Source organism: Nicotiana sylvestris, chromosome 6, assembly GCF_000393655.2.
Source record: "Nicotiana sylvestris chromosome 6, ASM39365v2, whole genome shotgun sequence".
Taxonomy (NCBI): Eukaryota; Viridiplantae; Streptophyta; class Magnoliopsida; order Solanales; family Solanaceae; genus Nicotiana; species Nicotiana sylvestris.
Window position 1 is genome coordinate 147263942 of NC_091062.1, and position 144179 is coordinate 147408120.

Consider the following 144179-nt stretch of genomic DNA (forward strand, 5'->3'; position numbering starts at 1 on the left):
ACCTCTTAGACTTCAGATTTATTTGGGGACATTACAATAAATTATAATTTGTGTGTCAACTATACAGCAAAGTCGCTATGAAATCAGTCACTAAAGCTTATTCTTCACGAGTTTGCTTTACCTCTATAAATATTAACAATGTCACAACGGTCCGACGTGTCTACTTTTTTTCTTTAGCCCTTCTCAGGAGCTCCTAGATTGCTCTCTTGTTGAGTCAAACTTGCAACCTTTGGGTTGGAGGTGGAGAGTGTTTACCACTTGAACAATCCTCTCGTGCGTCGATGTGTCTACCTGAATGTGTAGTTCTATATGTTCTCCTTTTTGGGATCTTATTAGGACCACAAGCCAAATATCTTACAAGAAGTTTATTTGGTTTAACTTGCAGAATAAAATAAAAGCTACAAAAACTAACTGAGTTGGAGTCACTTTCTTAACACATATATGCTTCTAGTGACCACCTTCTTTTTCTAGATAAGGAGCTCAGTCACAAGCTAGGTTTCCAAAAAAAAAAATTGTAATCATATGTGATATTAACTCCACCTATGTATGCTAGTCCAAAAAATAAAGGAGAAGAGTGTGTATATCTTTTGGGAGGCTTTGGGGGGATGGCTAGTTTTGAAATTGTGGCTAGGAAGGGTACAGATCACCACTTAATAATAATTTTATATTATGTTAGGTTAGAAAGAAACATGAGAGGATGGGGTTGGGAAAGGGATGTTGACTGAACAAGGGCACATATCTAGGGTTAGGATGTTTCCTTCTCTTAAAAATGTGACCTTAACAATTTAATTAAAATGATAAACGTTTTTCTACAAATGATTTGGTTTTAGTATTGGGGTTTTGGGTTGCGTTGAGTTGAGGCTGACCTAGTTCCACGATAGGCGCCATCATGACGGAATGAGTTTTGGGTCGTGACATAAAATTTACCATATCTCTGAATAAATGTTGCAAAATAAATTAATGCAAAGTTATCACAACCCCTTAGACTTCAGATTTATTTGGGGACATTACAATAAATTATAATTTGTGTGTCGACTATACAGCAAAGTCGCTATGAAATCAGTCACTGAAGCTTATTCTTCACGAGTTTGCTTTACCTCTCTAAATATTAACAATGTCACAACGGTCCGACGTGTCTACTTTTTTTCTTTAGCCCTTCTCATGAGCTCCCGGCTTTGCTCTCTTGTTGAGTTAAACTTGCAACCTTCGGGTTGGAGGTGGAGGGTGTTTACCACTTGAACAATCCTCTCGTGCCTCGATGTGTCTACCTGAATGTGTAGTTCTATATGTTCTCCTTTTTGGGATATTATTAGGACCACAAGCCAAATATCTTACAAGAAGTTTATTTGGTTTAACTTGCAGAATAAAATAAAAGCTACAAAAACTAACTGAGTGGGAGTCACTTTCTTGACACATATATGCTTCTAGTGACCACCTTCTTTTTCTAGATAAGGAGCTCAGTCACAAGCTAGGTTTCCAAAAAAATAAATTGTAATCATATGTGATATTAACTCCACCTATGTATGCTAGTCCAAAAAATAGAGGAGAAGAGTGTGTATATCTTTTGGGAGGCTTTGGGGGATGGCTAGTTTTGAAATTGTGGCTAGGAAGGGTACAGATCACCACTTAATAATAATTTTATATTATGTTAGGTTAGAAAGAAACAAGAGAGGATGGGGTTGGGAAGGGGATGTTGACTGAACAAGGGCACATATCTAGGGTTAGGATGTTTCCTTCTCTTAAAAATGTAACCTTAACAATTTATTTAAAATGATAAACATTTTTCTACAAATGATTTGGTTTTAGTATTGTGGTTTTGGGTTGCGTTGAGTTGAGGCTGACCTAGTTCCACGATAGGCGCCATCATGACGGAATGAGTTTTGGGTCGTGACATAAAATTTACCATATTTCTGGATAAATGTTGCAAAATAAATTAATGCAAAGTTATCACAATCCCAGACATCAGATTTATTTGGGGACAATACAATAAATTATAATTTGTGTGTCGACTATACAGCAAAGTCGCTATGAAATCAGTCACTGAAGCTTATTCTTCACGAGTTTGCTTTACCTCTCTAAATATTAACAATGTCACAACGGTCCGACGTGTCTACTTTTTTTCTTTAGCCCTTCTCAGGAGCTCCCGGCTTTGCTCTCTTGTTGAGTCAAACTTGCAACCTTTGGGTTGGAGGTGGAGAGTGTTTACCACTTGAACAATCCTCTCGTGCCTCGATGTGTCTACCTGAATGTGTAGTTCTATATGTTCTCCTTTTTGGGATATTATTAGGACCACAAGCCAAATATCTTACAAGAAGTTTATTTGGTTTAACTTGCAGAATAAAATAAAAGCTACAAAAACTAACTGAGTGGAAGTCACTTTCTTGACACATATATGCTTCTAGTGACCACCTTCTTTTTCTAGATAAGGAGCTCAGTCACAAGCTAGGTTTTCAAAAAAAAAAATTGTAATCATATGTGATATTAACTCCACCTATGTATGCTAGTCCAAAAAATAGAGGAGAAGAGTGTGTATATCTTTTGGGAGGCTTTGGGGGATGGCTAGTTTTGAAATTGTGGCTAGGAAGGGTACAGATCACCACTTAATAATAATTTTATATTATGTTAGGTTAGAAAAAAACAAGAAAGGATGGGATTGGGAAGGGGATGTTGACTGAACAAGGGCACATATCTAGGGTTAGGATGTTTCCTTCTCTTTAAAATGTGACCTGTCTCTAAGTCACCACCATGCCCTAAAAATGCTAGCTTACAACGAGTAATATATCTGTTGATTGCTGCTATACTGATTGATATTCATGTGTCTTGTAGGTGAAATTTTGACACAACATGGTATACCCCTCTTCCCCATCACACCCCAAAACTTCTTATATTTTTGGGTTGTGTGTGGCCAAGTGTTTCGTTTCTTTTTACTAGGAAACAAAAATACAGTAAAGTTGTTCAAATTTATAAGCTACTTCCCTTATTCCATGTTATAAGCGACTTTTTCCTTGTAGTTTATGTTGGAGACTATTCTTAATTTTAAACTACTCATTTAATTTATCCTTCATGATATTTTCTTATAGTCATAGAAGTGTGATGACATATTTAAGATCACGAGTTTTGAAAGTAATTTTCGATATGTATTAAATATTTTTTTATTCTTATACTCCAGAAAATACTTTTTGGTATGTATTAAATGTTTTTTTATTCTTATACTCCATGTTTTGTAAAAGGCCACCATATGAAATGAAAGGTAAAAGTTTAATAATAATATTAGAAAAATGGACTAATTAAGTAACTAACTTGAGTACTTGACGCGGGAGGGCTCATTGGGTCTCGGCTCCTAATTCCGGTCGTGACAATAGGCTCGTGTAAGTTAGCTCCTCGATTTTCTGAAATGCCATTACAATATGAACCTGACATATTCGTTCAAGGGAAGATGTAGGGTATATATTGTGGTTTATTCGAATTTAATAGTATTGACTCAGACTCAATATATGTATTAAAATTTCATTAATAAATAATAAATTTATCAACCCATATATTCAAATGATATGTATAAATAATAAATTTTTATTAATATGTATAAATAAGGTAAATTTCGAACCCATATATTTCAAATGATATGAATTCTGTCTGTTCTTTTCCCCCTTTAGTGTCACATTGATATGTCTTATCAGTATTGCGTTTTATCTCTCTATTTTTTTCCTTCCCCAGCAATGTCATGCTAATTATTGTTAACTCAGTTTAAAGCGTGCGTTAATGCACCAACGATAAACTCTTTAAGCAAAACCATAGTTTAAGTACTTGTGGCTGCATGCTTTTAAAAGCTAGCATTGAGTCAACTACCTGGAGTGCTTATCCCTCCAATTTTATCATTTGATAACGACATGACACGATATTTAAAGCTCAGGCACTATTTGAGGTGATCAAAATGACCAGATAATCACGCACACGTAAAGAAGAGTAAAAGGTTGCCATTTTTCAATAATGCTTGGTTACCATGCATAAAATGTATCTTTTCCCCATGAAGAGGGTGAAAATGACTTTTTATCTTAACTTTTAAGTTTATATTGTTTACTTCAACTAAAACTTAAATATTACACTATTATCTTCGGTAATACTGAAAATTTTCATCAGTATATATACATAGCATTGTACATTAGTAGTTAATTGATAAGAGAACTGCATTATTAATCAGGGTTGTTAGCTTATTTTCCTACTCAGTTAATCTGCTACAGATTTAATTGTGTTGAAATCCAACAGTTTCTTTTTAATCTGACATATTCAATATGAAAAAAAGTAGTACAGGGAGGATCATCGTGGTGTCCCATTAGCACATTAGTAGAAGATTGGCCCATATATATGGTCATTTCTACCCACATTTTACATTAGCATTACATGATAAAAAAGATGAAGTGAGTGCAGTGTTGGCTTGAGCAGGTAATCAGTTCTATGTACTTGAAATTGAATTTAAAATAATAAGAATTTGACTCGTATAATTTTTATTTGCACCCTATGTTCAAGTTTCTGAATCTTGTAATATTGAATGAACCTATAAACCTCTACTGGATGAAACATTTCACTTAAAAATTATTGTTGACAATTCAGTGCATTTGACTGGGCACGGAGTTTAAGAAAATATGAAAACTTTTAAAATTTGTGGTCCTAAACAAGTTAAAAAGGGGTTAGGGTATTTGTGTGGTTATAAAAGCTTCTAATCAAGGGTAGAATTGTAAATTTAAGCTAAATTATTACCAAATTTAAAAAGTGATCATTCTTTTTGAAACGGACCAAAAAGAAAATAAGTTCACATAAACTGGAATAGAAAGAGTAATATATTTAATTAACTTCCGCTGAAAAACCGTTAAATGATGTATATATCTAACTGTTTGCTTTCATGATAGCTTATTCTTTTTCTCCATTATATAACATTTCAATGTCAAACCGGCCATATGGGTTTGGTTTGCTTTCACGAGAGCCTATTATTTAAATGACTATGCAATCATGATTGTTTTTGTGTGTGAGAGAGATCTTTCTAAGTTGCAAGATGAAATTAATGTAATGATGTAAACCAGTAATCCTATATATATCTGCGCAGTGAATGAATAATTCTTAAGTGCACCACCAAAAGTTGTAGTGGGATAGCTACCTTCACTTTTAATTAAAAGTTTCGGGTTCGAGTCTTGTGAATAAAAAAAATATTAGTAGAAACTTCTTTCCTTTTAATATTACGTGGCGCGAGTCTAGATTGATCAAGTTCCAATGCAGATACCATACACCGGGTGAAAAATCAAAAAACGATTCCTTGATGATAGGTTACAAGTACTTTGGTCATAAGTACTTTACTTTTTATTTTGATAATCTAACAAATTTACTATCCAAAACCAGATAAGGAACCTGTTACACATTTACAAGACCTTAAAATCATAAGGTTCAGCTTGGGATTCAGCGTGAAAAATGATTCAACTCTTCAGAGTAGAAGGAACAGCTGAGGGAACAGGTCCCTACCAGTTCCCGAGGAGACTGTACGAAGTCTACTTTTTAGTTGGAAAGTTGCTGCTTGCACACGCTACAGTACAGGAATAGTGTTGCAGTCAACTTTCCAGGGAAAACTTTTTACCTGCCTTGCTTACATCATTGTAAGTGATGTCACTCATGAATATATACAATCGAGGAAGGTAAAACACATTCGCTTGAACATTTTAGAGATTTACTCAAGCTCACTCATGTGACTATTCAGCAAGCAAGTTTCAAGTACTTTAAGAACAAAGAACAAAGCAACTACGAACCAGTTCCCACATCGAGTCATTGTATGTCCTTAGTTAAGTTGTGACTTTGTAATAGTTCTTCAAATTGTAATTCCTATCTAGCTTATTTAGAAGCATTCTATAGGAACCCCTTTGTAAACCTTAAACCAGTGTGTTTGAGTCTTGGCTAGAGTTAGTCATGTTGTAAAGTCTTTGTAATAAAGTTATTACAAAGAGGCTTATTATAGAGTATTACAAGTTAGTGAGGGATTAAAAGTTTAATTCCTAGGTTACATAGGTTGTAATCTGAAAGTTCCTCAATAGTGAAGTTGAAATCCTACAAGGGTAGGTCGTGGTTTTTAATCCCGTTGAGCTGGAAATTTTCCACGTAAAATTCCTCTTGTCACTTATCTACTATTGTGTGTGTGTGTGTGTGTACTGTTAAACCTGATAGAGAACCTGGTTCTCTGTAGAGTTTGGTGGACCCTTATATTCTATCAATTAGTATCAGAGTAGGTTCTTTCTATCAGGTTAACACCTAGAAAGGATACTCATGGCTGCTTCTCCAAACTTCGAAGAAGGCCAGTCTACTTACAGACCTCCAAGGTTCAACGGTCAATATTATGGGTGGTGGAAAACTAGGATGCACGACTTCATCATGGCTGAAGATTTTGAGTTATGGGATGTCATATGTGACAGACCCTTTGTCCCTACAAAGAACCTTGGCGACTCAGCTGTAGCCATTCCCAAAACAAGAAAGGAATTCAATGACACTGATAGAAAGGCCATAGAAAAGAATTTTCGTGCAAAGAAATTCTTGTGTGTGGCATTGGCCCTGATGAATATAACAGGATATCAGCTTGTCAATCAGCAAAATAGATTTGGGAGGCTCTTTAAACAGCTCATGAGGGAACAACATAGGTGAAGCAATCCAAGATTGATATGCTCACAACAGAATATGAGCTCTTCAAATGAAAGATGATGAATTCATCCAAGATATGCATACTCGATTCACCTACATCATCAATAAGCTTTACTCTCTTGGTGAAAGTATTCCAAGAAACAAGCTTGTCAGGAAAATCCTTAGTGTACTGCCCAGTTCTTGGGAAAGCAAAGTTAACACCATTACAGAGGCTAAGGACTTGCAGACATTGACAATGGATGAACTTGTTGGAAACTTGAAAACCAATGAAATGAAGAAGAAGAAGAAGAAGAAGAAGAAGAAGAAGAAGAAGAAGAAGAAGAAGAAGAAGAAGAAGAAGAAGAAGAAGAGAGGAGTTGGGGAGGTCAGGGATTAGAGAGGAGGAGGAGGAGGAGGAGGAGGAGGAGGAGGACAATGAAAGAAGAGAGCCCAGAGGGAGCAGAATCCGGTCCTCAAAAAGGATAGCAATGACTCAAGTGGTGAAGATGGGGACATGGCCTACTTGACAAAAAGGTTCAAGAAGATGGTCGCAGGAATGGAGGCATTCCAAAAAAGGAAGCTCTAGCAAGCCAAGAAATTATGACCCCTGTCATAAATGTGGCAAGCTAGGACACTTCATCAAGGATTGCCTCCTCCTAAAGCAAGATCAGTATAACAACAACTTTGACAAAGCAGCCAAGAGGAACCAGGTTCCTGACAAATGCTTCAAGAGGAAGAATGATGCTGACAATGTTGTAAAGCAAGCTCTTGCTGCATGGGGGACTGCTCCAACGAACTTGAAGAAGAAAACGACCATGGTGGTAATTTAATGATGGCAGTGGAAAATGAAGCAACTGAGTATTATTCAATCTTTGCTTTAATGGCTCAATCTGATGAAGATGAAGATGAGATAAACTTTCTGGATGTTCAGAGAAATATGAAATCCTACTCTCCTAAAAAGCTCATGTCATTAGCAAATATGCTAATTGATGCATACCATAGTCTTATCAATGATAAAGATGCATTAACTATGGAATTAAGGGAAGCTGAACAAACCAGAGATGACCTAGTAGTCGTTGTAGTAGATTTGAAAGAAATAATAGAGAACCTGAAAAAAGAAAAGAATGCCTTGGAAGAGAAAATTGCTAGTATAGAACATGAAAGAGATGATCTAATGATGGTAGTGGTGGACTTAAAAGAAACCATTGAGTGTCCAAGTAAAGAAAAAGAAACCTTGACTAAGAGAGTTGCTATCATTGAGCAAGAAAGAGATGACCTAGTAGTGGTGGTAGTAAACTTGAAAGAAACAATAGAGGAATTTAAAATAGTAATAGGGCTAAAAACTCTAAAAAATGGAAAGGAAGTTGCAAGTGAAGCACAAATTAAGCTTGAAAATGAGTTAAATTTGGTAAAGACTAGCTTGTGTGTTGAACTTGAGAAAAACAAACAACTTCAAGAAGAACTAGGGAAAGTAAAGAGTAATCTTAAAAAATCGCTTAAATGGACCTGGTCCTCAGATCCTATCACTCCCATGTACACCAACTCTGCGGGAAACAGGCAGGGGATTGGGTTTCAAAGGGAAAAGATTCCCTACGACCCTCATAGAAAGTATGTTACTGTACCTGACAATTGGCTATGTACCCACTGTAGTAATAATGTGCACCTCAAGGAAAATTGCATGGCCAGGGTTCAGTCTCATTAGAAAAATAAAGTCTTTGCTGAGAGAGCAACTACTGCAAGAGGACCTGGTCCGTCAAATAGGAAACCATCAAATAGGAAACACATTTTTCCTGCTTGGACTAAGAGAGCACTCATTCATCTCTTTTCTCCTAACAAGGGACCCAAACTCATTTGGGTTCGTAAATCTAACCCTTAATTTTTGTGTGCAGGGAGCAGTGAAGTAGAGCAGCCAATAATGACATATGAACAGCGGCTGCTCAAAGGAAATGAATAGAAATACAATCAATTTCCTTCACTAAAAGCCCTACAAGGAGGGAGTGTACCCTTTTGAAAATGGCTATAAGGGGGTACGATCTAGGAGTTGGAAGATTTGTGTCAAAGGAAATAAGGTGGAATTCTTGTCCATGATATGCACAATCTCAAATCCTGTGACTGGTGAGGTGATATTGTAAACAAAAGACACAAGAGTACTTATGTTGTTGTGCTCGAGTTTCTGCATAGTAGAGATATAATTTGGTTGAAAGCTATTGAAGACAATGTTGAACTATGGGACAGAAGACTGGAGCATTGCAAGTTGTCTATCACTAAACAAACTGGATTTGAAGGACTTGGTTCATCGCCTGATCAAGTTGAGTAACAAGTAATATGAAGTATGCAATGCTTGTGCAAAAGGAAAGCATGTCAGATCTTCATTCAAACCCAAAAGGAGCAGACAGCACTTCAGAACCAAGGATGGGATCTTTCAAGTAATTGTGGCCTTTGTCTAGAAGATCCAGGTATAGATAGAAACAAACGTGGCTTGCATCGGATCAAATCATGGAACATGTTTGGATAATGCCATATGTGGATGAATGTTGTATTCAAAAAAGAATTACTCAACCACTTAGCTCAAATAACACCACATCAGATGGAGTTGTTGAAAAGAAGAAAGGTACTCTTGAAGATTGGACACGGTCAACATTATTTGATAGAGGGATTGCAAACATCCTGACCAAAGCTGCTGACTCAATTGGGGATATCTGGGTACAATTGTTATGTTCTCAACAATGGGAAGTGTCAACTTTGAAAATTTGATGGTAATCTTCCTTATGTACTCGTCTCAAAAGAGAATAGAAATACTGATCAAGGTAGAGAACGCCCATTGATTGCAGCAAGAAACAGGGTCCTGCGTCTATAACAACGGAAGCTGAAAAATGAGTTGTTGGAAAGAGAGTTTTGGCATAGAAGCGCCACAGGTCATCAGCACTCCCATTGTCACAGCTACATGCCCAGACATGGATGAACCCGATTCTCCTCTAAATCAAACCATGCATAGAGACATCACTTAATCACTCATGTATCTCACTACAAATAGACTAGACATCGTGCTCAGAGTTGGGTCGATGCAAGGTTTCAGTCAAATCCAAAGGATTCTCATCTAAAAGCTGGTGTAAGAATTTTGAGATATCTTAGAGGAACACAGGACCTGGTTCTCTACTGTCCTCCAAGTAATGGATAGGAAAAGCTCGCCTGAGATTGGAAACTCTCTGGATTCATGTCTTGTCTCATAAGGCTCAAGGAAGCAAAATTCAATGGCACTCTCAATAGCTAAAGCAGAATATGTATCATCAGCCTCATGATTTTCTCAAGTGTTGTGGACTAAGCAGTAAATTGGAAGAACTTGAGTCCATCTCAAGAGGACCAAATACAGTGACTGCATCAAGTTGCAGACATCTTCACCAAAAGCCCTGGGAAGAAAGCATTCTGAGAAAAATCACCCTACACTGGGGGATGATAAAACCCAATTAAGAACCTAGTCCCTCATGATTGGTTATGAAAGTCATAGTCAGGTAAAATCTAGCTAAAGTATTTTCTGGCTAAGTCACTCACATCTATACCGTTACAGGTAGAACGTGCATGCTGACTACAAAAGTAGATGATACAGTACATGATGAATAAGGAGTTAAAACTCACTTGCCAGACCTATCAGGGAACCTAGTTTTTCTGATACAGGTTAGTAGCTTCTTTGTTCTTTCATACACAATTTAAAATGGACAAAAACAATGCCACATCATCATCAGCGTGACAATCTCTTTAAAGTTGTATCTCTTCAGCCAATACGTCACAACCCAAATGTCACTCCTTTTCTGAGAGATACATCTCCCAAACAAAAGGTTGTTGCCATTTCAGAACCGGTCCCTCATCATAATTAAATCAACATCACAACCCTTTATCTTCCAAACTCAAAATTCCTTTTTTGTCTTCTCTCTTCTCAAATCCACAGTCCTTCGAGAATAATCTCATCATGTATGAAAATCAAGCAACCTTGAGTGTGCCTGACAATACTGTGATTGAGTTCTCACCAATCAGTATCTCAGCGGTGAACTCCTCTCTCAACACAATTACTAGTCCAAACCCTAAAACAGAGTCTCCTCCACACTCTACTCCCTCTCCTACTCACTCCGAGTCTACTCCTCATCTGAGCAAGTCTGAGAATGTTTGTCCTCCTCTAGTCTCACCCGTCAAACAGAGTCAACAGGGTGAATAGGGTAAACAAAGGAACCTCGTTCAGGAACCTTCAACTATATCCATGGTTGGACACTTGAGTGAATATCTAATGATTAGTCATGAAGAGACTGAGACCACCATGACAAGTTGTGACTCTGTAGGTATCACTCCTTCGACTGTTGAAATCACCATGGAACCATAAGAAAAGGAGGGCATAGAGAATACGTTTTCCATTGCGTCAGAAGGGGTCATTGTAGAGGAATGTGCAGGAAGATTTGAGCCTCAGAGGGAAGAGCCTCAACCATCAGAAGCAAAGGGAGCAATTGTGCCATTTGAACAACCTACACAAGATGATGCTACTGGGGTCCCAAATGATGAACCTGATCCCTCGGTGGAGGATCCAGGTCAAGAGTCATCTCCTCAGGTCAGTATTGATCCTGCTCCCTTTCCCCACTTCTATGATGAGCCTTTGAATATGGTGGTGCCTGAGACAAATCCTGACAGTGAAGAAGACACAGATGATTTGGTTTATGCTAGTTTTATCAGGGCTAGGACTAAGCTAGTGGTAACTTCATAGCCACCTCTTAAGCGACCTACTACATGGTTGCAGCAAAAAGAGGCTCTAGAGTATGCTCTCAAGAAGAATAAAGGAGTCGGAGAAGGAAAAGGTTGGTCAAAGATGGAAAAGTTGTACAAGCAAAGGGTGTCCCTATAGTTGATGTAGATAAGGAAACCAAAGAGGAACCTAGTTCCCTAACCCGCAAGTCTTCAAGGAAGAAGCACTCTCTCTCTCTCTCTCAATCCGAAAGGCACTCCTTTAAGGGTGCTGAGAGTTCTTCCAAGAGTGTTGTTACTGGTTCCAGTGATAAGTTGGTAAAAAATTCTGGTGACAAGATAGTGAAGGAGCGTGGTGACAAGTCTGATGAGGAAGAAGTGGAAAAATCTGGTGAACATATACAGAACAAGTCCGTGGAGAAGGAAAAGTATGTTGGCAAGTCAGTGAAAAGAAAAAGGGATGATGATGATGATGAGGAACCTGGTTCCATCAAGAAAGGAAAAGTTAGTGGGTCTCTAAGGTCTAAGAAAAGGAAGTTGGGGAATTAGAAAGTACTGTGGGGGCGCACATTTTCCTCTGACATTCTAGAGAGTGCTGGGATGAGACAATTAGTGGACGTTTATGACTCTTAACAGTGGACCCATCTATTTACAAGTGAGGCTCCTATAGTGTATGAGGAGGAGTTACGGATTTTCTACACTAACCTCGTCACATTAGATGGTGATCAAATCTGTGTGTTGGTAAATATGGTGGACATAGTAATGGACTCTGCCTTATTGGGGTTAATTCTGGGTGTTTCTGCCGAAGGACTGTCATCTGCTCAAGGTACATGTACATCAAACTTTAGAAATGCTATTGTCAAGGACAAGGAAATACGGCATAGGGAACAGGTGCATAAGAAGTCACTCCTTCCAGTATATCAGTTGCTCTTTGAGATGGTTAACAAAGTATTGCTTCACCGTGCTAAAAGAATATTTGTTGCATCCAAAGCTGACCTATTCCTTATGGAAGCCTTGGATAATTTTACCACCATCAATTTGCCTGCCATAATGATTAAGCATATGCAGAATATAGAAAACCTTAAGGATGGGAATCTTGGACTACCTTATGGTTTTCTTCTCACAAAGATCTTTGAGTTCTTCAAAGTACCTTTGGGACAGGCCAAGATGAGGACTAAAAAGCGATCCTTTTCAAAAACTACTCTTGAGGAGTGTGAGTGTATTGAGAAAGACGGATGAGTTGGAAGCACTTCCACTATCTCTCAACTGATAAATGCTCAGAATAGTGCTACAGAGGAGATCAGGAAGTTGAAGGCTAGGAACGTGATTCTTGAGAGTCAGCTCAGTTAGTTGCAAGAGGCACCTGGTTCCATTAGTTCTCACAGCTCAGAGGTTGCATGCTTAACAAAGGAAAATGTTGAACTCAGAAAACAGGTGGAAGACCTGAAAGAAAGACTGCTCAATGAGCAAATGTCCGCAAATGCTCGCATAGATCTTGTCCTCCAAACCCTTGCTTCCTCTTACAAGCCCCCTTCCTCCAGTGTCCCTTAAAGAATGTCCCCTTAGTGTCCAGTTTCAGAGTCTATCTTCTTAAGTTGTTTTTGGTGATGTTTTTGTTGTTTCTAGCAATTGTTTTTTTGTTTGTTTTAGACTGTGGATGAAAACAATGATTCTGCTCCCGCCTGTAAAAGTCCAAAACTGGTTAATGAAAGTAATTTCCTTTTGCTATCTATGATGCTGCTCTTTTGTTTATATTTTCTATCATGTTGTAAGCACATAAGTGGCATGAGTTAAATACACTAGACTTCCTTCTGCTTCTTACTCGTGCTGTGCTTTTTATGATGCCAATAGGGGGAAGATTTAAGGGGGGAGATTTAATTGAATCATAAAGAGCATAAATGAATACTAATTTGAAGGGGGGGAAATGCGGATTTAGGGGGAACTCACAAAAGTTTCAGGTACTGATTAAAGGGGAATGCAGAGCTTCAGGGGGAACTTAAGGTCTTTCTGGTTCACAATCTGGTTCTTTATGGCTCTTTCTAGGATTCACAATTATAAGTTTCTCATCATCAAAAAAGAAAAAATTTATAGGTTACAAGTACTTTGGTCATAAGTACTTTACTTTACATTTTGATGATATAACAAACTTACTATCCAGAACAACATAAGGAACCTGTTACACATTTACAATACCTTAAGATCATAAGGTTCCAGGTTGGGATTCAGCGTAGAATATGATTCAACTCTTCAGAGTGAAAGGAACAGTTGAGGGAACAGGTCCCTACCAGTTCCCGAGGAGACTTTACGAAGTCAACTTTCCAGCTGGAAAGTTGCTGCTTGCACACGCTACAGTGCAGGAACAGTGTTGCAGTCAACTTTCCAGGAAAGACTTTTTACCTACCTTGCTTATATCATTGTAAGTGATGTCACTCATGAATATATACAATCAAGGAAGTTAAAACACATTCACTTGAACATTTTAGAGATTTTACTCAAGCTTACTCACGTGACTATTCAGCAAGCAAGTTTCAAGTGCTTCAAGAACAAAGAAAAAGCAACTACGGACCAGTTCCCACATCGAGTTATTGTATGTCCTTAGTTGAGTTGTAATTTTGTAATAGTTCTTCAAAATGTAATTCCTATCTAGCTTATTTAGAAGCATTCTATAGGAACCCCTTTGTAAACCTTAAACCAGTGTGTTTGAGTCTTGGCTAGAGTTAATTATGTTGTAAAGTCCTTGTAATAGAGTTATTACAAAGTGGATTGTAATAGAGTATTACAAGTTAGTGAGGGATTAAGAGTTTAATTCCTAGGTTGCATAGGTTGCAATCTGAAAGTTGCTTAGTAGTGAAGTTGAAATCCTACAAGGGTAGGCCGTGATTTTTAATCCCGTTGAGCTAGGAATTTTCCACGTAAAATTTCTCTTGTCATTTATTTATTGTTGTGTGTATGTACTGTTGAATCTGACGGAGAACTTGGTTCTGATTCTCTGCAGAGTTTGGTTGAACTTTATATTCTATCACTTGATGTGCCATTAATTAATTGGAGATACAAAGAAGAAGAAGAAGCAGCAGTAGCAGCTTCGCAGAACAATCTCATGCATGTACCCCTTTCCCCAACCCCCAACCCATCCCTTTAGCCACAAATTAAACATCTACATATATAGTTACTGTATGCTGAAATTTACATGCACAATTATGTATAGTACTTATAAGTTTAGGGCAGAGTCATAGTTTCAGTGATATGTTCCCTCCAACATATAACCGACCCCATTAATTATGGATTCTTAGAGAAAAACTATAGATTCATGCAAATATAATCGATATGTATGAATGAAGCCGAAATATTAAAGGGAAGAGGTGGACAGACTGCCGCAGCTGTCTGGTGGCAGATTTTTTTTTTTTGGGATTCCCAGACAGTCTGTAATGTATGTATATATATATATACATATATATTTGGAGTTGACCTTTTTTCTCCTTCAATTTTCTATATTTTCACCTTTCTATTGATATCACTCTAGTATACACGCACTTTACTTTGAAGGAACGCAATGGGAAAAACAATATTACGCCTTTCAAATTCAACTTGCACTATATGGATAATTAAATGAATGAATAAAAGGAAGCTAAGAGGTGAGGAAAGAAATAAAAGAAAAATAACTTTTTTCTTAAGAAAATTGGAAGAAAAAACAATAGAAGAAATAATTATTACGGCAAAGTAAATGTAACGATTCGACCGGTCGTTTTGAGCTTTTGCATTTCGCTCGCCAATTCTCGGGCATGACTTGCCCCGTGTGATGCAATATGACTTATGTATATCGCTGGTTTTGGTTTTCAGGATAATCGAAATAAACTTGGAAGAATAGTTCCCAGTTTGGAAGCTTGAAATTTGAAAGGTTTGACCAATATTTGACTTGTTTGTATATGATCTCGGATTGGAATTTTTATGATTTGGTTAGCTCCGTTAGGTGATTTGAGACTTAGGAGCGTGATCGGAATGCATTTTGGAAGTCCGTGGAAGGTTTAGGCTTGGATTGGCGAAATTGAGATTTCGGTGCTTTCCGGTTGATAGGTGAGATTTTGATATAGGGGTCGGAATGGAATTCCGAGAGTTGCAGTAGTTTCGTTGTGTCATTTGGGATGTGTGTGCAAAATTTCAGGTCATTCGGACGAGATTTGATAGACTTTTTGATCGAAAACATAATTTAAAAGTTCTTGGAATTCTTAGGCTTGAATCCTATGTTAAATTAGTGATTGTTGTTGTTGAGAGCGTTCCGAAGTTTTGAACAAGTTTGAACGATGTCATAGGATGTGTTGGTACAATTGGTTTGAAGTTCCGGGTAGGTTCCGGGATGTTTTAGGCCAAAAATCATAGCGGTAGCATGTCCAGAAGGGTTGCAGGCCTCGGAACCCACCTGCGCGGTCCGCACAAAAAGAAGTGCGGCCGCAGTAGGTGTTGTGCCGACCGCACAAAATGATGTGCGGCCGCGGTGGGGAACTTTTCACTGGTCCTACTTCGAAAGTTCATATCTTTTGATCTACAAAGAATTTGGAGATGATTCAAAAATGAAAGTTGTAGCCCTTCGTGTCTAGTTTCCAGAAAATTAAAGATATCACCATTTGGACATCTGTAGAGAAATTTATGGCAAAAAACTAAAGCTTGTCACTGCAGAGGAAAGCCTGTGCGGCCGCGGTTATTTTTGTGTGGACCGAACTGGTTTTATGCGGACCGCGATCGATTTTGTGCGGTCCGCAGAGGTGAAAATATGTGGGGTACTCTATAAATACGAGGTTTTGGATTTTATTTGATATTTTGACCTAAAGAACTCAGATTTTAGCGATTTTTCGAAAATATTTCAAGAAATTCATCGGGGCAAGTGATTCTAACTCAGATTTGGCTAGAGTACATGAATCTATCATGGAATTCATCATTTAATTCGTGATTTGTGATGGAATTTCGGAAGAAAATTGTGAAATCTTTCAAAAATATAAAATGATGATTTGAAGGACCAAATGTTGGATAATTTTGGTATGGTTAGACTCGTGAGGGTATGAGAATTCTGAAAATGTAAATTTTACCCGATTTTGAGACGTGGGCCCGGGGCTTAGGTTTTGGTAATTTCGGGAATCATGCCCTTTGTTGATTGTTTTCACTTGGGCTTCGTTCCCTTAGCATATTGTGACGTATTCGTTCTGATTTTGGATAGATTCGATGCGCGTGGAGGCCGATTCGAGGGGCAAAGGCGTCGCGAGTTATAGATTTAGCCGGTTCGAGGTGAGTAATGGTTGTAAATGATGTTCTGAGGGTTTGAAACTCCGGATTGCACATCGTAGTGCTATATTGAGGTAAGGCACACACTGGATGACAAGCGTGGGGTCATGTACTATTGGGGATTGTGACTTGGTCCATCCCGATTGATGATTTTACCGCGCATTTGACTTAAACTTATATGTTGTCATCATGATTTGGGCTGATTGCCATATTTGGGTTTCGTGCCAACTATTTGAACCCTTCGGGAATTTTTATTACTATTTCCTCACTGTTTTGACTTACGAATTGAACTCAGTCATGTTATTTTCCATTGTTTTACTACTCAGCTATTTTTACTCCGTTTTGAGACTTCAATGATATTTTAAATGATGTTTTGGGCTGAGAAATACTATTTTACTAATGCCCGAGGGGCTTGTGAGTATTTTTGACTGAGTAAGGCCGAGGGCATACTTGTGAGGAAACACTGATACTGATTTGAGGCTGAGGGCCTGAGATATGTACGCCACGAAGTGGCTTGTTGATATTGTTTATGAGGCTGAGGACCTGAGATATATACGCCACGAGGTGGCTTGACTGATATGAGGTCGAGGGACTAGATTTGATGCCACGAGATGGCTTGATATTGCGCTTGGGCCGTAAAGGGCCCCTCCCGTAGTCTGCACACCCCCAGTGAGCACGGGTACCCATTGTGATGTGAGATTGAGCCCGAGGGGCTGGTACTGTTCTGAGATATTTCCCGAGGGGCGGATTTGATGATATTATGCCCGAGGGGCGAACCTTATGTGCTTATCTTTTCTTATTTGCTTGCCATTACCTGTTTAAATTGTGTATTTGCGCCCGAGGGGCGGATTTCTGTGCTTATCTACACTAATTGTTTTGCATTCATTTGCATAACTGTTGAAAAAGTCATTCTCAAAGAAGTTTCAAACTGAGCTAAGATGTTTAAGAGAATTTATAGCTTTACTGCTTTCTTACTGGATTTGAACTGCTTCTATACAGCATCCTGATATGCTTTACGTGATTTCTTACCATTCAGACTTTAGTTATGATTATTACTCACTGAGTTGGAGTACTCACTTTACTCCCTGCACCTTGTATGTAGATTCAGGTATTTCCGAACCCGGTAGCGGGTATTGGCTGGTCGGATGCAGAATCATCGGAGTTTAGCAGGGTAGTTGCTGACGTTCGCAGCACCGCTTTTATCTCTCTCTTCATTTCATTAGTCTGTATTTGTACACTTCAGACTTTCAGTTGTATTTATACCCTAGTAGATGCTCGTGACTTGTGACACCATGGTTAGGGCTGTGTCAGGTTGGACTTTCCGCATTTGTTATCGATATTTCCGCTATTTAGTATTGTTTAAATCATGTTTAGACTATTTTCATGTTAATTAACTGCTTTAAAAGTTGAGTTGGGTTGAACTGGCTAGCTTTGTCTTCACGAGAGGCGTCATCACGACCGGGTTCGGGGTTAGGGTCGTGACAGTATAAAATTGGCTGGTCGGTCGAAACTAATTACATTCGATATCAAAAATTATAAAATGTATATATTATATGTATATAATATACATATATACAAAATAAATTATTTTTACGGCTATTATTTTCTGGAGAGACTAAAAAATATATTTCTCCAAAAAATGGATACAAGTTACATGGGAACTTCCTCTCTACCCGGCACTGTCAAAGTTAATACGGATGGTAGTTTCTGCAAGGAAAGTGGAAAATCAGGCATTGGAGGGGTGGTCAGGGACAGTCAAGGGGATCTTATTATGGCATTTCTATTCCTATCAGTTGTGATATATAGTAATACCATGGCAGAGGCTAGAGCAGCAGAGTTTGGAGGGAAATAGTGTAGCCAAAATGGATACACTAATGTTTTTCTCGAGTGTAGCCAAAACGGATACACTAATGTTTTTCTCGAACTAGATTCAATGGTCGTAGTAGATATGCTCGCAAAAGGAGACACAAATAATGTGAAGATAAAGAGGGTGATTGACAAAGCTTCTTACATAGTTAAACAAACTAGAGCTACTGTCAAACATTGCTTCAGAGAAGTTAATCAAGTAGTGAATTGTCTTGCTAAATTGGCTACCACCTCAAATCAAAGAAGATTGTTTCATTCATTCCAACATTTGGCCAACACTGCAAAAGGGCCTTTTTCTCCTAGATAAATGGCAACTTCCTAGTATAAGGACAAAGTATGAAAAATCTAATTTCTTTGTTAGCTAGTTTTGTTCGTAGATATCAGGAAGGAGGGTGTATATATAGGAACCTCCTTTTGCTTTTTGTTGGGGGTGATAGTATCATCGTTGTTGTATTTTATGAGGTAAGGTCTAGTCCCCCTCTTGCGCTTTTTTGAATACAACACAACCTAGACGGTTGTCTAGGCAACTTTATTTATAAAAAAAACTATAGGAGTTTACTATAAAAATTATGAAATTATACTTACATCATTGCATCTCCTTTAATGTGATTAATATACATATATACAAAATAAATTATTTTTATCGGCTATTATTTTTTGGAGAGACTAAAAAATATATTTCTCCAAAAAATAGATACAAGTTACATGGGAACTTCCTCTACCCGGCACTGTCAAAGTTAATACGGATGGTAGTTTCTGCAAGGAAACTGGAAAAGCAAGCATTGGAGGGGTGGTCAGGGACAGTCAAGGGGATCTTATTATGGTATTTTCTATTCCTATCAGTTGTGATATATAGTAATACCATGGCAGAGGCTAGAGCAGCAGAGTTTGGAGGGAAATTGTGTAGCCAAAATGGATACACTAATTTTTCTCTCGAACTAAATTCAATGGCCGTAGTAGATATGCTCGTAGAAGGAGACACAAACAATGTGAAAATAAAGAGGGTGATTGACAGAGCTTCCTACATAGTTAAACAAACTAGAGCTACTGTCAAACATTGCTTCGGAGAAGGTAATCAAGTAGCGAATTATCTTGCTAAATTGGCTACCACCACAAATCAAAGAAGGTTGTTTCATTCATTCCAACATTTACCCAATAGTGCAAAAGGACCTTTTCTCCTAGATAAATGGAAACTTCCTAGTATAAGGACAAAGTATGAAAAATCTAATTTCTTTATTAGCTAATTTTGTTCATAGATATCAGAAAGGAGGGTGTATATATAGGAACCTCTTTTTGCTTTTTTTGGGGGTGATGGTTGTATGGGTCCAAATTTGGACGACCACGACCGTTGACGAATACGACAGATGACAAGGTCCTCATAAGTTCGGCGTCCTGTGGAGGGCGACGAACAAGCGAACAGAGATTGTACGAACTCTTATAGTAGTGTAGGTCCAATAGGGGGCATTAGGAATATTCTTTCGAATATTCCCTACGATATGTTTCTCTTAAGGTTCAGAAGGGGTTTGCCCCTTATATATAGTAGAGAAACAACCTTGAAAGGGGACTTTTTCTTTTTGGATGCTTTTCTAACGAAGAACAATGACTGTAATACTTCTCAATATAAACGATTCGCATCCTAAGTGCTCGATCATTTATCTTCACAAGATTGATAAATGTTATTCGTGGTGTTTATCTTCCATATCCTTATTTCTAGAGTTTATTATGCTTAGCTAAGATTTACCCCTTCATCTTCTTTAATTGATTTATCCATAAAGGTTCCAATATCTTTTGAGTCAAACAATTTGGCGCCGTCTATGGAGATTTCTTAGTGAAAATTCCTTGTCTCTTCTAGATCAAAGACAAGAAACAACGACAGCAGAAGTATCTTAAGCGTGTATGGTGAAAATTGCGCTGGGCAAACTTTATAGAATTTACAGAACTCTTCCACCAACGGAATGAGGGGGAAGAATGACCGATCATGAAGGGGTACTCGTAAAAAGCGCAGTACCCAGGCCTATAGACTTCCACGAAGTCCCTTCCCGCTAGAACCATATCCACATTAGTAGGGATGCTATACTTTGTACGGAGAGCATCAATATGAACTTGCTCTGTTTCAGAAAGCACGGGGGTAGGAGTAGGAGGAGGATCCTTGAGGAAGTCGCTTCGAGACATGGGGTGTTTTGGCAGCAGCTCCTCCATGGTGGAAAAGTTGTCCCCCTCTTCCAGCGTCATGTCCTCACCGCCAGAAGGGAGCGCCGCGGACAACGGGGCGGCGTCAGAAACTCCATCATGAGATCGATGTGTTCTAGGCATCTCTTCAACGGAAAGGGTATTAAAATGGCAGAGAAAGCTGTGAATAAAAAATGGAAGAAGAGGAAGCAGAAGAATCACTGGAGTAAACACGGGAGAGATGAGAAAGGATAACCAGAAGTGAAATGGCCAAGAGTTTTTAAAAAAACAAACCCTCCACCTATTTATAGGATTGGGTGGCACCAGAATCGAAGCGGAAGGCTGCAGAGTGGCACCGAAATTGAAGAGATAAGCCTTCAACCCCTGTCTCGAAAACACGCATAATGATGACGCATGTGGGGATGACGTCACCCCTCGATAAGATACGCTATCCTGTGTCTTGTTGAGCACGCCGACCCCCTATCATTGGCCAAGCCATAACGCTTTGTAAGGCCAAATTTCTCTACAAGAGTAGGCGGTGTTCGCTTATCAAGGACGCACCAAGTTGCAATCTCGACAAGCGGAGGGACTAGCTATATGGGTCCAAATTTGGACGACCACGACCGTTGACGAATATCACAGATGACGAGGTCCTCATAAGTTCGGCGTCCTGTGGAGGGCGACGAACAAGCGAACAGAGATTGTACGAACTCTTACAGTAGTGTAGGTCCATAGGGGGCATTAGGAATATTCTTTCGAATCCCTACGATATGTTTCTCTTAGGGTTCAGAAGGGGTTTGCCCCTTATATATATTAGAAAAACAACCTTGAAAGGGGACTTTTTCTTTTTGGATGCTTTTCTAACGAAGAACACTGACTGTAATACTTCTCAATATAAACCATTCGCATACTAAGTGCTCGATCATTTATCTTCACGAGATTGATAAATGTTATTCGTGATGTTTATCTTTCATATCCTTATTTCTAGAGTTTATTATGCGTAGCTAGGATTTACCCCTTCATCTTCTTTAATTGATTTATTCATAAAAGGTTCCAATATCTTTTGAGTCAAACAATGGTATCATTGTTGTTATATTTTCTGAGGTAAGGTCTAGTCCCCCTCTTGCGCTTTTTTTAATACAACACAACCTAGACGGCTGTCTGAGCAACTTTATTTAAAAAATAAAAAACCCTATAGGAGTTTACTATAAAAACTATGAAATTATACTTACATCATTGCATCTCCTGTAATGTGATTAATTTGGTCTTTAGTTAAAATAACTATTTCAATCCCGTCTACCACCAGATGATTGTCTTGCTTTCATTTAAGTAGAGGAAAAGCAATCAAAGTAGTATCTATATTTTATAAATCTTGACTACGCCAATTGCTGTGGTTACATCATCAAAATGCAGTTAAAACAGGCAGACACTTTCCCAGTTAATTTATTATTCTTGATCATCATTAAGTAAGTCATTACGAAACTAAACTTAAATTACCTAAATTCAGGCGGGGTTGATGATTGTGATGAAAAAGAAAATGGAACACATGAAAACAGATGGATTGAGTTGCAAGTGACAATACATAATAAATCAAGTCCTACATTAATTAATATGGAGCTATCGGCATATACTTTAATAAGAAAATACTTTATTTTTAGTTATATGAATATATAATAAATATTGTACATCGGTGCTGATTGATCATATCTCTTTATTTGGACCACTACTCATTTCAGGCTCATTGTTACATTAATCATGTCATTATTTCTCCTCCTAGTATATTGTTTTTATTTTTCATTATTTAAAATTTAAATTAAAAATTCCCCATTCACTTGACATATTACTAAATAAAGAAAGGAAAATCATTAGGGTATCATAATAATTACTCCTAGAATTTACATGTCCCCAACAAAAGCAAAAGCAATAATTTAAAACAATTACAGATTTTTTCTTTTTCCACTACTACAAAAACTACTTTTACCGATCAATATTTAGTGGCAATAAACTAACTACCGCTAATTTATATTTAAGTAAAATCTTTACCGGTAAATAATTGATATCGGGCGATAAATCCTTTCACTGACAATTAAAATACTTGGCTAGTAAAAGTTATGCCGAAAATCGCCAATTTTTCATCTTCCCTCCAATCTTTTCCCCAGTTCCCTCCTTCACTTTTTACATCAGAGAGGTTTTTCTTATCAAATGCCGATTGAGATCTCTCTCGACTTATACTCCCACATTAGCCCCAAAATCACTCTCCATATCGGTTTATCTCCCCCACTTCTCTCTCCCCCTATAAACAAAACAACATTCAACTAGCAAAAAGTTAGGGCTTGAAAACCACATAGAAGAACAATAGCTATCTTCTTCTATCTTTATAGATTTACTTCAGGTAAGTACTCGATTACTCAATTTTTATTTAGCGTTAATGTTTAATCAAATAGTGTTAAGAATTTGGATTTCCCATTTTTAATGTCTGGTTTGGATAAAGAATTTGCTTTGTATGACTTTGTTCCTAGTTCTGAACTACTAATTTTTGGGGTATTTTTGTTTGAATTTTATATTGAATTAGAACTGCAACGATTACAATCAAAGGGAGAAACTATGTGGTCCTTGCCAAAGGGGCGGCTGGAGTTGAAAAAAAATCCTATTGCTCTCCTTCCTCAGTTTGACTTTACTTCTAGTATCCTTTTCGATTATCCTGTAAGTTGTAAATCTTCATCATGTTAACTCGATATCAGTACTTTTATGAAAATTAATTTTTCTTAATGTATTTATGTGCATATTCTTCAAATAGTCAGTTTTCTTTTTTTATTTGGAATGTTTGGCACTTCACAGATTTGTTTTTTCTATAATCTTTGATAGTCTGAAGGAATCTAAAATAAAATGTGTTGTGGTTTCCTAATCGCTCTTACTAACCAAAAGTCAGCCTAGCTATTTTATTTTATTCATTTCTATGGATCCGGATGATCCGATGTATAACTATAGAAGCAATGAAAATCTATATGTATTATGTATTATAGTTAAAAGTCAACCAAAAGTGTTTGTCTACGTCTTTGATCTCTTTTCTATATCGCCGTATTAGCTTTTAGTTTGCTCCCATATGTATATGAATGCAAAAAAATTATTGCAATTTTTGGTGCAATATATCCCAGTTAACTGCATCTGAATATGGTCGTGGGATCTGACATGGAGTTGGAAGGCAACCCCTCTGGTGCATTTGAGATATGGGTAATTGTTACTGTAATTCAATTAACCTTTCATTTTTACTGCTTGAATTCCTGTGATAGCTACTAATTTAATCTTAGAACGCTCTTTGTCATCTACGATCAAATGTTCTGAATATTAATTTTAGAGGAGGTAGTATTGGGCATATAACTGAAATATAACATAAGAGACTTCGTAGAGATTGGTGTTACTAACAAATGATGTCCGAGACTTAAAGCTGCTGAAGGAGTAATTTATATAATAAAGAATGTGAATAGATGATCAGATAGTTAATCACGTTTAGACATCGGATTTGCTAATTTCTAATGCAAGTCTTATTTAGGTTTGGCCTTATTCCTTTCTGTGCTTATAGATTAATTTTTCAAATGTGCATAGCTTTAATAAAAATTATTAAGTACATCAAAAAACCATTAAAATATCAGTGAGCTTTATGATTGCTTAAAACTTTCATTTCTACTCTCATATATGCTCTTTAGTTTCTGTTTTGCTTGGTACTTTAAAAGGACTGAGAGGTTACAGTTAGGACTGTAGCTATTGTACTTGGATCTTCTTGACCTAAAAGAAGTACTCTATTGAAGGTGTCACAGATCGGAACTGGTGGTGATCTAGCATATTTAGATGGCTATTCATCGAGGTGGAGGTCTTGTATGTGTAATGCCAAAAAGTTGCAGGTAAAGCTCTTTTTTCTGCTCAATTTTGTTGAGAGCACTTTGATAAAGATACGTCTAAAAGAATTTTCTAATGTAATTTACTTTAAGCTACTTAGCTTTATGGTATAAAGATCTTAGAGAAGCTCACTTTTAGTGGTCTCGTTATAGTATTCATATTCCCATCATTAGAAGGCAAAGAAGAAAAATCATCAATTATGTTATTTATAACTAATAACAGTCTAGACTATTTGCTAGTCTGTTTTCTACTATATTTCAAGTTCAAGACATGTTTTTCTTCCGGTTATAAAAATAAGTTGGCTCGTACTTGATTTGTAAGAATATTATATTAGATGAAAGTCATAATGAAAGAAATTCACATTATGTGATTCTAAGTAGTTACGCAAGTAAGTATATATTTAAAACGTCAGTGGGCCACTTACACTATTTTGATTTGCGAGCATCATATGTTAAGGAGGGTTTGACAAACATATCTAACTATTGGCTTTAGTTACATTGTTTAGGTATAAGTTCAAGCACATATAGGATGTACTTCAGCAATATGCTGCAAACTAAGATTAGTAAAAAAAATTACTTGAAAATCCTCCGATAAGACTCATTTCAAATATGAAATCCGTATTCATGCGATGTTGGTAGATGGATCTTGTTTAGCTCTGTAGTCTCCATATATCCAAAACTATTTTTACCGTACGTGTACTTTCTTTTTGGACTAATGCATTAGATTCTTCTGTGTTTAGCTTCAAATTTGTTCTGATGTTTTACATTAGTTATTTGGTTTGATTGCTCAATCAGAGTTGGACAACTTAACTTGTCCTCATAGAATTGGGATTGAGTTGTTTTCTTGTGTATCACGGATCATCAAGTTTCTAGTTTGTTTGGTTCCAACAATTAGATCTCTTTAAGCTCTCAATAAATCCATGATATGATTACATAATATAATGTATATCAGACATCTAAAATATGGTATATGTATTATTTTTGGAAATTTTCTAACTTTTGAAGCAGAAAAGACCAGGATTTGTAAATATGTTTATAGTTTTCTCATACTATTTTTTTTGCTACCAGTTTGCTTTTATTGTGGTTATGTAATCTAACAATTAGTTGGCATGAAGTTTAGACACTCACATTTCTATGTGTATTTCTTTACCGGCAATTCAGTTGACTTAAAATTTGTATTCTATTATGTCGTTGATCTAGGGAAAGAAGAGAATACAATTTCCCTTGCTTATGAAGCATGTGATGGGTCCAGGGAAAGAGGAGAAAGGATACAATTATCATTGATCTTGGTGATAAAAGATGTGATGAGCAAAAGATTAGGATGAAAGGTTGTACATTCAAATTTGAGCATTTGACATGGAGATGTTCAAAATATTTGGCATGTGGAAGACCTCATTATGATAAAGAGTTAGAAAAAATTTAAGTCTATTGTCTAGTATATTATAGCTATTTGATAAGACGCAAGATGACACCATCAATTGTATTCAATAATTCACACTTTTTTAATGTATTTGACTCTATTTAAATTATGAATTAGTACTTGTTTTGCTTGTTTAGATTTAATGAAATGTATTATGTGTGTTTTAGGATTATTTATTATTATTATTATTATTGAGTGCAAATAAATACAATGGGCATGAAAATTGTAAATTCTTTCGTAATTTTTAGTGGCGATGAAAAATTGCCAACAATCATTTTTACTGGCAATATAGTTGCTCTTTATTGAAATAACAAAAGGCCGCCAAATGTATTCCCTGGACATTTTTTAAAGACTTTTTGTGGTCGTTTTTAACTGCTGCTAATACTCAGAGACCTTTAGCGGCAATAAATGGGGTCTTTACCGACACCCGGTGAAATGGCCGGTAAAGCCTTTGCCGACGTTGGATTTAATGACCAATATTTAATTGCCGGTAAAAAATTTAGTGCCACTAAAGACTTTTTTGTTGTAGTGTTCTAGTTTAATCACTATGTATTCAAAATTAAATGTCCACTTACTTCATTAGTATTAAAGGACACCCATCCTATTTAATTTAAATGTCTAACCCAAAACCTTTAATTAGACTAAAATGAAGGAATGGTATATAATTATAGTTACTATATGCCCTCTAATCTTGTAAAGAAAAATACACCCTCTGATCCCAAGAAAATCAACATACCAAATATGTGCACGTGTCACCATGCCATACGATTGTAATGTCATAGAAAAATTGAATAATGGGTATATATGCACATAAATCCATATAGATGCTCCCCTTATTTGTTAGAACTACATTATATACCTTTGTGTGAGTGTATCTATCTCTCTCTTCAATTTAATCATTTTGCATAGAAGATAGCCATTATATATAATCAAGAAAGAAGAGGTTATGTTATTTGATGGAAGTAATTGGCCGGAAAATGGACTTGAATCTCAAGGAAACTGAGCTATGTTTGGGGCTGCCTGGTGGCGGTGGAGAATTAAGAGCAGCTCATCCTGCTGATCACAATAATATTGACTCCATCACTAAAAAAAGAGGATTTTCTGAGACTGTTGATCTGAAACTCAACCTTCAATCCAATTTGGATCTGAGTAAGGAGAAAATAAAGAATCCTTCTAAGGAAACTTGCAACAAGGACTCAGCCAAGCCACCAGCTAAGTAATAATTAAGTCTCTTCTTTTTCTTCCCTTTTACACTATCAGTACATATATAGAAGTTGACGTAATTTTTCAGTTTCTTAAATATATATATGTTTGTGAAAATTGCAGGACACAAGTGGTGGGATGGCCACCAGTGAGATCATACAGGAAGAACATAATGGCACAAAAAGGCGGCAGCATTTGTGAAGAAAGTGAGAATTCAAAGGGAGGAATATGCAGCAGTGCAGCATTTGTGAAGGTGTCCATGGATGGTGCACCTTACCTTCGAAAGGTAGACTTGAAGATGTACAAAAGCTACCAACAACTCTCTGATGCTTTGGCCAACATGTTTAGCTCCTTTACTATGGGTAACTTCCTCAATTTTCTATATTTTCAACAAGCTAAGTTAATATTTTAACATGCCCTAGCAAGTAATTATTTTTACTAGCTTGTTACTGCTTTTGTTTCGGTTTTCTATTTGCATTTTTGCTTCGGTTGTCAAAATTGGTTTGCTTGTTATTGCACCTTTCATTTATCTTTTCTGAGCCGAGGGCCTACCAGAAACAACCTATCTGCCTTCTTGTAGGTAGGGGTAAGGTCTGCGTACTCTCTGCCCTCCCCAGACCCCATTTGTGGGTTGCATTGGGTATTATGTTGTTGTTGTTAGCAAGTAGTAATTATTAATTAATCACACTTATTATGAAATAATTTCCTTTAGTTATCTTTTAGGTGTCTTAATAGTGTAGAAAGTCTTTTACAATATAGAAATTGAACTCTTTCAAGAATTATTAATTCTCATAATTGCATCGACAAAGGAAACTGGAGTTCTTTTCTACCAAACATGGTAGGATTAATCTTAATTAAGAAATGAAATTTTCTTATGGAATGGATGGAGGGATTAATATGATATGCCTTTTTTTGGAACATCTCATTTAAAGATCTAATGCATGTAAAGTTTTTCAAGAAAATGTCATATCTGAGGATAAGTAACAGAGAAATTAATCTAGCAACTTCTCTCTTGATATCCACTAATTAATTGCTAAACTAAAGTAATAAGTGTTTTATGCGTTTTCAGAAGAGAATCTTGAAAATATTGAAGGAAAAAGGTTAGATCTTAGTATATCAATGATCATATGGGTGCATATAGTACAGCCTAGCTTTTTAATACATAAATAGTGCATCGATGATAGTGTGTGATATTTTATAAAGTTATTTAAATTCCACTAGTAAATAATTATGGGATGCATATTGATGGAACAGGTAATTATGGGGCCCAAGGAATGATAGATTTTATGAATGAGAGGAAACTGATGGATCTCCTCAACAGTTCTGACTATGTACCTACCTATGAAGATAAGGATGGGGACTGGATGCTCGTGGGAGATGTACCTTGGCAGTATGTTTTTAAAAAAAAAAATTGTTTTTCTCCTTAATTATAACTTACTAATGAATTGTTAACCATATTCAAATGGGAAATTAATCGAATTTCTGTACACATATGATTTTATTCAGGATGTTTGTTGATTCATGCAAGCGTTTGCGCATAATGAAAGGATCCGAAGCTATTGGACTTGGTATGGGTTTTCCTTCCTTTCTAAGTTTCAACAAATTTCCTATTATCTGTCTTTTAAGATGTTTTATATAATTTTTAAAAAGAATTATAGTATTAATCATAACAGTATCTGTCGAAACTATATCTTTTATCTTTCCTTAAACATCTCATACTTGATAGTTGATACTCCACTAATTGAAACAACAAAGGTAAGATTTTAAAAAATGTGTTATAAATGACATCTACCTTTTATAAAACGAAGGGGAGCCTTGTACTAATAGTGAAGTTATTTTCGTGTGATCTATAAATTACGGATTCGAGCTGTGGAATCAGCCACTAATGCTTGCATCAGGGTTATATCACATCCCTTGGGGTGCGATCCTTCCCTTCACCCTGCGTGAATGAGGGCCGGGCTCCCATTTTTGCTTTTATAAAACGTTAAATATTTTTAGACAAATTAAGTTTACCAAAATGACTAATATTTGAGATCAGAGTGAAGTTTTTCCCAATTGTTCTAATTATTAATTTTTTAATTTCAGCACCAAGAGCCATGGAGAAATGCAAGAGCAGGAACTGAGCAATAGTTCGGCAATTTATGGAGACTTGAAAATGTTGATGAAGCAGTTTAGTTGAGGAGGAAGATGTCCATGTGTCTGTATTTTTATTTGATGGTATATGTAGATAATTCAAGAAATGATCTTTGGAAATTTGTAGTGGAAAAGAAGCAGCAATAAACTGAAAACCCTAATGTCTGGTTTGTTTATTACTAATGGGGCTTGTTTAATAATTGTCCCTCAATTTCTTTCCATTTTCTTTCTCCTCTTTGGGTGGTTGTTCTTGTCCTCGCTGTTATAGTGATTGAGTGTTTTATTCCTTCATTTTTAAATAACATTTTTTCCAGTAACCAGATTTTCCGCATCATGTATCTTAATTATTTTAATTTATTTATGTATAATCAATGTTTATTTTATCGAATTATCACTATTATTATTATTATGAAGTTTACGTTTTGAGGGAACAAGGCCATGTGCATGTTGATGGGGGTTCTCCTTCTCGGCCAATTATTTAATCTTTGTTTATTTACTCCATTTCCCTTAAAATTAAATATTACTCGTACATGTAAGGGATGGACTCCACGGCTTTAATTGAATTTGAATTTTGTATGTGTGGACTGTGGAGGATGATTAGGAGCACATGCAACTAGCAACCCTATAATATACTCTTCCGGTCCAAGTATTATACAATGTTAGTTATCTTGACAAACTGAATATTGATGTTAACAAGTTGCTCTAATTATTGTGGTGTTAATTAAGTGATATTTAAAGAAAGAAAAAAAAACGGGTATTTTAGACAAAGACTCTTAAGACTATATAAGCAGATAAATAATAAGCACCGAAGATTGTTGTAATTAATTTAAGATTCATAGGATCACTACAGTGTCAATAATTAACTACATATTAATAGGTCAATGGTATATAAAACTTACTATTTCAAGAAGTACTTGATCAAGAAAATTCGATGGTTGTGTCTTTAGAGCAATGAATGCGTCCTGGTCAGTTGAATTTGAACTCTCTATTTCAATACTAGTTAACAGCATATAGAAGAGTTACTTCAAGAATCTAATGCATTGTTTCCTCTCCTCCCATCAACACCCACCTCTCCTCGTCCATTATTCACTCATCCACTTGTAGCAAAAATATGATCTATTTGTTAGGGATATAGTAAATATGTCCTAAATCCAATCTCATATTTGATGATTTGAACATATTTTTGTGAATGTTATTTGATATAAAAATATGTGGCATTTGATATTCTTTTATATATCATAGTTATTATTAATTATTTGATTAATTTGATAAGGTCCTTGATTAAATTTTGAGATTTGTCATCGTGATAGAGATCATGATAATGAGAGCAAAGTCTCTTACAATTTAATCTAAATTTGTTCTTGATCGTAGGATTATTAATTTGGACATTAGTAATCCGGTTAGATCAATATTTATGTGATCGTCTTTATTGGATAAAGATTAGTTGATCTCATTAACTAAATCACATAGATAGATGATGCATATAGAGATATGATCATTGAACCGACTCATTGGATAATTCCTAATGGTTAGAATTACCATAAACTGTCAATAGGATATTCTCTTGAAGAATGTGATGTAAGAGTTTCCTTTGACCTGAGATCGTCATAGTAATTGACAAGTTATTTATTGTGATTTGATACCAGACACCTATGGCCCCAGGGCGATAGTTGAAAGGATATTGGGTACGATTAAATACTTGTAGAATTCGTGATTGATCAAGATGAAATCTGTCAACTCTTGGTAATGAGTTTAAGCTCCATGTTGTCATGAATTATAAATGACCAAACTAAGACCTTGGCCAGGGCAATTGAATGAAAGAAAAAATGAGTTTCTTAGGTCATTCAATGGTCGATTATATCTGACATGAACACATAGTTGGTCGCTTATTAGGATTTGACAATTGAACCATATCCTAGGGTGATCCAGAGCTATAAGGACAGGAGGAATTACTACATTATTCTTCTACTGGTTCGTGAGAGTAAATTGTATACTTCATTCTATCCGGTCGTTAAGGAGTGTTGCTAGACGCCACCCTTGATTAGTATATTGATGTGATCAATTTACTACCGGTTTAGTATTGAACCTATGGGGTCGCACACTAACGAGTGTTCTGATCTTTGCTAAAGGATTAGTTACTTTATTATTTGTTAATTAAATTAAAGAATTTAATTAGTTAAATAAATTTAAATTATTAGTCCAAATGAAATATTATTATATTCTTTGCTAGCACAGAGGATATAATTAATATTGTGAAGAAATTGAAGTTTTCTATTTGGAGTAGAAAATTAAATTATCTCTTGGTTGAAATATATATGTGATATATATAATTAATATTAATTAATTTACCAATTTGGAATTGGATAGGAAAAGTCCATAAAAGGACGTTTGAATTGAATCCAACCAACTCCAACATTAAGTTGGATTGGTTCGGCAGTCACGTTTAGTTAAAACGTGATTTTCGAATTTCCATACAATTCGATTGTGATTTATTTTGGAATAAATTTTTACCCTAAATAAATTATTACCTCAATCAAATAGGAAAAGGGTTTATAGGTGATGCTATATAAAGGGTGATGGAACAAAAATTTGCACAATTTTTTTTTCTTGAGAAGAAAACTCACTTTGTGAAAGTGAGAGTGCAATACAAAGCCAAGAGAAAAAATACAATTGCAAGAAAAGTGTTTCTTGTTCTTCTAACATTGAGTTGAGATTTTTGTGAAAAATTTCAACACAATATTTCGTTCAATTTGTTCGCGGGTTTCATTGATCAAAGAGTTGATAGCAAGGATCAGTCTCGGTGTGGATACGTATAGAGTCTTCGCACTATCGAAGAAATTTTGAAACGAGACTTTCTTCACCAGGTACGTCTTAGATCTGATCTATTGACATGTAAATAAATTTTAAACATAAAAAGATCTGCCTAGGATTGTTATTGTCTTCCGCTGCGTGTTACGAACACCTATACGCAATCCTTCAGTGGTATCAGAGCAGTGGTTTATTGTGTCTAAAATTTATTTACGAAATATTTTTATATTATATTTGAAGAGTTCAAACCATAATACATGTGTCTTGTGCAATAGTTAAATCGTTTGAACTATTGAGATAGTTCATAACTTGAATTTAAAATTTTGTATTAGATACAACGGGAATCTATAATAGGTTACATGATTCTATTGCTATTTTCAATTGTTATTAGTTCATGAGATGTTAATTAATAATAATATTCTAGCATGAATTCTTTTTATGTGATATATAAGATAAACATGTTAGAGGTTGTTGAATTTTGTTTTAAGTCACGTGCTTGTTTATTATATAATTTTGAATTATTTATTACATGTGATGTAAATCAATTTAGGACTAAGCATGTAGACAACTTGAACTAAATTCACATGCTATAAAAGATTTGATCTTCATGTTATTAAAAATTATTTTAGTAACAATTCCCTCTTACTAAAATTTGAGTTCTTAAATAATAAAATATAAGATATTTTATTTTAGAGCTATCCATCAAGGTAATTAATTTTACTTATTTCTTGTTTATAAGGAGCGGCCTGATTACCAGAAGACTTATAGTTCGAGAATATGTTAAAATTATTTATTGAATTAGATGTATGGATTGAAAGAATTATTCAATTTTACAACTAGACGCCTGGACTACCCGGGGGAGTATAAAATTTAATAAGTTCTTTGCTATCATGATGGTTGAACTCAACTATGCCAATAGGATCGACCTGACTACCAGGGGACTATTTGACATAGAGCTATTTAAGAAAATGATATAGGGATACAATTGGTAAGAGTACCTACCTTTAAAATATATGTGAGAAACGACTTGACTTCCAAGGGGCTCATACATATTATTAAAGGATTCTGTTACTACACTAACAGAAATAAAGATTTCGTAAACTATAATGAGGGTAAATGGTTTAAAATAATTAGTGAAAATATCATTTAGATAAAATTCCATGTCTTTATGATATATGCAAATATGTTCTTATATTATTGCCTTTTCTTTTCTATATGTTAAGTTTCTCAGTATGTCTGTTATATCACTGTGTGAAATACTTGAGACCAACAAATTGGTAGGACCAAACTTTGATGACTGGTATAGAAATTTGAGAATTATTCTCATGAATGAAAAGCTTATTGATGTGATCGATAAGCCTGCAAAGATAATCCCACCAGAGAATGATGTTCAAGGCACCAAGGTTTATCAGAAATACATGGAAGAATGCCTTGCTATTAAACACATCATTCTCGCTTCTATGAGTTCTGAACTCCAGAGAAAACATCAGAATATGGATCCAACTGCAATCATTGAATATCTTAAGAAGATGATTGATACACAGTTGGACATTGAAAACTCTCCAGTTGGACCTCTTGTCAATCATATGACCGTTCTTACTGAAGAACATGAGAAGTTGGGTTACAAGCTTGGTAAAGAGCTTTCTGAAGATTTGATCTTGTAACCAGTATATGATGCTGAATATTTTCACTGTAAGAAGAAATAGCATTGGAAGAGAAACTGCAAGGAGTATCTTGCAATACTAAAGGACAAGAAACAAGGTGAGACATTAATGAAAAATGTTTTCAAGGTTTCTTTAACTACTACTAATTATTCACTGTGGGTATTAGATACTGAAAGTGGTTATAACATCTGTAATATGTTGCAAGGGTTCAAGGTAAGTAGGAGGCTAAATAAAGGAGAAGTTAATCTACAAGTTGGAAATGGTGCAAAAGTTGTGGCCGTAGCTGTAGGATCAATTTCTTTAATAATGCCTACGAGCAAAGTACTTATGTTGGATGATTATTATTACGTCCCTAAATTTGTTTCGAACATAATTTCATCTTCTATGTTAGACAAACGTGGTTTTCGCATTAATATAGGCAATGGAATTTGCTCTATTTATTATAGTGATAATTTATATGTGAACGGCTATCTCCAACATGACGTTTATGTCTTACCTAATGTGAATGCTAATTCGATTATGCATGTTTCAAGTCTTAAGAGGAAAAGAGATGATCAAGTAAATCATGCATACCTTTGGCATTGTAGGCTTGGTCATATTGGAGAGAAAAGAATTAACAAGTTGTACAAGGAAGGTGTTACAACCCATATCCACATGTGTTAGTTCATGCCATATATTAGTTAACATAAATCCAAGAAGGAATTATCTTTTAGATGATAAGAAGTCAATCCTATTGGTCTTAAGTGATACAAGAGTGTATAAGGGTGATTAACCAGTATTAGAAGTTAAACGAATCAAGGATGTTGTAACTCGTATTTTCAGGTAATCTAGCGGTGCTTAATACACTCAAGAGGTCATTTATTAAGGTATTTTAATCATATAATATCCGTATCATAAGTCTTGAAGTCAAACGAGTTATGAAACAAAAGTCGACAAAAGTTGTCGCAACTTAGGTTCATAATTTTACTTAAACATTAGGTCAAATGTTTCTAATCTTTTCTCATAATTTACAAGGAATTACGGGGTGATCTACCCACCAAATTAAAGATCTATGAGTCTAGTTTCCAACGCATTAAACCGTTCATCGATACGATCTCGGAGTAGAGAGATATTCGCGTTTTCGCGAGACTGCGCCAAGCACCTCTCTATGGGGCCCACTAAGTCGGTTTAAGATATTTGGACCTATATAGGATGACTACAACCCGTTTTAAGTCATTTCTTTTCACTATTTTCAGACCTTAGAACCCTAGGAACATCCTCTCAAGGTTCTCTCAAGATTCAAGACCCAAAAAAGGGCAAACAACACAAATCAAGTGTCGGGAATTCCGTGGCGCTAGTAAGTCTCTTGTTCTTCTTGTTGTTGCTCATTTTTGTGTCGTTTCAGCTCGTGTGGGAGGTTGTTTTAAAGGGTTTATGTTCTGTAAATACTCCCTCATGTTCTTAATATCAATCCTAGGTGATTTCAAGCCTTCTAAAGTGATTCTAGTGCCGAAAAACACTAATTGATCGCTAGTTTCGCTTTTTTGTTGTTGTGGCAGCATTGGAGGGATATTTCATGGAAATTTAAGGTCAAATTGGAGTTGTTATTTCTGTATAAAGGTAAGGAACCTCTTACTCTATATGTATTTAAGATTATCCAAGTTGCAGCTAAGCCATTGAAGCTAGAACTTGTGAAATATATATCGAAAGGCTTGGAAGTAATGTTATTGTTTTGTGGACTGTTTTGCGTTGTTGTTGGGCTGCGTATTTTACTACTATCTTGTGGAGTTTTGGAGGAGGAAGGGTGTGGAGAAACACCATATATATGTAGGGTTATGGGCTGATAGTTATTCGTAACATTTCCAGGTTGTTTGACACGACTACGGTGGTCGTCGTATGTATGGAGTGATTAGGCTATGTGTGGACTATTTTGGGAGGCTCAATATGTTTATTATTGATGTTGTTTGGGCTGTTTGGTGACTGTTTTGAATGGTGTGAGGTCATATATATAGGGGAGGTGATGTCCGTTTCATCGTAAAATAGGTTGTGGTCGATACATAATAGTTATGACGCTTAAATGATAACGATAGTATCGTTTCTCTTATTGTAGACTAAGGAGTTTTGACAATTGCATAGCTTGATATTGGGGCAGTATATACAAGGTATGTGAGGCTATCCCTTTCCTTCTTTTGCACGACTCCGATTGTACATAATGTAATGAACGAGCTTCCAAGATACTCTACTCTTAGAAGCTAGCAGTACTTACATTGTTTTCCCTCTTATGGAACGATTGATGTTAATGTTACTTCTCTTATTCTTATGTTATCAATGTTGTTCGTACTTCCTAAATATTATAAGGTTCATAGTGAAGAGTTAGTCCTAATAACGTGTATAGAGGATACCGACCTTACGTCACTCCGAAAGGTTTAGAATGTGATTCCATGAGTCGAGCATGCATTATATATATGTATCTATTTTACTCTACCGAGCCACGCTATAGTTGGCCGGGTACGGCACCTATTGTGCAACCACTGATCAGTTGGGTTTTACCGAGCTCCACGTGGCCGGGTACGATTCTACCGAGCCTATTATGGCCGGGTACGATATGATGATGATGATGCCCACAGAGGCGAATGCTTTAAAGGTTTATGTATTTATACATATGTATCATGCATTTCATGTAAGTAGCCCTCAGAGGTACTAAGATGTTACAGGTTGTATATTCTCTATCCTTGCTTACATTACTGATCGCATTTATGGTTCCTTGCCTTACATACTCAGTACTTTATTCGTACTGACGTCCTTTTATTTGTGGACGCTGCATGTCGTGCTGCAGGTCCTGATAGACAGGCAGGTGCAGCTCCCCCACCACAGTAGACTGTCCAGTTCAGCGGTGATTGGCGAGATCCCTTCTCCGGACTTGCCTTGGTCTTGGTATGCAATTTTTGTTATAGACATTATGGGTATGTCGGGGCCCTGTTCCGGCTATGTTGCAACACTTATGTTCTTTTAGAGGCTCATAGACAGGTGTCGGCTCATGTATAGTTTGGTATGCCTTGTCGGCTAGTTTTTGTTGTATAGTCTTTCATAGTAGCGTGGTAGCTCATACCTTATATGTAGTTTCTTGATTGTCTGGTCATCCCCTGCTATGTATGTTCATGCCGTCATATTTTATTGCTGGTTGTCCATGATCTAGGTCTACCATTTATATTGATCTCTTTAGCCTTAAAAGATAATAATGAAGGTTAGATGAAATGTACGTTGGTGCTCGGCAAGTGTGGTCGGGTGCTAGTCATGGCCCTTCAGTTTGGGTCGTGACAAACTTGGTATCAGAGCAAGTCTGTCCTAGGGGTTGTCTATGAGCCGTGTCTAGTAGAGTCTTGATTATGGATGTGTAGCGCGCCACATTTATAATCAGGAGGCTACATGACATCTAGGGTTGTTACCTTCTTCCTGAATCTAGATCGTGCGTAGAGTTGAGTCGTAAGTGTTTGTCTCTAATATTCACCTTGTTTTTTTCAGTGATGCCTTCGACTAGGAAGCAAACGATTAGTAGACGGCTTGATACAGCAGCGGGAGAGGGTACCAGTCAGGTGCCCCAAGTTAGAGCAGGACAAAGTGAGGCTCAAAGTGAGATGCCCTCTCATACCTCATCTACTCCATCTCCTCCAGAGGATATTAGAAGGCACCCAGCGCCTCCAGTTCCTCCGTCTGGTACTCCAGACCAGGATATGCAGAGTGCTTTGCAGTTATTGACTAGCTTGGTAGCTGCTCAGGCTCAGAGGCAGAATACAGGTGCTGCTGAGAAACCAGTTAGTACAAGAGTTCGTGATTTTATTAATTTAGACCCTCCAGTGTTTACCGGATCAGACCCCAAGGAGGACCCACAGACTTTTATTGACCAGGTTCATCGTACACTTCGGGTTATGCATGTTAGTGATACAGAGGCAGTAGAGTTGGCTTCTTATCGGCTACGGGATTTAGCAGTTCTCTGGTATGATAGTTGGGAGAGATCCAGGGGTCCGAACCCTCCTCCAGCTGTGTGGAAGGAATTTTCTGAGGCCTTTCTTCGTCACTACTTGCCAGTTGAGATACGACGAGCTAGAGCTGATAAGTTCTTGAACCTTAGACAAGGTAATATGAGTGTGCGAGAGTACAGTATGCAGTTTGATTCTTTGGCAAGGTATGCTCCCCATATGGTGGCCGAGATGAGTGATAGGGTGCATATGTTCGTGAATGGGTTGGGACCACATCTAATAAATGAGTGTACGACAGCCTCCTTGGTGGAGGGCATGGATATTTCCCGTATTCAAGCTTATGCCCAGACCCTAGAGGATCGTAAGCGCCAGCAGAGGGCAGTTACGGAGCAGGATAGAGGCCAGCATAAGAGGGCGAGATTTGTAGGGTATTCTGATGACTTTAGAGGCCGCATCAGGCCACAGTTTTCGAGGAGTTCGGCGCCACCTGTAGCTAGTGCTCCTCCACAGTTTCAGAGGCCTCGATATGATCGATCCTATTCTGGTCCAGGTCAGAGTTCGCGGGCATCTGGCTCGCAACATCACAGGGATACTAGTCAGATGAGACCCCCAACACCACATTGTGATCAGTGCGGCAAGGCCCACTTTGGACTGTGTCGTCGAGGTTCTGATGCATGCTATTCGTGCGGGCAGCCTGGCCATATGATGCGGGATTGTCCTAATAGAGGAGGTGATGGTATGGCTCAGCCGACTGGATCTGTGTCTGGTTCTTCCTCATCAGTTCGACCTCCAGCACGGGGTTTTCAGCAGTCGACAGGTCGTGGTAGGGGTAGAGGTGCAGTGCCGAGTTCGAGTGGTGCTCAAAATCGAACCTATGCTCTAGTAGGTCGACAGGATCTCGAGTCGTCTCCAGATGTTGTTACAGGTATTATATCTGTGTTTTCTTATGATGTATATGCGCTGATTGATCCGGGATCTACATTATCATATGTTACACCCTTTGTGGCTAATAAGTTTGGCATTGAACCTGAATTGATAAGTAAACCCCTTGCGGTATCTACTCCGATAGGAGATTCTGTGATTGCTAGAAGGGTATATAGAGGTTGCACTGTGATGATTTGTAGTCGTCAAACCTCGGCAAATTTATTTGAGTTAGAAATGGTTGATTTTGATGTGATAATGGGAATGGACTGGTTGGCCTCATGCTATGCAAATGTTGACTGTCGTACGAAGATGGTTAGGTTCCAATTTCCGGGTGAACCCGTCATTGAATGGAAAGGGAACATTGCTACACCGAAAGGTAGGTTTATTTCCTATCTTAAGGCAAGGAAAATGATCTCAAAAGGTTACATTTATCATCTCGTTCGCGTTAGGGATGCGGAGGCGAAACCGCCTACTTTACAATCAATCCCTGTGGTTAACGAATTCCCAGATGTTTTCCCAGATGAACTCCCGGGCCTTCCTCCTGAAAGGGAGATTGAGTTTAGCATTGATGTGTTGCCTGACACTCAACCGATCTCTATTCCTCCATACAGAATGGCCCCGGCAGAGTTGCGAGAGTTGAAGGTGCAGTTGAAGGACTTGCTGGATAAGGGCTTTATTAGGCCTAGCACTTCACCTTGGGGTGCACCAGTCCTATTCGTGCGGAAGAAAGACGGGTCGTTACGGATGTGTATCGACTATCGACAGTTGAATAAGTCTACTATAAAGAACAAGTATCCACTTCCAAGAATTGATGACCTGTTTGACCAACTCCAGGGTGCCAAGTATTTCTCTAAGATTGATTTACGTTCAGGGTATCATCAGGTGAGGGTTAGGGAGAAGGATATTCCAAAGACGGCCTTCCGGACAAGATATGGGCACTTTGAGTTCTTGGTGATGTCGTTCGGGCTAACAAATGCCCCAGCAGCTTTTATGGATCTCATGAATACTATATTCAGGCCCTATCTTGATGTGTTCGTGATTGTATTCATTGATGACATTCTAGTGTATTCTCGTTCGGAGGTGGAACATGCGGGCCACTTGCGGATAGTATTACAGACGCTTCAGGATCGTAAGTTATATGCTAAGCTCTCCAAATGTGAATTCTGGCTGAACTCAGTAGCATTCCTTGGCCATGTGATATCTGATGAGGGTATTAGTGTCGACACTCAGAAGATCGATGCAGTAAAGAATTGGCCGAGACCTACAACACCATCAGAAGTCCGCAGCTTCCTAGGGCTAGCAGGATATTATAGGCGGTTTGTAGAAGGATTTTCCTCTATATCATCACCATTGACTAAGTTAACACAAAAAGCTACCAAATTCCAGTGGTCTGACACTTGTGAACGTAGTTTTCAGGAGTTGAAGAATCGATTGACATCTGCACCAGTGCTCACTCTTCCTGAAGGAACAGAAGGTTATGTGGTATATTGTGATGCCTCAGGTATAGGTTTGGGGTGCGTATTGATGCAGCATGGGAATGTGATTGCTTATGCATCAAGACAATTGAAGAAGCATGAAAAGAATTATCCAACCCATGATTTGGAATTGGCTGCAGTAATATATGCTTTGAAGATATGGCGGCACTACTTATACGGCGTCCATGTTGACATCTACACAGATCACAAGAGTTTACAATACATCTTCAAGCAGAAAGAGTTGAATTTGAGGCAGCGTAGGTGGCTTGAATTATTGAAAGACTACGACGTCGAGATATTGTATCATCCCGGTAAAGCCAATGTTGTGGCAGACGCTCTCAGCCGTAAATCAATGGGAAGCTTAGTACATATTGAGGCAGGTAGATGGGGGTTGATTAAAGAGCTTCATCAGCTAGCCAATATGAGAATCAGATTGTTAGACTCTGATGACGGAGGTGTTACTGTACAGAATACATCAGAATCATCTTTGGTAGCCGAGGTAAAAGCACGACAATATGAAGATCCTATCTTAGTACGATTAAGAGAAAGCATTCAACAGTGTAAAAGTATGGCTTTTAGGATCGGAAAAGATGGGGCACTGAGATACCAGAGCCGATTGTGTGTGCCTAATGTGGCAGGGTTGCGAGAGAAGATTATGAATGAGATTCATCAATCCCGATATTCCATCCATCCCGGCTCGACAAAGATGTATCATGATGTCAAGGAGCAGTATTGGTGGGATAATATGAAGAAGTCTATTGCTGAATTTGTAGCCCAGTGTCCCAATTGTCAACAAGTAAAGATAGAACATCAGAAACCCGGTGGATTGCTTCAAAATATAGAGATTCCGACCTGGAAGTGGGAGGTGATTAATATGGACTTCATTATTGGATTACCTCGCTCTTATCATAAGTTTGACTCCATCTGGGTGATAATTGATCGACTTACAAAATGTGCCCATTTTCTGCCAGTGAAGACAACTTACGCGGCTGAAGATTATGCAAAGTTGTATATCAAGGAGATTGTTAGGCTTCATGGTGTGCCCATATCTATTATATCAGACCGAGGAGCTCAATTTACGGCTAACTTTTGGAGGTCTTTCCAGAAGGGTTTAGGCACACAAGTAAATCTCAGCACTGCATTTCATCCGCAGACTGACGGACAGGCTGAACGTACCATTCAGACACTGGAAGATATGCTATGAGCATGTGTTCTAGATTTTAAGGGGAATTGGGATGATCATCTTCCACTCATAGAATTCGCCTATAACAATAGCTACCATTCCAGTATTAAAATGGCCCCATATGAGGCACTATACGGGAGGAGATGTAGATCACCAGTTGGATGGTTCGAAGTCGGTGAAACAGAATTATATGGGCCAGATTTGATTCACCAAGCTATTGAGAAGGTGAAAGTGATACAGGAGCGATTGAGGACGGCACAAAGCAGGCAAAAATCTTATTCTGATGTCCGACGTCGTGATCTAGAGTTTGAGGTTGGTGATTGGGTTTTCCTGAGGATCTCACCAATGAAGGGTATTATGCGTTTTGGGAAGAAAGGTAAGCTGAGTCCAAGGTATATCGGGCCGTATAAAATTCTTCGACGGATTGGACAGGTTGCTTATGAGTTAGAATTGCCATCCGAATTGGAATTTGTCCACCCGGTATTCCATGTATCTATGTTGAGAAAATGTATTGGAGACCCTTCTCGAGTCGTCCCTATCAAAGATGTACAAGTTACAGAGGACCTATCATATGAAGAAGTGCCAGTGGCGATATTAGATCGGCAAGTCCGCAAGCTGAGAACAAAAGATGTAGCTTCCGTCAAAGTATTGTGGAGGAACAAAAATATGGAAGAAATGACATGGGAAGAAGAAGAGGAGATGAAGTCTAAATACCCTTACTTATTCCAGAATGAAGATAACAAGGATGCTGGTGGAAGACAGGATACATTGGAAGAAGAAACGGCTCTATGAGGTAAGCAATAATTTGAGAATACTCCTCCTTAATACAAAATGATGATATGTAGATAATGTAAATACGCATAATGCTTTGTGTAGACTTGTGAAACCATATGTTGGGCTTAATTACTTGCAAGTTTTGCTAGTGACCATTTTATAGGGGAAAATTGATCGGAAATTTCCATTGGAATCCACGATGATTTAAACTCCCCATAAACCCTTACATTCGAGGACGAATGTTCCTAAGGGGGGGAGGGTGTTACAACCCATATCCACATGTGTTAGTTCATGCCATATATTAGTTAACATAAATCCAAGAAGGAATTATCTTTTAGATGATAAGAAGTCAATCCTATTGGTCTTAAGTGATACAAGAGTGTATAAGGGTGATTAACCAGTATTAGAAGTTAAACGAATCAAGGATGTTGTAACTCGTATTTTCAGGTAATCTAGCGGTGCTTAATACACTCAAGAGGTCATTTATTAAGGTATTTTAATCATATAATATCTGTATCATAAGTCTTGAAGTCAAACGAGTTATGAAACAAAAGTCGACAAAAGTTGTCGCAACTTAGGTTCATAATTTTACTTAAACATTAGGTCAAATGTTTCTAATCTTTTCTCATAATTTACAAGGAATTACGGGGTGATCTACCCACCAAATTAAAGATCTATGAGTCTAGTTTCCAACGCATTAAACCGTTCATCGATACGATCTCGGAGTAGAGAGATATTCGCGTTTTCGCGAGACTGCGCCAAGCACCTCTCTATGGGGCCCACTAAGTCGGTTTAAGATATTTGGACCTATATAGGATGACTACAACCCGTTTTAAGTCATTTATTTTCACTATTTTCAGACCTTAGAACTCTAGGAACATCCTCTCAAGGTTCTCTCAAGATTCAAGACCCAAAAAAAGGGCAAACAACACAAATCAAGTGTCGGGAATTCCGTGGCGCTAGTAAGTCTCTTGTTCTTCTTGTTGTTGCTCATTTTTGTGTCGTTTCAGCTCGTGTGGGAGGTTGTTTTAAAGGGTTTATGTTCTGTAAATACTCCCTCATGTTCTTAATATCAATCCTAGGTGATTTCAAGCCTTCTAAAGTGATTCTAGTGCCGAAAAACACTAATTGATCGCTAGTTTCGCTTTTTGTTGTTGTGGCAGCATTGGAGGGATATTTCATGGAAATTTAAGGTCAAATTGGAGTTGTTCTTTCTGTATAAAGGTAAGGAACCTCTTACTCTATATGTATTTAAGATTATCCAAGTTGCAGCTAAGCCATTGAAGCTAGAACTTGTGAAATATATATCGAAAGGCTTGGAAGTAATGTTATTGTTTTGTGGACTGTTTTGCGTTGTTGTTGGGCTGCGTATTTTACTACTATCTTGTGGAGTTTTGGAGGAGTAAGGGTGTGGAGAAACACCATATATATGTAGGGTTATGGGCTGATAGTTATTCGTAACATTTCCAGGTTGTTTGACACGACTACGGTGGTCGTCGTATGTATGGAGTGATTAGGCTATGTGTGGACTATTTTGGGAGGCTCAATATGTTTATTATTGATGTTGTTTGGGCTGTTTGGTGACTGTTTTGAATGGTGTGAGGTCATATATATAGGGGAGGTGATGTCCGTTTCATCGTAAAATAGGTTGTGGTCGATACATAATAGTTATGACGCTTAAATGATAACGATAGTATCGTTTCTCTTATTGTAGACTAAGGAGTTTTGACAATTGCATAGCTTGAGATTGGGGCAGTATATACAAGGTATGTGAGGCTATCCCTTTCCTTCTTTTGCACGACTCCGATTGTACATAATGTAATGAACGAGCTTCCAAGATACTCTACTCTTAGAAGCTAGCAGTACTTACATTGTTTTCCCTCTTATGGAACGATTGATGTTAATGTTACTTCTCTTATTCTTATGTTATCAATGTTGTTCGTACTTCCTAAATATTATAAGGTTCATAGTGAAGAGTTAGTCCTAATAACGTGTATAGAGGATACCGACCTTACGTCACTCCGAAAGGTTTAGAATGTGATTCCATGAGTCGAGCATGCATTATATATATGTATCTATTTTACTCTACCGAGCCACGCTATAGTTGGCCGGGTACGGCACCTATTGTGCAACCACTGATCAGTTGGGTTTTACCGAGCTCCACGTGGCCGGGTACGATTCTACCGAGCCTATTATGGCCGGGTACGATATGATGATGATGATGCCCACAGAGGCGAATGCTTTAAAGGTTTATGTATTTATACATATGTATCATGCATTTCATGTAAGTAGCCCTCAGAGGTACTAAGATGTTACAGGTTGTATATTCTCTATCCTTGCTTACATTACTGATCGCATTTATGGTTCCTTGCCTTACATACTCAGTACTTTATTCGTACTGACGTCCTTTTATTTGTGGACGCTGCATGTCGTGCTGCAGGTCCTGATAGACAGGCAGGTGCAGCTCCCCCACCACAGTAGACTGTCCAGTTCAGCGGTGATTGGCGAGATCCCTTCTCCGGACTTGCCTTGGTCTTGGTATGCAATTTTTGTTATAGACATTATGGGTATGTCGGGGCCCTGTTCCGGCTATGTTGCAACACTTATGTTCTTTTAGAGGCTCATAGATAGGTGTCGGCTCATGTATAGTTTGGTATGCCTTGTCGGCTAGTTTTTGTTGTATAGTCTTTCATAGTAGCGTGGTAGCTCATACCTTATATGTAGTTTCTTGATTGTCTGGTCATCCCCTGCTATGTATGTTCATGTCGTCATATTTTATTGCTGGTTGTCCATGATCTAGGTCTACCATTTATATTGATCTCTTTAGCCTTAAAAGATAATAATGAAGGTTAGATGAAATGTACGTTGGTGCTCGGCAAGTGTGGTCGGGTGCTAGTCATGGCCCTTCAGTTTGGGTCGTGACAGAAGGGTACCTTGACAAATATGATTTTGAATCATATCCAACTTGTGAATCTTGTCTCAAAGGAAAAATGACCAAATCTCCATTTACTGGAAGTGGAGAAAGAGCTTCTGAATTATTGGGACTAATTCATACAGATGTTTGTGGGCCCATGAAAATTCAAGCTAGAGGTGGATATTCTTACTTCATCACCTTCACTGATGATATGTCAAGATATGGATTTGTGTATCTTATGAAACACAAGTCTGAATCTTTTGAAATGTTCAAAAGGTTCCGTAGTGAAGTTGAGAAGCAGACTGGTAAAAGTATCAAAGTACTAAGGTCTGATAGAGGTGGAGAATATCTTAGTGAAGATTTTACCAGATATCCTCAAAGAGAATGGGATTCTCTCACAGTGGACACCTCCAGGAACACCACAACACAATGGTGTGTCTGAAAGGAGAAATCGAACCTTATTAGATATGGTGAGATCTATGATGGGGTTCACTGATCTTCCAATAAATTTATGGGGATATGCTTTGGAAGCAACAACATACTTACTTAATAAAGTTCCCACTAAGTCAGTCTCTGCAACACCATATGAGATATGGAAAGGATGTAAGTTTAACCATAAATATATTAAAGTTTGGGGTTGTCCAGCTTATGTTAAGAGACTACAGTCTGATAAAATTAACTCAAGATCTGATAAGTGTAGGTTCATTGGGTATCCCAAGGAAACAATGGGATATTATTTCTATCACTCTTCTAACCATAAAGTGTTTGTGGCCAGAGGAGCAATCTTTTTGGAAAGGGAATTTCTTTTAGAAGGAAATTATAATGGAGAAATAGAACTTTATGAAGATCAAGAAACTAATGAATCAACACAAAATAAAGATCATGAGAACCAAGTTGAAGAACCTTTATTGGATGTTTTGAAGTTGCCAAGGAAGTTGCTATCTTCAACGGTTGAAGTTCAAGAACTAAATAAAGTTCAAGAACAGGTTAATGAACCAGTTCCAAACCAAATTGAACAACAACCAAATCCAACACAAGGTGAACAAGTTGTACAAGTACCTCTTAGAAGGTCTACACGATAATGCCATATACCAACTAGATTAAATTTATTGGTACAAGATGATGTATCAAATGAGGTTGATCATAATGATGATGACCCTAAGACCTATGAAGAGGCTATACAAAGTTCCGATTATGAGAAGTGGCAAAAGGCCATGGAATCCGAAATGGAATCCATGAAGGAAAATAAAGTATGAACTTTAGTTGAACCTTCAAAGGATATAAAACTTATTGGTTGTAAATGGGTTTTTAAGAAAATGATTGGAGCAGACGGAAAGGTGGAGACCTACAAAGCCCGTCTTGTTGCCAAGGGATATCGTCAGAAAGAAGGAGTTGACTATGACGAGACTTTCTCTCCCGTGGCAATGCTCAAATCTATTCGGATTTTGCTTGCTATAGAAGCATACTATGATTATGAAATATGGCAAATGGATGTGAAAACAGCTTTCCTTAATGGTGAGATAGAAGAGGATGTGTACATGACACAACCTGAAGGTTTCACATCTTCGTCTAATCATAATAAAATTTGCAAGCTACAAAGATCCATTTATGGACTAAAGCAAGCTTCTCGAAGTTGGAATATTTGCTTTTACAAGACAATTGAAAAGTTCAATTTTGTTAGATGCGAAGAAGAACCTTGTGTGTGCAAAAAGGTTAGTGGGAGCACAATTATATTCTTAGTGTTGTATGTTAATAATATATTGCTCATAGGGAATGACATACCGGCATTGCAAAGTACCAAGATTTGACTATCTGAACAGTTCTCCATGAAAGACTTGGGAGAAGCAGCTTATATATTAGGAATAAAGATCTATAGAGATAGATCTAGGAAGCTGCTTGGACTTTCCCAGTCTTTGTACATTGATACCATCTTAAAGAGGTATAACATGGATAATTCCAAAAGAGGCTATCTACCGATAGGCACTGAAATTTCTATCAGTAGGGAGGATTGTCCTAAAACACTTGAATAGAGAGAACGCATGAGTAGGATCTCATACGCTAGTGCAGTGGGAGCTATCATGTATACCATAACATGTACACGTCCTGATGTGGCTTATGCACTTGGAGTGACTAGCCGATATCAGGCAAATCCTGGTGAGGAACATTGGAAGGTGGTGAAGACCATTCTTAAGTACTTAAGAAGGACTAAAGACCAATTCCTCATCTATGGGGATTCTGAGTTGAAACTTGAAGGTTATACTGATGCAAGTTTCTCTTCAGATAGAGATGATAGCAAATCTATTTCTAGTTATGTATTCACCTTAAATGGTGGTGCAGTGAGTTGGAAAAGTTCCAAACAAGCTACAGTAGCTCATTCAGTGACTAAAGCAGAATATATAGCAGCTAGTGAAGTTGCTAAGAAAGCTGTATGGATGAAAAAGTTCTTAACTGAACTTGGTGTGGTTCCTTCAATAGAAGGTACAATTTCATTGTTGTGTGACAACACTGGAGCCATTGCTCAAGCAAAAGAACCAAAATCACACCAAAAATCCAAACACGTTCTGCCAAGGGATCACTTGATAAGAGAAATCATTGAACGTGGAGACGTCTAGATTCAAAAGGTTGATGGAAAGGAATGCTCCATACCCACTCACTAAAGCTCATGGTACAAAGGAGTTTGACAAGCACAAGTGAAAATTGGGAATGAAGTATAAGAGCAATTGGCTCTAGTGCAAGTTGGAGATTGTTAGGGATATAGTAGATATGCCCTAGATCCAATCTCATATTTGATGATTTGAACATATTTTTGTGAATGTTATTTGATATAAAAATATGTGGCATTTGATATTCTTTTATATATCATAGTTATTATTAATTATTTGATTAATTTGATAAGGTCCTTGATTAAATTTTGAGATTTGTCATCGTGATAGAGATCATGATAATGAGAGCAAAGTCTCTTACAATTTAATCTAAATTTGTTCTTGATCGTAGGATTATTAATTTGGACATTAGTAATCCGGTTAGATCAATATTTATGTGATCGTCTTTATTGGATAAAGATTAGTTGATCTCATTAACTAAATCACATAGATAGATGATGTATATAGAGATATGATCATTGAACCGACTCATTGGATAATTCCTAATTGTTAGAATTACCATGAACTGTCAATAGGATATTCTCTTGAAGAATATGATGTAAGAGTTTCCTTTGACCTGAGATCGTCATAGTAATTGACAAGTTATTTATTGTGATTTGATACCAGACACCTATAGCCCCAGGGCGATAGTTGAAAGGATATTGGGTACGATTAAATATTTGTAGAATTCGTGATTGATCAAAATGGAATCTGTCAACTCTTGGTAATGAGTTTAAGCTCCATGTTGTCATGAATTATAAATGACCAAACTAAGACCTTGGCCAGGGCAATTGAATGAAAGAAAAAATGAGTTTCTTGGGTCATTCAATAGTCGATTATATCTGACATGAACACATAGTTGGTCGCTTATTAGGATTTGACAGTTGAACCATATCCTAGGGTGATCCAGAGCTATAAGGACAGGAGGAATTACTACATTATTCTTCTACTGGTTCGTGAGAGTAAATTGTATACTTCATTCTATCCGGTCGTTAAGGAGTGTTGCTAGACGCCACCCTTGATTAGTATATTGATGTGATCAATTTACTACCGGTTTAGTATTGAACCTATGAGGTCGCACACTAACGAGTGTTCTGATCTTTGCTAAAGGATTAGTTACTTTATTATTTGTTAATTAAATTAAAGAATTTAATTAGTTAAATAAATTTAAATTATTAGTCCAAATAAAATATTATTATATTCTTTGCTAGCACAGAGGATATAATTAATATTGTGAAGAAATTGAAGTTTTCTATTTGGAGTAGAAAATTAAATTATCTCTTGGTTGAAATATATATGTGATATATATAATTAATATTAATTAATTTACCAATTTGGAATTGGATAGGAAAAGTCCATAAAAGGACGTTTGAATTGAATCCAACCAACTCCAACATTAAGTTGGATTGGTTCGGCAGTCACGTTTAGTTAAAACGTGATTTCCGAATTTCCATACAATTCGATTGTGATTTATTTTGGAATAAATTTTTACCCTAAATAAATTATTACCTCAATCAAATAGGAAAAGGGTTTATAGGTGATGCTATATAAAGGGTGATGGAACAAAAATTTGTACAATTTTTTTTTCTTGAGAAGAAAATCCACTTTGTGAAAGTGAGAGTGCAATACAAAGCCAAGAGAGAAAATACAATTGCAAGAAAAGTGTTTCTTGTTTTTCTAACATTGAGTTGAGATTTTTGTGAAAAATTTCAACACAATATTTCGTTCAATTTGTTCGCAGGTTTCATTGATCAAAGAGTTGATAGCAAGGATCAGTCTCGGTGTGGATACGCATAGAGTCTTCGCACTATCGAAGAAATTTTGAAACGAGACTCTCTTCACCAGGTACGTCTTAGATCTGATCTATTGACATGTAAATAAATTTTAAACATAAAAAGATCTGCCTAGGATTATTATTGTTTTCCGCTGCGTGTTACGAATACATATACGCAATCTTTCACTATTCTCGGATCATATAATGTTTAGGGAAGGGGACTGTATGTCTGGGGACAAATAATGGCAAAATTAATAATGGAAGTGAACCAACCTTCAATCTCTTTTTAACCGTTAACTCTTTGCCTACGTACGAAAATCCCTTGTTACCAATTAAGTGGTTTTTCTTTCATAAATGGATAACTTTAATCTTTCGACAAGTTATAAGCGGCTTGATATTTTTATTTGCCATTAGACTGCGATTTCGATTTTTTCTTTTTTTAAATCTTTCATCCGAGAGCTACTGAAGGGTCTGGCATATGCAGCAATCGTTTGTTAGAAAGATCCATGAAAGCCCATATATTCCACCTATACCTTCCTACTAAGCTAACTAGGGATCGTTTGATTTGAAGATATAAGTTATGCTGTAATGATATTATTTTTTAGGAAATCTTACATAGATGTCCCAAATAAGTTTCAACTTACCAATTTTTGGTCATTAATCATAGACTTACCAAAACTAGCCAAGCATATATAACAATTGAAAACCCAAATAAATAAGGTTCTTTCTCTTCAAAAATCACACGCAAAAATCGTCTTCCATATTTTTAATCGTGATCAGCAACACTGATGCAAGACGTAAAGAAAATTTCATGGATGAGATAGCAAACAAGGTGATGATATATATATATATATATATATAAAGAAAGCAAAAATTTAACATTTTTTGGCTACAAATCGCTACTTGGCTAATATTGATAATATTTGGCTAATATTAGTAATATTTAATGAATTGGCCAATTTTTGTAATGAGCTACTTATAAATGGACATAGCTGGTAGTTCCCTTATTTCTTATTAACTGTTTAGTATAGTGTCTAATCCAGGGATTGTCAATTTTAATGCTTTATCCTAGAATAACATATCATGAGATTACTATTCCACTCTACTATTTTCTTTATCCCATGATTAGTAACCAAATAAGGGATAAAGCGGTACAACAACAACAACAACAACGACCTAGTAAAATCCCACTAGGGAATCTGGGGAGGATAGCATGTACGCAGACTTACCCCTACCCCGAGGGAGTAGAAAGGCTGATTCCAAAAGACTCTCGGCTCAAGAAGACGAAAAGAGAAAAAAGATAATATATCAGTAACATCAACAGAAACCAAAGGAATAATACAGCATCATAAAAATCAGAAAATAGATGAAAAACAATAGCAATAAATAGTAAATAGACCCGGCACTATGAAAAACGAAAGAGTAGTGAGAACACAACATAAACAACTAGCAGTCTAAGACAAAAATCCTTTCAAACTAGCCTCACATAGTTACGAAGTAGAAATAGGCGCAACTACCTCCTACCCTACAACCCTAATACTCGACCTCCCAACTTCCTATCAAGGGCCATATCCTCGAAAATCTGAAGACACGTCATGTCGTGCCTGATTACTCTCTCTAATACTTCTTAGGCCGCCCTCTACCTCTTCTCGTGGCTTCCAAAGCCAGTTGCTCACACATCCTCATCAGTGCAACTGGGTTTCTCCTCTGTACGTGCCCGAACCATCTGAGTCTCGCCTCCGCATGTTGACATCAATGGGAGCCCACCTTCTCCCGAATATGATCATGACAATTCTTATCCATCATACCAAACGACCCCTTAGTGATGTTTTTTAACTTCTCTTTAGTGTGTTATATTTTGTCTATTCAAAATGTTTCCGAAGACAGAGAAGAGCAGTAGGGAGTGGCAAAAGCAATGCAAAAGTACTTTATTTACAATAGAGAGAAACTTCCTCCTACTACTTGCAAGAAACTAGAGTAGATGATAGAAATAGGCGAAATGGCTTCCTGGCCACTTAAACTTGTCGGGTTTTTTAAAGCCACTACATAAACTTTCTATTTTCTCATTTGAACACTCGAACTTGTTTTTTCCATAACTAATAAACACATCTGATAAGAGAGCGTGTATTACACATACACATACGTGTCCATCCAGTCAGCAAATGACCATTGGATGTCTTACACGTCAAGGGCGCGAAAACCCTAACCCTGGTCCCCTCTTTAATGCAAGCCTTTTGAATGAGCCTGATTTGATAAATCTGTGTGTTAGGAAAGATCTAAAGATTTGTTCACCTTGTGGGGTGAGTTGTTCTGAAGGATTCGTCCCTTCTAGTTCTTGTACTGAAAATGCAGATAGGGTATGTACTCCTTGCTCTCTTTGCCAGAATAGCTTTTGTTCGGATGTTTACGAACTCATGCCTCACGAAACGCTTCACGACCACCTCCATGGCGGTCTTTCTCGTTTGAGCTGGAACCTTAGGCTGAAGATTGCGATGCAGGCTGCAAAGGGGCTCGAGTACCTTCACAAGGAAGTTTCTCCTCCTATTGTGCACCGTGATGTGAAGAGTTCGAACATTCTCTTAGACGCTGATTGGGGAGCTCGTATTACAGATTTTGGATTGCTTACACCTAATGAGAAGAATCTTAACGGAGATGTGACAACTGATGTCTATAACTTTGGGATCGTGCTGCTAGAGATTCTTAGTGGAAGAAAAGCTTATGACCGGTATTGCATACCTCCAAGTATTATTATTTGTTAATCTTGTTCTGATCGAGCTTCGTTTGGTCCAAGTGATACAAAACTTAGCTTCAACTCTACAATGATAAAATATACAACTTTCCACCATTTTCACGGTCTGAAAAAATAAAAATAAAAATAGAAAATGGAGCTTCAGATTTTTAAAAATGGAGGAAGGGGGTATTTTAGAAGGAATAAATAAGAACACAATTAAACACAACCCATTTTGTACTGTTGGGCATTCGGAAGGGGGGTTTTCATGCTCCTGTGCGTCGTGTTCCTCACGCGGGCTGTTGATTAGGACTAACTGACGGCACATGGGCATGGTCAATGGTCAAATGTGTTTATTAGTTATGGAAAAAATAAGTTCGAGTGTTCAAATGGGAAAGTTATAAGTTTATGTATCGGCTTTTAAAACCCCGTCAAGTTTAAGTGGCCAGGAAACCAATTCGCCATAGAAATATCACTATACTTTATACCTTTCCAGGTACTGCTCGACAGACAGTGTAGCATCGAATAAGATGACAACAGACCTATTTACTTCTTCCCGTCCTCTTTGTTTTCGTTGGTCACATTATCTTCAAGAGAAACTCTCTGGCTGTATTTAAGATTCCGTTTTTAGTAGCTCTTCAAAAATTTAATTCAGATAGCAGCTCAAGCATTTAACAGAGGAAAATTTGCCGTAACTTTGCTGTTTATCCACCTTTTATGTTGAGAGACGGAGTGTGTGTGTTTTGGGGGTTTGCGTGGGGGAAGAGTCCATCAAGGATAGCAGAGTAATAATTCCAGGATCAACTTTCAATAGAAATGAATTCCACTCGCACATATGATCATTTTTACTGGTACGAGTCGAGCCCATTTAGACACCTTCCCAACATCGCACATGCCATTGACACCAAAATATGTTACAATTTCAATTTGCTTGTGGAAAATTGTTTTATAAGCTCAGCATATTCCAAAAAGAAACTACTAATTCAGAGCACATCCTTTTCGGCATATATTTTGAAATTTCAGAACCACCAAGGCACCGTTTAATTCCATAACCTATATTATCCTGTAATCATCCTTCCAGCTAAGCACAGAGTAACTCTCACATGAAAAGATTTAGGCCAACTCCAACATGTCCCAGGATGCACAAGCTCAACCACAATTACACAAGATATTCACGAACAGATAAAGAAAGTGCAAAGGTTCTCACAAAACTATAATTCATTTAACTGTTAAGAAATCAAGAAAAGGCTCGAGTGTGCTAGGAAATCAGGAGAGAACTTGAACATATGGCTTGATGAGTGATAGTGTGCTAGGAAATCAGGAGAGAACTTGAACATATGGCTTGTGAGCATCACTCATCAAGCCCTCTCCTAAATTGAGCATTTGAAAAGAAAAGTCTAAGACACGAACGTCATAACAAATAACTAAAAATAGATATTTATCGGCTGACCACTGCAATTTCAAACTCAACTCTTTCATAATCTGTGGCCTTCATCAAAATTCTAGTAAAAGAAGGCACTAAATAACCTGACATCCCATATTACTTCAGAGGAATGAACCTGGATGAGTGAGTAGCACCAATACCGGGTCTCCCGTGCTTGACAGGCTTGTATGAGATTGAGAACTCAGCCAGATAGTGACCAATCATCTCAGGCTTGACCTCAATCTGATTGAACGTCTTTCCATTGTAGATTCCAATGACACTTCCAATCATCTCAGGAACAATAATCATGTTCCTCAGATGAGTCTTGACAGGCTCTGGCTTCTCCCCTGGTGGCGCCTCACGTTTCTGCATTAAAATGCTCAAATGAAAAGGTGAACTAGCATACCAAACAAAGATAAGCAATACCAAATTATACATACATATGGAACTCATACAACACTGAAGACTGAAAAGACATAAAGAAAGGAATAAAATAAACAAGGAAACTTTTACAATAACTACAACACAAGGAGAAAGAAAATAGGGTGTGTTCACTCACTTAAACAGCAACTTCGAGAAACGATGTAGATATCAATTCCTCTAGAAACGAACAAAAGCGTGGTAGACAAACGGGTAGAATCACACATAAAATTGCCCTGGGGCCTGGACTACCAACAGAGATTTGGTTCAGGACAAGCAAAAACCTGAGGTGATTCTTATTCTACCCTCTGATGCTACCAGTATGTAATTCATTGGAAACAAAATTATGCCTCAGCCAGTAAAACTCAAAGAGAAGAGTGAGCCCAAAGAAGCAACTTATTAAAGGTTCTGTCGCTCAAATTTAAATACCAATGGTTAACAATAATGAAAATGCAACCAAAAAGCAGATAACAAAATCAATTTTTTTCCTCAATCATGTCATAATCAGTCAAGAAGAGCTTTTCTCACGAAAAAATGGGATAACTTGTTTTCTCAATCCAACCTTAGTCTATACAAGCTAACCACCATGTACGTCAAAGACTTATCAGGATTCAGACTACAAGAACCAAGTAAAACTCTTTGCTATGAAAGTCTAGACAAGCTAACCACCATGTACGTCAAAGACAGATCATGATTCAAACCAAAAGAACCAAGTAAAACTCTTTTCTATGCTTAAAGCAACATTTGTTCATATGCTTCAAACCTTCTTTGAGTCCCGTTTTGGGGGTTTACACTAATGACGTTTGACTACAACAACAACAACTACCCAGTAGAATCCCACTACTCCCACTACTGAGGTCTGGGGAAGGTAGAATGACGTTTGACTATTGCAGCCAAATACCATATACGAACTTTTCAAAGTTCTTTTGTCCATATATTATCGGCTATTTATTAATTTTAGTACCTACAATATCATAAACATTTTGTGATTATCCTTGAATTTATGTGCAAAAGGTGCCAAATCATTCACTCACTAATAACATCAGCCAGAAGAATGTAATTTTCTTACTGTTAGAGATAAGAAAAGAGAACGATAATTTTACAGCCCAACAAGAATTATAAACACTCCATTACTTGCACCTTATTGTTTCAACAAAAGTGTTGAAGAATCTGGTAAAGATACTAAATGTGCTGTGGACTAGAAACTGGCTAGAGTAGGAAAATGGGTTGTTAGCATAACAGGATGATTATATGTTACTCCGTGTGAAATCAAAGTTATGTACACTGCAGGACCCAACTTAATTTAGTTTATAGAGATGAGTTTTGGGTGATAAAATTTCCCATAGAGAAATCCAAGTCAACAACAAAAATTAAGTTCAGAAAACTAGAGAAACAGGAAAAAAAATCAAAACACTAGAGACAAAAGGAGAAAACAATATGCAGGAAGCCAGGAACCATCCAATAACAAGTAGACAATAAGTAATCTTCTCATCCTGGGATGTGCATCTATCATATCATATAAGTGCTTTGAAGTGCAAAAGCAACTATCCAAGAGACCACCTTGGCTATCATATATCATCAAAAGTAAGGTGCACGTATGTACCATTGATAAACTATCTTATGCTTCATCAGCTATCACTGAAAAGGCTATACAGCAACTACTCAAGCAGTAACACCCAAAGTCATATATTAGTTGGTAAAATGGACACTGAGAGAAAATTTAAGGGCACACCGCACAAGCAACTGAAAAAGGACTAATAATTAACATGCATACCGCCTTGCGTAGCTTCTTGATCAACGCCATTGGCTTCCTCTTCAAACCTCTCTGGAACCTACAACAAATGGGCCCACTTCTTATTAAGGGCCACTAACAAACCTAATGAAGCTATCAATAGAATTGTACTTCGTCATCCTAATTTGCTTGGCATTTGTTCGACTAAAAACGGAGTTTAAAAAAAAATCGGCACATGAACTAAATATTTATAGTATTACGTATAAGACCCTTGTATCATCCAGTGAGGCATAAAATTAAGTGAATGTTCAAATTAATAAGTTTGTCTCGATGCTTAACCAAAAAAAGGGAACAATGAGCAACAAATTGGGTTGAAGAATATACAGTATATAAATACCTTCTGCGAGGACGAGCATTAAAGAGCTTAACGAGCTCGTTAGTGGACATGTCAAGCAAAGCATCGAGATCAACCCCTCTGTAACTGAACTTCTTGAACGTCCTCTTCTTTGGCTGTCCTGCCGTCACATCGGCTTCAACATCCGCCTATAAAACAAACTGTAAGAACACCGAGAACATGCAAAAAGCATCTGCGTGTACGCACAAACAGCTAAAATGTGAACGCTTTGCAATGACGATGGTACGAAGAAAGATACCATGGTTGTGGAGATGGAATTGGCAACCTAGCAACGAAACAGATCGAGTACAGTAGGGGCTAGGGTTTTCTGGGGAGATTGGAATACATATCACAAGAGGCTGAGATGTTGGCGCCAAATGGGCCTTTTGATGCATCTGCTGGGTAAGTGAGTATAAGCGTTCTTAGGCCGGCCCAATGTTACGGTCCAGTATTATTGAAGTGTCTAAGGGGATTTTTTACATAAATAGCCGGTCGAATTCATTGTTTACTTTTTCTAGCCGATATACCTACACTATATACTGATTATACATAATTATATAAATATCACACATGAATATATATAATATATATAATATATATATATATATATATATATATATATATATATATATATATATAAAGAGCAAAGGTCTCTAACAAAAAGGACACAAAAATTTTCAACAATCAAAAGTCAAAAATCGACCAAAGGCAACTAGTCGATAATTTAGAAATGGTAAAATTAGGCCAAAATAAGTTCAATGAACGTTAGTGACTACATCATATATCATTAAGGATAAATAAATCTTTCTACATGTTAAAAGCGTCATACAATGCAAAGTACACATTACTCGGTAGTATACCTTTAATGCAAAGTATACATTAAAGGTTTCAAAGTATTAAAATTGGACCTCACTCGGTAGATTTAATCAAGGTATACAAGATGACTTCACTGGTTTTAAAAACGTTAGGCATTGGGTGGGTAGGATTTAGGTTAATTCTTCTTAAAAAGGTTAGGAACTCCTACAAATTTCACCGAGTGTTCCTTTAGAGGCAACTTTAATTTATTTTTTTTAAAAACCCGGTGAAGTCAGCTTGTATACCTTGATTAATTCTATCGAGTGAGGTCCAGTTTTAATACTTTAAAACTTTTAATGTATACTTTGCATTGTATGACATGTAGAAAGATTTATTTATCTTTAATGATATACGATGTAGTCGCTAACCTTCATTGAATTTGTTTTGGCCTAATTTTACCATTTCTAAATTACAGACTAGCTGCCTTTGGTCGATCTTTGACTTTTGATTGTTTAAAATTTCTGTCCCTTTTGTTAGAGACCTTTGCTTTACATTTTGTCATCAAGCAATTGCTTTACATGTTGAAAATGCAATTGAATCAGCTCTTGATGCAATAGAATAGGAGTTCTTGGTGTAAGCGTAACCGTAGTTGACTAAATATCCGCCGTGGTTGAATCACAAGGAAGAAAGATGGTAGCGTAGGGTAGAATAGATTCGACGCTATGCCACAAGGTTATCCGAGTTCACAGGTGTCGTTGCTTATCCCTTTATCCCTTTCTTCAACATGGTTGATTCAAGTATCAATAGTAACTAAATAAATTGGGTACATGTTTAGTTTTATGATGCATTAATTACAGCCTAAAATATCTTAATAACATAAACCTTTCCTTGAAATGGTGTTCTTATATTTTAATTTGGAATGAAATTATTACATTATGATTTTGGTTTTCGTGTCGTTTAGAAGCTACAGTTGATTCTTTATCATTACCGATTCATTCTAAAGTTTCCAAAGATAATTGTTAAAGTGTATATTGATATTAATCTAAATTAGGCAGTTGGTCTAAAGATCTAATATGCTATGTGATTCTTTATTCTAGTCTTTTCAATAAGAACTTTAATTCATCGATTTAAAGATAATGTTGAATTTGTAGCTCTTAACTTGCTAATTATTTATGTAATATTTTATTATAATAGTGTCACAAAGAACAGGCTAAAAGCCAAAGTCTCATTCCCATGTTCTCTGCCTTCTCTCTAGCCAATAGAGAGAAAAATTTCCGATGTGAACAACAACAAGAACCCAAATCAATTACCACCAAATGACTGACGAGACAACAATGATGGACATGACACAATCATCATCGCTGACAACTGAAGAAGCAGATCTGCTCCAACGCATTACACAAAAGTCAAGAACGAAAGAAAGCAAACTAGACCCCAAGGTAAGATTCAAAGATAGAGTAATTGAAAATCAAATCTTTGAGTCTATGGAGTTTGACTGTGACATGTTTACCAATGTGTCACTAGAAGATGAAAATGATATCCCCACAAATCATCCGAATTTTATGCCCATCTCCTCAGCTAAAAAACAAAGACTTTACAAACCTTGGACTCAAGTACTAATTATCTATCTAATAGGTAAACGAATGGGTTATACCCTTCTAGGCACAGAAACACAAAAACTTTGGAATACAACAGAGCCCCTATATCTCATAGACCTTGGCAATGATTTTTACCTTATAATATTTTCGTCGAAAAGTCTGTACATCATAGTCCTGGATAATGGACCATGGTTCATTGGATCCCAGTTTCTCTCAATTAGGAAATGGACACCGAAATTTAATCCCAACAATGTCCAAATTACCTTTTCCACCATATAGGTGCGCCTACAAGAATTACTTATAGAATACTATGATCTGAATATACTTCAAAAAATTGAAAACACAATCGGTAAGATTCTCAAAATTGACAGTTGTACGGCACACATAACACAGGGAAGGTATGCTAGACTCTGTATTTTAGCATCATTGAGCAAACCTTTACCTATAAATGTTATGATTGGCAAGCATCTATAGGAAATACACTATGAGGACACAAACCCACTTTGCACAACCTGTGGATGCTTAGGTCACAATCACTGTCAATGTTTACAAAGTAAGTCTACCTAACAGACGGAGCAAAAAGCATCAGAAGAGCAATCAACCCAAGGTCAGTGAAAAACAATCACATACACAAACAAGAGGTACGCTATTAACAAAGCCTCAAAGTTAAATGTAGATGGAAAACAAATACACAGGGGGGAAATACCTACTGAAAATTTCGAAGAATGTGGGAAAGAAAAAGAAAAAAGGAAAATTAGAATAAAGGAAGGAAAAAAAATAAAAAGATAAAAAAAAAAGACAATTATTATATCCGGAAGTGATGTTACTGCTCATACCAACATTACGTTGGGAACAAGAAATGTGATTGACTTTAGCCCCAAGAAAGAGGTAACTGGAAATAACCCTTCAACTACCAAAGGAGCATTTACAGGTACATAACAAAACAGATTTGCAATCTTGAATGATAACGGATGGGAACTTCAAACAAAAATTCAAATATAATTCAACCCAATCCAAAACATAATCAAAATTATCAGCTTTGCACATACAATTCCAGTTCACATCAAATAACTCCACAATACCCACAGAGCAAAAGCTTCCTAAGACCAGAACCATACATAAAAAAAATACTTGAACACAAAGCAGCTACAAAAACTACCTTTTTACGGGCCTCACACAATATCAACCCAAAAGAACAGGGCCCAAAACCCCATTCGTCCAATCTGTTCCTTCTTTTGGCCAATACACAGAAAATCACTCACATCGCATTTAATGCACTGACAACTACTACCCGTCTGTCTACCCCTACACCTGCCAATACCACTCATTCCTCCTTTATCACCCCTAATCCAACCCCTATGGCACAAAAATCAGACCTCACATCACCCTCCCTCCATTATAACCCCTCTAAACAACTGCCCATCTGAAATGTCTCCTACACCCAACCAACTATCCCACTCCCCACAAATCACCACCATAGCTAGATATGTCGAGACACTACCAAAATTACCACCGGAACCACTACTGTAGCTGCTACCAGAACCACCATTATGAACGCCACCGCAGGAAATAAGACTACCAACCACAGACACAAATAACAAACTACTATTTCCAAATGACGATTATCCCAGTCCCAATAGTCATCAACAATCAAATCTACTACAACCAGATGAGCAGCTACAAGTGCGGGCTAATAAATTAGCAGTGGGCTACGCGAACCATATTCCACAGGATCCCACCAACCACCACACACATGCAAACCAGGAACCGGCGACTCCCACCCAACAACAGGCGACCCTGATCTTGGAGACAACATAAGAAATAATCCAGACGAGCAAGGCCTCTACACCAACGAACATGCAACAACGACACTATAGTCACTCTACACCCAAGAGATAGCTACCATGGACCTTATTCAATAGCTAGGCAACCACAACACACGCCAACAATAAGAGTTCCCAATTTCTCCACATAATCAGGAGGAGATTTCATCCCCACAGGCCAATTGGTTGCTTTTCACGACCCTAAAATTGACCCGGTCGTGATGGTGCCTATCGTGAAACTAGGCCAGCCGACATAAACCCAAAACCAACCAGAAGATCATAAGAAGTCATTTAAAACCATTAATTAACTAAAATCCCATAAATGTAAGTTTAAACAAGTAGTGCGAAAATATAACACAAGTCCGACATCGGGGTGTCACCAGTCATGAGCAACTACAACTCGTTTAGGAACAAGAAAGGACAACATAGTCCGAAAATAAAATACTAACACAATCTGAAAAAGATATGAATGGGAAACATTGGGCTGAGAACGCCAAACAACTACCTAGTCAACTCCAAAGGCCTGCTGGAAGGTTGATCAACACTCACTAGCACGTCCCGAGACTCTTGGATCTGCACACATGGTGCAGGGAGTCAACTCAGTAAGTAACAAAAGTAAATAAAGACTGCACAGTAAGAAAACACATAATCCACATCATAGCACCACAGTGAGTACAATATGTTTCCAAAATAGTACAAAAATTAGTTATGTCGTAAAAACAAACTTCAGTTTCAGTAAAACTTTTTTTTAAAACAAACTTCTTTCAATAGTTTCAAACGAGTGATAAAACAGTGAGTAAAATGACAGAAACGTAAACAGCCTCTCGTGCAAAAATATGTACAATAAATCGCCTCTCGGACATAATATCAACAGAACCAGCCCCTCGAGCTATCTCACAATCACTCATAATCAGCCCATCGGGCATAACATGAATCAAGAACAGCCCCTCAGGCTACATCACATCACTCACACTGGGTACCCGCGCTCACTGGGGGTGTTCAGACTCCGGAGGGGCTCCTACAACCCAAGCGCTATAACAAGCCATCTCGTGGCATAATCAATCAGGCCCTCGACCTCACATAACAACAAGCCACCTCGTGGCATAAATCAATCAGGCCCTCGGCCTCACAACATCATGAATCAGTAACAACCTGCTGCGGCGTGTAGCTCGATCCCATAATATCCTCACAACACAGGCCCTCGGCCTCACTCAGTCAGAAACCTCTCAAGCCACTCGGGCAACAGTAAAACAAGAAACTCAGCCCAAAATCTATCTATAATTAAAAAGAGAGGAAGAAGCAACCTTATTAAGCCAAGTGGCATCATCATAATAAGCCACTTGGCACTTTAGGACAATACCCCAAAAAAATAGGAGCTACAATTTAACTTTGTTTTGGAGAAATTTCAGAACTTTTTATTTTTTTAAAAATTAAACCTTTTAATCAACAATATTATTTAAAAATCTTTTACCTTCCACTTGCCCTAAATTATCTCTGCAAAATTATGATAGTCAGAGTCTACTCAACTATCTAAACCACGATTGACACTCACGATTGAAATCATACTAGGTAACAACCGCTCACAACTGCAGCTTTATATTTCTTCCATTGATACACGCACTTCAATTCTAATCTTCCTACTGCTATCAAGATTTTAAGAAAAAATACGGTTTATGCAAAAATGGCTACTCACATTGATTTCATCAAAGATGTAATAATTTCAAAGATGCAATGGAAGTTGAAAGTTCGAGTTGTCCGTCTGTGGAAAGTACCAGATTGTTTTAGTCTAGACACTACATTCTCGATTGAATTGGCTCTACAAGATGAAAAGGTATTAAAAATAAGTTATTTCCTTACTCATTCGTTTTGCTCTCTATTTCTTAAGTTGCAAATTTAAATTTGGTGCTTTATGTGTTTGAGTTAGTAATTAGTGATTCTAAAATTTGTTTTGCTTATTTGTTATAGCTTAATATTATTTATGCTGGAATTCCTAGATGATACAAACTTAACATAATCAATCAAGGGTTATATAGAATCTATACTACCAACAGAGACAATTCTTACAATATGTCCACAATATTTATACTTAACTGCTCGATATTCCTCTTAATGTTCAAAAATATATATGTTTATCAAATGAAAACCACTAGACGAGTTTATCCATATTGTGCTGATTTGTTATACCTTTTCTGTTTTTTAATATTATGAAGTTGGAAATCGAGTTTCTCCATGTTGTGCCTCACATGTTATAGCATTTTTATTTTTTAATGTGATGAAGTTGGAAATCTGAAGTTTTTGCTTTGTTTCTTTGATTATTTAATTCTCTACTATTGAAAAGTAATTTTACTACAATTTAGTATTAGTATAATTTCAAGTATTCAAGTATAGTAATATAAATTTGAAAAGTTAATTTGGAATTATTGTATTACTAAGTCCTTCAAACGCTTTCTCTTATTTAATAAATTTGAAAAGTTAATCTGGAATTATTGTATTACTAAGTCCTTCAAACACTTTCTGTTATTTAATGTAATTTCTTTGTAGGGCGATCGGATACATGCTTCTATTGGCAAGTCAATTTTGCATCTTTTCAAAACACAAATTATCGAGCTTGAATTATATCATATGACGAACTTTATCGTTTGTCATAATAAGGAGAAGTTCAACACCACAAAACATAGGTTGAGGCTGACGTTTACTCAACGGATAATAGTGGTTGAAACAACTGATCCACTTTTCCCAATGAATATCTTTGATTTGCGACCATATGATCAATTGAAAAATAAGGTTGATATGAACGAGGCTGAATTATTTGGTAAAAATAACTTTTACCTTAAATTTCTAAATATGAACTTTTCTACTATTTATTTTAACAATTTCTTTTTCTTTAGATGTCATCTGAGAAATCGTCGGTTTCAATGAGGTACACACGCAAAATCAAGGTGGAATTTCTAGGAGTTTATGGATATTGAACTAGACGATGATGAGTAAGAATAAACATTCATCTACTAATTAAGGATGGATTTGATAATTACATATGCTAAAATTATATTTTTATTTCTATTTGACAGGAGGAAAAAGTTGTCTACTATATTCTGGGGTGGGTTTGTTGATGAAATTGTACCTCACCTGCTAAGTTCCAACAACCAGCCTATTATTGTTGTTATGCAGCTCATAAAAGCCCATAAATTTCAAGGTAAAATACAATTGCTCAATTTGACATTACTGTGCGAAAGTTATTCATTATATCTTACACATACGTTGTTTTGTAGATTCATATTCTATGCGCAATACTTGGAATGCATCAAAGCTGTGGATTAATCCAAATTTTCCTCAATCTGATGAATTTAAAACACGGTTCAATATATATATATTGATTTATTTATATAAAATTTCACTGTATATATAACTTCACTGCTTCAATACTCAAATCAATTTTTTCAAGTATACATCTAACTGTTTTAGTCATTCATAAATGTAGATTACTTTCTGTTCGGGATAATTACTCTGAGATGCTGACTCAAACTATCTCTCAACAAAGTTACTCTGTCTCGGATGAGTTGGAGAAGGGCATTGTTCAAGTTAAAACAATTGGCCAATTAGTGGAGTTGTGACGACCCGGCTGGTCGTCTTAAGAATTTATGCCCCGATCCTCCATTAACTGCTTTCGCAAGTTTATTTCTGCTATTTAGATTTGCCGGGATATTCGGTTTTGAGTTTCGGAGAGTTTTGGGACACTTAGTCCCTAAATGAGAGCTTAAGTGTTGGAATGTTGACCGTAGTCAGAACAGTGTGAAGACAACCCAGGAATGGAAATCTGATGGTTCCGTTAGCTCCGTTGGGTGATTTTGGGCTTAGGGGCGTGTTCAGATTGTATTTTGGAGGTCCGTAGCTAATTTAGACTTGAAATGCCGAAAGTTGAATTTTTGAAGTTTCCCGTTCGATAGTGAGATTTTGATCCGAGGGTCAGAATGGAATTCCGGAAGTTGGAGTAGCTTGTAGTGTTTAATGTAACGTGTGTGCAAACTTTTAGGTCATTCAGACGAGTTTTGATAGACTTTTTGATCGAAAGCGTATTTTAGAGTTTTTGAAATTCTTAGGCTTGAATCCGATGAAAAATAGGAGTTTTGATGTTGTTTTGAGTGTTCCGAAGGTTGGAGCAGTTTGAATGAAGTTATGGGATATGTTGATAGGTTTGGTTGAGGTCCCGGGGGCCTCAGGTGAGTTTCAAATGCTCAACGGACCATTTTTGGACTTGGAAAAGCATCAGATTTTTGCTGGTATATGTTGCAGACTTTCCTTCATCGTGATCGCGTGGGGAGGAGCGCGATCACGAAGGCTTAGGCGAGGCAGAGGGAATTTTGTTCTTTGCGTTCCTATTTCATTTTACTTGTAATTTAAACTTGTTGTTAGCTTAGAAAAAACATGTCTAATTGACTTAACTGTTTAGTTGCTTAACTGTCTTAATTGAATTATGTGAAGTATGTTAGGTTCGAATTACCTGTTTACTTAGTACGAAATTGAGCTTAATTGAGTATTCTTGTGTTGTTGCTGTGTGTTTCACTTTGGGACTACAGGACGGCATCCCGGGAGATCCCTTGTACGTATTTATGATTTGAACTGAGGTGCAGGATACTGAGAGATCCCTGGCACGTATATTAAGGATACCAAGAGATCCCTAGCACATATTAAGGATACCGAGAGATCATCGGGATACCAAGAGATCCCTAGCACATATTGAGGATACTGATGGATCCTCGGGATACCCAGAGATCCCTAGCATATATTGATGTCACGACCCGAATTTCCCACCTCGGGAGTCGTGATGGCGCCTACGAATGTAAGCTAGGCAAGCCAATTATTGAACCACCTACCTTTTTACCAATTTATTCTCTTTAACAATTAAGAAGAAATAACATTTAAACAACGGATTATAACATAAGCGAAAGAAAATAATAAGCCATCTGAACATGAATATCTATTACAACTGTTTGAGTCTCGACTACCCAGAACTGGTGTCGTAGTTTCATAGACGGTCTAAGAATACTACAAATAAAGGTCTGAAAGAATTAATTACAACTATGTTTTTGGAAATACATGTAAGAAACAGAAAAATGGATAGAAGGAGACGCCAAGGCCTGCTGATGCCTACAGGACTACCTCGGGTCGCCTGATGATCAAGAATCAGCAATCTCACTGCGGTCCGAAGTCCACAACACTGGGGTCTGCACAAAAGAGTGCAGAGTGTAGTATCAGCACAACCAAACCCATGTGTTGGTAAGTGCCTAGCCTAACCTTGGCGAAGTAGTGACGAGGCTAGGACCAGACTACCAAATAAACTTGTGTAGTTCAATTATATATAGCGAAAAAGAAATACAGAAATAAACAAGTAAAGTTGGGAGGGGGAAACATGCTTCGGGGAATAGCAGGTAAAACGGAATATCAAGAGAATTATTAAGGTATCAAAACCACGCACTAACAAGAAAAAGGGAACAAAGACAGATTTCACTTCCTTTTCATATCTCCTGGCATGCATGCCACCCGCTCCCATTTCACCTGTCTTGTGGTAGGTGTACCACCCACTCCCATTTTATTATATCTTGTGGTAGGCGTACCACCCGTTCCCATTTTATTATATCTTTGTTGCGGCGTGCAACCCGATCCACATATAATATTGTTACGACGTGCAACCCGATCCATATATAATGTTGTTACGACGTGCAACCCGATCCATTTATAATGTTGTTGCGACGTGCAACCCGATCCATACATAACGTTGTTGCGGCATGCAACCCGATCCATATATAATATTGTTGCGGTGTGCAACCCGATCCATATATAATATTATTGCGGTGTGCAACCCGATCCATATATAACATTTACAATTATAACGAGAGTCCCGACAAGAGATCATAAGGTCTACACTGTCCCGGCAAGGGATTCGACAGCATAAGAAACCACGTCCCGGCCAGGGAGAAATAGCTATAACCAAACTTGATACCACACCTAACTACCTCAGCTATAACCAAACTCGTTACCACATCTAACCACCTCAGCTATAACCAAACTCGTTACAACATCTAACCACCTCAGCTATAACCAAACTCGTCACCACACCTAACTACCTCAACTATAACCAGCCTCATTCCGACACCTAACTACCTCAGCTGTACCCATAATCCCTACCCAACACAAAGAATCATCAACCTAAGCATCCGTAATATCACTTAAGAACACAATGCAAGAGAACCACAATTCAACAATAGCCCGGCAAGGGGGCAACATAATGATCTCTTCTCTTTCTCACTCTTACTTCACAATTCACGTCACAACTCGAGACAATGCTCTATAGTTTCAATTATCACTTAAACTTTCACAACTCATTTCACAACTCGAGCCAATGCTCTAAAAGTTCAATTGTCACTTATACTTTCACAATTTTGCTATACAACTTGAGCCAACGCTTCTCAATGTTCATAGGTCACAATTCTTTCCACAAACTTTATACAACAATTAAAAATCTTCACCAAGACATGAATAATGCAACGAAATCATGAAAAATCACAATATAAGGCTCACGGTCATGCTTGATACAACGTATAGATACTCGTCACCATGGCTATACGTCGTACTCAACAAGAAGTAAATAGCAAATAGGACACAACTCCTAATCCCTCAAGCTAAGGTTAGACCAAACACTTACCTCGAAGCCACGAACACAATTCACGATTCAATTGTAGCTTTACCCCTTGATTCCACCGCCAATTCACTCGTATCTAGCCACAAGTTACTTAATTACATCAATAAACGCTAAATGAATCAATTTGAATGCATGAAAATGGGTTTTCCAAAGTTTTACCTAAAAAGTTAAAATCGCCCCTGGGCCCACGTGGTCAAAACCCGAGGTTCGAACCAAAACCCGATTACCCATTCCCCCACGAACTCAAATATATAATTTATTTTGAAATCGGACCTCAAATTGAGGTCCAAATCCCCAATTTTTGAAAAACCTAGGTTCTACTCAAAACACCCAATTTCCCCTATGAAAATCATTGATTTGAAGTTGAAATCATGTTAAAAGATGTTAATGATTGAAGAAAACTAGTTAAAAATGACTTACAATTGATTTGGAGAAGAAATATTGTTTAAAAAATTGCCTCTTATATTTTTGGGGTTTTGAAAAATAAAAAATAACTGAAAATTCCGTCTAAATATACTGCCCTCAGATGCCATGTGCGGACCGCACAAAATCGACCGCGGCCGCACAGGCCTCCCTGTGTTTTGCAGTGACAGGCCTTATTATTTTGGCCATAACTTTCTCTAAAATGTCAAAATTGTGATTTCTTTACCTTTCTGGAAACTAGACACGAAGGGCTACAACTTTCGTTTTTGAATCATCTTAAAATTTCTTATGGATCAAAAGATATAGGGTTCCGAAGTCGGACCATTGAAGTGTTCTTCACCGCGGACCGCACCAAAACTAGTGCGGCCGCACAGGCCTCTCCGCGGCAGCGGTCCATATCGTGCGGACCGCACTGGCCTGTTCAAAGGTCCTCCACTTCTCTGAGCCTGCAACAGCTCAGTTTTTAAGCCTAAGACACCCCGGAACCTACCCGAAACTCACCCGAGCCCTCGGAACTCTAAACTAAGCGCACACAAAACCTCAAAAACATCCTACGGACTTATTCATATAATCAAATCATCAAAATAACATCATGAACATCAAATTAAATCTCGATATCAATAAAATTTTCTCAAAACTTCTTTAAACATCAATTTTGCGATTTAAGTCCGAATCAGTCATATGACATCTGTTTTTTACCAAATTCCACAGAAATGTCTTAAATCATATATAAGACATGTACCGGGCGCCAGAACCATAATACGGCCCGATACCACCATGTTCTAAGCAAATTTCATTTCAAATTTGTTTAAATAATTTCAGGAAACAATTTTCTTTAAAAAAAAATTATTTCTCGGGCTTGGGACCTCGGACTCCGATTCCGGGCATACGCCCAAGTCCCATATTTTCCTTCAGACCCTCCAGGACCGTTGAATCACGGGTCCGGGTCCGTTTACCCAAAACATTGACCGAAGTCAAATTTCTTCATTTTACAGTCAAAACTTATCATTTTTCACAGATTTTCACATTTAAGCTTTTCGGCTACGCGCCCGGACTGTGCACGCAAATTGAGGTGGTTCTAAGGAAGGCTTTTAAGGCCTCGGAACATAGAATTTCATTGCAACACAAGTGATGACACATTCTCCACCTCTAAAACAACCGTTCGTCCTCGAACGCAGAAGAAGGAAGTACCTGAGTCGGGGATAATTGCTCCGCATATCGGACTCAGACTCCCAGGTCGATGCCTCAGGAGGCTGACCTCTCCACTGAACATGAACAGAAGGAAAACTCTTCGATCTCAACTGACGAACCTGCCGGTCTAGAATAGCCACCGGCTCCTCCTCATAAGATAAGTCCTTGTCCAACTGGACAGTGCTGAAATCTAACACGTGGGATGGATCGCCGTGATACTTCCGAAGCATGGACACATGAAACACTGGATGCACGACTGATAAGCTTAGCGGCAAAGCAAGTCTATAAGCCACCTCTCCCACTCGATCAAGAATCTCAAATGGGCCAATGAACCTAGGGCTAAGCTTGTCCTTCTTCCCAAATCTCATCACGCCCTTCATAGGAAACACTCAGAGCAATACCCGCTCACCGACCATAAAATCCACATCTCGAACCTTGCGGTCTGCATAACTCTTTTGCTTGGACTGAGCTGTACGAAGCCTATCCTAAATAATCCTAACATTGTCCAAGGCCTCCTAAACTAGATCCGTACCCAACAACCGAGCCTCTCCCGACTCAAACCATCCAACCGGAGATCGACACCGCCTACCATATAAAGCCTCATAAGGAGCCATCTGGATACTCGACTGGTAGTTATTGCTGTAGGCAAACTCTGCTAAAGGCAAGAACTGATCCCACGAACCCCCAAAGTCAATGACACAAGCTCGGAGCATATCCTCCAAAATCTGAATAGTCCGCTCGGACTGCCCGTCCGTCTAAGGATGAAATGCTGTACTCAACTCAACCTAAGTGCCTAACTCACGCTGAACTGCTCTCAAGAAACGTGAGGTAAACTGCGTACCTCGATCCGAAATGATAGACATAGGCACACCATGAATACGAACAATCTCCCGGATATAGGTCTCAGCTAACCTCTCGGATGAATAGGAGACTGCCACAGGAATGAAATGTGTTGACTTGATCAGCCTATCAACAATAACCCATACTGCGTCGAACTTCTTCCGAGTCTGCGGGAGTCCAACAATGAAATCCATAGTAACCCGCTCCCACTTCCACTCGGGAAGCTCAATCCTCTATAATAAACCACCAGGCCTCTAATGCTCGTACTTAACCTGCTGACAATTCAAACATCGTGCCACATATGCAACGATGTCCTTCTTCATTCTATGCCACCAATAATGCTGCCGCAAATCCTAATACATCTTTGCGATGCCCGGATGAATAGAGTACCGGGAACTATGGGCCTCCTCTAAGATCAACTCTCGGAATCCATCCACATTAGGCACACAAACTCGACCCTGAAATCTCAAAACTCCATCATCATCTAAGGTAACCTGCTTGGCACCTCCGCGCTGCACCGTGTCTCTAAGGACACACAAATGAGGATCATCATACTGCTGATCACGAATATGCTCCAATAACGAAGAACGAGCAATTGTGCAAGCTAGCACACGGCTGGGCTTAGAGACATCCAACCTTACAAACTGATTGGCCAAAGCCTAAACATCCAAAGCAAGCGGTCTCTCACCGACCTGAATATAAGCAAGACTGCCCATACTGGCTGACTTCCTACTCAATGCATCGGCCACCATATTGGCCTTTCCCGGATGATATAATCTAGTGATATCATAATCTTTCAACAACTCCAACCACCTCCTCTGTCTCAATTCAACTCCTTTTTTTGAACAAATACTGAAGACTCTTATGATCCGTGAACACCTCACATGCCACACCATACAGATAATGTCTCCAAATCTTCAATGCGTGAACAATGGTTGCCAACTCCAAATCATGAACCGGGTAGTTCTTCTCATGAATCTTCAACTTCCGCGAAGCATAGGCAATGACCCTGCCCTCCTGCATCAACACTGCCCCAAGTCCAGTACGTGATGCATCACAATAAACTGTATAAGGTCCTAAACCTGTGGGCAAAACCAACACCGGTGCCGTAGTCAGAGCTGTCTTGAGCTTCTGAAAGCTCTCCTCACACTCGTCCGACCATCTGAACTGGGTACTTTTCTGGGTCAACCTGGTCATCGAGGCTTCAATAGATGAAAATCCCTCCACGAACCGATGATAGTAGCTTGCCAATCCTAAGAAACTCCGATTCTCTGTAGCTGATGCTGGTCTAGGCCAGTTCTTGACTGCCTCAATCTTCCTCGGATCAACCTGTATACCCTCTGCTGATACAACATGACCCAGAAATACAATTAAACTCAACCAGAACTCGCACTTCGAGAACTTAGCATATAACTGACTATACCTCAAGGTCTGAAGAACCACTCTAAGATGTTGCTCGTGCTCCTCCCGGCTGCAGGAATATATCAAAATATCATCAATGAAGACTATCACGAACGAATCCAAATAAGGCTTGGACACTCGGTTCATCAAATCTATAAAAGTTGTTGGGCATTTGTCAACCCGAATGGCATCACCAAGAACTCACATTGCCCGTACCGAGTGCAAAAAGCTATCTTAGGGACATCAGATGCCCTAATCCTCAACTGATGGTAGCCAGATTTTAAGTCAATCTTCGAAAATAACTTGGCACCCTGAAGCTGATCAAACAAATCATCAATCCTCAGCAATGGATACTTATTCTTGATTGTGACCTTGTTCAACTGCCGGTAATCAATACACATCTTCATCGACCCATCCTTCTTTTTAACAAACAACACCGGCGCAAAATAAATAGGGGCACTCAAAGAATCACTAGGCATGACCAGATACGACGCAAAATAAAATCGAAGCTTCTCTACTACAAACCAGAACAGTACCTGCACCTCCACCTCTAATACCTCTACCTCCACCTCTAATACCGCTACCTCCACCTGTTAACTAACTGAGCGGGTTGGACGAGTCCCTTAATGAACCTCCTCACTCTCTCAGTGGGAAGTATGATAAGAGCATGACGAGTCAGGTCGATGAATCTGGTCTCATACTGGGTAACAGTCATGGAACCCTGCTGGAGACGCTCAAACTGCCTCCGATAGGCCTCTCTCTAAGTAAGGGGGAGAAACGTCTCCAGAAATAGCTGCGTAAATAGCTCCCAAGTCAAAGCTAGCGATCCGGCTGGTCTAGCCAAACCGAAATCCCTCCACCAAGTCTTGGCGGATCCAGACAAATGAAAAGTAGCAAAATCGCCTCCATTGGTCTCAACTATCCCCATGTTCCTAAGAACCTCATAACAGCTGTGTAGATAATCCTGGGGATCCTCAGTCGATGCACCACTGAAAGTAGTGAAGAGCTTGGTGTAACCTATCCAACCTGCACAAAGCTTCCGAAGACATATCTAATCTATCACCGATCTGTGCTGCTATTCGGCTAAAGAAGCGGTACGTGACCTCGCCATTCGCGAAAGGACAATAGTAGGGGTTTCAATTTAGCACTGAGAGAACAAAATCGCACGACAAGAAGGAATGAATGTGAAGTTTTTCCTAACTCTGTAGCCTCTGGAGGATAAATACAGACGCCTCCGTACTGATCCCTCAGACTCTACTAAGCTTGTCTGTGAACTGTGAGACCCATGTAACCTAGAGTTCTGATACCAACTTGTCACGACCTGGATTTCCCACCTCGGGAGTCGTGATGACGCCTACTAATGTGAGCTAGGCAAGCCAATTATTGAATCACCTACCCTTTTACCAATTTTATTCTCTTTAACAATTACGAAGAAATAACATTTAAACAACGGAGTATACCATAAGCGGAAAAAAATAATAAGCCATCTGAACATAAATATCTATTACAACTATTTGAGTCTCGACTACCCAGAACTGGTGTCACAGTTTCACAGACGGTCTAAGAATACTATAAATAAAGGTCTGAAAGAATTAATTACAACACTATTTCTGGAAATACATGTAAGAAACAAAAAAATGGATAGAAGGAGACGCAAAGGCCTGCGGACGCCTACAGGACTACTTCGGGTCGCCTGATAATCAAGAATCAGCAATCTCACTGCGGTCCGTAGTCCACAACATTGGGGTCTGCACAAAAGAGTGCAGAGTGTAGTATCAGTAAAACCGACCCCATGTGCTGGTAAGTGCATAGCCTAACCTCCGCGAAGTAGTGACGAGACTAGGACCAGACTACCAAATAAACCTGTGCAGTTCAATTATATACAGCGGGAAAGAAATACAGAAATAAACAAGTAAAGTTGGGAGGGGAAACATGCTTCGGGGAATAGCAGGTAAAACAGAATATCAAGAGAATTATTAAGGAATCAAAACCACCCACTAACAAGAAAAAGGGAACAAAGGCAGATTTCACTTTCTTTTCATATCTCGTGGCAGGCCTGCCACCCGCTCCCATTTCACTTGTCTTATGGTAGGCGTACCACCCGCTCCCATTTTATTATATCTTGTGGTAGGCGTACCACCCGTTCCCATTTCATTATATCTTTTTTGCGACGTGCAACCCGATCCACATATAATATTTTTGCAGCGTGCAACCCGATCCACATATAATATTGTTGCGGCGTGCAACCCGATCCATATATAATGTTGTTGCGGTGTGCAACCCGATCCATATATAATATTTTTGCGGCGTGTAACCCGATCCATATATAATATTGTTGCGCCGTGTAACCCGATCCATATATAACGTTGTTGTGGCGTGCAATCCGATCCATATATAATATTGCTGCGGCGTGCAACCCGATCCATATATAATATTGTTGCGGCGTACAACCCGATCCATATATAATATTTACAATTATAACGAGAGTCCCGATAAGAGATAAATAAGGTCTACATTGTCCCCATATGGGATTCGACAACATAAGAAACCACGTCCCGACCAGGGAGAAACAGCTATAACCAAACTTGATACCACACCTAACTACCTCAGCTATAACCAAACTCGTTACAACATCTAAACACCTCAGCTATAACCAAACTCGTTACCACACCTAACTACCTCAGCTATAACCAACCTCATTCCGACACCTAACTACCTAACTACCTCAGCTATAACCAACCTCATTCCGACACCTAACTACCTCAACTATACCCATAATCCCTACCCAACACCAAGAATCATCAACCTAAGCATCTGTAATATTAATTAAGAACACAATGCAAAGGAACCACAATTCAATAATAGCCCGGCAAGGGGGCAACATAATGATCTCTTCTCTTTCTCACTCTTACTTCACAATTCACGTCACAACTCGAGCCAATGCTCTAGAGTTTCAATTATCACTTAGACTTTCACAACTCATTTCACAACTCGAGCCAATGCTCTAAAAGTTCAATTGTCACTTATACTTTCACAATTTCGCTATACAACTTGAGCCAACGCTCCTCAATGTTCATAGGTCACAATTCTTTCCACAAACTTTATACAACAATTAGAAATCTTCACCAAGGCATGAATAATACAACGAAATCATGAAAAATCACAATATAAGGCTCACGGTCATGCTTGACACAAACATATAGATACTCGTCACCATGCCTATATGTCATACTCAACAAGAAGCAAATAGCAAATAGGACACAACTCCTAATCCCTCAAGCTAAGGTTATACCTAACACTTACCTCGATGCCACGAACACAATTCACAATTCAATTATAGCTTTACCCCTTGATTCCACCACCAATTCGCTCGTATCTAGCCACAAGTTGCTTAATTACATCAATAAACGCTAAATGAATCAATTTGAATGCATGAAAATGAGTTTTCCAAAGTTTTACCCAAAAAGTCAAAATCGCCCCCGGGTCCACGTGGTCAAAAACCGAGGTTCGAACCAAAACCCGATTACCCATTCCCCCACGAACTCGAATATATAATTTGTTTTGAAATCGAACCTCAAATCGAGGTCCAAATCTCCAATTTTTTAAAAACCTAGGTTCTACCCAAAACACCCAATTTCCCCCATGAAAATCATTGATTTGAAGTTGAAATCATGTTAAAAGATGTTAATCATTGAAGAAAACTAGTTAAAAACGACCTACAATAGATTTGGAGAAGAAAGGTTGTTTGAAAAATCGCCTCTTATGTTTTTGGGGTTTTAAAAAATGAAAAATAACTAAAAATCTCATCTAAATATACTACCCTTAGATGCCCTTTGCGGACCGCACAAAATTGACCGCGGCCGCACAGGCCTCCCTATGTTCTGCAGTGATAGGCCATAGTACTTTGGCCATATCTTTCTCTAAAGATGTCCAAATTGTGATTTCTTTACCTTTCTAGAAACTAGAAACGAAGGTCTACAACTTTTGTTTTTGAATCATCTCAAAATTTCTTATGGATCAAAAGATATAGGCTTCCGAAGTCGGACCAGTGAAGTATTTTTCACCGCGGACCGCACCAAAACTAGTGCGGCGCGCAGACCTCTACGCGACAACGGTCCATATCGTGCGGACCGCACTGGCCTGTTCAGAGGTCCTCCACCTCTCTGAGCCTGCAACAGCTCAGTTTTTAAGCCTAAGACACCCCGAAACCTACCCGAAACTCACCCGATCCCTCGGAACTCCAAACCAAACGCACACAAAACCTCAAAAACATCCTACAAACTTATTTGTGTAATCAAATCATCAAAATAACATCATGAACATCAAATTAAATCTCGAGACCAATGAAATTTTCTCAAAACTTCTTTAAAGATCAATTTTGCGATTTAAGTCTGAATCACGTCATATGACATCTGTTTTCACCAAATTCCACAAAAATGTCTTAAATCATATATAAGACATGTACCGGGTGCCAGAACCAAAATACGGCGCGATACCACCATGTTTTAAGCAAATTTCATTTCAAATTTCTTTAAACAATTTCAGGATGCAATTTTCTTTTAAAAAAATTCGTTTCTCGGGCTTGGGACCTCGGAATCCAATTTCGGGCAAACGCCCAAATCCCATATTTTCCTACGGACCTTCCAAGACCATCGAATCACGGGTCCGAGTCCGTTTACCCAAAACATTGACCGAAGTCAAATTTATTCATTTCACAGTCAAAACTTATTATTTTTCATAGATTTTCACATTTAAGCTTTTCGGCTATGCGTCCGGATTGTGCACGCAAATCGAGGTGGTGCTAAGGGAAGCTTTTAAGGCCTCAGAACGTAGAATTTCATTGCAACACAAGTGATGACCCAAAACCGAGAGATCCTCGGGATACCAAGAGATCCCTGGCATATATTGAGGGTACTAAGAGATCCTCGGGATACTTAGAGATCCCCGGTTATTTTCTTGTGATTGTTTTTGCCTCTATTTCCGTTATTGAATTCCTTGTTTTTCTTGTGTTAAATTCTTATCGTTAGTTCTCAACTGTACTGCTTATCTTATACTGTCATGTCTTATACTCTTTATTTTATCTCAGTAGGGCCCTGACCTTCCTCGTCACTACCCGACCGAGGTTAGGCTTGGCACTTACTAAGTACCGCTATGGTGTACTCATGCCCCTTCTGCGCATGTTTTTCATGTGCAAATTTAGGTACTGCGACTCATTCCTATCACCCTTGAGGTGAGGCGACTGCTCCAACGACTTTGAGGTATATCTGTCGCGTCCGCAGACCGAGGAGTCCCTTTCTATTCTAGCTTTTAAACATTTGCCCTTGTGTATTTCTTTTTTCCTTGTTAGATGTTCTGGAGTTAGAATACTGTGTAGTGATCCTTAGCTTGTGATTCATAGGTTTCTAGGTCTTTGAAGTATATATTGGTTTGAGAGTTAAATATTGTGTATGCCGAGCAGTACTTTTAAACACTGTTTTATCGTTCTTCATTCTGTTTTAATTTGTTTTTATTCCGCACTTGGTTTATCTTCCGCAATTTAGGCTTACCTAGTCGTAGAAGACTAGGTGCCTTCATGATGGTTCACGGAGGGCGAACCGGGATCGTGACAGGAGTCCATGCAAGTGAGTGAACTAACTTGTGTAGTATTAATTTAACTGGTCTTTCATGTTAAAAGTTGGAAAAATTCACATCTTTGTTTCTCTTATTTTATGGTTTGAAAAAGTGGTTGAGCATTTAGATACCTACACTGAAAATTAAAATATCAAGTTTATTTTTTGCATTTGGTTCTCTTATTGTATAGTTTGAAAAAGTAGTTGAGCATTTAGAATATGAAAAGTTTTTACATTACATTTATCTTCTTTCTTTGATATTCTGAAAGAACATCTTTTCTTTCAATGTAAAGAACATCTTTACATTGCATTTCAAGTTTACTTTTGGCCTTTGGTTCTCTTATTTTATGGTTTGAAAAAGTGATTGAGCATTTAGAATATGAAAAGTTCTTACATTACATTTATCTTCTTTCTTTGATAAACAAATAAACAAAAATAACAAACATCAAACAAACAATGCACCTACACTGTAAGCTTAAACTAAAGAAAGACAGAATATAACTTTCTGCTATGTAAGAAAGCAACTTATCAGTGGCAAAATACTACAAATTGATATCAACTAATTCGCCTTGCTTGCGATCAACGGCATGTCGGCATAGTTCCTCTAAATCATAATCCATATCATAGAGGTATCTATCCTTTCCTCATGTCAATGACTCGCCACATGGACCATCTTTTTTATGTCTTTACATTACATTTCAAGTTTAGTTTTGGCCTTTAGTTCTCTTATTTTATGGTTTGAAAAAGTGGTTGATAATTTAGAATATGAAAAGTTCTTGAATTACATTTATGTTATTTCTTTGATATTCTGATAGACCATATTTTTTATGTCTTTTTATTACATTTGTCTTATCAATTTATTCAACAGGAAGGTCCCTGTTGGATTGTTGCAAGTATTGAAAATTTAGAACTTGAAAAAGGGTGGTCGTACGTTGGCTGTAAGAAGTGTCAAAAGAAGGTGGATAAATCGGGAAACATTTATCTTTGCCCAAACCAAAAATGTAAAAATGAAGATTACTCAGCGGTGACTAGGTAATAACACAAGCTCTATTTCCTTAATGCATCAAAATGTACATTTATATCTCAAATCACATGTGTATTTAGGTACATGCTTCAGGTTAGAATATTGGATCTGTTTCGCTGTTGCTCTGGGACCGCGAAGCCATCTTTCTTATAGGCAAGTCCGCAAATGAATTGAAGGAAGGATTACCTGAGGTATATCAACTAATTATATTCATATTTGTTATTTGGAACATTCTAACGCGAAATTTCATTCTAGAATACTGGTGCTGTTGATAAGTGTTCCTATCCAATGGACTTGAACAATGTTCTTGAGAGGAAATTCATGTTTAAGGTTATTATCAAAAGGTCGAACATTCAATTGCAAGCTAAAGTTTACAGTGTTGTTAAACTTACAGATGACGAGCAACTGATAAACAAATATAGCCCTGCTCCACATTCAGATACCTTCAATGTATGTGATCTTCGCTTACAAACTTCATAACATATTTAAATTGTGAGTTTCTGTTAAATTACATATTTTTTTGTATAATTTCAAACTCATTTTTTAATTTTTTTGATAGGACCCTGACTTCAATACTAATCAAAGCTTAGATGGAGAGAAGGAATGCGAGGTAAATACATAACTAATATGTCCTTTAACATTAAAGCTACTTACATATCTCGAAGGATTTCTTTCTGAATAAATTTTCAGATCTGGAGTAGTTTTTTCATAACTTTAAAAGTTCTAGATGTTCACTTTGTTTTTTCTATAGGAAGCTATGAACACACTATTTATATTTTTTAGATTATTCATTCTTTTGATTAAATTATTTGTAGGGCATAAATTAATAAAGCTATAGTAACTATAAGTTCATTACTGATTTACACTAATTTTGTATTTTATATATGCAGGATTCCACTGAAGATAACGACTTAACCGATATTGCAAATACACCTGCCAAGATAGGTATAACTAATGCCGCAACAATGGTTGAAGAAGATCCGAATGCACAATTGTCAGGAAATAAAATCAAGAGAGTATTTAAGAAGAAGAAAACAGCATAAGGTGTTTGTGAATGTTACAATTCGAGAAATCAAGAACTGTTTGATTAGTTACTTTAGTATATTATTAGTAGTCTTATTAGTTATGAATAGTATATTTGAATCATTTCACCTTTCTTCTCCTGTTTAACTTTTCAGTTTTACTTAATGTGGAGATTTCAATGGACAAGATATTTGAAACTTTTCATGGTCCTTTCTGTTATTAATGTTTTCCTATTCATATAGATAAGAAGTCCATTCAATTTTACTTCTCCATTTAATTGTTAATTAGTAAAGAGGCTACTTGCCATTGTTGGTTACTTTTTGCCTTATCTCAATGTTACACTGGTTCTATATATAGTTATTTCTCTATCAAGCTATCTACATTAATGTCAAGGTGAACTTTGTTGTTTTATGGCAGCTTTGAATCTATACAGATTTCAAAGCTATCTCATACTGCTGATATAAGTCAATGAATGGAACTAGCTGCAACAAGAGAATGATGGGGTTTGAATACTTTTTTAAATTCTTTCAACAGTTGGTTGACGCTTTTGTCCGCAAGAAAGTCAAGAATTGATGCAATGAGTGTACACGAATAGCATTGAGACACATATTAAATACTTCAGGGACTACATAAATTATGATATGTTTACTTATTTATTTCAGCTCTTAAAGTCTAAATAATTTGATTTTCTTTCATACTTTCTCTGTTGGTTGGATACCTATGTACTCATCATATCAAATCTTTAAAGCAAATTCATTAAGCCACTAACTATTAAAGGGGAAAGTTGGAATTTTACTTTATTTTTAGTGTTGTTATGAGTTTCCTTTGTTAATAATCTCGGCTACAAATCACTATCATATTTGGTTTTTGGGTATTGCTTGCTAAACCAGATATGTTGGACAGGTGGAGGACAAGTCGGACAGACGTAAGTTGTACAATTATCAACACCTCTACGATGCAACTCTCCAGAACAACACCCTTATCGTACAAAAAATGGTTCTTTTCTTTTATTATCTTTTTTCATTGTGCTGTGAGCCGGTGATTGTCCATGAACGCAAAATAGTTTTGGGTGTAATTTTATCGTTATAATGCATTTTATTTTTGAAATTCAGATGTTGTTGATGGCTCAAGCGAGAGTGTATTTAAGAATAGTGAATCAGATAGTGAAGGGAGTATTGTTTTACCCCAGTAAAGAACTCCTACCCGATGATAAAGAAATGACTCTGTTTGATCATTTGGAGGATTTGCGTCAGAGACTCTTTGTCTCTGTTTTGGCCGTTGGTGCTGCTATAGTGGGATGTTTTGCCTTCTCAAAATAAATTATCTTGATTCTTGAAGCCCATGTTCTAGCACAAGTTGTTCGATTTTTGCAATTACGTCCACGAGAGTTCTTTTTCACTACTTTAAAGGTTAGGAGAAAATGTTTCATTTAATCTTCTTTATCACTCATTCCAGTCACCATTTAATTACTACAGCAAAGTCATTGAACTTTACTTGGTGAACTAGGTGGATCTTTTTTTTTTTTTGGGGGTATTGCTTGCTAAACCAGGTAAGTTGGACAGATAAAGGACAAGTCGGACATACTATAGGTCAATTCGGACAGGCGCAGGATAAGCCGACAAGTGCAGGACAAATCGGAAAAACATAGGTCGATTCCTATAGGCTCAGGATAAGTCAGACAAAGGCAGGACATGCTAAAAATTAAAAATCGACTATCTGCATATCAATGAGATCTTAATACATTAAATTAAGACTTTTACATTCGTTGCTTCATATAAAGGACAAATCAGACAAGGACAATTACCGATATATTTATCAAAGTGATGGTCCTTTGTAACGATCGTTTGTTAGTCAATTAGTCACATATAAGAATACCCGACCTGTACATGAATGATGAAGCAATACTATAGCTGGTAGCTTATTAATTTTGTCAAAGAATTGTTATTGACCAAGTTGTTCCAGGCTATCAGTTAATGAATTGTGTCAGAATGTTGATACTGGCCATTATAATTTGGTTACTCAATTATGTCACTTCACTTGGGAACCCCAAAGATATTCAGTAATAGTCGTAAAAGACATAATTTTCATCAAGTTATTAGTTTCAAATTTAGGTTTAAAATTTCTTTTGATTGACTGAAATTGGGAGTCGCAAAACATTGGTGATTGAATTGTTTTTGAATTTAGTGGGATTGAATTAATTTGTAAAACCTTAATTTGAAAATTAGAATATATTTCGTGAGGGATAAAAGAGACCCAGAGCATCCGTGTTCTTTAGAGCAGCTTAGCGTACTATCTGAATAGTCCATTATTGGTGATGAAAAGCTTGGACACATTCAGTAGTGGCATTATCTCTGAATCATTTTGATGTCAAAGTTCTCTGCAAAAAGAAGGAATTAATAATATTTGGTGCTACAAGATAAAGAACGAGTCTCTCCATATCAATGAGTTCAAAATAACATAAAATTATTTTATGGTAGTATCAATCCTAATTTTTCAAAAGAAAACATTTGAGTTTTGTTCATTGAACAGCGATTTTTTTTTCTGCCTAAAATAAAGTTTCTAGGTGAGAATATCAAAATCCAAAATTATATATTTTAGCCACAAAGGAATGTGTTATGATATTATACAACAACATATGATCTAAAATTTCTTTTCAATATATTATTATAAAAAATATGGAAGAACATATTATGCATAAACACTACAAACGTACTCTTAAAGGAAAAAATAACAATCTTCGTCGCTTTTAATTGATAAAGAAGATAAAGAGGACTTTGGTCTTTCATATGGCTAAAACTACATAATCAAACATATATCACGAGCATCATATTAAATATATAAAACATATATCTTCAGGCACAAATTCATATTCTAAAATTCCAATATCGCACACAGTAGGGAATTAAAGTGTAATGCTATTACACCATATACATCAGGAGTGTCGTATTAAAGATATAAGATAAAGAAAATAATACATAAACGTTAAAAAAAACTCTTGCAGGCAAAACTCACAACCTGCTTTGCCTTTAAAATATTCACCCATGGAGACGTCTTTTGTCTCTCATATGGCTAAAGCTAAATAACCAGTATGATTTCGTAATTGATGATAAATTAAAAAAATAAAGTGGCAAACATTATGAAATATCTCATGGTATTACATCATACATATCACGAGCATAATTTTAAAGATAAGTTAAAGGAAAAAAAAGTTCCTAAAATGCAATAACCACAAAATAAAGCCAAAAATTAGCATAATTTTTAAATACACTATTGCTTTCTCCTCAAAGACCTAATTCTATTTACGTTGTGGTGAATTTTCGGATTTGCCTCTTCCTCGTCATAACAGTGGTATCAGAGCCTTGGTTATTTATCCGGGTTATTACGGAATGGAGGTGAATATGAGAAAGATGGTATGTTTAAATGAGAGAAATTATAATGTTTGGAGAAGCAAGATGAAAGACTTGTTGTTCGTGAAGAAGATGCATCTACCCATTTTTTCAGCTCATAAACCCGAGAGTATATCCGATGAAGATTGGGATTTCGAGCACCAACAAGTATGTGGATATATACGACAATGGGTTGAAGATAATGTTCGCAACCATATTGTGAACGAGATACATGCGAGATCATTGTGGGAAAAGCTAGAGACTCTTTATGCTTCAAAAATCGAGAACAACAAATTGTTTCTGCTAAAGCAATTGATGACCTTTAAATACAAGGAAGACAACCCTATCCTTGATCAAATAAATGATTTTCAGGGCATCCTTGATCAACTATCTGGAATGAGAGTTAATTTTGATGATGAGATACAAGAACTTTGGCTTCTTAATACTCTGCCAGACTCTTGGGAAACTCTTCGTGTTTCTTTGACAAATTCAGCTCCTAGAGGTAAGGTGACCATGAAATATGCCAAGAGTGGTGTGTTGAACGAGGAAGTAAGGAGAGAATCTCAGGGTTCGTCCTCACAAACAGATATCTTGGTTACTGAAGACCGGGGGAGAGATAGAGCAAGAGGCTCAAGGAATAGAGGTAAAAGTAGAAGTAAGTCAAGGTCCAAATACTATAATATTACATGTAACCACTGTGGCAAGAAAGGACACATCAAAAGGTTTTGCCGCAAGTTGAATCAAGACACTAGAGAAGGAAAGAAAGCTGAAAATAACGAGAACAATGTTGCTGCTATTGTTCGAGATGACCTTTTTTTTTTTGCTTATGATGAAAATGTCATCAATTTGGTATCCCATGAGACGAGTTGGATAGTAGATTCTGGAGCTATATTTCACACCAAGAAAAGACTTTTTCTCATCTTATACTCCTGTTGATTCTGGAGTGTTAAAAATGGGCAATGCCAGTGAAGTTAAGGTGTTTGCTGTTGGCATAGTTTGTTTGAAAACTAATAATGGTTCAACGTTAGTTCTTCAAGATGTCAAGCATGCTCCAGACTTTCCTTTCAATTTAATCTCCGCAGGAAGATTAGATGATAAAGGTTACCATAATGCCCTCTTTAATGGCCAATGGAAGCTCACCAAGGGCTCGTTAGTAGTGGCTCGAGGAGTCAAGTCTGGTTATTTATATGTGACACAGGGCTCTATTTTTAATCACTCAATAAATCTGGTGGAAAGTGATACTTTGTCAGAATTGTGACATCGAAGATTGAGACATATGAGTGAGAGGGGGATTACGTGTTTGGCCAAGAAAAGTTTGTTTTCTGGAGTGAAACAAGCAAAGCTGAAAATGTGCATACATTGTTTAACTGACAAACAGAAAAGGGTTTCCTTTCATAGCCATCCTCCCTCAAGAAAGCCCAATTTATTAGAGTTAGTACACTCTGATTTGTGTGGTCCTTTTAAAGTAAAATCAAAAGGTGGTACACTTTACTTTGTGACCTTCATTGATGATCATTCTCGTAAGCTCTGAGTGTATCCTTTGAAATCTAAAGATCAAGCACTTAGCGTGTTTAAGGAATTTCAGGCCTTAGCTAAGAGACAAACGGGGAAGAAATTAAAATGTATTTGCACTGATAATGATGATGAATATTGTGGTCCCTTTGATAACTATTGCAAGGAAAAAGAAATTCATCATAATAGTGAAAACCATTACTACACACCAAAACTTCAATATTATTGTATCCAGAAAAAGAAAGGATGGGAATTATATTAAAATAAAATAAAATATTACATAAAAAGATGATGAAATACAAATGCACAATTTAAAGTGAAAAAAGAGTGAGGCACAGTATATACCCTGTATTGTCAACTGCTTTCTCTTCAACAGACAACTCTACAACTTGTCACACCTAAGTCAGTTTCTCCTCAATTTGACATGAAAGAAGAGAATGAACTCGCAACAAAAAATGGAATGAACATACGCAAGCAGAAACAGCCTAAATATTCCTTGAATAACGAAGGTATGAACTTTTATCACTATTGCAGATTTGCCCGACTTCTGCTTAAACAGAGTTTCTTTGTTCAATGCTTTCAAATAGTACTACATATTTCCTAAGCCGTCTTCTCTGTTCTTGGCTAATTGAAACACGTCATTCTTTAATTTTTCCGTGGCGATTGGATGTCTCTAAAACTCTGTCATTGTCCACTGTAGACTTCCATAAATTATTAGTTAAGTAAATTTTTATGTGCAGCACAATGAAATTATTGCTTTGTGATGCAATATTGACGTTTCATTGGAAACCATCCAATTAAGTTTCTGCTACATTGATCATCTTGCTTCTTTTCTGAGTTGGACTTTGAAGTTAGCAACTTAGAGCCCGTTTGGCTTAGCTGATTTAAGCAGCTGATAAGCACTAGGTGCTGAAAAATATTTTTAAGTGCGGAAGCTGATTTAAAAAATAAGCAGTTATATGTTTGGATAAAAGTGCTGAAATTAATAATAAACAGCTAAAGAACTGAGTATACGAAGAGTTTTGTTTAAAAAGAATTATTTTAGGGTTAGAATAGTAAATATTTTGGTCAAACCTAAAGTGCTTATAAGCTTAAATTTGATAAGTTGGGGGAGACCAACTTATGGCTTTTGATTTATTTTTGGCTTATAAGCACTTAACTTATAAGCACTCTTAATTTTACCAAACGCGTAGTTAATTTGTTGTTTTTTAGGGATCGCCTTCGTATATGTTTTTATTTATTTTTAGTTTATGTTTTAAAATATATGAAGTGTAAGAAACTTCCGCATTACTCTGGTAAGATTCATTCTATTAAACGACTCCACCTCTAACACTCTGTTTGGATCATTGTTCCCCATCATTTTATAATGTATTGTATTGTATCGTATTATTTTATGAATACAATGTTTGGATAGATTGTATTGTTTGTTATTGTTAAATAATATTTTGCTGTTTGGTTTGACTGTATCATACTGTACTGTAACTGATAAGTTTACTAAAATACACTCAATTGTTTAAATATTAATTTTATTAAAATTTATGTATAAAAATAATTTAAAAAACAAAACAGAAGGAGACAAAACACCTTAAGAAAGTATATCAAAGGAACAAGACAGAAGAAGGTAAAACAAAGGAGCACAACTAATTAAAATTGAGTTAAAAGCAAATTAGGAAAAAAAATAAACAGAAGGCGGCAAAACACCTTTAATGTTGGCAGCAGAGGTTTTGGAAAAAAACAAAGTAGGTTATAGGTTTGAGATTTGGAGTTAAAATAGAAAAAAAGGTAAAGGTTAAAATAGAATTGTGGAGTAATAAGTTAGGGCATAATTGGAAAGAAAAATAGGAAACAATCCCACCACACCAAATCGGTTGTTTCAAAAAGGGGACTTTTCATTGTTCCGGAACAATGGATTTAACAATACAATACAACCAATTTTAATGAAACAATCAAAACAAACATTATTTTGGAATAACAATACACTACAATACAATGGGAACAACCATCCAAACAAGCTGTAATATCATATGTGAATTAACCTACTAACTGAAGTACCTTGGATAGTTCTACTCTTTTATTTTGGCTAATTAAGAAATCGAATTTAGTAGGGAAATTAAGGATGTTGGATAGTTCTGCTCTCTTTTTTTGGGCTAATGAAGAGATCGAATTTATTAAGGAAATAAAGGTGGATCATTACAAACCGGAACTGATCGTTGTTTATCAGTTCCATGGAAGTCTTTGTGAAACTGAAATAAAGCATGAAGAGGAGGATAATCAGAATCATGATGTTGTCCTCACCTAAGCTACGGGAATCATTATTCGTTTGATAGTTTCCCTAACTTTTTCCACTTCTAATAGTTAGCTCATTTTTCTGTTTTATCATTTATACACTTTGCTAATCCTACTACTATCATGGAGAGTGCTTTTAAAAAGGGTAACGGTTATGCCTTATTATTAGAATTTACGATGTCAAACTTGTGTGCCGCTTAGATGCTCTACAGAAAGAAAGTGAGGTTATAAAGTTATATATTTATACCTCCTATATGTAAAGGACTGGCCGATGAAAGACATTTTCGCGTTTAAACATTATACTTTAATTTGCTTAGTTATTTTGCTTTTGTTTATTTTCCTAATTAGTAGAAGTTTCTGAAAATTTTGAAACTATGGTTCTGTGTGAATTTTCTTTTTGGTGATACTTCACAAAATTTATTACGTTAAATAGTACTACTCAAACAATATATTAGTTTATGTAATATATTTTTCACTTGTGACGACCCGGCCAGTCGTCTCATGAGTTACCGCTCCGTTTTTCCCATTTCTGCTTCTTTATGCTTTGTTTATCCGTGTTATGTGGTATCGGGTTGGTCGGATCGAATTCAGAATGATTTTGATAAGGTTTGAGACACTTAGTCTCTTTCGAGGAAGGTTAAGTTGGAAAAGTCAACAAGATGTTGACTTATGTGTTAGAGGGCTCGGATGTGAGTTCCGATGGTTCGGTTAGCTTCGAGAGGTGATTTGGGATTTAGGAGCGTAATCCGAATGAGTTTTGGAGGTCCGGAGTAGATTTAGGCTTGAATTGGCGAAAGAGGATTTTTGGCGATTTTCCTTTGATAGGTGAGATTTTGATATAGGGGTCGGAATGGAATTCTGAGAGTTGCAGTAGTTCCGTTGTGTCATTTGGGATGTGTGTGCAAAATTTCAGGTCATTCGGACGTGGTTTGGTTGGGTTTTTGATCAAAAGCGGAATTCGGAAGATTTTGGAAACTTAGGCTAGAATCTAATGTGTTTTGGTTGATTTGATTTTGTTTGAGGGGTTTTGGAGATTGGTACAAGTTTGAATAAAGTTTTGGGATATGTTAGTGCCTTTGGTTGAGGTCCCGGGGACCTCGGGTGAGTTTCGGGTGGTCAATTGGACCATTTCATGAAGTTTGGAATTGCAGAAATCTGCTGCTCAATGTTGCAGACAAATAACCTTCGCGTTTGCGAGAGGGGAGCCGCGATCGCGAAGGATTAGCTGGAGAAGGCTGAGATTTTGGCCTTCGCGTTTGCGAGGAAGGCTCCGCATTCGCGAAGGGCTGGAAAGCGATTCATCGCGTTCGCGAGGTAAGCTCCGCGTTCACATAGAGGAAATTAGCCAGTTGGGTGTTGAGGTGTTTTCTTCATCGCATTCGCGGGTGAGGGAGCACGTTCGGGAAGGGTCAAGCTGAGGAGTCATCGCTTTCGCGATGGGCATGTCGCATTCACATAGAGGATTTTTGGTCAAAGTCATTTTTGTGCTTAGTGAACGTGAGGCGTTGATCGCGTTCGTGAAGAAGGGATTAAGGCCTGGGCAGAATGTTTAAATACTCGTCTTGTCCGCGATTTTGGGGTTTATTCCCTCCATTGTTGGTCGTTTTTGGAGCTTTTTGAAGGGGATTGAAGAGGGATTCAAGGGGAATCACTTGGAGGTAAGATTCTTGGACTTAAAACTCGATTCTAATGTGAATTCCACCTAAATAATCATAGAAATTAAGCCAAAAATTGAAGAACTAGGGCTTGGAAACTTAGACCTTTGATTGAGGATTTGAAGGACCATTTGAGGTCGGATTTCAGAACTTTTGATATGTATGAACTCGTGGGAAGATAAGGAATCTATTTGTGATGAACCGGCCAGTCGTCTCATGAGTTTCCGCTCTATTTTTCCCCATTTCTGCTTCTTTATGCTTTGTCATCCGTGTTTTGTAGTGTCGGGTTGGTCGGATCGAATCCGGAATAATTTTGGTAAGGTTTGAGACACTTAGTCTCTTTTAAGGAAGCTTAAGTTGGAAAATTCAATCGGATATTGACTTGTGTGATAGAGGGCTCGGATGTGAGTTCTGATGGTTCGGTTAGCTTCGGGAGGTGATTTGTGACTTAGGAGCATGATTGGAATGAATTTTAGAGGTTCATAGTAGATTTGGGCTTGAATTGGCGAAGTTGATATTTTGACAATTTCCGGTTGGTAGGCGAGATTTTGATGTAGGGGTCAGAATGGAATTCGAGAGTTGCAGTAGCTCCGTTGTGTCATTTGAGATATGTGTGCAAAATTTCAGGTCATTCGGACGTGGTTTGGTTGGGTTTTTGATCAAAAGCGGAATTTGAAAGATTTTAGAAAATTTGGCTTGAATCCAACGTGTTTTGGTTGATTTGTTGTTGTTTGAGGTGTTTTGAAGATTGGTATAAGTTTGAATAAGGTATTGGGATATGTTTATACTTTTGGTTGAGGTCCCGGGGGCCTCGGGGTGATTTCGGATGGTTGACAGAGAAGTTTGAACTTTGTTGCAGCTGCTGAATTTGCTGCTTCTGGTATTTTCACACCTGCGGATTGGGGACCGCAGGTGCGGCACCGCATAAGCGAAAGAGTGGTCGCAGAAGCGGAACCTAGAGAAGTTGTCAGGAACCGCAGAAGCGGCTAAGGGGACCGCATCAGCAAAGTCGCAGATGCAGATAATGGATCGCAGAAGCGGAAATGCCTGGAAAGACAGTGACCGTAGATACGGTTGATGGACCGCACCTGCGAAGGTACAAGTGCGGAAGGTTGATTGCAGAAGCGGAAGGTTGATTGCAGAAGCGGTTTTGGTCCATTAAGTGATTTTCGCAGAAGCGGAAGAAGAATCGCATATGCGGTACCACAGAAGCGGGTATCGTGCCGCAGATGCGAAAATGTCTGGGCAGAAGATATAAATTGTAGCCTTCACGAATTTTGAGCTATTTTACCATTTTTTATCTCGGCTTTGGAGCTTTTTGGACGATTTGAAAGAGGGATTTCAAGGGAACGTCATTGAGGTAAGGAATTTGGACCTAAAACTCGTTCCTATGCTATTATTTCACGGATTAGAGCTAGAAATTATGGAAATTAAGGGTGAAAATCGGGGAAACTAGGGCTTGGAAACTTAGGCCTTTGATTGAGGATTTTGGTGGACCATTTGAGGTCGGATTTTAGAACTTTTGATATGCATGAATTCGTGGGGAGATAAGGAACCTATTGATGAAAAAATTATTGAATTCCGAGATGCGGGCCCGGGGGTCGGGTTTTGGTAATTTCGGGATTTGTGTTGTATTTTGATTATCTTTGCTTGGGCTTCGTTCTCTTAGCATATTTTGACGTCGTGATTCTAATTTTGGATAGATTCAACGCGAGTGGAGGCTGATTCGAGAGGCAAAATCATCGCGAGCTAGAGATTTGACCGGTTCGAGATGAGTAATAATTGTAAATGATATTCTGAGGGTTTGAAACCCCGGATTGCACATTGTAGTGCTATATTGAAGTGAGACACACGCTTGATGACGAGCGTGAGGTCGTGCACTATTGGGGATTGTGACTTGGTCCGTCCCGATTGATGATTTTACCGCGTATTTGACTGAAATCTATTTGCTATTATCATGATTTGGGCTGAATACCATATTTGGGCCTTGTGCCAACTATTTGAACCTTTCGGAAATTTTTACTGGTATTTCTTCACTATTTTGACTTTATACTTGAACTCGATCATGTTATATTTCACTTTTTTTGTACTCAGCCATGTTTACTCTATTTTAACACTTACATGATCTTTTAAATGATATTTTGGGCTGAGAAACATGTTTTACTACTGCCCCGAGTGGCTTGTGAGGATTTTTGACTGAGTAAGGCTGATTGCCTATGTTGTGAGCAAACATTTGATACTGGCCTTATCTTCTCGAGAGGCTCCATCATGACCGGACCCAGGTTTAAGGTCGTGACAAGTTGGTATTAGAGCCTAGGTTACATAGGTCTCACGAGTCATGAGCAGGTTTAGTAGAGCCTCGCGGATCGGTACAGAGACGTCTGTATTTATCCTCGAGAGACTGCAGAACCTTTAGGAAAAACATCATATTCTTAAAATTCTTGTCGTGCGAATTTGTTGAACCGAGTACTAAATTTCTTTTGTTCTATTCTCTCATAGATGGTGAGGACATGCGCTACTAGTCAGGGTGGACGACCCCCAGTACCACCAGCTGTGGCCACCAGAGGTTGAGGACGCGACCGTGGTCGTGGTAGGGGTAGAGCAGCCAGGGCAGCACCTGCAGATCCACCAGCTGCTCCAGTTCAGGATCAGGTCCCAGCTATGGATGCTCCAACAACACCAGCTCAGGCACCAGCTGTGCCCATTGTGATTCCGGATCTTCAGAAGGCCTTGGCTCAGATTTTATCAGTTTGCACTGGCCTAGTCATGCCGTTCGCACCCCTGAGCAGGTCATGCAGGGACTTCAGACGCCAGGGGCACATCCAACCCAGCCGGTTGCAGTTGCTCAGGACTATGTAGTTCCTGCAATGCCGGAGGATGAGCAACGTAGGTTGGAGAGGTTTGATAGACTGCAGCCTCCGACCTTCAGTGGTGCAGAGGGCGAGGATGCCCATGGTTTCTTAGATAAGTGTTAGAGGATGCTTCATACAACGGGTATTCTGGAGACCAGCGGGGTCGCTTTCACTACTTATAAGTTTTCTAGAGCTGCCTTCACTTGGTGGGAAGCTTTTGAGAGGTGTAGGCCTGTTGGTGCAACACCCTTTACCTGGCAGCAATTCTCCGTTCTCTTTCTGGAGAAGTATGTGCCGCAATCCCGCATGGAGGAGCTGCGTAGGGAGTTTGAGTGGTTGCGTCAGGGAGAGATGACTGTGACGTAGTACAAGATGAGGTTCTCCGAGTTAGCTCGCCATGCTATTTGGATGGTTCCGATAGATAGAGAGAGGATTAGGAGGTTTGTTGATGGCCTCACTTATCAGCTTCGTATTCTCATGACTAGGGAGAGGGTGATTGGTGCTACTTTCGAGGGTTTTGGTAATTTCGGGATTTGTGTCGTATTTTGATTATCTTTGCTTGGGCTTCGTTCTCTTAGCATATTTTGACGTCGTGATTCGGATTTTGGATAGATGCGACGCGAGTGGAGGCCGATTTGAGGGGCAAAGGCGTCGCGAGCTAGAGATTTGACCGGTTCGAGGTGAGTAATGATTGTAAATGATGTTTTGAGGGTTTGAAACCCTAGATTCCACATCGTAGTGCTATATTGAAGTGAGTCACACGCTTGATGACGAGAGTAAGGTCGTGCACTATTGGGGATTGTGACTTGGTCCATCCCGATTGATGATTTTACCGCGTATTTGACTGAAATCTATTTGAAATCATCATAATTTGGGCTGAATGCCATATTTGGGCCTTGTGCCAACTATTTGAACCCTTCGGGAATTTTTACTGGTATTTCCTCACTGTTTTGACTTTATACTTGAACTCGGTCATGTTATGTTTCACTGTTTTTCGTACTCAGCCATGTTTACTCTGTTTTAACACTTACATGATCTTTTAAATGATATTTTGGGCTGAGAAACATGTTTTACTACTGCCCGAGTGGCTTGTGAGAATTTTTGACTGAGTAAGGCCGAGGGCCTATGTTGTGAGGAAACATTTGATTCTGATTATGGGGCTGAGGGCCTGAGATATGTACGCCATGAGGTGGCTTGATTGATATGAGGCCGAGGGCCTAGTGATGATGCTACGAGGTGGCTTGATATTGCGCTTGGACCGTAAGGGGACCCTCCAGGAGTCTGTACACCCCTAGTGAGCGTGGGTACCCATTGTGATGTGAGATTGAGTCCGAGGGGCTGGTATTGTTCTATGTGATTGCCCGAGGGGCTGGTACTATTCTTAGATGTTGCCCGAGGGGCGAATTTGTTTATACTTTGCTCGAGGGGCGGGCCTTTATGTGTTTACTTTTCATAATTGACTGTCAATTACCTGCTTAATCATTGAAAAAGGCTTTTCATGAAACTACATTTTAGTTAAAGAATTTTACCTATCTTTCACTGATTTACTGTTTTTAAATAGTTTTACTGATTCATTATAGATGCTTTATGCCTTACGTGATTTCTTGCTTTCAGTTTTTAATTACATTTGTTACTCATTGAGTTTGAGTACTCACTCTTTCTAGGTGCAGGGAGTAAAGTGAGTAATCTAACTCAGTGAGTAATAAATGTAATTAAAGACTGAAAGCAAGAAATGACGTAAGGCACAAAGCATCTATAATGAATCAGTAAAACTACTTAAAAATAGTAAATCAATGAAAGATAGGTAAAATTCTTTAACTCAAATGTAGTTTCATGAAAAGCCTTTTTCAATGATTAAGAAGGTAATTGGTAGTCAATTATGAAAAGTAAACACATAAAGGCTCGCCCCCCGAGCACAGTATAAATAAATTCGCCCCGGGATCAATCTCAGAATAGTACCAGTCCCTCGGGCAATCACATAGAACAATACCAGCCCCTCATGCTCAATCTCACATCACAATGGGTACCCGCGCTTACTGGGGGTGTACAGACTCCTGGAGGGGCCTCTTACGACCCAACCGCAATATAAAGCCACCTCGTGGCATCATCACTAGGACCTCGACCTCATATCAATCAAGCCACCTCATGGCTTACGTATCTCAGGCCCTCGGCCTCATAATCAGTATCAAATGTTTTGTCACAACATAGGCCCTTGGCCTTACTCAGTCAAAAATCCTCACAAGCCACTCGGGTAGTAGTAAAACATGATTCTCAGCCCAAAAATATCATTTAAAGATCATGTAAGTGATTAAACAGAGTAAACATGGCTGAGTACGAAAACAATGAAATATAACATGATTGAGTTCAAGTATAAAGTCAAAACAGTGAGGAAATACCAGTAAAAATCCTCGAAGGGTTCAAATAGTTGGCACAAGGCCCAAATATGGCATTCAACCCAAATCATGAGGATAACAAATAGATTTCAGTCAAATACGCGGTAAAATAGTCATTCGGGACGGATTAAGTCACAATCCCCAACAGTGCACAACCCCACGCTCGTCATCAAGCGTGTAAGTCACCTCAATATAGCACAACGATGTACAAGTCCAAGGATTCATACCCTTAGAACATCATTTACAATCATTATTCACCTCGAACCGGTCAAATCTCTAGCTCGCGATGCCTTTGCCCCTCGAATTGGCCTCCACTCGCATTGAATCTATCCAAAATTAGAACGAGGACGTCAAAATATGCTAAGGGAATGAAGCCCAAGCGAGAATAATCAGAATACGACACCAATCCCGAAATTACCAAAACCCGACCCCGGGCCCACATCTCGGAATTCGATAATTTTTACATCGACAAATTCCTTATCTCCTCACGAGTTCATACATATTAAAAGTTCTGAAATCAAACCTCAAATGGTCCTTCAAATCTCCAAGCAAAGGTCTAAGTTTCCAAGCCCTAGTTTCCCCAATTTTCACTCTTAATTTCCATGATTTCTAGCTCTAATCCATGTAATAATAGCATAAGAACGAGTTTTAGGTCCAAATTTCTTACCTCAATGAAGTTCCCTTGAAATCCCTCTTTCAAATCATCCAAAAAGCTCCAAAGCCGAGATAAAAATGGTGAAAATAGCTCGAAATCGTGAAGGACACAATTTATACCTTCTGCCCCGACATTTTCGCATCTGCAGCCCCGTTTACTGCTTTTGCTGTACCGCATTTGTGGTTCTTTATCCGCTTCTATAGAAAACACTTAACTCACCTTTTTTCGCATCTTCGGTGCCATTCCCGCATCTGCGGCATCGCAGGTGCGGTCCCTATAACTGCTTTTGCGATTCTTGCCATCTTCCCAGCTTCCGCTTCTGCGACCGCTTTCCAGCATATGTGGAATCACACCTGCGGTCCCCAATCCGCAAGTGCGGAAATACCAGAAGCAGCAAAATCTGCAGCTGCAACAATTTCTCAAACTCCCCGTCAACCATCCGAAATCACCCCGAGACCTCCGGGACCTCAACCAAAGGCACCAACATATCCTAAAACCTTATTCAAACTTGTACCAATCTTCAAAATGCCTCAAACAACATCAAATCAACCAAAACACATCGGATTCTAGCCTAAGTTTCCAAAATCTTCTGAATTCTGCTTTTGATAAAAAAACCCAAACAAACCACGTCCAAATAATCTGAATTTTTTTGCACACACATCCCAAATGACCCAACGAACTACTACAACTCTCGAAATTCTATTCCGACCCCTATATCAAAATCTTGCCTACCAACCGGAATCGTCCAAATATCAACTTCGCCAATTCAAGCCTAAATCTACTCCGAACCTCCAAAACTCATTCCGATCACGCTCCTAAGTCCCAAATCACCTCCCGAAGCTATCCGAACCATCGTAACTCACATCTGAGCCCTCTAACACACAAGTCAACATCCGGTTAACTTTTCCAACTTAAGCTTTCTCAAAAGAGATTAACTGTCTCAAATCTTACCAAAATCATTCCGGATTCGATCCGACCAACCCGATACCACATAGCACGGATAAACAAAGCATAAAGAAGCAGAAATAGAGGAAATGGAGTGGTAACTCGTGAGACAACTGACCGGGTCGTCACATCTTCCCCAACTTAAACAAATGTTCATCCTCGAATGAGTCAAGAAACACACCTGAAGCCTCAAACAGGTGAGGATATCTGCTCCGCATCTCCTGCTCGGTCTCCCAGGTAGCCTCCTCCATGGGCCGACCTCTCTACTGCACTTTCACTGAAGCTATATCTTTTGTCCTCAACTTTCAAACTTGACAACCCAAAATAGCTACTTGCTCCACATCATAAGTCAAATCATCATCCAACTGAACTGTGCTAAAATCCAAAACATGAGACGAATCCCTAATATAATTTCGGAGCAGAGAAACATGAAATACTGGATGCACACTCGACAAGTTGGGTGGCAAAGCAAGCTTATAAGCCACCTCCCCAATCCTCCGAAGCACCTCAAAAGGCCCAATGAACCGCGAACTCAATTCCCTTTCTTCCCAAATCTCATAACACCCTTTATGGGTGACACCTTCAACAGAACCTTCTCGCCAACCATGTAGGACACATCCCGAACCTTCATATCAGCATAACTCTTTTGCCTTGACTGCGCTGTACAAAGCCTCTCCTGAATCACCTTCACATTTTCTAAGGCATCCTGCACCAAGTCTGTCCCCAAGAGCCTAGCCTTACCGGGCTCGAACCAACCAACTGGAGATCTACACCGCCTCCCATACAAAGCATCATATGGAGCCATCTGAATACTTGAGTGGTAGATGTTGTTATAAGCAAACTCTGTGAGCGGTAGAACTGATCCCATGACCCTCCGAAATCAATGACACAAGCACGCAACATGTCCTCCAATATCTGGATAGTGCGCTCGGACTACCCGTCCGTCTAAGGGTGAAAAGCTATGCTCAACTCAACCTGAGTACCTAACTCTCGCTGCACAAACCTCCAAAACTGCGATGTAAACTAACTGCCTCTATCTGAAATGATGGAAACTGGGACACCATGCAAACGAACAATCTCCCGAATATAGATCTCTGCCAACCGCTCTGAAGGATAGGTAGTACACATAGGAATGAAGTGCGCGGACTTGGTCAGCCGATCCACAATCACCCAAATAGCATCGAACTTCCTCAAAGTCTATGGAAGTCCAACAACAAAGTCCATAGTGATCTTCTTCCACTTCCACTCTGGAATATCTATCCACTGAAGCAAGTCACCCAGTCTCTGATGCTCACATTTCACCTGCTAACAATTGAGACACCGAGCTGTAAATCCCACAATATCTTTCTTCATTCTCCTCCACCAATAGTGCTTCCTCAAATCCTGATACATCTTCGCGACACCCGGATGAATGGAATACTGCGAGCTTTGGGCCTCCTCCAGAATCAACTCCCGAAGCCCATCCACATTGGGCACACAAATCCAGCCCTGCATCCTCAACACCACATCATCATCAATGGTCACATCTCTAGCATCATCATGCTGAACTTTGTCCTTAAGGACAAGCAAATGCGGATCATCATACTGGCGCTCTCTGATGCGATCATATAAGGAAGACCAAGAAACCACACAAGCCAATACCCGACTAGGCTCTGAAATATCTAATCTCACGAACCGATTGGCCAAGGCCTGAACATCAACTGCAAGAGGTCTCTCCCCAGCTGGAATATATGCCAAACTCCCCATACTCACCGCCTTTCGGCTCAAGGCATCGGCCACCACATTGGCCTTTCCCGCATGGTACAATATAGTGATATCATAATCCTTAAGCAACTCCAACCATCTACACTACCTCAAATTGAGATCCTTCTATTTGAACAAGTACTGGAGGCTACAATGATCAGTAAACACCTCATAAGACACACCATACAAGTAATGCCTCCAAATTTTCAACGCGTGAACTATGGAATCCAACTCCAAATCATGAACGGGGTAGTTCTTCTTATGGAGCTTTAATTGACGAGAAGCATAAGCAATAACTATACCCTCTTGCATCAATACACAACCAATTTCAACTCTCAAAGCATCACAATACATGGTATATGAACCTAAAGCTGATGGCAAAACTAACACATGACATGTGGTCAAAGCTGTCTTGAGCTTCTGAAAGCTCTCCTCACACTCATCCGACTATACAAATGAGGCACCCTTCTGAGTCAACTTGGTCAAGGGCGATGCGATAGATGAGAATCCCTAAACAAAATGTCGGTAATAACCCGCCAAACCAAAAATGTTGCGAATCTCTATGGTTGAGGACAGTCTGGGACAACTCTGAACCACCTCTATCTTCTTTGGATCAACCTGAATACCTTCGCTAGACACCATGTGCCCCAAGAAAGCCATTGAACTGAACAACTTGGAGAATTTTGCATAAAGCTTCTCCTCTCTCAATCTCTGCAACACAACTCTCAAATGCTCTGCGTGCTCCTTCTGACTACGCGAATATACCAGAATATCATCAATGAAGACTATGACAAATGAGTCAAGATAAGCCCGGAACACACTGTTCATCAAATGCATGAACGTTGCTGGGGCATTGGTCAGCCCAAAAGACATCACCAAGAACTTATAATGACCATATCGGGTCCTGAAAGTTGTCTTAAGAACATCCGAGTCCCTGATCTTCAACTGGTGATAACCTGAACGGAGATCAATCTTGTAGAATATTATCGCTCCCTGAAGCTGGTCGAATAAATCATCAATACGAGGCAAGGATACTTGTTCTTAATTGTTACCTTGTTCTATTGCCTATAATTAATGCACATTCTCATAGTGCCATCCTTCTTCTTCACAAATAGAGCTGGCGCACCCTAAGGTAACACACTAGGCCGAATGAACCTTTTATCAAGGAGTTCCTAAAGCTGCTCCTTTAATTCCTTCAACTCCGCTGGTGCCATACGATACGACGGAATAGAAATAGGCTAGGTGCCGAGCTCCAGGTCAATACCAAAGTCAATATCCCTATCCGGTGGCATGCCACCCTCACAAAGGCTAGATATGAGAGACAACCCTTCCCAACCATACGTTGGGCTTTCAAGAATGAGATCACTCTACTAGGAACATAATCAGTCACACCTCGCCACTCAATCCCTGGCACACCCGGTATAGCCAATATGACAATCTTAGCATGGCAGTCCAGAATAGCACGACACAGAGATAGCCAATCCATGCCCAAAATGGCATCGAAATCCACCATACACAATAATAAAAGATCCACACGGGTCTCTAGACCCCCTATAGTTACCACAAACGACCGGTACACACAGTCTACAATAACAGTATCGCCCACCAGAGTAGATACATGAACAGGTGAAGCAAGAAACTCACGGGACTTATCCAAATAATGAGCAAAGTATGATGACACATAAGAAAAGGTAGAACCAGGATCAAATAATACAGAGGCATCTCTGTGGCAGACTGAAACAATACTTATAATAACAACATCTGAAGCAATAACATCGGGTCTGCCTGGAATTGCATAGAATCGGGCCTGACCGCCACCTGATCGACCTCTCCTCTCTGGGGCAACCCCTAGCTAACTGGGCGGGTGGTAGTGAAGTAAGTGGCGCTGAAACCGATGACTGATTCACCCGCACGCCTCAAACTGGAACCAACATAGCACATAACCATGCAATTGACTAATTGATAGTGGACTCCCCCACTTGGCTCGAAGCCATATACCAAAACATACACAATAACTCATAACACATATACTTTATTGCTGCCATAATACCATAGTAAGATTAAACTCAATCCTTCATACGCTCGTGGAACACAGACCATCTGGTACTTTATATCTTCTGCAAATCTCGCATTCACTCTCGTAGTAGTCAAGCCTACTCTCTTGAGCAACCCAAACTCAAATTGTAAAACATATATTTCCTCGGTAATAGAGATCTTCCAATAAATAACACAAGGGATTATGCAAACTTCAGAACAATCCGCAGGAGATAACCCCACCTGCTTTGCCTCAAACTAACATTTCTATATACCTTCCACCGTCATAAATATTACGCAGTCATTTAAACTTCCTGAGTCTGAACTCAGACCACGACATGAAATTTATTCCACTTCCAACTAGGAAACATGGAATGATTCTTTATACTACCATAACTCGAGGCTATTCCTCAAATCAAGATGAAAATCAAGCACCTAATAGTCCTTCTATCCTCTAGCAGACCCTTCTCGTCGCTTTCAAATCACATGAATACATCTCGCAGTCACATCATACACATCACGTAACTATCCAGTCATCACCTCCCTTAATAGGGGCACAATAGAACATATGGATCCAGAAACACGCGCTCACAAAATCAAAAGCTCAGGGCTCAAGCTATAGGCAAAAATCCGGCCTCAAGTCTTCCCGACTGGCCCAACATCAACACACAGATATCACATTTCACCCCTTGATCGGGGAAATCACAAGCCATCGATGCATATCGGATACTAAGCGCTCATGAGCGCATACGAATGCGTGGAAGGAATTCAAAGAGTTACTTTTCAAGTTAAATCAAGGACGCATGATAAGAATTCAAGAATGTGAAATTTTTCCTAAAGGTTCTACAGCCTCTCGAGGATAAATAAAGACGTATTCGTACTGATCCGCGAGACTCTACTAAACCTGCTCATGACTCGTGAGACCTATGTAACCTAGGCTCTAATACCAACTTGTTATGACCCTAAACCCCAAACCCGGTCGTGATGGCACCTCTCGTGCAGACAAGGCCAACCGACACTTCCCATTTCCAATTATTAACAGTTAAACCATAAAAAATAAATCTAAAGCATGATAAGATAATCCAAAGTTAACAGATGATAGCATAATTCGTAGAAAATAACTCAACACAGCCCGATACCAGAGTGTCACTAGTCATGAGCATCTAAAAAAATGGAATACTCCAAATATATATAACTACAGAGTTTAATACAGAAACTAAGAACAAGAAGGAATAAGATAGGAAAGAGCTCCGGGTTGCGAACGCCAACAGCTACCTAGAAACTCATCGGATCCGCCTGAGCCAGAAATGTTCAGCACTCGGGAGCGGGACCAGATACGCCTGAATCTGCACACAGGGTGCAAGGAGTAAAGTGAGTACTCCAACTCAGTGAGTAATAATCATAAATAAAGACTGAAAGCAGAAAATCACGTAAGGCACAAAACATGCTATAATGAAGTAGTAAAATCATTAAAATAGTAAAACCAGTGTAAGATAGGCAAAAATCCTTTAATTCAATTTAACTTTATGAAAAGCCTTTTTCAACAATTAAACAGGGAATTGACAGTAAATTATGAAAATAAACACATAAATGTTTGACCCTCAGGCACAATATCAACAAATCTGCCCCTCGGGCAATATCTCAGAACAATACCAGCCCCTCAGGCTCAATCTCAGAATAGTACTAGCCCTCGGGCAATCACATAGAATAATACCAGCCCCTCGGGCTCAATCTCACATCGCAATGGGTACCCGCACTCACTGGGGGTGTACAGACTCCTGGAGGGGTTCCTTATGGCCCAAGCACAATATCAAGCCACCTTGTGGCATCATCACTAGGCCCTCGGCCTTACTCAGTCAAAAATCCTCACAAGCCACTCGGGCAGTAGTAAAACATGATTCTCAGCCCAAAAATATCATTTAAAAGATCATGTAAGTGTTAAAACAGAGTAAACATGGTTGGGTACAAAAACAATGAAATATAACATGACTGAGTTCCAGTATAAAGTCAAAACAGTGAGGAAATACCAGTAAAAATCCTCGAAGGGTTCAAATAGTCGGCACAAGGCCCAAATATGGCATTCAGCCCAAATCATAATGATAGCAAATAGATTTCAGTCAAATATGCGGTAAAATAGTCATTCGGGATAGACTAAGTCATAATCCCTAACAGTGCACGACCCCACGCTCGTCATCAAGTGTGTGCGTCACCTCAATATAGCAGAATGATGTGCAAGTCCGAGGTTTCATACCCTTAGAACATCATTTACAATCATTACTCACCTCGAACCGGTCAAATCTCCAGCTCGCGACACGTTTGCCCCTCGAATCGGCCTCCACTCGCGTCGAATCTATCTAAAATCAGAACGAGCACATCAAAATTTGCTAAGGGAACAGAGCCCAAGAGAGAATAATCAAAATACGACAAATCCCAAAATTACCAAAACCCGACCCCTAGGCCCACGTCTCAGAATTCGATAATTTTTACTTGAGAGATTCCTTATCTCCTCACGAGTTCATATATATCAAAAGTTCTGAAATCCGACCTCAAATGGTCCTTCAAATCCCCAAGCAAAGGTCTAAGTTTTCAAGCCCTAGCTTCCCCAATTTTCACCCTTAATTTCCATGATTTCTAGCTCTAATCCGTGTAATAATAGCATAGGAACGAGTTTTAAGTCCAAATTCCTTACCTCAATGAAGTTCCCTTGAAATCCCTCTTTCAAATCGTCCAAAAAGCTCCAAAGCCGAGATAAAAATGGTGAAAATAGTTCGAAATCGCGAAGGACACAATTTATACCTTATGCCTAGACATTTTCGCATCTGCGGCCCTGTTTACCATTTTTGCGGTACCGCATTTGTGGTTCTTTATCCGCTTCTGTGAAAATCACTGAACTCACCCTTTTCCGCATCTTCGGTGCCATTCCCGCATGTGCGACATCGCATGTGCGGTCCATATTACCACTTATGTGGCTCCTTCCATCTTCGTAGCTTTTGCTTCTGTGACCGCTTTCCTGCATATGTGGCATCGCACCTACGGTCCCCAATCCACAGGTGCGGAAATACTAGAACTAGCAAAATCTGCAGCTGCACCAATTTCTCAAACTCCCCGTCAACCATCCGAAATCACCCCGAGGCCCCCAGGACCTCAACCAAAGGCACCAACATATCCTAAAACCTTATTCAAACTTGTACCATTCTTCAAAACGCCTCATACAATATCAAATCAACCATAATACATCGGATTCAAGCCTAAGTTTCCAAAATCTTCTGAATTCCATTTTTGATCAAAAACCCAACCAAACCACGTCCGAATAATCTGAATTTTTTTTGCACACACCCTAAATGACCCAACAGAACTATTGCAACTCTCGGAATTCCATTCCGACCCCTATATCAAAATCTTGCCTACTAACCGGAAATCACCAAAATATCAACTTCGCCAATTCAAGCCTAAATCTACTCCGAACCTCCAAAACTTATTCCGATCACACTCCTAAGTCCCAAATCACTTCCCGAAGCTATTCGAACCATTGAAACTTACATCCGAGCCCTCTAACACACAAGTCAACATCCGGTTGATTTTTCCAACTTAAGCTTTCTCAAAAGAGACTAAGTGTCTCAAACCTTACCAAAATTATTTCGGATTCAATCCGTCTAACTCGATACCACATAACACGGATAAACAAAGCATAAAAAAACAGAAATGGGGGAAATAGAATGGTAACTCATGAGACGACTGGCCGAGTCGTCACATCTTTCATCCAGCTTCACAAGGGGTGCACGATACATGATTCAAAATTATCAAGATGCTATGTCAATTTGCAAATGGGCTAGATATCCAGATCTCTTCATCACATTTACTTGCAACCCAAAGTGGCCTGAGATTAGTCGATTTGTAAAGAGTAGGGGCTTACAACCAGAAGATCACCCGGACATTTTATCTAGGGTGTTCAAAATCAAATTGGACCATTTAATAAAGGATTTGAAAGAGAAACAAATTTTTGGAGCAGTTAAATCAGGTATAGAATTCATGCTTTATATTAAATTATTATCACATTTATAATCAGATTTAATAAAGAATTTATTTTACATATAAATTACAACCACTTGCCCATATCACAAATTATTATTTTTTGCAGTGATATATACGATTGAATTCCAAAAGCGAGGGTTGCCTCATTAACACATATTGCTCTTTCTTTACAATAAATGTCCAAATGTTGGAGACATAAATCAAATAATTTCAGCAGAAATACCAGATAAATTGGTCGATCCACATTATTATAAGGTTGTGAAGAATTTTATGATGCATGGACCATGTGGTTCTGCTAGAAAATCGTCTCCTTGCATGCGTAATGTTAGATGTACAAAGCACTTTTCAAAGAAGTTTGTACAAAATACAACAATTGATGAAGATGAATATCCTATTTATAAAAGAAGGGACAATGGTAGAACTATCCAGAGAGAAGGTATTGAGTTGGATAACAGGTATGTGGTGCCACACAATAGATATTTATTGTTGAAGTATGGCGCACATATAAATGTTGAATGGTTCAATCAATCTTGATAAATCAAGTACTTATTTAAGTACGTTAATAAGGGGCATGATCGTGTGACCGCAACATTTTCTCAAAGTGTGCACGAGGAAGACTCATCGGCTATGGATGAAATAAAAATGTATTATGATTGTCGACACATATCATCATATGAAGTTGCTTGGAGAATTTTTAGATTTCTAATTCACTATAGAGAACCTTCGGTAGAAAGACTTTCCTTTCATCTACCAAATGAACAAACAATTATTTTCTCTGATGATGATCCAATTGATGATGTTTCCAATAGACCAAGTGTAAGGGAATCACAGTTTTTAAGCTGGTTCGAGGAAAATAAGACATATGAAGAAGCAAGAGAATTAACTTATGCAGAATTCCCTCTTAAGTTTGTGTGGAATAAAAAATTTAAAAAGTGGGAAAAAGAAGAAATTCTGCATTTTCAATAGGGAGAGTATTCTTTGTTCCGCGTGGAAGTGGAGAGCAATATTACCTGTGAATGTTGCTGAATGTCATTAAAGGACCAAAGTACTATGAGGATCTACGCAGAATCAACAATCATGAACATCTAGCTTTTAGAGATGCATGTTATGCACTGGGTTTATTAGATGATGGAAAAGAATACGTGGATGCCATAAAGGAGGCAAGTAATTGGGGAATGCCATCATTTCTCAGGCAGTTATTTGCTATGCTACTATTATCAAATTCAATGTCTCGACCAGAATGTGTCTCGGAGGCAACATGAATTTTACTATCAGATGATATCCTACATGAAGAAAGAAGAATATTGAATAATCCAGGTATACATTTGAACCTTCTATTTCAAATTTTAATCTTATATATTTGTTAAAAATATTTTTTAGGCTTGGAAAGTATGAGTTATTAATTATTTATATATTTTGTTGGAGGAAACTGGATGTAGACATCCAAATTAGTATAACAACATTAATTTGCTTTTATAATTTCCAAATGAAATCATCTTACTCTTATATTGATATGACTCGTGAATATATATATATGTTATTTCAGAGGCTGAGCTAACAAATGATGACCTAAAGAATCATTGTCTACAAAAATTGGAAAATATATTGAAAGGTTGCGGAAGAATGTTACATGATTTTCCAACAATGCCAAGACCGGTTTTCTATTAAGAGGAAGTTGACAACACCAATAGACTCATCCATCATGAATTGAGTTATAATAGGCGTTCTTTGTCTAAGAAGCATGAAGAACTATTTGTTAAATTGACAGTGGAGAAAAAGTCAGTTTATGACAGAATTATAATAGCAGTGCATGAGGACAAAGGTGGATTGTTCTTTTTATATGGTCATGGAGGAACTGGAAAGATTGGAGGACTTTGTCTTCGGCCATAAGATCTAAAGGGGGTATTTTGCTAACAATTGCGTCCAGCGGAATTGCATCTCTTTTGTTACCGGGCGGTCGAACAACTCATTCGAGATTTGCAATCCCACTCAACGCAACTGAAGATTCAACATGTAATATAAAATAGGTTAGTCCTCTAGCAAAATTGATTGTCGAGACAAAGTTAATTATTTGTGATGAAGCACCAATGATGCATAGATATTGTTTTTAAGCTCTTGACAGAAATCTAAGAGATATTCTTAGATTTAAAGATGCATCCAATTTGGATCGACCATTTGGCGAAAAAAATTGTTCTTGGTGGTGACTTCAGACAAATACTTCCAGTCATTACAAAAGGTACTAGACAAGATATTGTTAATGCTGCCCTTAATTCTTCATATTTGTGGAATCATTGTCATGTCTTAAAGCTAACGGAAAATATGAGGTTGGAAGGAAGGTAGAGTTACATTTGAATGATCTAAGACAATTTTCTAATTGGGTATTAGCAATTAGTGATGGTATGATTGAAAATTCTATTGATGGTATTGAAAAAGTTCATATCCTTAATGATCTTCTTATAAATAATTGTGATGATCCAATTTCTATAATTGTGGAAGGTACATATCTAGATTTTTTAAGTCATTACAGTGATATAACATACCTACAACAAAGAGGAATTCTTGCTCCCACTCTTGACATTGTTGAATCAACCAATGAACACATGGTTTCACTAAACCAAATCAAGAAAAAATATTTTTGAGTTCCGATACAATCTGTATGTCAGACGATGCTTTTACAGGTTTGGAACACGTACATTCACCTGAATTCCTAAACACTATTAAGTGTTCTAGAATTACAAATCATGCTATCACTTTGAAAGTGGTTGTTCCAGTGATGCTATTGAGAAATATAGACCAATCTTCAGGGCTATGTAATGGAACAAGATTAATCATCACTAGACTTGGAAATCAGGTTATTGAAGCAAAAGTTTTATCGGGGAATATGGATGGAGAAAAGATATTCATTCCGAAAATATCATTGACTCCATCTGATGCAAGAATACCTTTTAAGTTCCAGCGACGACAATTTCCAATAGATGTATCTTTTGCAATGACTATAAACAAAAGTCAAGGACAATCTTTATCTCATGTTGGGTTATATTTGAAGAAACAAGACTTCACACATAGATAACTTTATGTTGCTCTATCATGGGTTACAAACATAAATGGATTAAAGATTTTGGTTTATGACGATGATGGAGAAATTTCAAATGAGGCAAGAAATGTAGTGTACAAAGAAGTTTTCCGTAATTTACTTGGACAATGAAAGCAAATCTGATACGAAAGTTCATAACTTATGTGCTTCTCATGCTCCTGTCTTGTGATGACCCGGCCAGTCATCTCATGAGTTACCGCTCTGTTTCTCCCATTTCTGCTTCCGTATGCTTTGTTTATCTGTGTTATGTGGTATCAAGTTGGTCGGATCGAATCCAGAATGATTTTGGTAAGGTTTGAGACACTTAGTCTCTTTTGAGAAAGCTTAAGTTGGAAAGTCAACGGGATATTGACATATGTGTTAGAGGGATTAGATGTGAGTTACAATGGTTCGGATAACTTCGGAAGGTGATTTGGGACTTAGGAGCATGATCAGAATGAGTTTTGGAGGTTCGGAGTAGATTTAGGCTTGAATTGGCGAAGTTGACATTTTGGTGATTTCTGATTGGTAGGTGAGATTTTTATATAGGGGTCGGAATGGAATTCTGAGAGTTGCAGTAGTTCCGTTGTGTCATTTGGGATGTGTGTGCAAAATTTCAGGTTATTCGGACGTGGTTTGGTTGGGTTTTGATCAAAAGCAGAATTTGGAAGATTTTGGGAACTTAGGCTTGAATCCGATGTGTTTTGGTTGATTTGATGTTGTTTGAGGTGTTTTGAAGATTGAAACAAGTTGGAATAAGGTTTTGGGATATGTTGGTGCTTTTGGTTGAGGTCCCGGGGGCCTCGGGGTGATTTCAGAAGGTTGACGGGGAGTTTGAGGAATTGTTGCAGCTGTATATTGTGTTGCTTCTGGTATTTTCGCACATGCGGATTGGGAACCACAAGAGCGACGCCGCATGTGCGGGCGATTGGTCACAGAAGCAAAAAGGGTCTTGAAGAGCAGGGACCGCAGAAGAGATTAGGAGGACCGCAGAAGCGAAGTCGCAGATGCGGGTATGGGACTGCAGATGCAGACAATGGGGAGTTAAGTGATTTCTGCAGAAGCGGATGAAGAACCGCAAATGCGGTATCGCAAAAGCAGTAAATAGGGTCGCCGATGCGAAAATGCCTTGGCAGGAGGTATAAATTGTGTCCTTCGTGATTTTGAGCTATTTTCACTATTTCTAATTCGGTTTGGGAGCTTTTAGGACAATTTTGAAGAGGAATTTCAAGGGAACTTCATTGAGGTAAGGAATTTGGACCTAAAACTCGTTCCTATGCTATTATTTCTCGGATTAGAGCTATGATTAATGGAATTTAAGGGCTAAAATTGAGGAAACTAGGGCTTGGAAACTTAGACCTTTGCTTGAGGATTTGAAGGACCATTTGAGGTCGGATTTCACAACTTTTGATATGTATGAACTCGTGAGGAGATAAAGAATCTATTGATGTAAAAATTATCGAATTCCGAGACGTGGGCTCGAGTGTCTGGTTTTGGTAATTTCGGGATTTGTGTCGTATATTGATTATTTTTGCTTGGGCTTCGTTCCCTTAGCATACTTTGATGCCGTGATTCTGATTTTGGATAGATTCGACGCGAGTGGAGGCCGATTCGAGGGGCAAAGGCATCGCGAGCGAGAGATTTGACCGAATTGAGGTGAGTAATGATTGTAAATGATGTTCAGAGGATATGAAATGTTGGATTGCACATCGTTGTGCTATATTGAGGTGATGCACACGCTTGATGACAAGCGTGGGGTAGTGCACTGTTGAGGATTGTGACTCAGTCCATCCTGAATGACTATTTTACCGTGTATCTGACTATAATCTATTTGCTATCTTCTTGATATGGGTTGAATGTCATATTTGGGCCTTGTGACAACTATTTGGACCCTTCGAGGATTTTTATTGATATTTCCTCACTACTTTGACTTTATACTTGAAGTCAATCATGTTATTTTCCACTGTTTTCAAACTCAGCCATGTTTACTCTGTTGTATTACTTAAATGATCTTTCAAATGATAATAGGGTTGAGAATCACTATTTTACTGTTGCCCGAGTGGCTTGTGATGATTTCGACTGAGTAAGGCCCAAAGCCTATATTGTGAGGAAACATTTGATACTGATTATGAGGCCAAGGGCCTGAGATATGTACGCCACGAGGTGGCTTGATTGATTTGAGGCTGAGAGCCTAGTGATGATGCTACAAGATGGCTTGATATTGTACTTGGGACGAAAGCGGCCCCTTCAGGAGTCTTCACACCCCCCAGTGAGAGCGGGTACCCATTGTGATGTAAGATATAGCCCGAGGGGCTGGTATTGTTGTGAGATATAGCCCGAGGGGAGGATTTGTTGATACTGTGCCCGAGGGGCGGACCTTTATGTGTTTATCTTTCTTAATTTCCTGTCATTATCTATTTAATTATTGAAAAGGTATTTTTCGATGTTTAAACTGAACTTAAAGGATTATTCGTATCTTTACTGATTCACTATTTTTAATGGTTTTATTGCTTCATTATAGCATGTTTTGTGCCTTGCGTGATTTTCTGCTTCCAGTCTTTATTTATGATTATTACTCACTGAGTTGGAGTACTCACTTTACTCCTTGCACCCCGTGTGCAGATTCAGGCGTTGCAGATCCTGTCAGTGCAAATTGAGAGCTCCTAGCAGATTTCGGAGTCCACGAGATAGCTGCTTGGCATCCGCAGTACCGTGTTTCTCCCCCTTATCATTTCTATCTCTTTATCAGACAATTTGTAATAGTTTATAGACTTCTCAGATTTGTATTAGAACTTGTAGATGCTCATGACTAGTAACACCCCGATATCGGTCTGTGTTGGGTTGTTCTTTCATAAATTTATATTGTTGACTGCTTAAATCTTATGTTATTTATCATGATTTAAACTTGAATTTTATTGTTTCATTGCTTAAAAATTGAAATGGGAAGTGTCGGCTGGCCTTGTCTTCACGAGAGGTGCCATCATGACCGGGTTTGGGTTTAGGGTCGTGATAAGTTGGTATTAGAGCCTAGGCTACATAGGTCTCACGAGTCATGAGCAGGTTTAGTGGAGTCTCGCAGATCGGTACAGAGACATCTGTATTTATCCTCTAGAGGCTGCAGAACCTTTAGAAAAAACTTCATATTCATGAAATTCTTGTCGTGCGACTTTGTTGATCCGAGTACTAAACTTTTGTTGTTCTATTCTCTCATAGATGGTGAGGACACGTGCTACCAGTCAGGATGGATGACCACTAGTCCACCAGCTGTGTCCACCAGAGGCCGAGGATGCGGTCGTGGTCGTGATAGAGACAGAGGTGTGGCTCGTACAACAGCTAGGGCAGCACCTGCAGATCCACCAATAGCTCCAGTACAGGATTAGGTCCCAGTTATGGGCGCTCCAGCAGCACCAGCTCAGGCACTAGTTGTGCCATTGTGATTCTGGGTCTTCAGGAGGCCTTGGCTCAGATTTTATCAGTTTGCACTGGCCTAGCTCAGGCGGATTCAGCCACTACAGCCGCAACTACTTCTTAGGCCGGGGGAGGCAATGGGACTCCCGTTGCTCGTACACTTGAGCAGGTCGTGCATGGACTTTAGACATTGGGGGCACATCTAGCCCAACCGGTTGCAGCTGATTAGGACTATGTAGTTCCTTCCATGCCAGAAGACGAGCATCGTAGGTTGGAGAGGTTTGGTAGACTTTAGCCTCCGACCTTCATTGATGCAGAGGGCGAGGATGCCCAGGGATTCTTGGATAAGTGTCAGAGGATGCTTCGTACAATGGGTATTCTAGAAACCAGCGGGGTCGCTTTCACTACTTATTAGTTTTCTGGAGCTGCCTTCACTTGGTGGGAGTCTTTTGAGAGGCGTAGGCCTGTTGGTACAACACCCCTTACCTGGTAGCAGTTCTCCATTCTCTTTCTAGAGAAGTATGTGCCGCAGTCCCACAGTCCTGTAAAAGGGAGCTGTATAGGGAGTTTAAGTGGTTGTGTCAGGGAGAGATGAATGTGACACAATATAAGATGAGGTTCTCCGAGTTAGATCGTCATGCTATTTGGTTGGTTGCGACAAATAGAGAGAGGATTATGAGGTTTGTTGATGGCCTTACTTATTAGCTTCGTATTCTCATGACAAGGGAGAGGGTGATTGGTTCTACCTTTGAGGAGGTTGTAGACATTTCTCGGGAGATTGAGTCTGTTCATCGCCAGCAGCGCGAGGAGAGGGAGGCCAAGAGGCCTCGAGGATCTGGTAGTTACAGCGGTACTCCTTCGAAAGGTCAGTTTCAGCACGACAGTAGCCATCCATTCAGGCATGCTCAGCTAGCTTGCCCAGGTTATCGTGGAGAATAATCGGGTTATGGATCTCACAGTTCTCATCTGGGCCAGTCATCACTTAGTGACCTTCCTGCTCAGAGCTCGTCCCGTGCTCTATCAGTTCAGGGCTCTTCTATGCCAGGTGCATCTGCTAGTCACTCTGGTGCGAGGGGTTCCCCTTCAATCCCCTTCTCCAGCACCTAGGAGTTGTTATGAGTGTGGTGAGATGGGTCATATGTGGAGGCATTGCCTCGTCATCTTGCGAGTTCATCTCAGCAGAGGGGTCAGTCATCGGCTTCAACGCCACTTACTTCACCACCACCCGTCCAACCAGCTAGGGGTGGAGGTCAGTCAGCTAGGGGTCATCCTAAAGGGGGAGGTCGATCAGGTGGCGGTCAGGCCCATTTCTATGCACTTCCAAGCAGACCCAATGCTATTGCTTCAGATGCTATTATTACAGGTATTGTTTCAGTCTGCCACAGAGATGCCTCTATATTATTTGATCCCGGTTCCACCTTTTCTTATGTGTCATCATACTTTGCTCATTATTTGGGTATGCCCCTAAGTTACTTGCTTTACCTGTTCATGTATCTACCCCGGTGAGCGATACTGTTATTGTAGATCGTGTGTACCGATCATGTGTGGTGACTATTGAGGGTCTAGAGACCCGTGTGAATCTTTTATTATTGTTTATGGTGGATTTCGATACCATTTTGGGTATGGATTGACTATCTCCGTGTTGCGCTATTCTGGACTGTCATGCGAAGATAGTCACATTGGCTATACCGGGTGTGCCACGGATCGAGTAGCAAGATGTGACTGATTATGTTCTTGGTAGAGTAATCTCATTCTTGAAAGCCTATCGTATGGTTGGGAAGGGTTGTCTTTCGCATCTAGCCTTTGTGAGGGATGTCGGTGCAGAGACTCCTAGTTTTGATTCTGTTCCAATTGTGAGGGATTTTCCCGATGTGTTTCCTGCAGACCTGCTAGGCATGCCACCGACAGGGATATTGATTTTGGTATTGACCTGGTGCCGGGTACTCAGCCCATTTCTATTCCACCGTATCGTATGGCACCAACAGAGTTGAAGGAGTTAAAGGATCAGCTTCAGGAACTTCATGATAAGGGGTTCATTCGGCCTAGTGTGTCACCTTGGGGTACGCCAGTTCTATTTGTGAAGAAGAAGGATGGCACTATGAGGATATGCATTAATTATAGGCAATTGAATAAGGTAATAATTAAGAACAGGTATCCTTTGTCTCGCATTGATGATTTATTCGACCAGCTTTAGGGAGCGAGAGTGTTCTCAAAGATTGATCTCCGCTAAGGTTATCACCAGTTGAAGATCATTCTTAAGACAACTTTCAGGACCCGATATGGTCATTATGAGTTCTTGGTGATATCTTTTGGGCTGACCAATGCCCCAGCAACGTTCATGCATTTGATGAACAACGTATTTCGGCCTTATCTCAACTCGTTTGTCATAGTCTTCATTGATGATATTCTGGTGTATTCACATAGTTAGGAGGAGAACACAGAGCATTTGAGAGTTGTGTTGTAGAGATTGAGAGAGGAGAAGCTTTATGCAAAAGTTTCCAAGTGTGAGTTTTGGCTCAGTTCAATGGCTTTCTTGGGGCACGTGGTGTCCAGCGAGGGTATTCAGGTTGATCCGAAGAAGATAGAGGCGGTTCAGAGTTGGCCCAGACCGTCCTCAGCCACAGAGATTCATAGCTTTCTTGGTTTGGCAGGATATTATCGCCGGTTTGTTTATGGATTCTCATCTATCGCATCGCCCTTAACCAAGTTGACTCAGAAGTGTGCTTCATTTGTATGGTCGGACGAGTGTGATGAGAGCTTTCAGAAGCTCAAGACAGCCTTGACCACAACTCTAGTGTTAGTTTTGTCATTAGCTTCAGGTTCATATACTGTGTATTATGATGCTTCGAGAGTTGATATTGGTTGTGTATTGATGTAGGAGGGTAGAGTTATTGCTTATGCTTCTCGTCAGTTGAAACCCTATGAGAAGAACTACCCCGTTCATGATTTGAAGTTGGCTGCCATAGTTCATGCGTTGAAGATTTGGAGGCATTACTTGTATGGTGTGTCTTGTGAGGTGTTTATTGATCATCGTAGCCTCTAGCACTTGTTCAAACAGAAGGATCTCAATTTGTGGCAGCAGAGATGGTTGGAGTTGCTAAAGGATTATTGTGAGCACGTGATTTTTTGCCTCTCGAAAACAACCCCAAAATAAATCAAAAATAAATAAAATAAATCTCTTTTAGTGTGCAATTTTTAGAATTAGTGTGGTGTTTGTTAATTATTTGTGTTGTCCGTAAATGTTTGCTTTGTTATAATTAAACAAAATAAAAATAAAAATATATGTTTCATGCATATCTAGGATTTAATTATGCATTTAATAATTGATTCAAAAATAAAATCACAAAAATATGCATTGGTTCTATTTTAAATGTTTCACTGTGTGATTAATGTTTTGTCTATGTGTTAATAATTGTTAAAAGTAATCAGTATTTTTGTAATGATAATTTTTGTTTTTATAATTTTAATTAGGATTTTAATAAATTTAAGAATTAAATTGGAAGTTAAAAAAAAAGAGTGTAAATTAAATGGGTAAAACGGATCTGGGCCAAAAATTCTAAACAAAATCAGGCCCAACCAAATTAATCCCCTCCACAGCCCAATCCCAACACTCCCATGTCCGGTCCAATTTAAACGAACCAAAACGACAGCGTTTGGTCGTATTTCATCAATGGCCGTTGGATCAAATTCATCCAACGGCTGAGATCTCATCACCCTAACCCGTGATCCTTACCCGACCCACCGCCCCGAATCAGCCCGACCCTGGCATTAAACCAAACGACATCGTTTGGTTTAATGAACGGATCTTGACCGTGTATCATGCTTGATCTAACGGTCAAGATTGATCCACCCTTCCCCTATATAAAGTCCAAACCCCTACCCCGGCCCCCTAACTAAGCACCCCCCCTTCCTTACTATTCATCATCTTCCCCAAACCAAACCCCTAACCCTAGCCGCCCTCATTCCCCACCGCCTAAAACCCAGCGGCAACAACGCCGCCGGTCACCACCTTAATACCCCAGACTCCTCACAACTTCCTCTTCACGGATCTGGCATTGGTTTCCTTCAAATCAGGCCCCAACTCTTCGAATCTTAAATCGAAGGTTGGCCTGAAAACTTTATCTTCTCCGATGGCCTCCAAAATAACACCTCAGCTTCCCCTAGATACCCTCATCACGGATCTGTTAGTTGCATGGCTCGAATCCTACTGGAACTGCTCGAATCTTCATTTGAAGATTCGAGTGAAACCTGACCCTATCCCAACCTACCTCAAACTAACACCAAATGACCCCTAGGCCTCCCTCACCCTTGTGTCATCTTTGGTTCCCTTCGAATCTGCCCAGAAGTGTTCGGATTTAAGATCCAAGAATCTGAAACCCTAAATTTTCCAATCTTGGAATTTTTCCGATTCGAGTGAAGGATTGAGGTCTAAGAGACTTTAATCGAGGTATTCTCAACTGAGAATACTTCGAATAAAGTCTGTTCAGCTTCAAAAATGTCCGAATTCAAGTTGAGTCTATGTCTGAATAAATTTGAAGATTCAGAGGTATTCTTTCTATTTCTTTTGTGTATTCTACGTGTATTTTATGTTTGTTTCATTAGTTTGTGTAATTTTCCCATCTTTTATTGTTATACTGTCTCATACCCGTCTATATGATCAAAATATGAAACTGTTTCTGTTGGTTGTGATTATTTACAATGTGAGTAATCGACTCGATTAAGTTCGTCGATTAGTTATATTATGAATTCTCGTTTATGATAATACTGATTGAAACAATCTGTTTCTATTTTTATGGACTGTTTGTTGACAGATGTTGTAGATAATCATTTTAATTAATACTCGTCAGTTAAATCATCTTGGTTTATATGAATCTATCAAAATAAGTGCTGTGTATATGTTATTGTCTGAACATTAAGTTTCAGGGCATTGTCAATATATTGACAATGCTCCTGTGTTTGTTTGATTTTAGTTCAAAGTTGAAGTTCAGTATAATTTGTTATGTTGAAATTCAGTATAATGTTGTTGAGATGTTGAGTTGAATTCAAGCTTACAAGGGTTGGGTGAATACAATTGTATTAGGAGGTTAATCATAGGATTGGTTATAGCTGCTTGAACAGATTTTAAAATCTGTTTGGTATCAGATTCTGATTTTTAGTTTAAAGACAGCAATAACAGTAGGATTTCAGGGCATTTATGGGAATGAAACAGTAAAAAACAGTGTTAGTGCTAGTGTGCTGGAAGTGGAATGTTAGTGGCTGTTAATCTAATAGGATAATAGGAAACCAAAGGAAGTGGAGGGGCTGAAAATAAAGTAAAGGTATCCTTAGTGCTGTTTGAATAAGAAAAAGCAGTTCAGTGGCAGATTTTAAGGGAAAATCTGCCTTAGATAACAAAAGGGGGGTCCAGGCAGCACTTAAAAAGAAAGGGGCAGACCTGTATAAATACAAGAAGCAGGACAGATTAAAAAAACTCAGATTTTAAGGACTGAGATTTTGAAGAAAAGAAAAGAACTCAGATTTTTTTTAAAGAAAAGGAAAGAGAGGAAGAAAACAGAAAAAGAAATAGAAAAGAGAACATTCACACACACACACACACAATCTGAAACAGATACAAAAGCAGAAACAGAAAAAAAATCAGAAATAGGAATCTGAAACAGATAGAGGAAAGAAACTGAAATCTGAAATGTTATTTTTCTAGAATCTGTCCGTTGTTTGTTTGTGGATATTGTTCGGTTTAAATCTGAAATTTTTCTCAAGTTTCTGTCACTGTTCATCTGGGTTAACGGGTCTTGTTCAGACTTGCTGTGTTATTGGTATATTCTGCCGGTGTTTTGTTGCTGCTATTACTGCTGAAATTTACTCCTTTTACCTTCATTTCTAGGTACATATCTTTTAAACTCATGTTGTGAAGAGCTTCAACATGACAAATAAATGAAGCTTGAATTGTAATTCTGTCTTCTATTCGTTTAAGTTCATTAGTTTAAATTTCAGCTTTGTTTTATGTTGGTTAACTAGTAGTGAGTTCGACACGATGGCTATAAATTAATTGTTTTATTTTGAAATTCGTATAAAAGCTTTGTAATAATGTTATCCATTTCGAAATCTCATTAGTTTAGTTATATTTGAATTGTCAAAATAGGGAACATGGCAGAAAGTTGGCCATTATTTAAACTTTATGGTATTGTTAGTTAGGTATAGCATAATATGGAAATATCAAGGAAAAATACGGTATCAGTTTATTTTATTAGTTAGTTAGTTGTTGTTTAAAGCTAGATGATGATGGTTGCAATTTGCTATATATTTTGGCATAACAATGATTATGTTTATAATCAATAGTTGAAAGATGCATTAGTAAAATCCGCTATGTTCACAATGTCAAAATATGGCGAATAATGTTGTATGCAATATCATTTTATTAAGTCAACAGGTAGACTTGTTCTCTTTCTTAATAACAAATGGCTTAGGAATTTATACAATGCGAAAGTTAGTGTTTAGCAATAATTCACATAGATTGAGAACAAAAATTGGTTTGATTAAGTATATCTCGAATTCAATCAATAACAATTAATCAAAAATAATTAGGCCTATCAGAATAGGAACAAGCAATGAAAAAAGAGATTAGATTTATAATGTGTAACAAGTTTAAGAATGTAAAAATAACATTCGTTGCAAATGGAATAATGAGAATTCTTCGAAAATATCATTTCCTTTCAAGAATTGATTTTTTTTAGTTTCATACGCTATTCACATTTTTAGTACACATATGTTGTATTTACTAAAAAATAGTGTTAATCATATGTTTATTCTTTTCTTTAAATTTGAATAGTCTGGAGGAATACAATTCATACGCGAAAAAATACAATCAATGGTCACAATTTAACAAATTGTGAATTCCTTTCAAAGAATTTAAGGGCACCTTAAATGTGAATTTATCATGATCTTCACATAAAAATGTATAGATATAATAAATAATTTGTGGAAAACCCATACTACCATTACGAATATTCTGCGCGATTAGGGATGTGTTTGCGTAACCTGATTATATTTTTAAAAGCAAATTCGGATTATGCGTTCGCGCAACTTCGAGTGAATATTTAATAAAAGGGATTTCTCCAAGGATGTTAAAATAATTTCATATAACCCGAGATGTGCAGTTCACTATTTAAATACAAGGGTGATGATGTTCTTAATTTTATTTTAAATCTCGAACATATGATTTTTTAATAAAAACTATAATATGGTCAATCTTATTGTGTACACGTATGCGTGACACGATTCTTTATATCTATAAAAAATGTATAAGGCGAATATACGTACGCGTGATTCGTTTAAAAAAAAATCTTTAATTTGTAAACAATCTAAAACGACAGCGGTAATAAAATCATGCAATAAAAAATTTAAAATCGAGATAATTAAGCTAAGAATAAAAATAGTTAAGCGACCGTGCTAGAATCACGGAATTCGGAAATGCCTAACACCTTCTTCCGGATTAACAGAATTCCTTACTTAGGATTTCTGGTTCGCAGAATAATAAACAGAGTCATATTCTCCTCGATTCAGGGATTAAAACTGGTGATTTGGGACGCCTTAAAATTCCCAGGTGGCGACTCTGAAACAAATAAACAAATCTCGTTTCGACTGTCCTTTAATTGGAGAAAACTCCCACGCACCCCCGCGGGGGCGGAAAAAGGAGGTGTGACAGCTCTGGCAACTCTACTGGGGACCGAACCCAGAACCACTAGTTCAGGGTTTAAAGAATTCGAGCTTAAAATAACTGCGATAATTGGCTTTATTTACTATATGATTTTCAACTGTTTATATGCTTAATATGCTAAATGTTGCTTTTTACCGCTTTAATATTATTTGAATTGTGAATATATACAACTGCTACGAAACCCCCTTCTTTCTGAGTCTTCTGAATTTATGGTGTACACGTGCGCGTGGCCCACCTTTCTGTTAAAGTCATACCAAATAAGACGGAGTTGGGACAAGTAACTAGGCCGGGTAGACTTTCGTGCTCCCGGTACGTTGCCCCCACTTCGGCTCAAACTGTCCGTTTGGGTAAGCCAGGTTTAGAACAATATGCCTCAGGTTTTTTACCTAGAATAACTCAGCCATGTACCAGATCCCTAGTAGGAACGTCTATTTGCATCATGTACATCTGACCTTGGAGACTCAACACAGGGGTTGGGTCTGTCTAGGACAGGTGAACCCGAAATAAAAAGACCATCCTGATGCATCCTACTTGCTACCTGTGCATTCATTTGCCTCGAACATGCTTGTTGACCAGCTTAATTGAAATCATTGTGAGAACCGAGGAATAAAATGGGTTGTTTTAAAATTCCCAAAAATAGTTTTAAATCTTGAAAAAGTGTTTAATAAATAAAAAAAATTTGAAAATGATTTTTTTAGTGTATATTTTCAAAATGAGTCTTGACTTTATTAAATTAAATTTCAGATACAAAATGAGCACCACACAAAACCCCCCATCCACGAATACAGAAGAGTTTCTATTTCAGCTTCAAATGTGGTGGTATGAATTAGGCGTAGATGGTCAAAAATGGGTCGTCAAGCATTTGGGAAATCTCACGGATATTATGAAAATTAAACCCCGTGATGATCTGATTGCGGCGTTAGTAACTTTTTGGGACCCTGTTCACAATGTCTTTCGTTTCTCTGATTTCGAGCTTACTCCTACATTAGAGGAGATAGCTGGATATGCTGGTTTTGACGGAAGTCTAAGAAATCAAAACCTGATATTCACAAAGGCTCCCTCGGTACATCGATTCTTCGGTCTTCTGAACATCAGTAATCAAATCAGGAAAAGCAATGTCATCAACGGATGTTGTTCTTTCAACTTCTTGTATTCAAGGTTCGGAAAGCCAGATGGATTTGAAATTCATGAGAAAGGCCTTACTAACAAGCAAAACAAAGACACTTGGCAGATTCACCGTCGCTTTGCCTTCATGGTGGCTTTTTTAGGAATCATGGTCTTCTCAAACAAAGAGCGAACAATTGATATTCACACCGCGAAAGTTGTGCAAATCCTCACCACCAAGGAAAATCACACCCTTGTCCCCATCATTCTCTCAGACATTTATCGGGCGTTGACTTTATGTAAATCAGGAGCGAAAGTCTTCGAAGGATGCAAAATTTTGTTGCAAATGTGGGTGATTGAACATCTCCAACAACAGCCCAAGATCATACAGTATGGGCCAAGCAATGATAATTGCATCGAGAGTTATGAGGAAAGAATAAAAGATTATAAGTCTCCAGAAGGGATAGAAGCATGGGTATCTCATCTAAGGGCTTTAACAGCAAATCAAATTGAGTGGACTTTGGGATGGCTCCCGATGAGGGAAGTGATACACATGTCAACCTCAAATAGTTATCTGCTACTATTGGGATTGAGAAGCATCCAGCCATATGCGCCACTAAGAGTCCTAAGACAACTAGGGAGATACCAAGTAGTTCCTGATGATGAAGATTTGAGTATGCAAGTAATCGAATTACACCCAGAAGCCACTATTCCTGAGGCTCTAATTCAGCAGATGTGGAATGGATGTCGATACTTGAAAAGTAATACTCAAGTCCCAGACACTACAAAGGGTGAGATAAATCCTGGATATGCAAGGTGGTTTGAGGAACGATCTCGCGTGGATGATGTACCAGAACCTGAGCTAAGAAGGCCAACAAAAAGACCCCATATTCAAAACTTTAATGATAAAATCCAAGAGCGGTTGATCTGGGGAGAAAAGGAAAAAGGGTACAAAGCAACTATCCATGCCCTAAAGGAAAATCTGAGGAGCCTCAATCTGGAGAAAGATTTGCAAGCACAAGAAGCTGAAGGCGAGAAGAAGAGTCTAGCTCGTGAGAATGAAAATCTTCATGCTCGATTTCAGAAAATAAAAAAGGCTTCTGAAACACCAATAAGGAGTTGGAAGGATCAAAAAACCATCGCCAATCATTTTGATAAAATGCAAGATTATGATTCCATTCTTTCTACAAACGAAAGGGCGTTGAGCAAAGCAAAAGAAAGAATCTAACAATTAAACAAAGAAGCCAGATCTAATAAGGAACGCCAAGATAGGCAATCCGAAGAAGACAGGGCACAATTCAAGAAGGAAAAAGACCATTGGATACGATCAGAAGACCAACTTCGTGCACAACTAGAAGAGGCAAGAAGATACAACAGAGAGCATCAACAAGCGGACATCGACAGAGAAAGAGCGCAGGCAAGATTAGAGCAGGCCAGACTCCGAGCTCTATTAGAGTCAGCTCTAGATCGTAAAGACCGTGTCAGAGATATAGCCACCACTCACCAGCAGCAATTGCAGAACCAAGACCAACGTCTTCAAGATTTCAGGGCACAAATCCACGACCTGGCGGTCTACACCTCTCAAAGTTATGTAAACTGCCAAGGAATGGATTATGAAAGGTTTACAGAGCATGCACCCACTTTTGCCCGTCATCTAGCAATGGAGTTGGAAAGGATGTATCGTACGCTGGGAGGTCATCCAGGTCAAGCCCCACATTGAGCAGATAATCCAATAATTGACAACAAAAGTGGAAAGTGGGGCATGTTGTGAGATGTTAAGAGTTGTATCTTTTATTTTGATTTAAGTATGTGTGTTTCAAACCATTTTCTTATAAGGTTTTCAAATGTAATGTCTGTTCATCTTTGTATAATGAATAAAAGTGTTTGCCTTATGTCCGAACTACGCAAGGTCTGATTCATGCGGGGGCATGATACGTAGGCAATCTCTATAAGATTCGACCACAATAAGGAATATAATAAATAAAATAAAAGTGAGTAACAATAAAAATTTCAAGAAAGCTGGGACGACACAAGCAGCCGAGCAAATGCATAATAGAAAGGGGTTACTTGTCTAGGAGCATTGCATCTCAACGTGTAATTATATATGTGTTAAACTCTCAAAACTAACAAGTTTGTTCATTTCCAGAATTCAAGCAGTTAGTTTCTCTAAAGAGTATACTGGCATATTATCATTATCACACGAGATCAAAAGGACCAATACCCGAAAGTATGTCTATCCCAGATGTTGACACAGGTATTGAGCTAGAGGAGATGGATGTCGGGAAAATGAAAGAAGAGATGTTTAAACTCAAGCAGCAAATGGCTGAGATGTACCAAGCCTGGTCTACAGGGCAGTTACCCCCATCTTACCCAACTAACCCTGCTCCATCAATGACCCAAACTCAGGATAATATTACCACTGAATTATCCCCAAATTTCCCCATTTACCAACACTACCGAGGAACCACCTCTCAGACACCGCAGTCTCCCCCTCCTAAACCAATTCCATATTTTCCTCCACCTGTAACTCCTGTCTTTGTGGCACCTCCCACAGCTACACTCCACAAATCTCCTAGTGAGCCTACATTCCAGGCCCAGGACAACCAATATTACCCCCCGGAGCCCAACCTCAAAGCCTCCGAAATCAATTCAACTACTCCTCGTTTTGACCTCCCAACCGAAATTGATAAGCCAGCCAAAAATGCTGAACAAGAAGAGATGTTCAGGAAGGTCAAAAGCCTAGAACAATCGTTCCGAGACATGCGAGGGCTAGGTGGGCAAGTCAGTGTAGCATACAAAGATTTGTGCTTGTTCCCAAATGTACAATTACCAGTTGGCTTCAAGATGCCTAAATTTGACCTATACAATGGGCACGACGACCCAGTAGCCCACTTAAGGGGTTTCTGCAGTAAGATGCGAGGAGCTGGGGGAAAGGACGAATTATTGATGGCTTACTTCAGTCAAAGTTTAAGCGGATCAGCTTTGGAGTGGTATACACGCCAGGACCATGGGAGATGGTACACTTGGGATGACCTGGCACATGCATTCACATACCATTTCCAATACAATCTGGAAATCATCCCAGATCGATTATCTTTGACAAAATTTGAGAAGAAACACAATGAAAGTTTCAGAGAGTATGGCTTCCGATGGAGAGAACAGGCAGCAAAGAGTGGATCCTCCTATGAAGGAGAGTGAAATGGTAGACTACTTACTCCAAGCCTTGGAACCAACTTACTATGCCCATTTGGTTTCAGCGGTAGGGAAATCATTCAACGAAGTAGTGAAGATGGGAGGTATGGTGGAAGAAGGCCTCAAGACAAATAAAATTATGAGCTATTCAGCAATTAAGGCAACTACTCAAGCCATTCAAGGCGGGGTAGGAGGAATCGGAAAAAAGAAGAGAGAGGAAGCAGCGGTAGTTGATTCAGGAATGTGGTCGGGACCCAGAGGTTCACCGCCTTACTATAATCAACAACGACCTCGCCAATCAACTTACCACCACGATTCATCCCAACACTACTATCACCCTTAAGAGCCTCATTTTTTCATTAACCATGCACAAGTATACAATCAACCACATGTTCACGCTAATTGGCGTGCTCCTGCCATACCAGGTACTTACCCACGAGCCTATCCCGGACCAGGTTTCAGGCCTAGGCCAGCATTCAGGGGAGAAAGGGAACAGAAAAAGAAAACCTACACTCCATTGGGAGAGTCTTACACTAGTCTGTTCCACAGGCTGAGACAGCTGGACATACTAAGACCAATACAATCCAAGCTACCCAATCCTCCTCCAAAGAATCTGGACTACACCATTAGCTGCGAGTATTGCTCCGGTACACCAGGCCATGATATGGAGAAATGCTGGCATTTAAAAAATGCAATACAAGAGCTGATTGATACTAATAAAATCGAGGTTCAAACCCCCGAAGCTCCCAATATCAATAGAAATCCAATGCCAGCCCATCAGGAGGCCAATATGATAGAAATCATACAAGCTGATGGGGAGACAAAGAAGCCGTCACAAACTGTCATGATGATCAAGTCTCATGAAGCCAAGCCAGATAAGCAGTTAACAGAGGAGAAGCCGGTACCTAAGCAGAACAGAAATGGTGATGAACCATCTGTGGTAGACGAGAAGGGGTCTTCGAGCAAGGTTGCCACAAAGAAAGTGATAGTACCAGGGGTTGCCAGTAAACCCATTGTAGTCGTGGAAGGAGCCCGTGTAGATCGGGTTATTATCAAACCTGTAACCCAGCTACCAGTGATCAACAACAAAGCTATTCCATGGAACTATAAATGGGTGACTGTAATGTACAAGGGAAAAGAAGTCAAGGAAGAAGTCTGTAAGGTGCAAGGCTTGACTCGTTCGGGAAGATGTTTTACTCCCGAAGAGTTAAGAAAAAATAAAAATAATCCAACACCAATAAAGAAGGCTGTGACGGAAGAAGAAGCGGAAGAGTTTTTAAGAAAAATAAAACTCCATGACTATTCTGTTGTGGATCAATTGAAGAAGACACCCGCTCAAATTTCATTGTTGTCATTACTGATCCATTCAGAGGAGCACCGTCTGGCTTTGATGAAAGTCCTGAATGAGGCTCATGTTCCTGAAAAAATTTCTGTAAATCATTTGGGAAGAATAGCCAACAGAATCTTTGAGGCAAACAGAATTACATTTTCTAATGATGAATTGCCTGTGGAAGGTACTGAGCACAACAGAGCTCTTTACCTCACCGTGAAATGTGAAAACTCCGTAGTAACCCGGGTATTGGTTGACAACGGGTCAAGTGCAAACATCTGCCCTCTCTCTACTTTAAGCAAATTGAAAATCAAAGAGGAGAGGATCCAGAAGAATAACATTTGCGTACGGGGGTTTGACGGTGGAAGCAGAGATTCATTTGTCGACATAGTGTTGGAACTAACAATAGGGCCAGTTGAATTCACGATGGAGTTTCAAGTACTGGACATAACTGTTTCTTATAATCTGTTGTTGGGTAGACCATGGATCCATGCTGCTAAAGCAGTCCCGTCAACACTACACCAGGCGGTCAAGTTTGAATGGGATCATCAAGAAATAGTTGTGCATGGGGAAGAAAGTTTAAATGCTCACGGCAGTGCCATTGTACCGGTCGAGGGAATAGAAAATGACTAGGGACCATGGGTATACCAAGTGTCCGATATAGTGTCGGTAGAGAAAATTCCATAGGGGAAGTACATTCCGAATCCAAAGATAACCTCTGCATCAGTCATGGTAGCCTATGAAATGTTAAAAAATGGTTTTATACCCGGAAAGGGTTTGGGCTCATCTTTGCAAGGAATTATACAACCAGTATCTCTTCCCGAGAACTGGGGAACATTCGGTTTGGGATTCATACCCATTGTCACCGACGTAAGAAAGGCCAGAAAGCTGAAACAAAAGGCATGGGTTCTTCCGAAACCAGTCCCACATCTATCAAAGTCTTTTGTCAAGACCGGTGCTAAAAATCGCCCGATAACAACAATTCCTAAATCCCTGGTCAATCCTGAGGAGGAATTAATTGAAAGATTCGAGAAATTGTTTGACGATGTGAATATGGTGGAAAGCGGGGAAGGTTGTAGCAACGCAGAAGTTCAATTCGTTGGGCCAGAAACAAAGCTTAATAATTGGAAAGCCACTCCTCTCCCCATTCGAAAGGAGTCTTGGTAGTTTATTTTTGATTTTCCTTCAGTTTGTTTGGGTTACCTCAGGGTTGTAATCCCAATGCTTATCTTACAGTTTGTTTGAAGTGTGCAAACCTTGTTATCTTTCATCATCCAATAAAATACAGTTTCCTTTTTCATTATCATTCCTGATAGTTTTCTTTTCCTTTTCTTCTTTTTCTGTACAGTTCTTTTTACGCTGGCTCTAGTGATATGGCATGCATGAGGAATCCTCAGCCCAGTCTTAAAAATCAATCTGGTTCCGAAATAATAATTCAAGAAATATATTGTGATTATGAATCAGAATATGATGAAGATGAGGTTTTTGAAGAGATTAGTAAAGAGTTAATTCACTTTGAGGAAAAAACCAAACCTAACTTGGGTGATACCGAAGACATCAATATAGGGGACACGGATAATATCCAAGAGACTAAAATAAGTGTCCACCTTGAACCAGAAATATGGGAGGAGTTAGTTAAAACACTCATAGAATTCAAAGATGTTTTTGCATGGTCATATGACGACATGCCAGGTTTGAGCACTGATTTAGTGGTTCACAAATTGCCCACCAATCCAATGGTGCCTCCTGTCAAGCAAAGGTTGAGAAAATTCAAACCTGATATGAGTGTGAGAATTAAGGAAGAAATCACCAAACAGTTGGAAGCAAAGGTCATTCGAGTCACTCGATATCCTGTTTGGTTAGCTAATATCGTTCCCGTACCAAAGAAAGACGGCAAAATTAGAGTATGCGTCGACTACCGCAATCTCAACAAAGCAAGTCCAAAGGATAATTTCCCATTACCCAATATCCATATTTTGATCGATAATTGCGCCAAGCATGAGATAGGATCTTTCGTGGATTGTTATGCCGGGTATCATCAAATTCTAATGGATGAAGAAGATGCAGAAAAGACGGCATTCATCACACCATGGGGAACTTATTGCTACCGGGTAATGCCATTCGGTTTGAAGAACGCCGGAGCAACCTATATGAGAGCAATGACCACAGTGTTTCATGATATGATACACAAGGATATTGAGGTATACGTGGATGATGTGATCATAAAATCAAAGCATCAGGACAACCACGTTGGGGATTTGAGGAAATTCTTCTTAAGACTTCGCAGGTACAACCTCAAGCTTAACCCTGCCAAATGCGCATTTGGAGTTCCGTCTAGAAAGTTGCTGGGATTCATAGTTAGTCGGCGAGGCATCGAGCTAGACCCATCAAAAATCAAATCCATCCAAGAACTGCCACCTCCAAGGAACAAAACAGAAGTAATGAGTTTGTTGGGAAGGCTGAATTACATCAGCAGGTTTATTGCTCAGCTTACGACAACCTGTGAGCCTATTTTCAAATTGTTAAAAAAGGATGCTGCGGTCAAATGGACCGATAAGTGTCAAGAAGCGTTTGATAAGATAAAAGGATACTTGTCAAACCCACCCATGCTGGTCCCACCAGAGCCAGGAAGACCTCTAATTCTTTACTTAACGGTCTTGGAAAATTCATTTGGTTGTGTATTGGGGCAACATGACCTCACCGGCAGAAAAGAACAGGCCATCTACTACCTTAGCAAGAAATTCACAGCTTATGAGGTTAAGTATACTCATCTGGAAAAGACATGTTGCGCCCTAACGTGGGTAGCTCAGAAGTTGAAACACTATTTGTCGTCCTACACTACTTACCTCATTTCGCGTTTGGATCCGTTGAAATATATTTTTCAAAAGCCTATGCCAACGGGAAGACTTGCAAAGTGGCAGATATTGCTCACAGAATTTGACATCATCTATATAACTCGGACTGCAATGAAAGCCCAAACACTGGCCGATCATTTAGCCGAAAACCCGGTCGATGAGGAATACGAGCCGTTGAAAACCTATTTTCCCGATGAAGAAATAATGCATATCGATGAGATCGAGCAAATTGAAAAACCTGGTTGGAAACTTTTCTTCGATGGGGCTGCTAACATGAAAGGAGTCGGGATAGGAGCTGTAATCATCTCTGAAACAGGGCATCACTATCCTGTTACGGCTCAACTGCGATTTTATTGCACCAATAATATGGCTGAATATGAAGCTTGTATTATGGGGTTAAGGCTAGCCGCAGACATGGGTATCCAAGAAATCTTAGTCATGGGAGATTCGGATCTTCTGGTACATCAAATTCAAGGAGAATGGGAAACCCGAGATTTGAAGCTCATACCATACCGACAATGTCTACATGATCTTTGTCAGCGGTTTCAATCAGTGGAGTTTCGGCATATTCCAAGGATCCATAATGAGGTCGCCGATGCATTGGCTACCTTGGCATCAATGTTGCACCATCCAGACAAAGCTTATGTGGATCCACTACATATTCAAGTCCACGATCAGCACGCTTATTGCAATATGGTTGAAGAAGAATTTGATGGTGAACCATGGTTCCACGACATCAAGGAGTATATCAGGATGGGGATATATCCCGCACAAGCCACAGGAGATCAAAAGAGGACCATTAGGCGATTGGCAAATGGATTCTTCTTAAGCGGAGGAGTTTTGTATAAAAGAACACCAGATCTTGGATTATTAAGATGCATAGATGCCAGACAAGCTACGGCTGTCATGTCTGAAGTACATTCGGGAGTTTGCGGACCCCACATGAGTGGATATGTACTGGCAAAGAAAATCCTCCGAGCTGGTTACTATTGGCTTACCATGGAGCGAGATTGTATCAGTTTTGTGCGCAAGTGTCATCAATGCCAGATACACGGAGATTTGATTCATTCTCCACCATCCGAGTTGCACACAATGTCGGCACCATGGCCCTTCGTTGCCTGGGGCATGGATGTGATTGGACCAATTGAGCCGGCAGCATCCAATGGGCACAGGTTCATTCTGGTAGCCATTGATTATTTTACCAAATGGGTTGAGGCCAAAACATTTAAATCAGTGACCAAGAAAGCTGTGGTCGATTTTGTCCACTCAAATATCATATGTCGATTCGGAATCCCGAAGGTGATCATCACAGATAACGGTGCTAATCTTAACAGTAACTTAATGAAGGAAGTATGTCAACAGTTTAAGATTACACATCGCAACTCTACCCCATATCGGCCCAAGGCGAATGGAGCAGTCGAGGCAGCCAACAAAAACATAAAGAAGATACTTCGGAAAATGGTAGAAGGTTCAAGACAATGGCATGAAAAACTACCATTTGCGTTATTGGGATATCACACTACTGTTCACACTTCAGTAGGAGCAACTCCTTATTTGTTGGTATATGGTACTGAAGCAGTAATTCCTGCAGAAGTTGAGATTCCTTCCCTTCGGATCATCGCCGAAGCAAAGATTGATGATGATGAATGGGTCAAAACCCGTCTGGAGCAGTTAAACTTGATTGATGAAAAACGATTAGCCGCAGTATGTCATGGTCAATTGTATCAAAGAAGAATAGCAAGAGCATACAACAAAAAGGTGTGTCCACGGAAGTTTGAAGTGGGTCAACATGTGCTGAAACGTATTCTTCCACATCAGGTTGAGGCAAAGGGCAAATTTGCCCCGAATTGGCAAGGACCATTCATTGTGAACAGAGTATTATCGAATGGTGCACTATGTTTAACAAATATTGAAGGCAAATGCATAGACATGGCAATCAATTCTGACGCGGTAAAGAGATATTATGCATAACTTCTTGAATGTTTGTATTTAGCATTATTTCGAAGATTAGAATGACAAAGGCAATTTATTCGGCTATCCAAACACTATACCCTTTGCTTCCCCTTTGAGACATATTTGTTTCTTTCCTACCCTCTCTTGGAATTCAGTGAACTACGTTTGACCTGATTCCTCAAAGAAGGATACGTAGGCGCCCCACGGCTCGGTCATAGGGTGCACAATATACATAATGTGCACAAAAAGAAACATCAAGAGACCCCAATCAAGAAACTGGGGCAAGAATTGTATTGGAAATAAGAAAAAGATTCCAAGAGTTGTAATTTTAAACCCATACCAAAACTATTTAGCTTTTGGTACCTTTCCATTTCCAACCACATACCAAAAAGACCTTTCGATCAATCTTAAAAAAATGCTGAGTCAAGCAAATGAAGATGGTTCATAACACTCTGGTACAAACAAGAAAAGAAAGTAAAATGAGAGAGTCTTATTGGTGAAAACCTTCGTAGGCACCATAAGGCGAAAAGGAAGTAAGAAATGAACAAATGAGGAAGGTTTGTCGGTGAAAACTCTTTGAGATATTGCAAGTCAAACAGGTCTGTAAAATGAAAAATGAAGTTGGGTTATGCAAATTTTGGGGAAAACAAAAATGAGACAATTGAAAGGAGATTGATTAAAAGACTGGGTTGATTAATCCAAATTGCATGCCATGATCATTGGCGCCGGTAACTCCAATCAGATAAGTCCTTTATTCCTTCTCCAACAATTACCCAAATTTGGATTTTTCTTTTCATTCTAGATTGTCGAAATCATCATGTTTTCGTCACTAATAATCTTACTCTTCTAAAGCTTTTGAGATGAGTTTTGTTCCAAACAAATAAGAAAGAATGTCAAGGTATACTACCAAGATTCAAGGTTGCATAGGACAAAAATACGGCCATGATGGGCAAGAGGTAATAAAAAATAATAAGATATGGGTGTAAGAAAAGTGGAATCAAAAGCGGATCAGCAATGTCAGGAGAACATATGATTACGGTTAAAAGGGTTTGAAGGAAAACATACAGAGGGGAATCCTATAGTTAAGGATCAATTACAAGGACAAACAGTCTTTTCAACCATTTCAAGGCAACAAAACAAGACAGAGAAGCCCCACCGTCGGCAAGAATGCCCAGTTAAACATCCTGTTTTAAAACTAACAAAGTTTTCTTTGATTTAAAAAACAGGGGCAAAAACAACATTTGTGTCAGGAAAAACCCGATGAAGAATTAAAAAGAAATCAGGCGTCCACCTGGAGAATGAGGATGAAGAGATAAAGAAGAAATCAGGCGTCCACCTGGAGAATGAGGATGAGAAATTTAAGAAGAAGTCAGGCGTCCACCTGGAGAATGAGGATGAAAAGAAGAAGTTAAGAAGAAGTCAGGCGTCCACCTAGAGAACGAGGATGAAGAATTAAAAAGAAGTCAGGCGTCCACCTGGAGAATGAGGATGAAAAGAATTTAAGAAGAAGTCAGGCGTCCACCTGGAGAATGAGGATGAAGAAATTAAGAAGAAATCAGGCGTCCACCTGGAGAATGAGGATGAAGAGATAAAGAAGAAATCAGGCGTCCACCTGGAGAATGAGGATGAAGAATTAAAAAGAAGTCAGGCGTCCACCTGGAGAATGAGGATGAAGAGATAAAGAAGAAGTTAAGAAGAAGTCAGGCGTCCACCTGGAGAATGAGGATGAAAAGAATTTAAGAAGAAGTCAGGCGTCCACCTGGAGAACGAGGATGAAGAATTAAAAAGAAGTCAGGCGTCCACCTGGAGAATGAGGATGAAAAGAATTTAAGAAGAAGTCAGGCGTCCACCTGGAGAATGAGGATGGAGAAATTAAGAAGAAATCAGGCGTCCACCTGGATAATGAGGATGAAGAGATAAAGAAGAAATCAGGCGTCCACCTGGAGAATGAGGATGAAGAATTAAAAAGAAGTCAGGCGTCCACCTGGAGAATGAGGATGAAAAGAATTTAAGAAGAAGTCAGGCGTCCACCTGGAGAATGAGGATGAAGAAATTAAGAAGAAATCAGGCGTCCACCTGGAGAATGATGATGAAGAGATAAAGAAGAAATCAGGCGTCCACCTGGAGAATGAGGATGAAGAATTAAAAAGAAGTCAGGCGTCCACCTGGAGAATGAGGATGAAGAGATAAAGAAGAAATCAGGCGTCTACCTGGAGAATAAGGATGAGAAATTTAAGAAGAAGTCAGGCGTCCACCTGGAGAATGAGGATGAAAAGAATTTAAGAAGAAGTCAGGCGTCCACCTGGAGAATGAGAATGAAGAGATAAAGAAGAAATCAGGCGTCCACCTGGAGAATGAGGATGAAGAATTAAAAAGAAGTCAGGAGTCCACATGGAGAATGAGGATGAAGAATTAAAAAAGAAGTCAGGCGTCCACCTGGAGAATAAGGATGAGAAGAATTTAAGAAGAAGTCAGGCGTCCACCTAGAGAATGAGGATGAAGTTAAGAAGAAGTCAGGCGTCCACCTGGAGAATGAGGATGAAGAATTAGAAAGAAATCAGGCGTCCACCTAGAGAATGAGGATGAAGAGATAAAGAAGAAGTCAGGCGTCCACCTGGAGAATGAGGATGAAGAATTAAAAAGAAGTCAGGCGTCCACCTGGAGAATGAGGATGAAGAGATAAAGAAGAAATCAGGCGTCCACCTGGAGAATGAGGATGAGAAATTTAAGAAGAAGTCAGGCGTCCACCTGGAGAATGAGGATGAAAAGAAGAAGTTAAGAAGAAGTCAGGCGTCCACCTGGAGAATGAGGATGAAAAGAATGTAAGAAGAAGTCAGGCGTCCACCTGGAGAATGAGGATGAAGAATTAAAAAGAAGTCAGGCGTCCACCTGGAGAATGAGGATGAAAAGAATTTAAGAAGAAGTCAGGCGTCCACCTGGAGAATGAGGATGAAGAAATTAAGAAGAAATCAGACGTCCACCTGGAGAATGAGGATCAAGAATTAAGAAGAAGTCAGGCGTCCACCTGGAGAATGAGGATGAAGAATTGAAGCAACAGAAGTCAGGCGCCCACCTGAAGAACAAGGGAATATAATTGAAGCATTGAAATCAAAAGCCCGCTCATATGAGAAAGGAGCACACTTAGAGTCAATAAAGCAGAGGAGTCCAACAAAGTCCCCAGCAGGAAACAACAAGAGTCCCAAATAGAGAAAGAAAATACGGGACACAATGAAAGGGAATGCGGAACAAGCCAAATGCCCAAGAGTCACCAAGATATCAAGACAAACAAGAAACGCAAGAGCATGATCTAGATAAGATTTTATAATTCATGTACTATAGTCTAGTTTAGCTTTTTGTATTACCTTTGAAGCAAGGTGTAATAAGGAGGTCAGCAAGCAGTAAAAGCAGCACAAAACAGCAGTGGCATCACAGTCCCATGGTAGTCCCAGCTACCCAAAATTTCCCGAACTACATTGACCTGATTCCTTTATAGCCAAGGATATGTAGGAAACCTTTGAAGCAGGGGTTCGGTCAAATCTTTCAAAAAATGCTTCCCACGGAGTATTTGAACGGGCAAAAATCGCTCGTATCCGCTCACTTTATCTTTGCACGAAAACTCTTCGAGTTTCCGCGCAAAGAGGGGCAGCTGTGAGCACGTGATTTTTGCCTCACGAAAACAACTCCAAAATAAATCAAAAATAAATAAAATAAATCTCTTTTAGTGTGCAATTTTTAGAATTTGTGTGGTGTTTGTTAATTATTTGTGTTGTCCGTAAATGTTTGCTTTGTTATAATTAAACAAAATAAAAATAAAAATATATGTTTCATGCATATCTAGGATTTAATTATGCATTTAATAATTGATTCAAAAATAAAATCTCAAAAAATATGCATTGGTTCTATTTTAAATATTTCACTGTGTGATTAATGTTTTGTCTATGTGTTAATAATTGTTAAAAGTAATCAATATTTTTGTAATGATAATTTTTCTTTTTATAATTTTAATTAGGATTTTAATAAATTGAAGAATTAAATTGGAAGTTAAAAAAAGAGTGGAAATTAAATGGGTAAAACGGATCTGGGCCAAAAATTCTAAACAAAATCAGGCCCAACCAAATTAATCCCCTCCACAGCCCAATCCCAACACTCCCATGTCCGGTCCAATTTAAACGAACCAAAACGACAGCGTTTGGTCGTATTTCATCAATGGCCGTTGGATCAAATGCATCCAACGGCTGAGATCTCATCACCCTAACCCGTGATCCTTACCCGACCCACTGCCCCGACTCAGCCCGACCTTGGCATTAAACCAAACGACATCGTTTGGTTTAATGAACGGATCTTGACCGTGTATCATGCTTGATCTAACGGTCAAGATTGATCCACCCTTCCCCTATATAAAGTCCAAAACCCTACCCCGGCCCCCTAACTAAGCACCCCCCCTTCCTTACTATTCATCATCTTCCCCGAACCAAACCCCTAACCCTAGCCGCCCTCATTCCCCACCGCCTGAAACCCGGCGGCAAAAACGCCGCCAGTCACCACCTTAATACCCCAGACTCCTCACAACTTCCTCTTCACGGATCTGGCATTGGTTTCCTTCAAATCAGGACCCAACTCTTCGAATCTTAAATCGAAGGTTGACCTGAAAACTTTATCTTCTCCAATGGCCTCCAAAATAACACCTCAGCTTCCCCTAGATACCCTCATCACGGATCTGTTAGTTGCATGGCTCGAATCCTACTAGAACTGCTCGAATCTTCATTTGAAGATTCGAGTGAAACCTGACCCTATCCCAACCTACCTCAAACTAACACCAAATGACCCCTAGGCCTCCCTCACCCTTGTGTCATCTTTGGTTCCCTTCGAATCTGCCCAGAAGTGTTCGGATTTAAGATCTAAGAATCTGAAACCCTAAATTTTCCAATCTTGGATTTTTTTCGATTCGAGTGAAGGATTGAGGTCTAAGAGACTTTAATCGAGGTATTCTCAACTGAGAATACTTCGAATAAAGTCTGTTCAGCTTCAAAAATGTCCGAATTCAAGTTGAGTCTATGTCTGAATAAATTTGAAGATTCAGAGGTATTCTTTCTATTTCTTTTGTGTATTCTACGTGTATTTTATGTTTGTTTCATTAGTTTGTGTAATTTTCACATCTTTTATTGTTATACTGTCTCATACTCGTCTATATGATCAAAATATGAAACTGTTTCTGTTGGTTGTGATTATTTACAATGTGAGTAATCGACTCGATTAAGTTCGTCGATTAGTTATATTATGAATTCTCGTTTATGATAATACTGATTGAAACAATCTGTTTCTATTTTTATGGACTGTTTGTTGACAGATGTTGTAGATAATCATTTTAATTAATACTCGTCAGTTAAATCATCCTGGTTTATATGAATCTGTCAAAATAAGTGCTGTGTATATGTTATTGTCTGAACATTAAGTTTCAGGGCATTGTCAATATATTGACAATGCTCCTGTGTTTGTTTGATTTTAGTTCAAAGTTGAAGTTCAGTATAATTTGTTATGTTGAAATTCAGTATAATGTTGTTGAGATGTTGAGTTGAATTCAAGCTTACAAGGGTTGGGTGAATACAATTGTATTAGGAGGTTAATCATAGGATTGGTTATAGCTGCTTGGACAGATTTTAAAATCTGTTTGGTATCAGATTCTGATTTTATTTTAAAGACAGCAATAACAGTAGGATTTCAGGGCATTTATGGGAATGAAACAGTAAAAAACAGTGTTAGTGCTAGTGTGCTGGAAGTGGAATGTTAGTGGCTGTTAATCTAATAGGATAATAGGAAACCAAAGGAAGTGGAGGGGCTGAAAATAAAGTAAAGGTATCCTTAGTGCTGTTTGAATAAGAAAAAGCAGTTCAGTGGCAGATTTTAAGGGAAAATCTGCCTTAGATAACAAAAGGGGGGTCCAGGCAGCACTTAAAAAGAAAGGGGCAGACCTGTATAAATACAGGAAGCAGAACAGATTAAAAAAACTCAGATTTTAAGGACTGAGATTTTGAAGAAAAGAAAAGAACTCAGATTTTTTTTAAAGAAAAGGAAAGAGAGGAAGAAAACAGAAAAAGAAATAGAAAAGAGAACATTCACACACACACACAATCTGAAACAGATACAAAAGCAGAAACAGAAAAAAAAATCAGAAATAGGAATCTGAAACAGATAGTGGAAAGAAATTGAAATCTGAAATGTTATTTTTCTAGAATCTGTCCGTTGTTTGTTTGTGGATATTGTTCGGTTTAAATCTGAAATTTTTCTCAAGTTTCTGTCACTGTTCATCTGGGTTAATGGGTCTTGTTCAGACTTGCTGTGTTATTGGTATATTCTGTCGGTGTTTTGTTGCTGCTATTACTGCTGAAATTTACTCCTTCTACCTTCATTTCTAGGTACATATCTTTTAAACTCATGTTGTGAAGAGCTTCAACATGACAAATAAATGAAGCTTGAATTGTAATTCTGTCTTCTATTCATTTAAGTTCATTAGTTTAAATTTTAGCTTTGTTTTATGTTGGTTAACTAGTAGTGAGTTCGACACGATGGCTATAAATTAATTGTCTTATTTTGAAATTCGTATAAAAGCTTTGTAATAATGTTATCCATTTCGAAATCTCATTAGTTTAGTTATATTTGAATTGTCAAAATAGGGAACATGGCAGAAAGTTGGCCATTATTTAAACTTTATGGTATTGTTAGTTAGGTATAGCATAATATGAAAATATCAAGGAAAAATACGGTATCAGTTTATTTTATTAGTTAGTTAGTTGTTGTTTAAAGCTAGATGATGATGGTTGCAATTTGCTATATATTTTGACATAACAATGGTTATGTTTATAATCAATAGTTGAAAGATGCATTAGTAAAATCCACTATGTTCACAATGTCAAAATATTGCGAATAATGTTGTATGCAATATCATTTTATTAAGTCAACATGTAGACTTGTTCTCTTTCTTAATAACAAATGGTTTAGGAATTTATACAATGCGAAAGTTAGTGTTTAGCAATAATTCACATAGATTGAGAACAAAAATTGGTTTGATTAAGTATATCTCGAATTCAATCAATAACAATTAATCAAAAATAATTAGGCCTATCAGAATAGGAACAAGCAATGCAAAAAGAGATTAGATTTATAATGTGTAACAAGTTTAAGAATGTAAAAATAACATTCCTTGCAAATGGAATAATGAGAATTCTTCGAAAATATCATTTCCTTTCAAGAATTGATTTTTTTAGTTTCATACGCAATTCACATTTTTAGTACACATATGTTGTATTTACTAAAAAATAGTGTTAATCATATGTTTATTCTTTTCTTTAAATTTGAATAGTCTGGAGGAATACAATTCATACGCGAAAAAATACAATCAACGGTCACAATTTAACAAATTGTGAATTCCTTTCGAAGAATTTAAGGGCACCTTAAATGTGAATTTATCATGATCTTCACATAAAAATGTATAGATATAATAAATAATTTGTGGAAAACCCATACTACCATTACGAATATTCTGCGCGATTAGGGATGCGTTCGCGTAACCTGATTATATTTTTAAAAGCAAATTCGGATTATGCGTTCGCGCAACTTCGAGTGAATATTTAATAAAAGGGATTTCTCCAAGGATGTTAAAATAATTTCATATAACCCGAGATGTGCAGTTCACTGTTTAAATACAAGGGTGATGATGTTCTTAATTTTATTTTAAATCTCGAACATATGATTAATAAAAACTATAATATGGTCAATCTTATTGTGTACACGTATGCGTGACACGAGTCTTTATATCTATAAAAAATGTATAAGGCGAATATACATACGCGTGATTCGTTTAAAAAAAAAATCTTTAATTTGTAAACAATCTAAAACGACAGCGGTAATAAAGTCATGCAATAAAAAATGTAAAATCGAGATAATTAAGCTAATAATAAAAACAGTTAAGCGACCATGCTAGAATCACGAAATTCAGAAATGCCTAACACCTTCTTCCGGATTAACAGAATTTCTTACTTAGGATTTCTGGTTCGCAGAATAATAAACAGAGTCATATTCTCCTCGATTCAGGGATTAAAACTGGTGACTTGGGACGCCTTAAAATTCCCAGGTGGCGACTCTGAAACAAATAAACAAATTCCGTTTCAACTGTCCTTTAATTGGAGAAAACTCCCACGCACCCCCGCGGGGGCGGAAAAAGGAGGTGTGACAATTATGATATCACTATATTGTACCATCCGGGAAAGGCCAATGTGGTGGCCGATGCTTTAAGCCGAAAGGCGGTGAGTATGGAGAGTTTGGCATATATTCCAGTTGGGGAGAGACCTCTTGCAGTGGATGTTCAGGCCTTGGCTAATCGATTCGTAAGGTTGAATATTTCGGAGACCAGTCGGGTATTGGCTTGTGTTGTTTCTCGGTCTTCCTTATATGATCTCATTAGAGAGCGCTAATATGATGATCCATATTTACTTGTCCTTAAGGACAAAGTTCATCATGATGATACCAGAGATGTGACCATTGGTGATGATGGGGTGTTGAGGATGCAGGGCCGGATTTGTGTGCCCAATATGGATAGGCTTCGGGCGTTGATTCTGAAGGAGGCCCATATCTCGTGGTAATCCATTCATTCGGGTGCTACGAAGATGTATCAAGATTTGAGGTAGCACTATTGGTGGAGGAGAATGAAGAAAGACATTGTGGGATTTGTAGCTCGGTGTCTCAATTGTCAGCAGGTGAAATATGAGCATTAGAGATCGGGTGGCTTGCTTCAGCGGATGGATATTCTAGAGTGGAAGTGGGAGCAGATCACTATGGATTTTGTAGTTTGACTTCCACGGACTTTGAAGAAGTTCGATGCTATTTGGGTGATTGTGGATCGACTGACCAAGTCTGCGCACTTCATTACTATGTGTACTACCTATTTTTCAGAGCGGTTTGCAGAGATCTATATTCGGGAGATTGTTCATTTGCATAGTGTCCCAGTTTCCATCATCTCAGATAGGGGCACTCAGTTTACTTTGCAGATTTTGAGGTCTGTGCAGCGAGAGTTGGGTACTCATGTTGCATGCTTGTGTCATTGATTTCGGAGGGTCATGGGATCGGTTTCTATCTCTTACAGAGTTTGCTTATAACAACAACTACCAGTCAAGTATTCAGATAGCCCCATATGAGGCTTTGTATGGGAGGTAGTGTAGATCTCCAGTTGGTTGGTTTGAGCCGGGTAAGGCTAGACTATTGGAGACAGACTTGGTGCAGGATGCTTTAGAAAAGGTGAAGGTGATTCAGGAGAGGCTTCGTATCGTGCAGTCGAGGCAGAAGAGTTATGCTGACAGGAAGGTTCGAGATGTATCCTACATGGTTGGTGAGAAGGTTCTGTTGAAGGTTTCGCTCATGAAGGGTGTCATGAGATTTGGAAAGAAAGGTAAATTGAGCCCTCAGTTCATTGGGCCTTTTAAGGTGCTTCGGAGGATTGCGGAGGTAGCTTATGAGCTTGCTTTGCCACCCAGTTTGTCGAGTGTACATCCGATATTTCATGTTTCTCTGCTCCGAAAGTATATTGGGGATCCGTCTCATGTTCTGGATTTCAGCACGGTTCAGTTGGATGGTGATTTGACTTATGATTTGGAGCCAGCATCTATTTTGGAGAGTCAGGTTTGAAAGTTGGGGTCAAAAGATATAGCTTCAGTGAAGGTACAGTGGAGAGGTCGGCCCGTGGAGGAAACTACCTAGGAGACCGAGCGGGAGATGCGGAGCAGATATCATCATCTGTTTGAGGCTTCAAATATGTTTCTTGACTCGCTCGAGGACGAACATTTGTTTACGTTGGGGAGGATGTGATGACCCGGCCAGTCGTCTCATGAGTTACTGCTCTGTTTCCCCCATTTCTACTTCCTTATGCTTTTTTTATTCGTGTTATGTGGTATCGGGTTGGTCGGATCGAATCCGGAATGATTTTGGTAAGGTTTGAGACACTTAGTCTCTTTTGAGGAAACTTAAGTTGGAAAATTCAACCAGATATTGACCTATGTGTTAGAGGTCTCGAATATGAGTTCCGATAGTTCGGATAGCTTCAGGAGGTGATTTGGGACTTAGAAGCGTGATTGGAATGAGTTTTGGAGGTTCTGAGTAGATTTAGGCTTGAATTGGCGAAGTTAATATTTTGGCGATTTTCGGTTGGTAGGCGAGATTTTTATATAGGGGTCGGAATGGAATTCTGAGAGTTGCAGTAGCTCCATTGTGTCATTTGGGATGTGTGTGCAAAATTTCAGATTATTCAGACGTGGTTTGGTTGGGTTTTTGATCAAAAGCGGAATTCAGAAGATTTTGGGAACTTAGGCTTGAATCAGATGTGTTTTGGTTGATTTGATGTTGTTTGAGATGTTTTGAAGGTTGGAACAAGGTTTTGGGATATGTCAGTGTTTTTGGTTGAGGTCCCAGAGGCCTCGGGGTGATTTCGGTAGGTTGACGGGGAGTTTGAGGAATTGTTGCAGCTGCAGATTGTGCTGCATCTGGTATTTCCGCACCTGCGGATTGGGAACGGCAGGTGCGACGCCGCATGTGCAGGCGATTGGTCACAGAATAAAAAAGGGGCTTGAAGAGCAGGGACCGGTCACAGATACAGGTATGGGACCGCAGATGCGGACAATGGGGAGTTAAGTGATTTCCGCAAAAGCGGATGAAGAACCACAAATGCGGTACCGCAGAAGCGGTAAATAGGGTTGCAAATGCGAAAATGACTTGGTAGAAAGTATAAATTGTGTCCTTCGCGATTTTGAGCTATTTTCACCATTTCTAATTCGGCTTGGGAGGTTTTTGGACGATTTTGAAGAGGGATTTCAAGGGAACTTCATTGAGGTAAGGAATTTGGACCTAAAACTCGTTCCTATGCTATTATTTTACGGATTAGAGCTATGATAAATGGAATTTAAGGGCTAAAATTGGGGAAACTAGGGCTTGGAAACTTAGACTTTTGCTTGAGAATTTGAAGGACCATTTGAGGTCGGATTTCAGAACTTTTGATATGTATGAACTCGTGGGGAGATAAGGAATCTATTGATGTAAAAATTATCGAATTTCGAGATGTGGGCCTGGGGGTTGAGTTTTGGTAATTTCGGGATTTGTGTCGTATATTGATTATTTTCGCTTGGGATTTGTTCACTTAGCATACTTTGACGTCGTGTTTCTGATTTTGGATAGATTCGACGCGAGTGAAGGCTGATTCGAGGGGCAAAGGCATCGCGAGCTAGAGATTTGACCGGATTGAGCTGAGTAATGATTGTAAATGATGTTCTGAGGGTATGAAACCCCGGATTGCACATTGTTGTGCTATATTGAGGTACACACACGCTTGATGACGAGTGTGAGGTCGTGCACTATTGGGGATTGTGACTCAGTCCATCCCGAATGACTATTTTACCGCGTATCTGACTGAAATCTATTTGTTATCTTCATAATTTGGGTTGAATGCCATATTTGAGCCTTGTGCCAACTATTTGGACCCTTCAGGGATTTTTATCGATATTTCCTCACTGCTTTAACTTTATACTTGAACTCAGTCATGTTATTTTTCACTATTTTCAAACTCAGCCATGTTTACTCTGTTTTATTACTTAAATGATCTTTCAAATGATAATTGAGCTGAGAATCACTGTTTTACTGTTACCCAAGTGGCTTGTGAGGATTTCGACTGAGTAAGGCCGATGGCCTATGTTGTGAGGAAATATTTGATACTGATTATGAGGCCGAGGCCTGAGATATGTACGCCACAAGGTGGCTTGATTGATATGAGGCCGAGAGCCTAGTGATAATGCTACACGATGACTTGATATTGCGCTTGGGCCGAAAGAGGCCCCTCCAGGAGTCTGCACACCCCCAGTGAGTGCGGGTACCCATTATGATGTGAGATATAGCCCGAGGGGCTGGTATTGTTGTGAGATATTGCCCGGGGGCGGATTTGTTGATATTGTTCCCAAGGGGCGAACCTTTATGTGTTTATCTTTCCTAATTGCCTGTCATTATATGTTTAATTGTTGAAAGGGTAATTTTCGAAGTTTAAACTGAACATAAAGGATTATTCGTATCTTTACTGATTCACTATTTTTAATGGTTTTATTGCTTCATTATAGCATGTTTTGTGCCTTACGTGATTTCCTGCTTTCAGTCTTTATTTATGATTATTACTCACTGAGTTGGAGTACTCACTTTACTCCTTGCACCCCGTGTGCAGATTCAGGCGTTGCAGATCCTGCCAGTGCGAGTTGAGAGCTCCCGACAAATTTCGGAGTCCACGAGGTAGCTGTTTGACGTCCGCAGTCCCGTGTTTCTCCCCCTTATCATTTCTATCTCTTTATCAGACAGTTTGTAATAGTTTATAGACTTCTCAGAATTGTATTAGAAGTTGTAGATGCTCATGACTAGTAACACCCCAGTATCGGACTGTGTTGGATTGTTCTTCCGCATATTTATACTATTGACTGCTTAAATCTTGGGTTATTTATCATGCTTTAGACTTGAATCTTATTGTTTAATTGCTTAAAAATTGAAATGGGAAGTGTCGGTTGGCCTTGTCTTCACGAGAGGCGCCATCACGATCGGATTTGGGTTTAGGGTCGTGACATGTCTTTGCTAAACCATATTGGAAATAAGTTTTAGAAACAATAGTTGAAAACTTCAATTGGTATGGTTATCAGGTATATTACATTAATTTTTATTATTTTGAGTTACTGTGAGCTAATAAATTCTCTGTTTTAAATATACTAACAAACAACTTACAAACCCCTTTACAACAGAGTTCTCGCAATGGATGTTTGTTTACAAAATAATTGCTCTGTTGCCGAAGGTGGAATAAAAGAAGAAAAGACTCTACTGGTAAAATTAATACTTAATCACGTTCCGCTTGATTTTGTTTTTGTCACACATTTAAATCTGATTAAAGATTTGTGAATTGACAACATATGAGTTTTTATATGCAAATGCAGACATCACTGCAATGTGGGCTACAAGAAAGGACTTTAGGAATGGTGTTTTTAAGAAGTAGATAAAGACCTTGCAATGTTTCATGGGATGCATCGTAGCGAAAAGGAGATGAATGATCAAATTCCTAAACATAACTCTGAGGAAGCGGATCAACAATTAGGTATGTAGATGCTTTTTTGCAGCTTTTTAAATTTCTGGTTTCAAAATTTTTCGAGAAATAGAATAAATTATATGTAATATGCCGTTTGGTGGTTCTTCCCATCCCCACTTAACCATGTTCATATTAAAGGCATGTCCTTTAATTTTTTAATCTTGTGTATAACCAACTTTGAATTTGGATTATGGCCTTGGAAGTTTTCTTTGTTTTCACTTTATATATGTATATAATTTGGTATTTTATCAATTGCACGCTAAAAGGTTTACTTTTCTTTGTTATCAAATGGGACATCATCAGAGCCTGCTAATCAAGATTATCTTCTAATCTCTGAAAATGACAAGAATGACTATGACTGGTATTTTTACTATAACATTTTTCTTCTACTTTAATTTGCTAATTGTTATTAATTGTTTTGACGAAAATGAAGAAACTGAATAACTTATGCAGCCTCTAACAATTTATTGGACCAGTCAGTATGTAAGTGACATTTTAATTGGGAGTTCAAAATGTTAAGTGTGTCACGAGGTGGTAGTGTTTTGGTGTCCCTGACGAAAAAGTATTTTTTTTCTCAACTATTAACAGCGGTGATTCATGGAAGCTGTATAGAATTTGTCTTTACTTGCATCCATGTTCAATCACTGTACTCTTTGACTGAGGTATAAAAGTTGTTAATTCAAAAGAAAAAAGTAATCTAACAAGGAAAATTCTACATGAGGTAATTTTGAATCGAGCAATGTCAGTGTATAGCCTTCAGTTTTATATTTTTGTGAAACTTTGATAGTGAAAATTCTGATAAGAAAAAATAGTTGGCAGTGAATATTTATTTGAAGTTTCTATTTGTTCTGCTCATTGTTACTCAACTAGATTATGTTTCATCTTTTTTCCTCGGTAGTCCTTCAAAATTAAAAATAACTTTGTGGGAAGAATTTGGAGAAAAGTTTAACCTTATTTATACGATGGCTCTGGCCCTTACATTGTCATATTCATTTCTACGACAGTTAAAGAATTCCGTGGTAATTGGTTTATATTTACTGATCATCGCTACGTATTTTACTATTTATGTTCTGAATATATACTAATGTTTGGTTTTTATTGCATTCACTGTTAATAGGTGAGGTTACTTTCACCACCACATCTGCAATCAAAATAAATGCAATTCTACAAATAGATTACATATCATCGTTGATTCAAAAGTTTGAATCAATATCTGTTCGAGTACTAAATATCAAAATCCTTAATGTCAAGAGGATTCCCACTGAGGAAGAGATGTTTCTCAATAGGATGACCAGTAATGTGTTGTTGGAGACTGACTCGAGTGCGGAAATACAAGTGAATTCAGTATGGCTTCAATTTAAGGCTTATAAAAATGGTGCACAATTTTCAAACTTTATGAACATGAATTTTACTTCACATCATTCTGTCGGGAAGAAGTTCAAAATATCGCGTATGTCATATTATAGAACTTACTCCAATCAGTTAGTTGTTGCTTTTTTTTTTTTTTAATGCTTGACGTTCTTCCATACAGTATCAATCCCTTTTGGCCATAGGCTATCAGTACAGGAAAAATTAAATTCATAATGTAATGCAAGTCTATGGCTAGAAACCAAGTTCTCTTTGCCAATTGCTCAATCAAACTAACCTCATCTTTCTTCCTATAAACACCAGATTACACTTAAGTTGCCACTTCTTTGCGGCATGCATGTTGACATCTCTACATGTTCAGGTATTTAATAATAAATTAACGTATATATTACGAAAACCTATCCCTTCTTTTAAATTTAAGTTCATTACTAATCCATCCTGTTTTATACTGTCATTTTATGAAGGACTACCTCCTACGTCAACAACAACAGAAGTTTTTTTTTGGAATAAAAAAGAATTCAATTGTTGCTGGTATGGAGTTCTTCAACTGTCTTATTAATGGTTATATTATGTAATAAATAGCATGCGCAAATCCATATCTCATTGTTACTTCTCATATATTTGTATAATTTTTATATACATCTTCATGAAGATATTCTTTTAAACTCATTTCAGAATTTCTGCCCTTATGTTTTTACAGCTTTGAACGTCTTCACTAAAAAAAAATAACATCTCTTTGCACGAAAGTCGAAACCATGATCCACTTGTGCTATTAGAAAGAGGACTTCTTAAACCACAATAAATACAAAAGTCAGATCCTAAGTCTTTGTAGATTAATACGAATATGCTTTTGAATTCAGTTCTTATTTCCTGTCATTCTACTTTTTACAGCTTTGCGCGTCCTCAGTAAAAAATTCATTTTTTTTTGTAGACACGTCGAAATGCCGATCCACTTGTGCCGTTGGAATAATAACTTCTGCAACTAAAAGAATTCTAGAAATCACCTCTAGATTATTAAGACATTTATACAGATAGGCATTTGAATTTAGTTCTAAATATCTGATATTGTGCTTTCTACAGCTTTGTGCATCCTAACTAAAAAAATCATAAATTTTCGCAGACACGTTGAAACTACGATCCACTTGTGCCATGAGAAAGAGGACTTTTGAAACCACAATATATACAAAAATCAGTTCCCAAGTCTTTGTAGATTAATACGAATATGCTTTTGAAGTCAGTTCTTATTTCCTGTCATTCTACTTTTTACAGCTTTGCGCGTCCTCACTAAAAAATTCATATTTCTTTGTAGACACATCGAAATGCCGATCCACTTATGCCGTTGGAATAATTTCTTCAACTAAAATATTTCCAGAAACCAGCTCTAAATTATTGATACATTTATACAAATATGCCTTTGAATTTAGTTATAAATATCTGCTATTGTGCTTTCTACAGCTTTTTGTATCCTAACTAAAAAAATCATAAATTTCCGTAGACACATTGAAACCACGATCCGTTTTAATTTTTGGAAAGAGGACCTCTGGAACTATGATACACACAAGCGACAGGTCCATATTATTTTTCTTAATATAGAAATTCTATTGAATACTGTTTTAAATCTCTATCATTCTGTTTTTCACAGCTTTGATCGCCATGATAAAAAAATTATATTTCTCTACAGGAACGTTGAAACCACTATCCACCTGAACCTTTCAAAATGAAGGCCTATGGAACTGCAATACCTTCAAAAAGCAGGTTCATATTTTTTGTATATTTATACGGATATATTTTTAACTCAACTTTAAATTTCTTACAATCTGCTTTTCACAGCTTTGTGCATTATGAAAGGAAATTGTTATTTTGCTGCTCCATCGTCGGTTTTTGGCAACGTAGTATTATTTATTTTAACAGTCCTATTTTCTTTTTGCTCGCAGTTCTAGAGACTTACATCTTAATTTTGATATAATGCTATTGGGTGCACTTCAAACATCGGGAACTTCCATATCTTCTGATTACAGATGATAGAAAGGATTCAAACGCCAAATTACTTCAAATGAAAGTCAAATCTCCATTGGTTGCTGCTTTCCCGCTAATGACGAATCTGTTGACTATTCGCTTTACCTTTTAGAATGCTCAATGAAGGAGGCATTTGATGTTCTCGAAGTTATCTCGTGCAAGGCTACCAACATGAAGCATAGCTCGTTTGAAATCATCGACTCATGATAAGGCATTTGAATCTGCTAGCCCAAAAGTGAAGATCAACCCCATGAAGTCAAGTAATTTGTGGTCACGACACCGGTTCGTCCTCCGTGAACCATCGTGACGGCACCTAGTCCTTTACGGCTAGGTAAGCCTAAATTGTGGAAGATAACCAAAATGCGGAATAAAAACAAGTTGTTATTGCAAATGTGGATAATCGAGCACTTGTGTCATCATCCTCAGTATATGAGCTGTAGATCTACAAACGAAGGTTGCATTGAAGGATATAACACGAGGGTTTCAGGGCTCAAATTGCCAGAAGGGTCTGAAGATTGGGTATCTTGCCTTCGCACCATCACAACAGCACAAATAGGGTGGACATTGGGTTGGCTTCCTGTTGAAGAAATTGTATACATGCCCGTCACGGGTCCTTACTTCCTCTTAATGGGACTCCGAGGCATTCAGCCTTATGCGCCTTACCAGGTGATGAGACAGTTAGGGAGGTGTCAGGTTAAAACAGAATGAAGAGTGATAAAAATAGTGTTTAAAAGTGCCGCTCGGCATATACAGCACAACATTCTCAGAATCAGGTACACTATCCCAAAACCTGAAAACTGACGGAACCACAAGCCTTTGGATATCTACAATGTCTAACTCCAGAATATTTAACAAGGGAAAAAAATACAGAAGGACAAATGTTTAAAAGCTAGAATAGAAAGGGACTCCTCGGTCTGCGGACGAGGCAGATACACCTCGAAGTCGCTGGAGCAGTCGCCTCGCCTCAAG

General features: G+C 38.4%; 4 protein-coding genes, 1 long non-coding RNA gene and 1 pseudogene across 7 annotated transcripts; 5 read left to right on the forward strand and 1 right to left on the reverse strand.

The window, feature by feature from the left end:
• The first annotated feature begins 7480 nt into the window (after positions 1 to 7480).
• On the forward strand, positions 7481 to 12609 carry LOC138871438 (uncharacterized). The gene is made up of 6 exons (XM_070149318.1): positions 7481 to 8256; positions 9001 to 9104; positions 11058 to 11380; positions 11426 to 11483; positions 11540 to 11874; positions 12007 to 12609. The coding sequence occupies exons 1-6, from the start codon at positions 7481 to 7483 to the stop codon at positions 12607 to 12609; spliced, it is 2199 nt and encodes a 732-aa protein (XP_070005419.1).
• Positions 12610 to 23830: 11221 nt separating this feature from the next.
• LOC138870114 (uncharacterized) lies at positions 23831 to 25882 on the forward strand. Of its 2 annotated transcripts, none has more exons than XR_011400345.1 (3): positions 23831 to 23907; positions 24483 to 24575; positions 25770 to 25882. It is a non-coding gene; the product is annotated as an uncharacterized lncRNA (long non-coding RNA). The 2 variants fall into 2 exon arrangements; XR_011400346.1 differs by having other exon boundaries at positions 24492 to 24575.
• A 936-nt stretch (positions 25883 to 26818) lies between these two features.
• On the forward strand, positions 26819 to 29642 carry LOC104226299 (auxin-responsive protein IAA14-like). The gene is made up of 5 exons (XM_009778251.2): positions 26819 to 27205; positions 27316 to 27554; positions 28447 to 28582; positions 28699 to 28760; positions 29278 to 29642. Exons 1-5 carry the CDS (start codon positions 26946 to 26948, stop codon positions 29313 to 29315), a joined length of 735 nt encoding a protein of 244 aa, XP_009776553.1. The 5' UTR covers positions 26819 to 26945; the 3' UTR covers positions 29316 to 29642.
• A 23725-nt stretch (positions 29643 to 53367) lies between these two features.
• Positions 53368 to 56508, reverse strand: LOC104221089 (small ribosomal subunit protein uS19). Its single transcript, XM_009772071.2, has 4 exons — positions 56396 to 56508; positions 56140 to 56285; positions 55785 to 55842; positions 53368 to 53956 (listed from the first exon to the last, which is right to left on the reverse strand). The coding sequence occupies exons 1-4, from the start codon at positions 56396 to 56398 to the stop codon at positions 53708 to 53710; spliced, it is 456 nt and encodes a 151-aa protein (XP_009770373.1). The 5' UTR covers positions 56399 to 56508; the 3' UTR covers positions 53368 to 53707.
• A 20569-nt stretch (positions 56509 to 77077) lies between these two features.
• On the forward strand, positions 77078 to 79501 carry LOC104221087 (uncharacterized). 2 transcript variants are annotated; one of them, XM_009772070.2, is made up of 7 exons: positions 77078 to 77142; positions 77382 to 77545; positions 77618 to 77728; positions 77793 to 77987; positions 78097 to 78147; positions 78428 to 78581; positions 79464 to 79501. In XM_009772070.2, the coding sequence occupies exons 4-6, from the start codon at positions 77826 to 77828 to the stop codon at positions 78578 to 78580; spliced, it is 366 nt and encodes a 121-aa protein (XP_009770372.1). In that variant the 5' UTR covers positions 77078 to 77142; positions 77382 to 77545; positions 77618 to 77728; positions 77793 to 77825; the 3' UTR covers position 78581; positions 79464 to 79501. The 2 variants fall into 2 exon arrangements, 1 of the variants encoding a protein (XP_009770372.1); XR_011400650.1 differs by lacking the exons at positions 77078 to 77142; positions 77382 to 77545; positions 79464 to 79501 and having other exon boundaries at positions 77624 to 77728; positions 77932 to 77987; positions 78428 to 78683.
• A 24703-nt stretch (positions 79502 to 104204) lies between these two features.
• LOC138871439 (uncharacterized) lies at positions 104205 to 105258 on the forward strand (annotated as a pseudogene).
• The last annotated feature ends 38921 nt before the right edge of the window (positions 105259 to 144179 follow it).

Bases quoted from the DNA above. Each gene is read 5' to 3' on its own strand.
- LOC104226299 (XM_009778251.2), top strand. From the start codon at position 26,946: ATGGAAGTAATTGGCCGGAAAATGGACTTGAATCTCAAGGAAACTGAG. The intron at 27,206-27,315 runs GTAATAATTAAG...TGAAAATTGCAG, and splicing joins TCAGCCAAGCCACCAGCTAA to GACACAAGTGGTGGGATGGC. The intron at 28,761-29,277 runs GTATGGGTTTTC...TTTTAATTTCAG, and splicing joins ATCCGAAGCTATTGGACTTG to CACCAAGAGCCATGGAGAAA.
- LOC104221089 (XM_009772071.2), bottom strand. The intron at 55,843-56,139 runs GTATTTATATAC...CATTTGTTGTAG, and splicing joins AATGCTCGTCCTCGCAGAAG to GTTCCAGAGAGGTTTGAAGA. The intron at 53,957-55,784 runs GTATGCATGTTA...ATTTTAATGCAG, and splicing joins TCAAGAAGCTACGCAAGGCG to AAACGTGAGGCGCCACCAGG.
- LOC138871438 (XM_070149318.1), top strand. From the start codon at position 7,481: ATGGCAGTGGAAAATGAAGCAACTGAGTATTATTCAATCTTTGCTTTA. The intron at 8,257-9,000 runs GTATGTTACTGT...CTTGTGCAAAAG, and splicing joins CCCTACGACCCTCATAGAAA to GAAAGCATGTCAGATCTTCA. The intron at 11,484-11,539 runs GTTGGTCAAAGA...TAGTTGATGTAG, and splicing joins AGGAGTCGGAGAAGGAAAAG to ATAAGGAAACCAAAGAGGAA.
- LOC104221087 (XM_009772070.2), top strand. From the start codon at position 77,826: ATGGACTTGAACAATGTTCTTGAGAGGAAATTCATGTTTAAGGTTATT. The intron at 77,988-78,096 runs GTATGTGATCTT...TTTTTTTGATAG, and splicing joins CACATTCAGATACCTTCAAT to GACCCTGACTTCAATACTAA. The intron at 78,148-78,427 runs GTAAATACATAA...TTATATATGCAG, and splicing joins ATGGAGAGAAGGAATGCGAG to GATTCCACTGAAGATAACGA.